This window comes from Schistocerca piceifrons, chromosome X (genome assembly GCF_021461385.2).
Source record: "Schistocerca piceifrons isolate TAMUIC-IGC-003096 chromosome X, iqSchPice1.1, whole genome shotgun sequence".
In the NCBI taxonomy this organism is placed as follows: Eukaryota; Metazoa; Arthropoda; class Insecta; order Orthoptera; family Acrididae; genus Schistocerca; species Schistocerca piceifrons.
This window is the reverse complement of record NC_060149.1, coordinates 284,544-428,722: the sequence shown is the minus strand read 5'-3', so window position 1 is coordinate 428,722 and position 144,179 is coordinate 284,544. Positions and strand designations below refer to the sequence as shown.

The window sequence follows — 144,179 nt, the reverse complement described above, 5'->3', positions numbered from 1 at the left end:
GGCATCATTTCACTGAGGAAGAGAGCCCCGAAGTTTCTTTAGCTATGTCATATCCATCTTATTGCTGAATTTCATCCACTGTTCCAAATATGCCCAGATATTTGTAGGGGATTAAGATTGGGTGATTACATGAGTGAATTGAGGTGTGATTGAATGCCTGAATGACAATGGGAGCATATGCAAGCATGTCTGTGAACACGAATTTTCTCATCTTGGAAAAGAGGGTAGTATCTTCAGCATACTCATCATGAAGGTGTAGACGAAAGAGCAACAAATGGTCAGTGACTATGTTGAAATACATTTTGTAGTTCATGCTCATGGTAACATGCATAAGTGAACCCAAGTCATGATATAAAAACACCATCAAAACATTGCAAACCAAGCTTCACAGACTGTAGGTTAAATGACTCATTGGACCATCAGTACACTCGATGCCTCGCATCATTTGAAAAAAGGTAGAAATGTGATTAAGTGATCTGCAATGCATCCTGCCAGTCAACTACTATCCAAAGAAACTTTCTGGCAGATTAAAACTGTGTGCCCGACCGAGACTCGAACTCGGGACCTTTGCCTTTCGCGGGCAAGTGCTCTACCACTGAGCTACTGAAGCACAACTCACGCCCGGTACTCACAGCTTTACTTCTGCCAGTATCTTGTCTCCTACCTTCCAAACTTTACAGAAGCTCTTCTGCGTTGGTAGAGCACTTGCCTGCGAAAGGCAAAGGTCCCGAGTTCGAGTCTCGGTCAGGCACACAGTTTTAATCTGCCAGGAAGTTTCACATCAGCGCACACTCCGCTGCAGAGTGAAAATCTCATTCTGGAAACTACTATCCAGTTTCTGTGATGCTTGACCTACTGAAGATATGCAGCTTTGTGTGGCACTGTGAGCAATGATGTTTTGTAAGGTACCCAACTCCAAATGTCCATTGCATGCAGTTACCTTTATAATATCCACTTGGATTCTGATTGAGATGGACCTGCATTCATTGGCAGCAGCAGTTCCTGTCAGTTAGTGAAAGTGGCTGTCATTGGAAGAGTGTGACATTCATCTCTGGTCCCTTCCACTTAGGATCATTTTATAACCACTGTTCTTATGCCATATATGTGAGTGTATACTATCTTACAGACATGTTGGACAGTTTGTGTCAATACACCAAGAAATGGAGCACATTCATTCATGTTGTAGTCAAGGATACCTCAAAACAAACATGATAGCTCCTTTCTTCCACTCTATATGTCACCATGTTGATCCATCTTTACTGATTCCATACAACCAACTTACATGTACATATAACTTGACTGCCATCACTTACGTTGGTGGTAGAGGGCCATGTGACTGCCTGGTACCAGTTCTGCAGCATATACATCACCCCAAAGTGACAAGTGTGCTCTTTTAAAGGGATCTCTAATATTTTTTCCAGTGAGCTCATATTAATTAATTAATGCCCATTTTGAATGCCCATTGTTGTTTCTGTAAAAGGAAGCAAAGTACAAATTTAATGCCACTACCTATAAAGACTTCAATACATTAACATTAATACATAAAAGAGTCATACATACATGTGTATAACAATCAACTAGACTGTATTTGATATCGTGTAGGTATGTTGGCAAAGATTAAGTGTGAATTAAGGAAGTACCTTTTGATCAACATTTTCTGTGCCACTGAAGAGTATCTGAGCAGAAACTCTTAAAATTACTGTTTCAGTTCAGTTTTAATTAAAGTTAGCACTTTAATGCAATATGTCAAGTCATTTCATTATATTGTTGTCATCCTACAGGGTGTATCAAAAAGAATCATCCAATTTATCATAACTATTACATTATTTGAGATATGTGTGTGAACAACATACTGTTGGAACGAGAAAACTCTGGAGTTTTGCATGATTCCCGCTAGGTAGCAGCAGTGTGTGCCCACTTCAGTTCTAGTAGAAGTGATGTTGGGACAACAGAAAGCATTTTGTGTTCTCTGTTTTGCGCAGTGCGGGTCGGTAACAACTGTTCGACGTGACTTTCGTACTAGGTATGGTGTTGATCCTTGTATGGCGCAGAGCATTAGATGATGGCAAGGATAATTCTGAGAGATGTGTTGTTTGTGTAAAGACAAATCGTCAGGTCATCCCCAAGTGTCTGACACAGATGTCAAACGCATCTGCCATAGTTTCACAAGACGTCCACAGAAATCCATGCAGCTCGACAACTCAACATGCCCCTGATGTCCATCTGGCATGTGTTGCTTCAACTTTAACACATGAAATCATACAAAATTCAGCTACTACAGGGTCTTGGTGAAGGTGACAAACAACAACTTGTGGAGTTCTATAATTTCATTCTTGGAAAGATGGGGGATGACAGCTTTCTTCCAGCCTTTGTGTTTAGTAATGAGGTAAAGTTCCCTTTAAATGAAAAGGTGAACCATCATAATGTGAGAATATGGGGTACAGAACAACCACATGAAGTTCTACAACATGAGAGGGACACTCAAAAATTTAATGTGTTTTGTGCAATTTCATGGGAAAAGCTCTATGGTCCACTTTTCTTTGTCGAGAACACTGTTACCGGAAGCATGTATCGCTTGAGAACTTTCTTTTCCCACAGTTGGATACTGATTTCAATGACTTCATTTACCAACAGGATAGTGCACCACCACACTGGCATATGGAAGTGTGGGAATTTCTAAATCAAAGGATTACTGATTAATGGATTGGTTGCATTGGACCAAATGATTCAGCATTACATTACTGGCCTCCATGGTCACCAGACCTGACTGTATGTGGTTATGTCTTGTGGAGGTTTATAAAAGACTCTGTTTATGTGCCTCCATTACCAACAATAATGAATGAATTGAGACATCACATAACAGCACCTGTGGAAGCTGTAACTCAAGACATGCTTGCTGTAGTGTGGGAACAAATTGAATGCTGCATTGACATATGCCGTACATCTCAAGGGGGCATATTGAACACCTATAAAAAGTTATGAAAAAAATACTTTTTGAGTTTCCTGTACATCAAAAAAGAAAATTCATTGTATATGTTTATTAGTTTCAGAAATATAGATATGCCAAATCAGATGATTCTTTTGATATACCCTGTATTACTTTCCACAACCCAGAGCCACCTCTCTGCAGGATATGATTAATATAACGTGTTACAGTGTTTGGATGTGCTATTTCACACAGTTGCAGGGAGATGCTTAACAGGATTGAGATTTTATTAATTTGGTGACTACTCAAAGTGATGAAATTCTGTACTGTGTCATTCCAACAATTCTAATATGAAATAGATGTGTCTGTTGGCTCATAGCTACCTTAGCAAAGATCCAGTTCTTCATGCAGTCTTATGAGTTGATACCATATGTGCACATGCACATTCTACCCACAGAGCAGGATTAAACTCAGTACTCACCACATCACTAGACCTTTTTTCAAGAGACAATTATCTGTCATAGTCTGTTGCACCAGATTAGCTGTATTTTCTAATGAACTTGCATTAGCTTGTGTTTCACAGATTACATCTACTATAATAGATCTTATACACAAGTCTGCAGTATATGGTTATCAGAAACTTGTTGGTGGTTTCACCACTGTTTTGTAGGAAGGTCAGCTGCTCCTTGGTGCTGCAACCATAGGCATGTAAAGTTACTAGATCTGTCATTTATATGGTCCTTGTCCTTCATAGCTGAGCCAGTTTACATTCTTTTTGTTCCACAGACCCAAAGTGAGGGAATCCTCAAGGCTGTAGAAGATTCCATGAAAACAAATATACATAATATGCATTTAAAAATAGAGAGTAATGCCAATGTTGCTTCCACAGAGTGTAAGTGAACTAGTCCTCTAGGATAATTGGCCATTTCCTTGTACTGACTCTAATATCAACAAATTTCTAACAGTGAATATTGTCCATGTATTTATGATCTATCATTTATGAAACAACAGTAAATATTTTCCCAATACAATTGAATTTTACACAGTCTTCACTAGCCCTATCAGTATGTGCTATAATGGAACTCAGATACCTACATTTTTGAAGTTAATGAGAGAGCCATACTTTAGTGATCACTGGGTATTTGTCTTTGGATGATAAGAATACATAATGTCCTCTCACATGAAAGTACACAATGTGATCAAAAGTATCCGGACACCTGGCTGAAAATGACTTACATGTTCATGGTGCACTGCACCAGTAATGCTCGAATTCAATATGGTGTTGGCCCACCCTTAGCCTCAATGACAGCTTCCACTCACGCAGGCATATGTTCAATCAGGTGCTAGAAAGTTTCTTAGAGAATGGCAGCCCATTCTTCGCAAAGTGCTGCACTGAGGAGGGGTATCTGTGGTGTGCCTGTTGATGCAGTTAGGAGGTGGGTTTAAACTAGTCATGGCCTGCACCTGAATAGGAGGGGGAAGGATAGATCAGTTGATATTCTTGCAGAAAATGTAAGGGGGGCCACGTGCACACAAGACAAAATACCTGTGATTACTGGTTTCAGAGGGACACTTTATTTAGGTTAGAGTCGGGTTATAGACAGAGAGTACTGGTATTGAAAGAGATTAAAACAGAACAGTGCCATAATGTCTGTAGCAGTATCCAAAGAAATAAAATTTGTGTGTTTCAGCAGAACATTAGAGGAATGAAAAATAAGATAGATGAGCTTCTTGTATGCCTAGAAAATGGGGTAAATTCTGAAGGTATAGATGTTTTGTGTCTCTCTGAACACCATGTAACCGCAGGGATGGAGAAGTTAAATTTAAGGGATTACAGATTAGCATCTTATTCATGTAGAGTCAGCATGGAAAAAGGAGGATTTGCTACTTATATAAAAACTGGACACAAAGTCAAAAATATTGAAACGTATAGTTATTGTGTAGATCACCTCCTTGAAGTATGTGCTTCTGATTTGCTACTGCAATATGCTCCTATTCTAGTCTGTACAAAACCAGTAAATCAGAACTGTATAAATAATTGTATGTTAAAGGCAAATACAAGTATAGGAAGGCAATAAATGAAGCAAAGAAACTGCATAACATAGTAAACATTGAAAAACCTAACAATAAATGCAAAAAGGCGTGGAGTGTAATAAACTCCATTGCTCACACTAAACACAAAGAGGAAATCACCATTACCCCAGAAGAATTTAATAAATATTGCATTCACTCCATTGAAGAAATCAGTAGCTCAATAAACAAACCCCCTAAAAATGCACTTAGTATTATGGACAGCTGCTTAGAAAAGTTTCCCCCAAGCACCTTCACTTTCACAGAAGTGAGCACAAATAATATCCTAAAAACATTGAAAAATTTCAAACCTTCACTTAGTGTTGATTATTATGATATGTCATATAATTTCTTGAAAAATGTTATTGATTGGGTGATTTATTCCTTAACTTTTTGTATTAACAAATGCCTAGTTGAAAGTAAGTTCCCCCACATACTAAAAATTTCTAGAGTTGTGCTCATATATAAAAAAGGGGAAAAGAACTGTCCCGCTAGTTACAGACCTATATCCATAACCCCAGTTAGATACAATTATGTGTGAGCAAGTTAGTGTCTACTTGGGTAAACTAAATATAAGTAGTGATAAACAGTTTGGATTTAGGAAATTTAAAGCCACAATGGATGCAGTGGACACCCTTGTAAAATTAGTACTAGATGTGTTCAAGGCTAGGGACTACGCCTAGGCTACATTTTGTGACCTGAGCAGAGCCTTTGACTGTGTAGAACATGACACTGTGCTGAATAAGCTAGTTTACTATGGTTCTGATGACAACAGTATAAATATGTTCAGGTATTTTCTACAGAACCGTCAACAAGTTGTGTGCATTGGTAGGGAGAAATCAAATTTGGTTGATGTTAGGTACGGACTGCCTCAAGGGTCGGTGCTTGGACCTTTACTGTTTATACTAATGATTAATGACCTGCCCTTGTTCATAAATTCTCACACAATATTGTATGCTGATGACAAAACTTTTATACATAAAAGCTCTGATCTAGGTTCACTGAAAACACTGACCAAAAATACCCTTGCTGAGTCCTCATTATGGTTTCAAGCTAATGGCTTCTCACTAAATGAAAACAAATCCCAGGCACTTTGCTTTAGCCTCAAAGAGATTCCTAATGACCAAGAACTAGAAACTGTCAAATTTTTAGGTGTTACTATTGACAATAAATTGACATGGGAACCACACATTAAAAATATATTGGCTACGCTTTCAAGAGTTATTTATCTAATTAGAAATTTAAAAAGACATGTGAGATCAGCGTATTTTGCCTTCCTCATTTGTTATGGAATCTTACTGTAGGGTAGTAGCTGTCATGTAAATGACATTTTACTTTTACAGAAGAAACTAATAAGAATAATAACAGATTCTGATAAAACAGTACATTGTAAACCTCTGTTTATTAAATTGCAGTGTCTTACAGTAGTAAACTTATTCATCTACAATGTTTTATTGTACATTAGAAACAATGTCTCTAATTTTGTGTTGAGAAGTGATATTCATAGCCACAATACTAGAAACAGAACATCTATAGACATGCCATATCATAGATTATCAAAATCTCAGAACTCCTACCTAGTTCTTGGACTATGGATGTTTAATAGACTAAGCGCTGACTTTAAAGAACTGCCTATAAATATTTTTAAAGCTAAATTATACAAGCTACTAGTGAACAATCCATCTTACACCACTGATGAATTTTTTGAAGATGATAATACCGCATTCTAATGTGTACCTATTTTATGTAAACCAATTTACTTCAATATTGTAGTTTATGTACAAATACATGCTCTTGACTTTGTCTATTGCTCTAATCAGCTGAATGATAATAAAATTTTATTATTATTATTATTATTATAGTAATTGTAACAATCTACAGATCCCCTCAAGGTAACTTTCAGCTATTCACAAAAAATCTTGAGGCATTATTGAGCTACCTATCAGACAAAAAGAAGCAGTTAGTGGTTTGTGGTGATTTTAATGTAGATTTCTTAAAAGATACAGATAGGAGAAAGGAGCTAGAATCTTTGTTTGGTTGTTTCAGTCTACTATCTGTTGTAAATTTTCCAACTCATGTGTAGTAGGATAGTAGGTCACTTATTGATAATATTTCCATACACAGTGCTCAGACAGAAACAATTAATGTGTATCCAGTTGTTAATGGGCTATCTGATCATGATGCACAGTTAATGGAAATAACACGTATAGCACCTTAAAGGATTCAGGCAGGTTCATACAAGGCTGGGAGGCTTATTAATGCGAACAGGATACAGATCTTTAAGTGCAGCCTACAAGAGATAGAATGGGACGAAGTATACATAGAAAATGATGCTGATGCCAAATTCAGTTTATTCCACCACAAATTTGTCTCAATAGTTGAGAGTTGTTTTCCTGAAATGTTGTCCGAAAAAGCCAGTACAAAGTCAAGTAATCCATAGATTACTAAGGGAATTAAGATATCATGTGAGAGGAAGAGGGAAATACATGGACAGGCCAGAATAAGTCAGGATCTGACGTTACTTGCATACTACAAAAGATACTGTAATATTTTAAAGAAAGTCATTAAGAAGTCGAGAAGCTTATGTGTCCTGACAAAAATGAATAATGCGGAAAATATGATTAAAATTATATGGAATATTGTCAAACAGGAGACGAGGCAGCCTGACAATGCACAGCATACCATAGCAATAAAGGTAAATGATGATCTTGTGGATGATAATTCAAAAGTTGCAAGTATTTTTAACAATCACTTTCTGAATGTAGCAGCAAAAATAGGGTTAAAGAGTTCAGTTGAAGAAGCAAAAAAATATGTTAAAAACGTCATTCCCCAGGACTTTAGGCCTTTAGAAATAGCACCAACATACCCCATTGAAATTAAGGGAATTATAAATATACTGAAAAACAAGAGCTCATGTGTGTTGATGGAGTCTCTAACATAATTTTGAAGTGTTGTTCTAATTTAATAAGTGGGGTCCTTGGTGATATATGTAATGCTTCACTGGCACAGGGAATTTTTCCAGACAGATTGAAATACGCAATTGTCAAACCTATTCATAAGAAAGGGGACAAGAGCGACTTAAATAATTATAGACCAATCTCATTGTTATGTATTCAAGAAGTTATGTATTCAAGAGTAGTCTCACACTTAAGTAAAAATAATTTACTCAGCATGTCACAGTTCGGATTCCTGGAGGGTTACTCGACTGTGAATGCTATCTCCACATTTACCCATCAAATAGTACAAGCCCTAAATAACAAATTATCGCCAGCTGGTATTTATTGTGATCTCTCCAAGGTATTTCACTGTGTGGATCATCTCACACTCTTAGAAAAACTCAGGTTTTATGGAATTGAAGACTATACACACAGCTGGTTTGAATCATACTTAATGAACAGAAAGCAAAAAGTTGTGCTGAATAGCACAAATAATGTTGGGAGGGAGGTAAATTCTAGTGAATGTGGAGTCATCACAAAGGGCGTCCCACAGGGTTCAATTTTAGGTCCTCTGCTGTTCCTTATTCATGTGAATGACCTCCCACTTAACGTTCAGAAAACTGAACTAGTACTTTTTGCAGATGATGTGAGTGTTATAATAAATCCCATAACAGAAAAAGCAGCTGAAGATATTGTTAAGGATGTTTTTCAAAGAATTATTAAGTGGTTCTCAGAAAATGGACTCTCCCTTTATTTTGAAAAACTCACTATATCCAGTTCTAGACACCGAATAGAGTCATACCAACAATTGATGTAGCATATGAACAGGGCTCAGTTAACAGAGTAGATTTCTCCAAATTTTTGGGTCTTCACATTGATGACAACTTGAACTGGAAGAAGCATATTACTGAGCTTCTAAAACAACCAAGTTCAGCTTCTTTTGCTCTCCATATAATCGCTAGTTTTGGTAATAAACAGATCAGCCTCCTAACATACTTTGCATATTTCCACTCAATAATGTCTTATGGAATAGTTTTCTGGGGTAACTCACCACTTAGACATGATGTATTGATTGCACAAAAGAGAGCAGTGAGAATACTTAGTGGTCTTCACCCAAGGACGTCACGTGGGCACCTTTTCAAGGAGTTAGGCATTTCAACTGCACCATCTGAGTACATACATTCACTAATGAAATTCGTTACAAATAATCCATCTCAATTTGCGAAGAACAGTGATGTTCATACGTACAACACTAGAGGGAAAATGACCTTTCCTATCTGTTATTGAACCTGTCAGTTGCTCAAAAAGGAGTACATTATTCAGCGCAAAAATCTTTGATCATTTGCCCAACAACATAAAGTGTCTGGCAGGTAGCAGGTAGCACGTAGCAGATCATATCTTTTCCACAACTCCTACTCCATGGATGAGTTTCTGTTTCAGAAATGGTAAACAAAAAAAAATTCTTCTAAATGTAGAACTAAAAATTTCAGTAATATTAATATTAGCACTTGTAATCTGACTTGTTCCACATTATATCAGGAAAATGATCTACGGAACCGGTCGGTGAGGCCTAGCACAAAGTCGGCATTCCAAAACATCCCAAAGGTGTTCTGTAGGTTTCAGGTGAGGACTCTGAGCAGGCCAGTCCATTACAGGCATGTTATTGTTGTGTAATCGTTCCACCACAGGCTGTGCATTATGAACAGGTGCTCGATCGTGTTGGAAGATGCAATCGCCATCCCTGAATTGCTCTTCAACAGTGGGAAGCAAGAAGGTGCTTAAAACATCTACGTAGGCCTGTGCTGTAATAGTACCATGCAAAATAACAAGGGGTGCAAGCCCCCTCCATAAAAAACACAACCACACCATAGCACCACCGTCTCTGAATTTTATTGTCGACACTACTCACGCTGGCAGATGACGTTCACTGGTCATTCACCATTCCCACACCCTGCCATCAGATCACCACATTCGTCAGTCCACACAAAATTTTTCCACTGTTCAATCATCCAATGCTTATGATGCTTACACCAAGCAAGGCGTTGTTTGGCATTTACCAGTATGATGTTTGACTTATGAACAGCCACTCGACCATGAAATCCAAGTTTTCTCACCTCCCGCCTGTCATAGTACTTGCAGCGGATCCTGATGCAGTTTGGAATTCCTGTGTGATGGTCTGGATAGATGTCTGCCTATTACACATTATGAGCCTCTTCAACTGTCGGCAGTCTCTGTCAGTCAACATATGATGTTGGCCTGAATGCTTTTGTGCTGTACATGTCCCTCCACATTTCCACTTCACTATCACATCGGAAACAGTGGACCTATGGATGTTTAGGAGTGTGGAAATCTTGAGTACAGATGTATGACACAAGTGACACCCAATCACCTAACAACATTTGAAGTCCATGAGCTCCGCAGAGCATCCCATTCTCCTCTCTCACGACGTCTAATGACTGCTGAGGTTGCTGATATGGAGTACCTGGCAGCAGGTGGTAGCACAATGCACCTAATATGATAAACCTATGTTTTTGGTGGTGTCTGGATACTTGTGATCACATAGTGTAACATAAATATGGCAGACAAGTTATTGTTATATGTATTTCTTATCATACCTAATAAGATAAGAACAGGAAGGAAACTGTTGTTTATGGTATAAAATTAGTTACTTTGGTGTACGTGACGTCTGTCTTGAAAATCTATATTGTTGAGAGTGTAGAACAAATTGAAAAAAAAAAAAAAAAAAAAAAAAGCTTTTGCTTCAGAAACTGCCCTTTTAAATGATAATGGCTGCCCTTCTTTTGTTAACTGATAATATCTTGTTGTTCTTATTTTTCAGTGTTCTTGCAGCCTGCAACAATATGATGCGAATTTTTCCATACAATTTGTTTCCATTAGATGAATTTGCTTTGGACTTGGCAAATAATCCGTTCACTTCACACTATTTTGTGATACCAAATAGATCTCAGAAATATAAAGTACCATCTCTCAAGGAACTTGCTGCCCGAACTGTGGTTGACTACAGGTAATTATTGCATATTCCTTGTAGAGCTACAATATACTTACAATACTTGTGATGCATAAGTCTATCAAACTTTCTTCCATGATCTCTTATTTTCCTTCTGAAGTACAACCCTTTATACATTTGCTTACTTGCTTGCATTGTTTCTTGCAGTAATATCTTTGTAGATTGACTGAACAGAAAACTGTGTTCCTATGACAAAATTTGTAATTCACTTGGTATATATATGCTTCCATCTATGAGGTAGGTAACCATTCAGAATTGGCACTTAATTGACTGTGGGAAGTGATGGTTACAATTTATTTGTTGATACATTTCAGTACACCATCATTGGGACATAGCTAAGTTAGAAGGTATTATGACATGAAATGCCACAGAGCAATTATACACTTACGTGACAAAATTCTTGAAATACCTCCAAATACTTTGTAGGGCCTCCTTTTGCCCAGAATAATGCAGCAACTACATGTGGCATGGACTCAAGAAGTAGTTGGAAGTTCCCTGCAGAAATACTGAAGCATGTTGCCTCTATAGCTGTCCATAATTGTGAAAGTGTTGCTGGTGGAGGATTTTGTTGCCAAACTGACCTCTCGATTATGTCCCATAAATGTTTGATAGGACTCACGTCCGGTGGTCTGGGGGGCCAAATCATTCACTCAAATTGTCCAGAATGTTCTTCAAACTAATCACAAACAACTGTGGCTCCGTGACATGGTGCATTGTTTTCCATAAAAAATCCATCATTGTTTGGGAATATGAAGTCTGTGAGTGGCTGCAAATTGTCTGCAAGTAGCCAAACAGAACCATTTCCAGCCAATGATTGGTTCAGTTGGACCAGAGGGCCCAATCCATTCCATTAAACACAGCCCACATCATTATGGAGACACAACCAGCTTTTACAGTGCCCTGTTGACAACTTGGGTCTATGGCTTCTTTGATTCTGTGCTACACTTGAACACTACCATCACCTCTTACCAACTGGAATCAGGACTTATCTGACCAGGCCACAGTTTCCCACTCATCTATGGTCCGAGCAATATAGACCAGGAGAGAAGCTTCAGGCGATGTGTAATGGATGATTAGATTAGTTTTTTGTTCCATAGATCCATGCTGAGGAGATCCTCGTGGATGTGGAACATGTCAATTTTTAAAAAAAAAAAAACAAAAAAAAAAACAAAAAAAGCTGAAATAACAATATTAATAGTATGAATATATACAATACATCATTTGTTTCTACTAAAAAATTTGTCATTGGAGTAGAAGGAGTTGGCCACTAGTAAGTCTTTCAGGCTCCTTTTAAACTGATCTTTATTTGTAACTAAATTTTTTATGTTTGCTGGCAAATTATTGAAGATGAGTGTTCCTGAGTAGTGGACCCCTTTTTAAACTAAAGTAAGTGCTTTTAAGTCCTTGTGCAGATCATTTTTGTTCCTGGTATTGTATGTATGAACTGAGCTGTTTGTTGGAAAAAGATATATATTATTTAGGACAAATTTCATTAAGGAGTAAATATACTGAGAGGCAGTAGTTAGTATACCAAGTTCTTTGAAGAGGTTTCTACAAGACATCCGTGAGTTTACTCCACAAATAATACGTATTACACGCTTTTGGACTCTGAGAACTTTTGTTTGACTTGAAGAGTTACCCCAAAAATATTATACCATATGACATTATGGAATGAAAGTAGGCAAAGTATGCAAGCTTTTTCACTTTTATGTCGCCTATGTCTGCTAACACTCGAATTGCAAATACAGATTTGTTAAGGCGTTTCTGCAGTTCTGTGGTGTGCTCCTCCCAACTGAATTTATTATCAAGTTGTAATCCCAGGGATTTAAGACTGTCAACCTCATCTGTCTGCTCTTCTTCGTACTTTATGCATATGCTGGGTGGAAACCTCTTACAGGTTCTGAATTGCATATAGTGAGTCTTTTCGAAGTTTAATGTCAGTGAGTTAGCTTTAAACCATTTATTAATATCCATGAAAATATCATTAGCAGATCTTTCTAGAACTACACTCGACATACTATTTATTGCAATACTTGTGTCATCTTCAAGCAAAACGAACTCCGCTTCTGGCATTGTAGCTGATGAGAGATCGTTAATGTACACAAGAAAAAGCAATGTCCCTAAGATGAATTCTTGTGGGACACCACATGTAATTTCTTCCCATTCTGACGATGAGTGATGACTTAATTCACTAGTCCCTTGCACTGACACCCTTTGTTTCGAGTTAGCGAGATATGACTTGAACCATTTTGCAGCACTGCCCGTGACACCATACAATTCAAATGTATTTAAAAGGAGGTTGTGGTTCACACAGTCAAATGCCTTTGACAAATCACAGAAAATACCTGCTGCTTGTAACTTGTTATTTAATGAACTAAGTACATTTTCACTGTAGGTGTAAATAGCCTTCTCGATATCAGAACCCTTCAGAAATCCAAGCTGTGTTCTTGATAATATGTTATTTGTGGTTAGATGGTTGAGAAGCTGCCTGTACATTACTTTTTCTAAAATTTTTGAGAATGCTGGCAAAAGTGAAATCGGTCTGTAGTTTGATGGTATCTCTTTATCCCCTTTCTTGAATAGAGGCTTAACATCTGCATATTTTAGTCAGTCAGGAAATGTCCCAGTTATAATTGACTGGTTACACAAGTAACTTAGAATTGTACTAAACTCACAAGAACATGCCTTAATTAACTTTGTTGATATTTCATCGTTACCACTAGAATGCTCTGTTTTTAAAGATTTTATTATGAAAGTTATTTCTTTTGGTGAAGTGAGTAACATATTCATGTACCTGAAGCTATTTGTACAGGCTAGTTCCAGATATTCAAGGGCATTATTTACTGATCCTGACAATCCCATTCTATCAGTAACGGATATAAAGTACTTGTTAAATAGATTTGCCACATTATGCCCATCGGTTACTAATGTGTCATCTACCCTTAGTGCTATTTGCTTCTGTTCCTTTCTGGTTCTACCAGTCTCCTCTTTGACTATATGCCATATTGTTTTTATTTTGTTCCCTGACATTGCTATCTTCTTCTCGTAGTGCATTTGTTTAGATGTTGACTTACTTTTTTTAGTATTTTACAGTATTCCTTGTACTTAGCTAAATCATCAGCATTGGAGCTATTCTTGGTCGACAGATACATTTTCCTTTTGTCTTACAGGAAATCTTTATTCCTTGTGTAATCCATGGTTTTATTATAGACTTCTGTTTCATTTGAGTAACTTTTAGAGGAAAACAGTTTTCAAACATGGTACTGACATTTTTCATGAAAATGTTATATTTTTCATTCACGTCATGAACACTATAAACATCTTTCCAGTTCATATCTTTGAGCAGTTTTCTAAAACACTCAATTTTTGGTTGACTGACTACTCTCCTGTACTCAGATATAGCAGTCTTGATAATCTGCTTAGAATTTACATCTAAAACAAGGAGCTGCATGTCATGATCTGATAGTCCATTTATAACAGGTTTTATGATATGATTTTGTTCCTTTGGTTTGTCTATAAAAATGTTATCAATGGCTGTCCTTGAGGATTTAGTGATCCTAGGCTCACATTGATTTCTGTGGTTATTTAACATAGTGTTGCTTGTCTGTTAGCACTAACAACTATACATAAATACCACTGCTCTTGTTCATGAAGTGAAGGCCATGGTGAGAAGTAATGCTTGAAATTTGGTATTCTAATGATTTCCAAAATGGAATGTCCCATGCATCTACCCCAACTACCATTCGATCTTCAAAGTCCATTAATTCTTGTCATGTGACCATAATCATGTGAGAAACCTTTTCACAGGAATCATCTGAGTATACATGAGAGCTCTGCCAATGCACTGCCCTTTTATACCTTGTGTATGCGATACTAATGCCATCTATGTATGTGCATAACTCTACCGCATAACTTTTGTCACCACAGTGTACACAAAATGGTCAACTGTTAAATCAATATTTACAAATAAATGCAAGAATGAGCCACACAGCAGTGGGGAAATAAGGTATCAAAAACAGGTCATACATATGTGAAACCTAGTGCCAAACTGAACATACATGGATACTAGTAGTGGTGAGAAAAACGACTGCCATTACCAGATGGCATTGGCAACTAATACAGTGCATAAATGAGTATCAAAAAATGTAACAAACAGGAGGTCACACACTAAATATTGATCATGTACTACATAATTTGAAAACCACGAAGGAAGCATGCAGCCATAGTATTCAAAAATTTATGTAATGCACAGAATAAAAATCAATAATAAAACAAAATATACAGATTTCATGTAGAATGTTAACTGGTACAATTACTAAACATTGAGCACGTATGAATTTTAAAAATCTTGAATACCTGGTGCCCAACAGCTTTCAGATATTTATTAAAAGTTGCCTTCATACATCATGAGCTGCACTAGAAATGTTTTATTTGCCAAAACTGTTTTTTGAATTTATAACCCATCATCAGCGGCATCTGATACATAGGAATGAACAACTCTATGTGCATCGACTTCTACAAAAAGGTAATTGTACATATTTAGCAGTAATATAAGTCTGCTCAAATTCTGAACTTCTGTGGACTGACATGTTTGTCAGTTAATATGACAGGATCTGAAATATGTCCTATAACAGAGTACACAGTTTGTCATGTATGTTACTGATGTCAAATTTTAGGCAATGACAATTCCTGATGATGTTTGACATAACTACTCCACAGTGCAATGTTCAATAATGGAGAGATTCCTGAGCTAAAGGAAGCCTTCAAAATTTATCAAGCACACTATAAGGACTTACTTACTCACACAGACCAGGAGCAACTATGTTGCAAATAAGCTTCAAAACTCACACAACATAACTGCTGGCATCTTGGCAGTCATAAATAGTTTTAGAACCTGCAATGACAAATCCTGTATGGACTTTATTATTAACCACAATGGCGTGCTCATAAAAGACCAACTGGAAATTGTAAATATTTTTAATGAATATTTTTCTTCTGTAGGGGAAGCCATAAATGACAAACATAAAAACATGCACTACAGTTTTAAAGGTAATACATGTGACCAAAGTATATATCTAGCCCCCACAAACTGTGCGGAAATAATGGGCTTCATTAGCTCTCTAAAACCTTCTAATTCAGCTGGGCGTGATGGCCTAAATATTAATGTTTTAAAAGCATGTAGCCAAAATGTCTCTGTACCTCTGTCTGTAGCAGTCAACAATATAACAGAATCAGGAACCTTTCCAGACAGACTAAAAATAGCACAGGTAACACCCATTTTTAAGAAAGGTGACAACAACAAAATAGAAAACTACAGACCAGTCTCAATCCTTCCTGTCTTTTCCAAAATAGTTGAGAAAGTTATATACAACAGGATTATAAACTTTCTTAACAAACACAATCTGATGTTTGAATATCAAAATGGATTCCTAAAAGGTAAATCAACTAGCACTGCAGCTGCTCAAATAATTGAAGAGGTGTTAGGGGGTATCGAAAGCAACGAGGATGTGGCAGGTGTATACGTAGACCTGGAAAAAGCCTTTGATTTTGTGAATGTTGACATCCTATTAGACAAACTATGGAACATGGACATTAGAGGCGCTGCTTATGACCTAATAAAGTGTTATATGTGCAATAGAAAACAGTTTGTTCTACTTAAAATGGAAAGTGGTGTCTACAAATCAGAGATCACTTGCATAAAATATGGCGTGCCCCAGGGCTCGATGTTGGGCCGCCCTTCTGTTCTTGATCTATGTAAATGATATTAAATATTGTACTATAAATTCCAAAATTGTTCTGTATGCCAATGACACGTCCATTGTGTGTAAAAAGGAATCATGTAATGAACTAGAGGCCCAGTATAATAATGTGACAAAAGAAATTGTTCAGTTTTTTTTAATGAAAGCCACTTAAATGTAAGCACCAGTAACACATGTTTGATGGAGTTTAACAAAAGTAGTTTGAATAATGAAATTAAATTATACATTGTCAACGAATTGGTAAAGAAAGAGTCTAGTGTAAAATTCCTTGGCGTAACAATCCAAAGCAACCTGAAATGGGACACACATATTGACTCACTAGCAACTAAGTTGTCAAAAAATATATTTGCAATCAGTACTATTAGCAAGTTCTGTAGAGACACTAGTCCTAAAGACTGCATACCATTCTCTTTTCTCCTCTCACTTTAACTACAATATTGAAATTTGGGGGGCAACAACCAAAGCTAATCTAGATAAGCTTCTCATTCTTCAAAACAGAGGTGTGAGAATAATCTGAGGAGCAAAATATAGGGAAACTTGTCGCAACTTGTTTCCAAAAACAGAGGTGTTAACTGTTATAAACACATACATTCTAAAAGCCATATTGCTTGTGATAAGACCGCACCCAAACACTTATTCAGATTTCCACCAGTACAATACTAGAAATAAAGAAAGATTTTACATTGGCAGCCACACAACAGCACTTTACGAAAAGGGGCCTCAGTATGCAGGTATAAAATTAGCTAATGCACTGCCTAGTGCAGTCATGACTCTTCCTACAATTAAACTAAAACATCAGCTTAAGAAATTTTTAGTAAAACACCCTTTCTACACATTAGAAGAGTACCATACTTATATGAAGAACAACAAATGCTTTGTGAAAGTATGTGAATAGAAATCAGTAAACATCTTATTGTAATTTTGTTGTAAATTAATGACGTATTCAGAAGAATGTGTCTTGTGTATTGTACAAATAACTTTAATCATTACTGTTTCTTTGTACATGTGCAGTGTACCATTCAATGTTGAATAAAGCTGTTATTATTATTAACTGCCATATAGAGGAAACATAGAACTTACAGGTCAAGCAGTCTGCATAACCGGTCTTTTGTTATTTCTAAGAAAATATCTATAAATATCTTGTGACTTGCATTCATATAATTATGTAAACTACAATTTTTGACGATTAGCATGTGAAGGTTCAATATACAAAAGTATAAGATTGCAAATTAATCCAACATATCGGTTCAAATTAGACAATTTTTATGTGCAGGACATTAAGTAGAAAAAGTCAGATTATTAAATATTCTAGAAGAAATTGAAGAACACACACATATGACAAAACAGCTAGACAACCTACTTAATGAAAAACTGGAGTTATGGAATAAGATGTATGTACAAAATTTCAACAGTGTTTTGACCAAATAATTTTGGTTTGGAGTATATGTCCTGCATATAAAAATTGTCTAATTTGATGTGACGTGTTGAATTATTTTTTAATTGTATACTTTTGTATATTCTACCTTCACATGCCAGTTGTCAAAATTGGTAATTTATGTAATTATATGAATGCACATGCGTCATTTATGTCAAACATTATCAGTAATTGTCACTACCTGAAATTTGACAGAAGTAACATACATGACAAATTGTATACTATGTTATAGGACATATTTCAGATTCTGTTGTATAGAATGACAAGTGTGTCATTGCTATAGAAGTTTCTAGATATGTTCAGTTATCATTTTGTAGAAATCGATGCACACACAGTTGTTTGTTCCTCTGTCCAGATGTCACTGATGATGGGTTATGAACCCAAAACTGGCTTTGGCAAATAAAGCATTTCTAGTGAAGCTCATGGTTTTCAGAGGATGTCTATTAATAAACATATATGTATCAATCAAAATGTAAATTATAACACCATGCAAGATATAAAGGTAAAATTCCTATGGTACTATGGTTTTTACTTTTAGTTTTTACTTTGATGCAATATTATGACTACTCAGTCATCACTGCTGGTGTCAGGTTTATTTTATTTACTGATTTTTATGGATGACACAACTTGTGTGTCATTTCATGGCACAAGACTTTACACATTATACTTGGCTGTGATAAACAACATTTCATGCTGCAATGTTGGGTACATCATAGCATCATGTTAACTATTTTATTGGAGTGTGGCTGGCAGTTTTCCCAAGTTGAATTAGCTCTCTGCCATTTGATGTTACGTGTATTTGCAAAGGAATAAAAAAAATTAGCTGCTAATGGTCATTGATCTATATCAATGGTTAAAGTTGAAAATTTATGACAGACCAGGATTAGAACCTGGATCTCCTGCCTAATAGGCAGATGTACTGGTCACTATGCGATCCAGACACACTGGTCATTGCAACTGCATGAACTACCCTAGCATGCCTCCTGTCAGACCCAACAAGATTGGTGAGCATCTGCACTATATTTTTAAAAACAAAGATGATGTGACTTACCATACGAAAGCGCTGGCAGGTCAATAGAAACACAAACAAACACATACATACATACAAAATTCTAGCTTTTGCAACCAATGGTTGCTTCGTCAGGAAAGAGGGAAGGAGAGGAAAAGACGAAAGGATGTGGGTTTTTAGGGAGAGGGTAAGGAGTCATTCCAATCCCGGTAGCGGAAAGACTTACCTTAGGGGGAAAAAAGGACAGGTATACACTCGCACACACACACATATCCATCCGCACATACTCAGACACAAGCAGACATTTGTAAAGGCAAAGAGTTTGGGCAGAGATGTCAGTCGAGGCGGAAGTACAGAGGCAAAGATGTTGTTGAAAGACAGGTGAGGTATGAGCGGCGGCAACTTGAAATTAGCGGAGGTTGAGGCCTGGCGGATAACAAGAAGAGAGGATATACTGAAGGACAAGTTCCCATCTCCGGAGTTCTGACAGGTTGGTGTTAGTGGGAAGTATCCAGATAACCCGGACGGTGTAACACTGTGCCAAGATGTGCTGGCCGTGCACCAAGGCATGTTTAGCCACAGGGTGATCCTCATTACCAACAAACACTGTCTGCCTGTGTCCATTCATGTCAATGGACAGTTTGTTGCTGGTTATTCCCACATAGAAAGCTTCACAGTGTAGGCAGGTCAGTTGGTAAATCACGTGGGTGCTTTCACACGTGGCTCTGCCTTTGATCGTGTACACCTTCCGGGTTACAGGACTGGAGTAGGTGGTGGTGGGAGGGTGCATTGGACAGGTTTTACACTGGGGGCGGTTACAAGGGTAGGAGCCAGAGGGTAAGGAAGGTGGTTTGGGGATTTCATAGGGATGAACTAAGAGGTTACGAAGGTTAGGTGGACGGCGGAAAGACACTCTTGGTGGAGTGGGGAGGATTTCATGAAGGATGGGTCTCATTTCAGGGCAGGATTTGAGGAAGTCGTATCCCTGCTGGAGAGCCACATTCAGAGTCTGATCTAGTCCCGGAAAGTATCCTGTCACAAGTGGGGCACTTTTGTGGTTCTTCTGTGGGAGGTTCTGGGTTTGAGGGGACGAGGAAGTGGCTCTGGTTATTTGCTTCTGTACCAGGTCTGGAGGGTAGTTGCAGGATGTGAAAGCTGTTTTCAGGTTGTTGGTGTAATGGTTCAGGGATTCCGGACTGGAGCAGATTCGTTTGCCACGAAGACCTAGGCTGTAGGGAAGGGATCGTTTGATGTGGAATGGGTGGCAGCTGTCATAATGGAGGTACTGTTGCTTGTTGGTGGGTTTGATGTGGATGGACGTGTGAAGCTGGCCATTGGACAGATGGAGGTCAACATCAAGGAAAGTGGCATGGGATTTGGAGTAGGACCAGGTGAATCTGATGGAACCAAAGGAGTTGAGGTTGGAGAGGAAATTCTGGAGTTCTTCTTCACTGTGAGTCCAGATCATGAAAATGTCATCAATAAATCTGTGCCAAACTTTGGGTTGGCAGGCCTGGGTAACCAAGAAGGCTTCCTCTAAGCGACCCATGAATAGGTTGGCGTACGAGGGGGCCATCCTGGCACCCATGGCTGTTCCCTTTAATTGTTGGTATGTCTGGCCTTCAAAAGTGAAGAAGTTGTGGGTCAGGATGAAGCTGGCTAAGGTAATGAGGAAAGAGGTTTTAGGTAGGGTGGCAGGTGATCGGCGTGAAAGGAAGTGCTCCATCGCAGCGAGGCCCTGGACGTGCGGAATATTTGTGTATAAGGAAGTGGCATCAATGGTTACAAGGATGGTTTCCGGGGGTAATAGATTGGGTAAGGATTCCAGGCGTTCGACAAAGTGGTTGGTGTCTTTGATGAAGGATGGGAGACTGCATGTAATGGGTTGAAGGTGTTGATCTACGTAGGCAGAGAGACATTCTGTGGAGGCTTGGTAACCAGCTACAATGGGGCGGCCGGGATGATTGGGTTTGTGAATTTTAGGAAGAAGGTAGGGGTGCGGGGTGTCGGTGGGGTCAGGAGGTTGATGGAGTCAGGTGAAAGGTTAGGTGAAAGGTTTTGTAGGGGGCCTAAGGTTCTGAGGATTCCTTGAAGCTCCGCCTGGACCTCAGGAATGGGATTACCTTGGCAAACTTTGTATGTAGTGTTGTCTGAAAGCTGACGCAGTCCCTCAGCCACATACTCCCGACGATCAAGTACCACGGTCGTGGAACCCTTGTCCGCCGGAAGAATGACGATGTATCGGTCAGCCTTCACATCACGGATACCTTGGGCTTCAGCAGTGGTGATGTTGGGAGTAGGATTAAGGTTTTTTAAGAAGGATTGAGAAGCAAGGCTGGAAGTCAGAAATTCCTGGAAGGTTTGGAGAGGGTGATTTTGAGGAAGAGGAGGTGGGTCCCGCTGTGACGGAGGATGGAACTGTTCCAGGCAGGGTTCAATTTGGATAGTGTCTTGGGGAGTTGGATCCTTAGGAGTAGGATTAGGATCATTTTCCTTCGTGGCAAAGTGATATTTCCAGCAGAGAGTACGAGTGTAGGACAGTAAATCTTTGACGAGGGCTGTTTGGTTGAATCTGGGAGTGGGGCTGAAGGTGAGGCCTTTGGATAGGACAGAGGTTTCGGATTGGGAGAGAGGTTTGGAGGAAAGGTTAACTACTGAATTGGGGTGTTGTGGTTCCAGATTGCGTTGATTGGAATTTTGAGGTTTTGGAGGGAGTGGAGCTGGAAGTGGGAGATTGAGTAGATGGGAGAGACTGGGTTTGCGTGCAATGAGAGGAGGTTGAGGTTTGCTGGAAAGGTTGTGAAGGGTGAGTGAGTTGCCTTTCCAGAGGTGGGAAACCAGGAGATTGGATAATTTTTTGAGGTGGAGGGTGGCATGCTGTTCTAATTTGCGGTTGGCCTGTAGGAGGATGCTTTGAACAGCCGGTGTGGATGCGGGAGAGGAAAGATTGAGGACTTTTATTAAGGATAGGAGTTGACGGGTGTGTTCATTGGCTGAGTTGATGTGTAGGTGAAGGATTAGGTGGGTGAGGGCAATGGATTGTTCAGTTTGGAACTGGTATAGGGACTGATGGAAGGAAGGGTTGCAGCCAGAGATGGGAACTTTTAAGTGTGAGGCCTTTGGGGTTAATGCCAAATGTCAGGCACGCCTGAGAAAATAAAATATGGGAGCGTAATCTGGCTAGGGCGAGGCATGTTTGCGGAGGGAATGTAAATAAAACTTAATGGGGTCGTTGTGGGGGTGTTGTGAGGGTGACATGGTATTAGAAGGTGGAAAGTGTAACATGAGGCTGAAATGAAAAATATATATATATGGGGAGAGATAAAGGTGAACTGGAAAGCAACTGGAGATCTGGTGTGAAAAAAGGCGAAAAAGTGTTGGTTAAAACTGGGCTGTGTTGATCCTGTGGTGAACTTGGGTTGGTAGACAACGATGTGCATAAAGGTTAGGTGGTTGTGTTGCCGCCAAAACACGTTAAAAGGTGGAGAAATTCGGGAAAATTTCGAAAAAATTACGTGTAAATGTAATAAAAGGAGTGGTTTTGTGGTGGAAGATTATGAGAATGAGGCTATCAATTGTATGACGAAGAAATAATGACGTTAAAAACTGTGGGAAGCGGCTAAAATTGATCAATGATGTGTAAAAAAACGGAAATGGAAATAAAGCGAAAGTTATTAGAACTAGCCGAAATGGTTGTTTAATAGGTGAAAGGAACTGTTTGTGAACTACAAACGGTGGATTTTATAGCGGCGGTAGTGTTGAAAGCAGAAAAAAAAATTTTTTTTTTGTTATGGTTTGGAAGTGGGTTACGTATTATTGAATATATATAGGCGGGATAAAATTGTATAGTAGATTACGGTAAAAAGGAGAAAGTGAATACAAAGTGAACCTACTGGCAAAAACAGAAAGAGAAAATAAGACGACAGAAAAGATTTCGAAATGCAACAGTGACAATAACAAACGTGAGTGATGGGTTCAAATTAATGATATGAATATAATAGAGGGAAACATTCCATGCGGGAAAAATATATTTAAAAACAAAGATGATGTGACTTATCATACGAAAGTGCTGGCAGGTCAATAGAAACACAAACACACACATACATACACACAAAATTCTAGCTTTCGCAACCGATGGTTGCTTCGTCAGGAAAGAGGGAAGGAGAGGGAAAGACGAAAGGATGTATCCAGCAGGGATATGACTTCCTCAAATCCTGCCCTGAAATGAGATCCATCTTTCATGAAATCCTCCCCACTCCACCAAGAGTGTCTTTCCACCGTCCACCTAACCTTCGTAACCTCTTAGTTCATCCCTATGAAATCCCCAAACCACCTTCCTTACCCTCTGGCTCCTACCCTTGTAACCGCCCCCAGTGTAAAACCTGTCCAATGCACCCTCCCACCACCACCTACTCCAGTCCTGTAACCCGGAAGGTGTACACGATCAAAGGCAGAGCCACATGTGAAAGCACCCACATGATTTACCAACTGACCTGCCTACACTGTGAAGCTTTCTATGTGGGAATGACCAGCAACAAACTGTCCATTCACATGAATGGACACAGGCAGACAGTGTTTGTTGGTAATGAGGATCACCCTGTGGCTAAACATGCCTCGGTGCACGGCCAGCACATCTTGGCACAGTGTAACACCGTCCGGGTTATCTGGATACTTCCCACTAACACCAACCTGTCAGAACTCTGGAGATGGGAACTTGCCCTTCAGTATATCCTCTCTTCTCGTTATCCGCCAGGCCTCAACTTCCGCTAATTTCAAGTTGCCGCCACTCATACCTCACCTGTCTTTCAACAACATCTTTGCCTCTGTACTTCCGCCTCGACTGACATCTCTGTCCAAACTCTTTGCCTTTACAAATGTCTGCTTGTGTCTGTGTATGTGCGGATGGATATGTGTGTGTGTGTGCGAGTGTATACCTGTCCTTTTTTCCTCCTAAGGGAAGTCTTTCCGCTCCCGGGATTGGAATGACTCCTTACCCTCTCCCTAAAAACCCACATCCTTTCGTCTTCCCCTCTCCTTCCCTCTTTCCTGACAAAGCAACCATTGGTTGCGAAAGCTAGAATTTTGTGTGTATGTATGTGTTTGTTTGTGTTTCTATCGACCTGCCAGCGCTTTCGTATGGTAAGTCACATCATCTTTGTTTTTAAATATATTTTTCCCGCATGGAATGTTTCTCTCTATTTTTATATATATATATATATATATATATATATATATATATATATATATATATATATATATATATATATATATATCTTACTTCTGCCAACATTGTAATTGATTTTGAAACTACTTTATTTGTATGCCTACATTGTAATTAGTATGAAGCTATGTCTCATTCTACACTCACACTGTAATCATTTATGAACATGACTCATATTACTTCTGTATTTTATATCTTATCTCAGAACTGAAGAGCAATTGTTAAGCAATGAAGACAGGAGCTACTATTGTTTTTACATATATGAGACATGTTTTTATTGTTTCATACTTCTGACGTCACTGAATATAGCTCAATTTCTTTGTGTTAACAAGTGTTTCTTGTTGTATAAATGAGAAAACCAGAGTACATCATAGATACACTGTGAGATAATTTACTATTTTCTTATGACTGACCTTTTGCCATTCACAAGTGGTAGTTGCAAAATTGGCATATTACACTGAATAGCCAAAGTAACTGGTACACCTGCCAAATATTGTGTAGGGCTCCCAAGAGCATGCAGAAGTGCCACAACACAACATGGCATGGACTTGACTAATGTCTGAAGTAGTGCTGGAGGGAACTGATACCATGAATCCTGCAGGGCTATCCATAAATCTGTAAGAGTACGAGAGGGTAGAGATCTCTTCTGGACAGCATGATGGAAGGCATTCCAGATATGCTCAATAATGTTCATGTCTGGGGAATTTGGTGGCCAGCAGAAGCATTTAAACTCAGAAGAGTGTTCCTGGAGCCACTCTGTAGCAATTCTGGATGAGTGGGGCATCGGATTGCCTTGCTGGGATTGCTCAAGTCTGTCAGAATGCACTATGGACGTGAATGGATGATGTGATCAAACACAATGCTTATGTACATGCAACCTGTCAGAGTTGTATCTAGACATATCAGGGGTCCGATATCACTCCAATGCCCTACACCATTACAGAGTCTCCACCAGCTTGAAAAGTCACCTGCGGACATGCAGGGTCCATCAATTCACGAGGTTATTTCCATGCCCATACACAACCATCTGCTCAATACAATTTGAAACAAGACTTGTCCGGCCAGCCAACATGTTTCCAACCATCAACAGTCCAATGTTGGTGTTGACAGGCCCACGTGAGGCATAAAGCTTTATGTCATGCAATCATAAAGGGTACATCTGTGGGCCTTCGGCTCTGAAAGCCCATATCAATGATGTTGCGTTCAATGGTTCACACGTTGACACTTGATGATGGCTAAGCATTGAAATCTGCACCAGTCTGTGGAAAAGTTGCACTTCTGTCGTACTGAACGATTCTCTGCAGTCATCATTGGTCTTGTTCTTGCAGGATCTTTGTCTGGCTGCAGTGATTTTGGTGTTTTGATGTTTTACCATATTTTTGATATTAATGGTACAGTCGTAAAATGGTCGTACTGGAAAATCTCCACTTCATCACTATGTCAGAGATCCTGGGTCCCATCATTCATGCACTGGCTATAGCACAGTGTTCAAACTCACTTAAATCTTGATAACCTGCCATTGTAGCAGCAGTATCCAATCTAATAGCTGCGCCATACACATGTTGTTTTATATAGGCATTGCCAACCCCAACACAGTATTCTTCATGATTACATATCCCTGTATTTGAATACACGTACCTATGCCACTTTGTTTGGCACTTCATTGTATGTCACATGCATATTACTGTGTTATTTTCCCATTCTGGATTAACTGTGGAAGGGATAAATGAAAGGAATAAAAATTGAAGAAAAATAGTGATGTTTCTAGATAACTGTAATGTGAAAGGCAAATGTGAAATAAAATGTCACTGTGATAAAAGAAGGTTGGTTGGCTGATTTGGGGGAGGGGACCAAACAGTGAGGTCATCGGTTCCATAGGATTATGAATGGATGGGGAAGGAAATCACCCTTGCCCTGTCAGAGGAACCATCCTGGCATTTGCCTGAAGCAATTAGGAAAATCACAGAAAATCTAAATCAGGATGATGGGATGCAGGTTCTCTCCTCTCAAATGTGGGTCCAGTATGCTAACTACTGCACCACCTTGCTCTGTGGTAAAAGAAGGATTGTTCATTAATGCACTGCAAATTGTTGTGAGAGACAGTAGACCTAAAAAACGAACACATATCTTGTTTTGAAGCAAATTATAAAGTTACTGCCCTGTTACTGTGCATACTGAGTCTTGCTGATGCTCACCTTCAAAAACATTCTTCAGCTAATTAATAGGTTCATTCACAGTAAATATCGAATTAATTTCACAATACTTTAAGTTCATTTGTTTCATTCATTGTATTTCTTTCTTTCAACCTGTGATATTCAGCTTGTATTTAATAATTTTAGCAGTTGATATATCATAGGTCAGCACTTCACATAATATAAGAGTGGTTTAACAGACTTTCTCAAGTGGCTATACAGACAACTGACTTAGTAATTTTACATTATAATGGCGAAATACATAGCAATTTTACATTTTAACTGCTTGACAGTGACTGACTAAGGGTTTGTGCACTGTGCCAATTTATAGACATGTGTATTACAGTAAATTACAATCTAGTAAACTATTCCATTCTAGATGTTAACATAAAAAATAGCACAATTAAGAGAGACAAAGATACAATAGGTATCAAACTACTAGTTGTATAATTAGCAAATGGCAAAATTATCACTACTACTTTATGGGAGACCAGTTTAATATGCACAGGGTTTATCAAAGTTCACCAAGAAGTTTGAAAAATGTGAAATCTTCTAATTTGAATAATTAACAAACTAATAAGTTTTTCTGTGAAAGTATACATTTTTTGAAACCAAAAAATGAACGCTACTTAACTATGGCACTAGGTTTTGGAAAGAATTAAATTTTAAGGTTTTAGTGGTCTTGAACACGAAATTTTTGGATGCAAATAACTTTAAGAATACCACATTTTTAGAAAAACATGCTTTTAAATGAGTTATCTTAAACTTGAAAGAAACAATTTTGTGTAGTATGGACTTTTCAAATGCACATACTTACAGATATTGTATATTATGAATATTTCTTTAAATGAAATATTTTCATAAGAATTAAATATATAATGTTACTTCAAAATTAACTCAGTGACTGTGAATTACTTGACATCACATGTATCTACTACCCAACAGTGACATATGAAAATTTGCCCTGGACCAGGGCTCGAATCTGGATTTCCCGCTTATCATGAGTGGTCACCGTAACCACTTTAGTTATCCATGCACACTCCCCAGACCAACCCATGTCATGTTGTCTCTAACTTTATTCATAGTCCTTTAAATTGATCACCTAATGCTTGCAACATTATGTGGATTCCCTTTTGTGGGAATATGTCACTATTGGTTAGTAGATCTCTACTTAATACAGCTGTCAAGGAGTTCACAGTCAGAAAATTAATTTCAAAGTATATTGTACAGCTTTGGATCATCAACAGCATCTGTTCTTTCATGCATGTAAATACACCATTATCACCAGTAGTCTGAAAACTATCCCATGAATATTAAAGTTTTGTGAAATACTGCACAAATAAGAAATTAGTTATTTCACGTAACCATCGCATAAGCACTATGAATGAAAACAAAAGTAGTAGAAAACAAAAGTAGTAGTATTAGTGTCAGGAGTGGTATAAGACAAGTAGGATGGTACCACACTACTCTCATTCGATTATGCAGGTAGATATTGAAAAAGTTAACTGGATAATCCAGGGGAAAAAATGCTCAGAAAAAATACAGAGTACACTCAGAACACAATAAATCACAAGTTATCATTAATACTACTGTTTTTAAAATTTGTGATATAAATGCATTATTCACATTAGGCATAAGATATTAAATACAATGAAATTTTGAAAACAGTATCCAATAGCAATTATATACCGTACATCATATGAGGTCTGTTCACAAAATTCCAGAACTTTGTCCACAAAATTTTCCCATGCATACCTTTTACTTACTGTGCATGGTCTCCTTCAAAATACTCTCCTCCACAATTGATATGCTGCTCCCAAAGCCATTTCCACTTCTAGAAGCAGTCTTGGTACACATCTTGCTGGATTGTAGAAAGCACCCTTTATGAATTTTCTTTCATGTTGTCTATCATTGCTAATATTCATCCTTTCAATGGAATTTTCTACTTTGGAATGAAAAAACGTCCACAGGAGCCTGGTCTGTAGAGCACAGAGGATGAGGCACCACAGTGATTTCATTTTTGTGCAATAGTCCTGCACCAACAGAGATTAATGTGCAGGTGTGTTATAGTGTGCAAGAGCCACATTTCAGGCTGTTTCCTTCTTGCATATTCTCGCAGGCATTGCAACACATCCTAATAGTGCCACTGATTGGCAGTTTGTTTCTTGTGGCATGAATTCATGGTGAACTAATTCTTCGAACTATCAGCATCGCTTTGACATCTGACCTGACCAGATGAGGTGTTTTTTGGTCTTGGAGAACCTTTCCCAACCCATTGTGGAGTTTGAACTTTGGTCCAACATCATAACTGTAGACCCACATCACATCACCAGTTATGATTTTCTTCAGAAACATCTCATTCTCGTATGTGCAATCCAAAAGCTCTTTACAGATTTCGAGGTGAAGGTTTTTCTGTTCTTGACTCGTGAGCCATGGGACGAACTTAGCAGCAACATGATGCATTCCAAGATGCTCTGTCAGGGTTTCATGAAATGACCCAAATGAAATGTTACATTCTTCTGCAATTTCTTGGACAGTCAGTCTTCGATTGGCATGCACAACTTCATTGATGTTCCTGACATGAGCGGCATTGGTAGACGTCAAATGGTCTCCTGAACGAAGGTCATTTTTAACTTCCGACTGGCCATTTTCAAACTGGGTTAACCACGTGTAACACTGAGTATGGCCTTAGCACTCATCACCGTAGGCTTCCTGCATCATTTGGTGTCTATGTCAAGGTTTTCTTGAGTTTCATGCAAAATTTAATGAAGACACATTGCTCCTCTAACTCTGTCATCTCGAAATTTGCAAACTGTCCGACATAAACTTTGTACTCACTACACCACTGAACAATAAGTAACAGACATACAACAATGAAACATCTGAAAGTTGCACATTAAGCACAGGCATGTGCAGTGATGCCAACTGCATTTTGCTGCAACACACCATTGGTACAAAATTACGAACGTTCTGAAAGTTTTTTAACAGACTCTTACATTTTTACAAAAAAAAAAATAGGGTTAGCTGACCATCTTCATACAAGATAAACGTGCAAACTTTGAAAACATCAGTTACAATTTAATATACCAAACATATACACACAATTTACATTGAAAAATTTAAGAGTTTGTGGAAATTTTGGTATAATCAGTTAATTTTATCACAAAAACTTTTAAGAAAATTTTTTCACTGATCTTTAGAGTTCAGTGGTGATTCAGTTCCTTCATTTTTCTTACACTGGCTTTTTACATTTTTACAGTTCTTTAATTCGCTCTTTTACACTACATATGTTTTAGTTTCTCATATCATTTAGTGCGGTTCCTTTTCCCGAGTCCATTTCTTAGGTTGACCTGCAACATTGAGAAGTCCTTAGTTTGAGTCCTTTTCACCACTGCTGTCACAATTGTGTGTCCATTCACTCAATGACATAAAAATAAAGAAAAAGGGCTTATATTAGTAATCAGTACTACAAATTTACAAAATACCTGTAAAATTAGAAATCATTACAAGAAACTCTAGTTTAAAGGTGTTTATCTTTACCAAAGCTGGAGCTGTGTCAGCTGAAATACTGAAGATGACGTAATCCTCAGATGCATGCAGTTTGAATTCGAAAGATTTTATTGTTTTAATACTGGGTCAAAATGACATATACAAAAATGAAGTACATACAGCTGTTACAGTTATAAGAGACTGTAGAAAATCTATCATACATGAATGGAAAAATGATAGACAACCGGCATTGTCTGGACTTACTATCATGGTTATGTAATAATGCAAATCTACAGTGCCAATCTGAAAATAAATAATGGACGGCAGGAATTTCAAGAATGTAGAAATTGTAGACATGAGCCATTTGGGATGAAGATATCATACCAGGTACAGACTGCACCTTAACTATTAATGAAAACAGTTACTGGAAATGAAAATAATCTCTACTTTAGAACAAGTGAAAACTACAGGTACTTGGAAATCAGCATGTAAGCAGTTGCCGTTTACAAACTTGCTTACAAGGAAACCATGAAGTGAGATGAAAACATTGATGAAATTCATTGTGTACTGAACCAATAACAAACAGCAACAGGCTTTTAATGTCACCACCATCAAAGTGATACTTTCTGACTGAGAGCCAAGAAACAAGGAAGGTCAGTGTGCAAGATCCACCAACCAATGTACTAGTGATTCCTCCAAAATCATCATTACCAATAGGAGAAATAAGCAACTGAGAATGAAAAAGCTGTTCAGAAAAATCAGCAGCAACTGCACCAAATTATACCCAGTTAATGAATCTGACAGACAGAAGCTGCACAGCAAAGTCACTGTGTGATACAGAAGCTGCACAGCAAAGTCACTGTGTGATACAGCAGCAGCAGGCAACCAGAGGAGATGACAGAGACCAAGACGAGTCACAATACAGGATCTCAGTAATAATCAGCATCATTATCTTCACAAGAAGTTTTCCTTCTCCATAAAGAATACGTCCTTTAGTCTGGTGAAAGAAATAACAACATCCAGATCAGTGGAACCAAGGGCTGAGAAGGACAACTTTAACATGAATGAAATTTGGATGCAGTTTGAATGTTGTACTGAGTAGGTTGTCATGTATTGAGATAACAGAAATTTTATGCAGCATTCCTCCATATGGAGCAAATGTTGTGAACAAGAACTAAAATAAAATTTTGGTGCAGAGATCATCACACAAAAAGACTTGATAAGAGAGTTGAGAAGATCGTACTGTTAATAACATCTACATCTACATCTACATCCACACTCCGCAAGCCACCTGACGGTGTGTTATCTTTGACAGAATTAACCTTTCATTGTGCATTAGAGTGTGCAGTGTTATGTAACTTTCTGACAAGTGAGTGAAAGGTAGTTGAGTAATTGGCACTAGAAGAGCTTTGCTATTGAAGATTAACTGCAGTTTGAATGTGCTTCTGGCCACTATCATTAATAATCTTTCAAATTGATTGCAATGGAATGAAAACAATACTGTGGAACATAAAAATTGTTCTCTCCTTTTAGTTCTATTGAGAACACATTGGACTGTTGATTGGTAACTTCAGTATGGTGAATCTGAATTCAGCCTCTTCCTCTTTGTGCCTCTACATTTTGCTGGCACTGTATAATGAATTATATAATGTTATTGGGAGAATATCTTTATATCTATATTACTGACTGATGAATATATGTGAATACAGCTTGCCGCTAACTTGGTGTAATGTTTTGTCTGTACAGAGGTGTATCTGTCGCCTTTATTACCCCTTCCCCCTCACACATAAATCGGTACAATAAAGGTAGGGCCTCCTGTTTTATCTTTAGGCTGATCTGTGATAAGACAGGCAAACAATTATACTAATGGAGGATTCTGAGTATTTTCTCAAATTTCATTCGCTCTCTCTCTCTCTCTCTCTCTCTCTCTCTCTCTCTCTCTCTCTCTCTCTCTGTCCTTTATCTATGAACAGTTTTAAATATAATATTTCATGTACGTGAAATCAGCCCAATAGAATCTCTGGTGGAGCCCTTCGTCTTAATATTCAGCGGCTGGCTTGCTGGAAAAGATCGTTACATTTGTTATTATTGTTAAGCGCTGCATTCAGTTGGGAAAATCGATCGTTTGAACAATTCGTTCATTTTACGACAGATTTAGAATTTCAGATGTGGATGAAGCCTTTTTGGACGATTTTATAAAAAACTCGGTGACTGCAGGCTCTCTTCGTCACAGCTGAAACTTCCCCACTAATTACAGGGCCAAGGCGATCGTCAATGATTCAGACAAAGAACTCATTCGTCATTCACTCTAGAATAAAAGGGTCACAAACCTTATTTCTGAGGAAAATTGTATATTCAATCCATCTCCATTACATGTTCCGTTTTCTGTTGATTCCAAGTCTTACTTAATTTGCGTTTACAGTCTTTCTCTCTCTTCAAATAACCCACTAGTGGCACAAACGTTAATAGCTCGCTTTAGCGAGAAGAAAAGTAAATATGTCTCTTTTAGAAGCCCGTCAATCTTCCAACAGATATTTCCGAAGCTGTCCTTACCCGTCTATAATAACCATGGAGAATACATATATGTATCTCTGTTATTCCAAAGAATAAACGTACTAGAAAAATACCTTGGCGCCGACGAGCTGTCGGCGCATATATTACTAGAAAATCCGGTCAGATACTTTTCAAAAGTGAATAAATGTGGATGATTTGATTGACCATTATTAATTATTGTGTGGTAGAGGGTAATTTTCCGTGGGGAGATTACAATGCCCCTCGCAGCGAGCGAAGTTTGTGAGCTCAATTTTGATTTACCGAACACACTTCGCGAGCTATCTATTAGTGTGGATAACCCGGAAGTGATGATTGTCAGTCCTCCGACTGAAAAAGAATATTATGTTTAAGACAGACGAAGAAAAGAAATGTTGAAAACAGAAGAAATGAAGAGACAGGTACCGCGGCTGTATTGCTTTTACATGCATCTAGGTGTTATGTTTGCCGTGCACAACCAAGGAAGATGATCTTTCATGAAACTGTTATCAGGGTCTACCCATTCGGGAACTTTCTTAAGCAGGGAAACCTTGGAAAACTCTTAAGCCTAGACCCCCAGCCTACGGTACATAGAAGATAGGAAAGCCTATAGAAGAAAAAAAAATAATTTTGAAATAGATCTCTAAAGGAAAGACAGGGATCAATTTATATCACGATTTGGAGAAGAGTGATTTGTGCCTCTAGCAAAAAAAAACATTTTACAATAAATAACGTGAATTTTCGTTTTACAATCTTGTTCCTAGGACAATATCTTGCGGTGCTAAAACTCCCCCGGGTCTTGCATGTCCCCGACGTCCACATTTGTAGTCGGTCTTCTACGCGGCCCACTTTGTAGTCGGTCTTCTATGCGGCCTACAATGGGAAGAGTAGAAGGGACAGGGATACTCGAATTCACATGCAACATTCATTCCAAAAGAATTAGCAATGACCAAAAGGGAAACTCTTCCTGTAAGAGAACTGGTTAGGTTGCACCGTCCAAGATTCTCCTTTTTGAAAGCAAAATCCTTATGGCTTCATGCATCCTTTTTGTTACGACGTACTTCAAGGAATTTAGCCATTAACTAATGATGTTGCCAAAAGCATCATCATATTTACTCTCGTTTGAATACTCTTTTTGACTTTGCATCCCCACTTGTGCTTATAAGTCCAAAAGTTCTTCATAATTTAATGGATTCATGCAACTTACAATAGATTTTGGATTCAAGTCATCGAATAATGGAAAGTGTAGTTCATTTTATACAAAGACATAATCCATCATTTCCTTGAAAAGTCATATAATTTATCTATACTCAAAAACTTTTTATTCTAAATACATATATTTCTCCGCTTGATTGCTGTAATGTAAAAGTTATTAGCATTGAGGAATGCGGATTCACTTCTTTCATTTATTCTCTGATTCATACGGCGGTCATACATGCACATATATGGAAATGGATTTTTCAAACAAAATTCCCAAACAAACACGAACCATTAAATAACTACTAATTCTATGAATATTACTTTCTTTAATCATTCATTAATAAATTAAAAACTCTTAACTTCTAATTATAACACCTTTTCTTTTTAAAGCTCAACATGAATCAGTTTACCCTCGCGTTTTATGCGAGTCTCTTACAAAGCATATCTGTGTCGTCTATATCGATTTTAACTCTCGCGCCGACGTCAACTGTTTTGCGTGGGAAATTATCTTTGCGGCGTTAACCGTCACTCACGATTCACTGCCTCAACACATCCCTTCACATGTTTACACATCTAAGCGTGCACTTGAGATTATATATGAACATTCACTCGGAACCTCTTTTGATTATTCAGCGTCATTTGCGGGAAACATTTCATTCTTCTTGAAGGTCAGTTAGATCCTTTATCAATCTTGATGACATTAGCAATGCTAAAGTTCCATGTTCACCCAAACCACAGGTGAAGCCTATCTCCACTATCTTCTTTACAACACTCGATAGTAATAGTTAGTCACTATTTCTATAATCTATGTCACTGATTAACTATTTCAATTTAAAGTTTTCTAACACTACACACACAGTTTATTGTTATGTTTTTTTTTTTTTTACGAGCGTTCATCTCTGTCACTCGCAACACCATTCCTCCCTATCTTCTAATCTTCATTAAATTTTTTCAAGTCGTTATGGGAAAATAACCCTTTTATTTTGTTCGATCCCGGGTATGCTAACAGATAAGCCCCAGGATTCGGAATTTGTTGTATAATGTATGGGCCAGTATATAGTAACTCCCATTTCTTTATACTTTCCTTTATTAAGGATGATTTGGTATGTCTTTTGACTAGTACCTTCTCTCCGACATGGTATGTCTGTACCCTCTTGATTAATTTGTCATATTGTTGTTTTCTCTGATCAGCCTTTTTCGTCATATTTATGATGGCTTGTCTTATTTTTTCTTCCCAAGGCATCTCAGTTTCTTGAGTTTTGGGCATATGGTCAGTCCAGAAGTTTTCCTCTTTTGCTTCGAACATCAATTCACGAGGTGTATATACAGTTGAGGAGTGGGGCATGTTATTGTATATCTGCTCAAACTCTTCCACATAATTTGCCCACGCAGTCTGCTTATTATGGCAATACGTCCTCATAAATCGATTGAATTCTCTAAAAATTCTCTCAACCAAATTGCCTTGTGGGTGGTAAAATGATGTTAGTATGTGTTTCACACCGACTTGAGACAAAGTCTGTTTCCATCGGAGTCCCGTGAATATTTTAGCATTGTCTGTTATGATCGCCTTAGGTGTACCAACATGTGGAAGATAATCCCTTATCAATCTTAATACAATTACTTTGGCTGTAGCCGCCTTTATCGGGTATAGCTTTACGTATTTCATACACACATTGAGAAATGCCAACACGTATTTAACACCACCTCTTGAAGTAGGTAATGGTCCACACAGATCGTACGAAATTAATTCTTTTGGTTCTTGGACTAATATAGAGCATAATGGGTGCTTAGTCCCTTTTGAATCCGGCTTTGTTTTTTTTGACAGATTATGCATCTCTTTAAGACCTCATGCACTCTGCGCTTTATGTTGGGAAAATAACGGTACCCACTTATCTTGTCTGCACATTTTGTCGCACCGAAATGTCCCCAGGTTAAATGAGTGAACCATACAAGTTTCTCTATTTGCGCTTCAGGTATACAAACACACCAACGGACTTTGTTTGGCCTTCCACAGCGGAAAAATAATACGCCCTTTACCAGCTTGTAATAATTTGCCATCTGATCCGAAGGTTGCTGTTGTAACCTTTGAATGACACTTCCCCATTGAGCATCTCTTTTCTGTAACTGGGCCATATGCGCACACAAATTGACGTAGTACGTCTTAAATGGATTTTCCTGCAGCAGCAATACAGGGAATTCTGAGTTATTATTTACTTCAATCTCTTTGGTTAAACCCTGCAGTGACCTTGATAGAGCGTCAGCAATAATGTTTTGCTGCCCTGAGACATGTACGATCTTAAATTGGTATTGTTGCAGAGTGAGAGTCCATCTAGCCAGTCTGGGGTGTAACAGTTTACACATTTGTAAAAACGTTAATGATTGATGATCGCAATATACGATAGTCTTTGACCCATATAGATAATAATGAAATTTTTTAAATCCCCAGACGACCGCAAGAGCCTCTAATTCTGTCGTCGTGTAAGTTCGTTCACAGTTGGACAAAACACGACTAGCAAACGCAATAGGACAGAAGGTAAGTTGTCCATTTATCTTGCGTACTTGGAAAAGGCACGCTCCAAGACCCACATTCGACGAATCTGTTGACAAGTAAAATTCTTCTTGCATGTCCGGATGGTACAAAAGCGGTGCATTTACTAATTGCTTCTTTATCTCTTCAAATGCTTCTTGACACTCCAATGTCCAGAGCCAGGGCACATCCTTCTTCAGCAAACTATTTAGAGCTGCTGCGTTCATGGCCTGATTTGTTATAAATCTTCTAAAAAATGAGGCAAGACCCATAAACCCTTTTAATTGCCTCCTATTTCTGGGTGTTCGAAACTTACTAATCGCAATTAGCTTCTCCTTGGTTGGTAAAATTCCCTTTGCGTCAATTATATGCCCCAGGAACTTGATTCTGTATAGTGCAAAATGGGATTTCTGTAGCTTAGCAGTTATTCCCATGGTTTTGAACACGTCCAACACCCGACTCAGTAAGGTAATATGCTCCTCCCAAGTCTTCGATGCTATAAGCAAATCATCAACAAACACTGTTATCCTGCTTCTTAGTTCTGGGCCTAGTGCATAATCTAGAGCTACTATAAAGATTCCAGCACTAATGTTGAGTCCGAAAGGAACTACAGTAAATTGGTAACTTCTTCCGGAATAAATGAAAGCCGTATATTTCCTTGATAACTCATCCAGTTTGACTTGCCAATAAGAACTCCGCAAATCAATGCTCGTCAAATATTGGACATCCTGGAACCGTTGTATGAGTTCGTCTATGTTTTCCGGATGTGTTCTCACTGGAATTATGATTTTATTTATTTCTCTGGTGTCGAGTACCAGTCTCACAGTCCCATTTGCTTTTGGCACGACCAACAATGGGGAGCAGTATGGGCTTGTAGAGGGTTCGATCAAACCCCATTTCAACATGCGATGTAGTTCTTTTTGAACTTGAGCCTTTAACCTCCAGGGAACAGGATAGAAAGTTCTACAATACGTTTCATGCGGCTTAACGTAGAGATGGCATATGTATCCCTTAATAACTCCTGGCCTTTCATCAAACACGTTTTCATACGCTAATAATAATTCTTTGAGCTGCTTCTTCTGATCTTCAATAATGCAGTCGGATTCATTTAACTTCTCATACACTAATTGACCGAAATCTCCTTTGACTTGGAACTCATTAATTACGTGCTGTTTAGAATTTTGTGCCGTCCTGATTACTTGCACACTGATCCCACTATTATATTTTCTGGTAAGGCTTTCTTTTTTCAACAAGTCCAACTCAATTTCTTGTTTATTTACATTTAACCAAATTTTTCCTGTTTTAAAATCTATTCTGCATCCGTATTGACGTAGGCTGTCGACTCCGATAATGCAATCTACCACCAAATTTTTCACAACAAGGAATGTGCTTAATATTGCTACATTTCCGACTTCTACACTAAGTAGTGACTGCACTTTTACATTAGCCGATCTAGCCCCAACGGCGCCTATTATTCTGCAATTTTGAACTGGAAAAATTGGTACTCGTCTTATATTTCTGATCTTGTTGAATAGAGCCTCCGAAATAACATTTGTGGTTGCAGCTGTGTCTAAAACCGCCACTATAGGTACAGTCTCCAAAATGACTTGCACTTCGGCTACTGCCACCTGTTCCTTATCCTCATCTTGGGGTTCTAAGTCCTTGGTCAATTCATCTGCCAGTAATCGTCCATCATTATACGTTAGCATGGGTACACATATCCTGTTGCCCCTCAACCAATTGTTGACCGCTCCTCCGGGGCACGAGTGGGTCCTTACAAGTTTGTTGGATTTTGATTCGCCTGGTGGTTGACATCGTCCGTCACTTCGGTAATTACCGGTTGATTTGCAGATGTCCGTCCCCACTGATGTTGGTTATTTGAGTTCATTCCCCCCGGTTGATTCCACTTTCTATTACTGTTATTGTTCCAGGCTTGAGGTCTGAAATTCCTTTCGTTCCCCCACACGGGATTGTATCTTTTCCCATTCCTGTTGTTCCTTGGATAGCCCCTCGCAAGACTAATGCCGGTATTACTATTGAGATTTTGAGGGGTTTCCCCACTATTTAACGATCTCTGTGCATTCCCTTGCCTACCATTTGGCGGAGGTTCTATCTCCCTATATTGGAATCTGTTATTACGGGCTTTCTGGTTGTTCTCTTCGATAATATCTATATGGTCTAATGTCGTGAGGAACGACTCCAAGTCTTTATCGTTGCCGTAAATTAATTGATTCCGGATGCTAGTTGGTAGTCTTGCCTTAAGTATGTTTATTATGTCTGGCAAGGGCATAGGTCTGTCCCAGTATCTAGTTTTATTTATATATTTTTCAAAATACTTCCTAAGGCTTCCTTTTGAAAAGGAGACAGGCTCTGGGTAGAGCACCTCCTGCCTTAGGCGTTCCTGTACCCCTTCTGACCAGAACTTTGCTAAAAACGCCTTCTCAAAATCGTCATATGTCGAGCAAACAGAAGTCATGTCCGAGGCCCAGATCGCCCCCGAACCTTATATATATCCTGTAACGAAACTGATCTTCTGCCACTCCGACCAATTTCTGGATAGCACTCCTCTGAAACTTCGAATAAAAACAATTGGATGGACCCCCCTTTTGTCAGTGTTAAAAATCTGGAATTGCCGATGCTTTATCATTTTTTCTTCAGCACGGTAAAGGCTTTCATAATCTCCGTTAGATAAGACTTCACGCGAACAACTAGCTCGTGGTAATTTAATGTTTGAGTTACTTACACGAGTCGGTATCGTATGCGAATGTGCAGTAACTGGCTCTATAGTCGCTGCCAACTTCTGCTGCTGGCCTGTATTCATTTGTTCTGAGCCTTGTTGTGAAACGCGCATCGACTCTTCTATCGTTTGTTTCCAATGCTCTAAATCAGCACCTAACTGCTGTCGCACTTCCTCAAGTCCTTTCGCAAACAAACTCTCTTCCTGTTTGCCAGATAAACTCTGGAATGCTGCTTTAACATTTTGCTCAACGTTTTCACACATTAGCCTTTTGTTTTCTAATGTGATTTCGGATAATTTACCCGTTAATACATTAATTTGGTGGTCTATAACGTCTTGACATTCTGTCAGATGTTCAACACTTTCCTTTAGGTTGGTCATCGTACGTGCCAATTCAGGAAGTTGCGCACTTGCACATGACATGGCATCTTGCTTTTGTACTAATTGCGGAACCATTTCCACCTGTTCCCGTATGGTATCCATCTTAATAGCCACATACTCCTTCATTTCTACACGTACGCGGTGAGCAGATTCCTCACATTGAGCTTTCACCAATTCTATTTGTGCAGTTAATTTTCGTTCCGTCTCTTCGGCCTGATCTTTGAGTTCCTTGGTCTTCGTCTCTATCCGCTGCTCTAATTTGGAAAAACTGTCTTGTAACTGCTGCTTAATCTCAGCTTTCAGATTTTCCTGCCCTTCCGTAACTGAGGCTAACTTCGCGTTAATGTCGATTTTCAAATTTTCCTGCCCTTCAGTAACTGAGGCTAATTTTGTATTCAAATCATTTTGCCCTTCAGTAACTGAGGCGAATTTCGCATTAATGTCAGTTTTCAGATTTTCCTGCCCTTCAGTAACTGAGGCTAATTTCGTGTTAATGTCGGTTTTCATATTATTCATGCTCTCGGTTATCATCTGCATCTGTCTCATGATAATTAACAATGGATCTAATCCATGTTGCGTACTTGCTGTTACATCTCCAGCCATGTCTACCGGGCGTTCTATTGCGCTATCTGTAGCGATCGGTTCTACAACACTTCTTACTACATCATTATTATCAGTGCTAACAGCTGAAGGCTGTTGCGTGCTGCTCTGCTCTGCTTGACTCATCTTAAAACATTGCCCTAGTTAAAACCATATAAATGTTCTACTGTCACTATATATATATATATATATATATATATATATATATATCCCTTCACACAAGAGTACTTCTGTGGCTACTTTCTTACTGTACTTATACAGATAAATGCAACTGGGGCAGGTCAATCAAACTACATCTAGCTTGAACACAATTAATCAGTGTTCAAATATCCAATAATACTAAACAGAAAAGAGTATACTTCATCTATACTAGCAAGCTTTAATAATAAAATTATAGCTCTGGCCTTCTCTCTGCGCCCAGTGTGTTGTCTTATGTTCTTATTTGTAGATCCACTTAATTTGACTGCGAGTATTTCCTCTCTTTTCCAAGCGTCAGTTAAGTTGGCTCATCGTAGTTCACATGAAACAGAGAACAAAATTATTTTAACAACGTCCAAAAACGTGTCCTGTCACGGATTGGCCATTATAATGAATTATATAATGTTATTGGGAGAATATCTTTATATCTATATTACTGACTGATGAATATATGTGAATGCAGCTTGCCGCTAACTTGGTGTAATGTTTTGTCTGTACAGAGGTGTATCTGTCGCCTTTATTACCCCTTCACTCTCACACATAAATCGGTACAATAAAGTTAAGGCCTCCTGTTTTATCTTTAGGCTGATCTGTGATAAGACAGGCAAACAATTATACTAATGGAGGATTCTGAGTATTTTCTCAAATTTCATTCGCTCTCTCTCTCTCTCTCTCTCTCTCTCTCTCTCTCTCTCTCTGTCCTTTATCTATGTACAGTTTTAAATATAATATTTCATTTACGTGAAATCAGCCCAATAGAATCTCTGGTGGAGCCCTTCGTCTTAATATTCAGCGGCTGGCTTGCTGGAAAAGATCGTTACATTTGTTATTATTGTTAAGCGCTGCATTCAGTTGGGAAAATCGATCGTTTGAACAATTCGTTCATTTTACGACAGATTTAGAATTTCAGATGTGGACGAAGCCTTTTTGGACGATTTTATAAAAAACTCGGTGACTGCAGGCTCTCTTCGTCACAGCTGAAACTTCCCCACTAATTACAGGGCCAAGGCGATCGTCAATGATTCAGACAAAGAACTCATTCGTCATTCACTCTAGAATAAAAGGGTCACAAACCTTATTTCTGAGGAAAATTGTATATTCAATCCATCTCCATTACATGTTCCGTTTTCTGTTGATTCCAAGTCTTACTTAATTTGCGTTTACAGTCTTTCTCTCTCTTCAAATAACCCGCTAGTGGCACAAACGTTAATAGCTCGCTTTAGCGAGAAGAAAAGTAAATATGTCTCTTTTAGAAGCCCGTCAATCTTCCAACAGATATTTCCGAAGCTGTCCTTACCCGTCTATAATAACCATGGAGAATACATATATGTATCTCTGTTATTCCAAAGAATAAACGTACTAGAAAAATACCTTGGTGCCGACGAGCTGTCGGCGCATATATTACTAGAAAATCCGATCAGATACTTTTCAAAAGTGAATAAATGTGGATGATTTGATTGACCATTATTAATTATTGTGTGGTAGAGGGTAATTTTCCGTGGGGAGATTACAACTGCTTCATATTCTCATATGTTTCCTTTTGTTGTTGTTCTGTATTATCAGATTTAGGAAGTATTGTTACTGTGACTTTGACATTTTTGACGTTGAAATGCAGCAAAGGTAGGATAACTTCACTTGCCATAAAACACTTACAACATAAATATTATTTTTTTTTTCGTTTGTGCTATCTATTACATGTGTAATATGTGTATACAGTGGAACCCCTGTTTTATGTTTTTGTGTGGTCCAGAGTTAAGAAACGCAAAACTGAAGAAAATGCAGAACCAAGGGAAACGTTAAAATGGTCGAAATATGAGCAAAAATATATGTAATGGGCTTATACACACATCAAGAAAAGCTTTGCATAACCCCAGTTCCCAAAACTCCTGAAGATAGATGCTGACTGCAGATATTGTAACACAGACACAGCCCCTCTGACTGTTCAGAGATTTCACTAACACCACCAAAAGATGTAAACAACAATACATGAGCAGGGAGGGTGTCCGACAGCCAATCAATTCCACTCATTCTACCAGAAAGGTAGTACATGGTTCATGTTGTCTGTAAGTCAACCATGCCTAGACAGTCAATACTGCGGTTCAATCACATCCGCATTGTTACTTTGTGCCAGGAAGGGCTCTCAAGAAATGAAGTGTCCAGGTGTCTGAGACTGAACCAAAGCGATGTTGTTCAGACATGGAGGAGATACAGAGAGACAAGAACTGTCAATGACATGCCTCACTCAGACCACCCAAGGGCTACTACTGCAGTGGATGACCACTACCTATGGATTATGGCTTGGAGGAACCCTGACAGCAACACTTCCATTTGAATAATGCTTTTCGTGCAGCCACAGGACGTCGTATTATGACTCAAACTGTGTGATGTGCAACTTCACTCCCAAAGCCCATGGTGAGGTCCATCTTTCCAACCACAACACCATGCAGTGCGCTACAGTTGGGCCCAACAACATGCCGAATGGCACCGATGAGTGTCATATATGCCTTCAATCAGACAATTGTTGGAGACATGTTTGGAGGCAACCAGGTCAAGCTGAATGCCTTAGACACACTGTCCAGTAATTGCAGCAAGGTGGAGGTTCCCTGCTGTTTTGGAATGGCATTATGTGGGACAGGTGTACACCGCTGGTGGTCATGGAAGGCACCGTAACAGCTGTACGATACATGAATGCCATCCTCCAACCGATAGTGCAACCACTTCAGCAGCATATTGGCAAGGCATTCGTCTTCATGGATGACAATTCGCACCCCCATCATGCACATGTTGTGAATGACTTCCTTCAGGATAACGACATTGCTTGACTAGAGTGGCCAGCATGTTCTCCAGACATGAACCCAATCGAACATGCCTGGGATAGATTGGAAAGGGCTGTTTATGGATGACATGACCCACCAACCACTCTGAGGGATCTACACCAAATTGCCATTGAGGAGTGGGACAATCTGGACCAACAGTGCTTTGATGAACATGTGGATAGTGTGCCATGATGAATACAGGCATACATCAATGCAAGAGGATGTGCTACTGGGTATTAGAGGTACCAGTGTGTATAGCAATCTGGACCACCACCTCTGAAGGTCTCACAGTATGGTGGTACAACATGCAATGTGTGGTTTTCATGAGCAATAAAAAGGGCAGCATTAATGTTTATGTTGATCTCTATTCCAGTTTTCTGTACGGGTTCCGGAACTGTTGGGACCGAGGTGATGCAATTTTTTTTAATGTATGTATGATTAAACATCATGAACCTCCAATACATTGTATTAAGTCTGCATAAGTGAAGGAAATTATATGTAAAATGCTTGTGACTTGTGGTAAGGAATTTCTTTAGTTCATAAAAAAAAATCACAGATGTGTAACAGCAAGTAAAAATTGGTCAAAAAATTGAAGTCATTATCTGGGTACAAGGTAATTGAGCTATTTTCTTACATGCTGTGACCACAAATTTCACGTCAAAACATGCATTTTTGAGAAATCTTTCCTTCGTGCTCGCCCAGAAGAAAAACAAAAATGGATGAACTTGGTGAATTAAACCAAAAACTATGAAGTACAGTGAAAGGCATTGGAATGTAACATGTCCGGTGTGTGTTTTCCTTTCCTTGATAGGAGAAACAGAGGTATGAGAAAATTAGTTTACTGATGTTACAAGCATATTAGAAGTTGGCGCAGTGAATTTCTGTACACTGTGTAAAATGTAAATTTAAAAGAAAGCTCAGGCTCTACAGTTTCGCTTCATGCCTTCTATTACTGGTGCCAATTTTTTACAATCCACAATGTATGTAGTTTTTGCAACTGTATCATGCCATATTTGAGCATGAAAGCCATTAAAGTGTGTTATCACAAAACCCTTGTTCTGTTTCTGTATGACGTCTCTGCCATAATACATGATCTGCACGAAAAGTATATTTTCAGCACTTCACAGAAAACTTTCTGCCCTACCTGCACTCCCGTTGTTGAAGGGCCACTCCCCCTCCTCACACTTCCAGCAGGGAGCTCATTTTATGTGTGTTAGTGTGGTGTGGTAATTGCACTGGATGTTGTGTGATGTTACAAGTCACCAACCAATAACAGCTCACTAGCTGTAAATGGTCAACATTTCGTTGATTCTGACCAAGCACATTCTTTGAGATGCAGTGATTGAATTTAAAAGGTTCACAATCAATATTATTGCCGAATACATTACATCAGAAATACATGTAAAAAGATGAGACTGAGTTGTAAGTGGCACAAGAAAAGGTGGCAGCTGGGCTTATTTGTCACGTATTGGCTCAGTCTGGAACAATTCAAGTTGACTGTCCTGCTTTTCCATTGTTGCTGCAACCTAGAAGTAGTTGTATCATAATTGCATGGTGAAGCTAAAAATTGCAGGTTGTGTTGGCAACACTGACAGTGGATTACATAAGCATTTCCTTTTCATGTCTCCCCTCTCTGCAATGATCTAAAATATTCCCTTAACTGTGTCACCACCCACAGTGCAAACTGTCTTATGTGCCACTTGTAACTTGTTCAGTCAGATTAAAAGTCAGTATGAAGAAAACGGGATGAACTCAAGTGATACATCAAGTAAGAATGTAGAATTGAGGTGACCCTTACTGGGAAGAATATAAAATCATGGAGTTTTTAGCATAAAATAGAACATAAAATAGAAGCTCCATTATGGTACTGTGAATGTATGTACTCTCCGAATTCTTACCCAAGGTGTAATTTTCAAAATATCATTATTCAGAAAATAATTTCTAAAGAACATGTTATCTTATCTGGAAACATGTAATTGCTTGTACCAATTTAAAGACATTCAGCTAATTGTTAACCAAAATAATGGTTTTACCTAATGTGAATATATATTGTATGCTCTTTCTGTCTTCCATATTAATATCTAAAATGTAATAGCTTTATATTTTAACATTTTGTAGTATCTGTCCTACAGATATTTTTTAATAGTCATCACACAAAATGGCAGTGAGCCACAGCAAGCATTCAAAGATAGTAGGTACTGCAGTTACATGTCCAGTCTGCACAATATAAGTGCATAGATATATGTAGCAGTGCATGTAAGCAAGCCAGGGCTCGTCATCAACTGCGTAGTGCCGAACATTAGCCAGAGCAAGAGGGGTAGCCCCAGGGCATGATCCAGGCCGACCACATATCTGGGAATTCCATGTTGACATTGTGTTGAGGACTGTGATTTGTGTCGATGAAGGAGATTTGTATGCCAGGAGTGCCAAAAATTGTGGACTTTGTGAAACCATAATGGTAGACATTTCACAGTTCATGTAGAAATTAATAATAGTGAGAGGAATCATGACACCTGAAAAAGAAACATGTAAATTACCATTATTTGCACAACAATTCGGATGGTGTAATCAGATTTTCAATATCTTTACTAATTTAAAATTTAGTATCTGACTCTAAATTATACAAGTAACACCCAGAAATGAATTTCCAAATCCAAACAGTTCATCCAGTTTTGTTGATCAACATATATTTAGAAAGATACTAGTGTAAACCTAAATTGGTATGAATTACAGGCATGTAATTTGAATAGTACCTGAGTTATTGGAGGTGAAGTTGAACCCATCAGGCCATAAGTACTCCACAGTTGCATGAAAAAATGGTAGCAGCGTGCTTGTAAATATATATATTCATCTATGTCTTTGTTTAAATCTGATATATACTATTCATGTAGAAATTGGTCATATATTTACTGTGTTTTAGAAAGCACAGACACATTAGGCTACTGGCTTACTTTTGTTTCTGTTCCTTTGATATATGTTTATTTGTTTTGTTTATGTATTTAATAATGTGCGTTAGAGCGTGTTTATGATCCAGCCATAGGAATATTTACTTAATTTCAAGTTATTTAAATGTAAATCCAGTATTTTGTATGTGTTTCAATATGTTAGTGAGTGTGCGTTGGCTTGGAGACATGGGGGGAGTGCTCTAGCCATTCACAGCACTTGTTACTATGGTAGATGACTACCACAGTGAATGGAGATACTATATGGAAGTGAGGGAGTGCTGGACGGGAAGGCACAATGGATGGTCACAGGAAATATTTGGAGAGTGTTGAGCAGTTTGCACATGGTCGCGGGAGATAGAAATAGTTCGTAGTGCTGACTGATGCACTTGTGAGATTACCGTGGCTTCTGCAGTGAAGATGTAGTAGGCACTTAGAAGTGAATATCTCACGAGCTATGTTATTGCTCATAACCAATTATGTGAAGTAGGAATCTATTGTTTCCCTGTTATTCAACATATATTTCATTTAATTGGTGGACCATCAACACCTATAAGTGTTTTGCAGTAATAAATGGCATTCTTAAAGGTACTTCTGCTATCGTACTCATCATTTACAGCCATTAAAATAGTACCTGCAGATTTTATTTAATTGCAATCTTTAATTTATAAATTTCTATGTTACATTAAAAAATTCACAATTGCCGAGTGATAGGAACCTTCGACCATTCGATTCATGTGTATATTCATATTGTATACTGTAGACTCAGCAGTATTTGGCTTGTAATGCGGCAGCTTTGTATCCCAGCCTATAGTCAATGAAACCAGCCAAAACTTTTAATATTTCAACTCTGAGTGTGAGGATAAGTAGTTGAGGGCCACCACATTTGTATTTTTTTTTAAAGCCCACAACCCCTCACATTCAGATGTGGTACTTATTTGTACTAATGACTATGAAGTTAATTTAAACCTGTAGAACACTTCAAATAGACAAACACTTGCAGTGTGGCAAGGGTCACTAAGTCCTGTTGAGCCCATATGCATGAGTTCACCTTTGGGAGGTTTGTGGGAAGAGGAGAAAGACAACATTCATTTCTCGGTGGGAATGGTGGTGCAGGGGCAGCATCTTGTGCAGCACTGACAACTTAGTTTTTGTGCTGATCATCTGCTCTGGTAAAAATATCACACAGGACTAAAACAATTCATGAAAGTGCATTTAAAAGATGCTCATGTTGAAATGTAATACAAAATGGCTGCAACAACACACACACAGTTCAGGTGCAGGACTTTGCACCACGGGTTACTAGAATAAATTTCAGTGACCATGCTTCGAATGAAACAATAGATCACGAGGATTAGCACCAGTTAAATAAGGCATGAAGTGCAGCAGTTTCTACCAAGTCGACCTAGGACACTTGAGCTCACCTCACATTGCAGTTGACGCACTGTGTCTGTTTTTCATAACTCTGTGGGTTGATTGGGATTCCAACAAAACCATCATTACTTGTTGTCTGGTTCATTTCTCATTTCTTTTATGTTGTTAAATGTGACTGCTGTGAAGTGAATCATTGTTATTCTGGTAGTATTTTATAAAATAGCTGAAAAAGTCTTCTAAAATTAGTACAATAATTTGCAATAAGATAGTAAAAATATTTCAAAATTGATTAATTAATTAAAAAGAAACATTATCTTCCTTTAAAACTGAATGGAAGTTTGTGAAATGAGCATCCCAGTTCATGTCTGAATACTTGGTGCTCTGTAATACAAAAACATAGGCCCAAGAAAAGTAAAATTTATTTTTTATTAAAATCACATAATTCCTTGTTTCACATTAATTCTGAATTGAATAGATTGTAGATTGCACAAGATGTTGTACTTAGAACATCCACAACTGAGAGACATGATAATTAATTTAGAGAGATTTACACCAGTTGTACTAAATTATTTATTCAAACCATGACCAGTTTCAGGGTTTTAAAATTCCATCTTCATGTGTATGACATTAATATACAAAGGAGGGGAGGGAAGAAATATAATACAATGTATCTATAAAAACCAGAAGAGTAGCCTACCAAAAGAAGGTGACTCCCTTACTGTATTTGGTAAGGTATAATAAGTGGTTGGGTCAGTCAGTGCAAGAGCTCCAAATCACTGCACCTTGGCAGAACTAAAAAAAAAGGAGAGGGCCTAATAATTAAACTGACCTAAAAATGTAATGTCTGGGTTGGTGGGATGAAGGAAACAGAAACTGAGAACAAACACTGCACTCATGCTATCCGCTGTCAGGCAGCCACACAGTATGAATACCAAACACGACAAAGGGGAGGGCCATGCTGGAGATCAGGAGGCATGGTGCGGTGCAGGCACCAATGGTCTACAAGCAAATAAAGTAACATTATTAGCAAAAATATAGAAAAACTGGACAGACTGGCCCCAGCACTTACAATATTTCATTTAAAATCGTAATAGAATATGAATGAACTGTAATACACCATTAGGCTACCGAACTTTCAAATATTAACATCCTGTGACATTTTTAGCCAATAGGACAATGGTACATAGGCAAAATAAATGAACAAAAGATAAAAACAGAACAACTATGATGAAAATTAATTATTAACACATACCATGCTAAGTAAATGATCACATATATGATAAATTATGGGCTTGTCTAACAAGGGGTGCTCAGCCTGACCATGTTAATTTGTCATTTCACTCTTAGCAGTGCTATACCTACATTTTAGATTTGTATGATGGTTTTTGTATTTATATATTTTGATGTATTTAATTTTACATCACTTGAGCCCATAATGTATCCTACATGTCAGGTGACTCAGTTGGTATAGTTATCTTACCATTAGTTTTTATCACCAATTGTAGTGTCTAATCCCCTATTCACTCATTTGGCCTAGGTGTCATTGCCTTGTTGCCTGTTACAGCACATATTTTTACAAATTTGTGGGGTTCAAGCTTATTTTTCTCCCAGTGGTTAGTTGTTTCACCTCCTAGCCATAATTCCATATTGTTATTGCTTTGTACAGTAGGGCACTCAGCCTGATCACTTTCATTTGTTATTACACTGCTTACATTAATACACTCACATTTTAGACTTGTGATGGTTTTTATGTTTTTTAATTTATTTTTTTATGTCACTTGAGCCCATGATTTACTGAGCATGGTGTATGTTACCATTAATTTTTATAATTTTTGTTCTACTTTTTATCCTTTGTTCATTCATTTTTCCTATGTACCACTGTTTTTTGCCTAAAAACATCACATGGTGTTACATACTTAAGAGTTAATTAACCTAATGGCATACCACAGCTCATTCATATTCTATTATGTTTTTAAATGGAGTATTGTAACTTCTCGGACCAGCCAGTCCATATTTTTTATATCTTTGATAATAATGTCAGTCCAACTGTTCATACATCATTGGTGCCTCCACTGCACCATGTTGCCAGACCTCTGGCATGGCGATCCAATCACTTGTTGTTGGAATACATAGTGTGCAGCTGCCTCACAGTGCACAGTGTGAGTGCAGTGTTTGTTCTTGGTTTCTGTTTCCTTCATCCCAACTGCCTGGATGTTACATTTTTAGGTCAGTTTGATTATTATACCCTCTCCTTTTTTCTAGTTCCATCAAGAACTCCTGCACTTACTGGACTAGTCGCATGTTATACGTTACCAAATACATTAACTGAGTCACCTTATTTCCGTAGTCTGATCTTCTGGTTTTTACAAATATGTCATATTATATTTCTTCCCTCGTCTCCTTTGTATGGTACAGTTTCTTACACCTGAAGGTGAGATTTTAAAACCCTGAAACTGGCCACAGTTTGAATAAGTAATTAGTGGAACTGAAACGGATCTCTCTAAATTAATAGAATGTAGATTTTTTATGATAAACGTACCATGTTAAGAATAAGTAAATACAACACCTGAGAATAGTTTTCAGGAACTGATCAATAACTAAATGAACAAGATACAGTAAGTAACTTTGAGAAATTAGAAAAAAGATCTACTTCTTTAATAATTGACTCTACAGTGGGTTCTCACTTAATGAGAGTAGTTAACTTCTGAACATTACCTGTAATATGAAACACTCATTATGTGATACATATTTTTCTGTAGGAATTCACTTAAAAATAGGATAATTTGTTCCAGTACGAAAAAATACTAAAACAATTTATAAAATAGTAATGTAATGTATAATACTGTATATCTGTTTGTACAAGACTGTCATCTAAAGACGTTTTTGCCTTCTCTTCTAAATGAGTGCTAAACACAGTAAACAGCTAGTGAAATGAAACATCTCTCTATGTATTGTTTAATGGGCAGCTATATTGAATTCTTGTTGGTTAACAATGAGAAATCTAAAATGGAGTTCATGAATAGGTATTCCAAGGCCATGAATTAACATGAGTTGGAGAACTTGTAACATCATCACAGAGAATTTGCAGCATTGTCGGAAACGCCAGAGCAGAAGTACTGCAGACAATAATCACAATGCAAGAAGTCTTGCTAACAATAATAGCTAGGAAGTGGTGAATGGCATTAATAATTTCGAAGCTTCCCTTTTTTGATTGTGGATATTCATCTTCTCTCTTTATTCAGAAGATGTCAAAACACTTGCATATTAAATTCCATTTTAAACATGCCATCAGCAGTAAAATCTATGAGTGTTTCATATTTGTGCTCAGATCAGCCAGTTGTAGTGACATATCCCAAAAAGTATTTAGTATCTGTCTGTATCCAGTTTCACCTTCGGGGTCCAACTCTGGATGGTAACTTAAAGCTTCTCTTCCAAATTATGCAAGCATTGTATCATGCAAGGAATGTGAGAACTTACTGGCTACAACCAACCGATCCATAGCAATTTCTTTAACAATCTTCTGAAGGCAAGGGAATGACTCAAACATCATGTTTTGTAAGGACGTGACCACAAACAAAATTTATCTATTTATTTATTTACTTTTATTTTTTTTATTTATTGTAATTTTTTTTTTTTTTTTGCATGGAGACACCAACTGGTGTCTTTTGCAAACGTCATAGCCCCCCCCCCCCCCCCCCCCCCCACACACACACACACACACACACAGTCAATCAAGAAATATTTCAGTTTCACTTTGAATAAGTTCCCTTTGTGGCACCTTATAGAGCTCGGTAATCTGTTGTGCCATATTTGACCACTAATGCATGGACTATGGTCTGTTGTTTTTAATTTTGTTCTTTGGCTGTAGTAGCAGTCTTTATTTCTTGTATTATAGGCATGCATATCAGAGCACTTTGTTTCTTTTCTTTGTTTTGATGTGTCACAAAAAATATAATTAATTTGTAAAGATACAGTGAGTAGACTGTGAGGTATTTATGATGAACAAAGATTTCCGTGCATGAATCTCTATACCCTAATCCATGGATAATTCTGATTGCTCTTTTCTGTAGGGTTAATATTCTGTTCATATGTATGTCAGCAGCACAACCCCATATCTCTATCCTGTAATTAATCTGTGCAAAAATGGTTGGAAGGTCTTTGGTGTGACGTCATAAGCACGTGACTGCGTGTGAGATCGCTCTCTAAGTTTTCATCTATTTTTAGGTTTCAGATATATATTTTAACTGTTTTTGTGATAATATTTACTATATAAGTGACTTATTAGTGGTTTCTTCATTCACCTCTGCATTTCTTGTGTTGTGGCCTGATATTTGTGAGTGTTTCGTATCGAGCAACTTAACCTCTTACCCGTGTTTACATTCCGCGCTGACCAGTTGCAGCTGTAGCGGCGCATCGAAAGCTAAGTACTAATTAATTGTTTGTGTATAGTAGTTTATTTAGGAACTTTAGTAGTCTTCAACCGGTGTTCTTGGTGTTTTCCGGTGAAATAACTTCAGAAGAAATTTTTGCGAACTGCTTTCAGTTTCGTTACTGTCATTAGACGTTTGATTTTCTTTCTATGTTAGTATTTTGTTATATTCCCATTTGTTGTTGATTAATACTGTCAATAATAGTAGTTACTTCCCTTGTAGAGCAAGTTTGTGATAATTGTAGTCAGTTTTTAACATCTTCTTATTGTAGTAGCGGAACTTAGATAAAGTTGTTTTCTTGTTTCAATAATTGTAAAATTTTACCATGAGTGAGAAGTGTGGGCTTTGCCGTAGGTTCGTGAGTAGTGGATTGCGGTGTGAGACTTGTTCGAAGTATTTTCACTGGTGGGAATGCAGTGGGGAAGCCAGTGGGCATTCTGGTGAGATCCTCTCCTGGAACTGCAGGTTATGTAGCAAGAGTAAGTTGATAGAGGAGCAGGAGCGTAAGATATGTGCCCTTCAGGTGCAGTTGAAAAACACACAGGAGGAGCTAGATAGGATGAGGAGGGAGAAGGGGGTTGGGGAAAGGGAGCTGGCTGTTGGCAAGAGATCTGCTAGGAGAAGGAGATTTTCAGATAGTTTTACTATTGGTGTTTGTAATAGATATGACCAACTGTCAGAGTCTAGTGGAGAGGAATCTCTAGTAGCTGTAGATGTAGGAAGTATGCAGCAGACCTCAGCAGTTACGGTGGCTAGGACAGTTGCAAAGTCTAAGAGAAAGAAGAAGGTTCTGCTGTTAGGTAGTTCTCATGGTAGAGGTGTAGGCCAGCAGTTGCAGGAAGTTTTGGGGAGTGAGTACCAGGTCACCAGCATTGTGAAGCCTAATGCAGGATTGGCTCAGGTGACTTTTAACATAGGGGGGTTATGTAGGGATTTTACTAAAGAAGATCAGGTAGTGATTGTGGGTGGGGCTGGTAATAGTATTGATAGGGATGGGGAGTATGACATAGATGGTGACCTGGAAAAGATAGCCACTCAGACTGGCAACACGAATGTGCATTTCGTGGAACTGTTTCAGCGTCACGATCGGCCTCATCTTAATACAGCCGTCAGGCGTAATAACATGAGACTTGGGGGTGCACTGATGACAGAAGGCATGAGTCACATTTCAGTGGTGTCGGTGGAGTCTATCAGTGGGACGAGTTTCACTAGACATGGCCTGCACCTCAACAGGTATGGGAAGGGGAGGTTGGCAAAACTTATAGGTGACAGCATAGGTGGGGGTGGTGGGATCACTCATGGGAAAATTCCGGTAGTTGTGGGTGTTAGAGCTGTACCTTTTTTAGATTGAAGTCAGCTGATAGGTATTCCTGCTTAAGGGAAGTCTCTCTAACAAAGAAACCACTTTCTACAAAGCTTGGGTATCCGATTAATGAGGGAATTAGTATATTTCATCAAAATATACAAGGTATTAGAGATAAAGTTAGTGAACTGCTTATAGATGTTGACTCTGAAATTATTGGTATATCTGAACACTTCTTAAATAAGGAGATAATTCAGAGGCTTCCTTTACCAGGATACAGGTTGGCTGGCAGCTTTTCTAGGAGCTCTTTGTGGTGCGGGGGAGTAGCCATGTATGTGAAAAACGGTATCCCATTTGAGTCAATTGATTTTTCAAAGTACTGCACTGAAAAGGTGTTTGAATGTTGTGCAGGTGTGGTTAAATTTAGTGGAGCTAAACTTCTTACTGTTGTTATTTATAGATCCCCAGACTCCGATTTCACAACATTTTTGCTAAAGCTAGAGGAGGTTCTTGGTTCACTTTATAGGAAATACAAAAAGTTAGTTATATGTGGTGACTTCAATATTAATTGTATAAGTGATTGTGCAAGGAAAAGGATGCTGGTAGACCTCCTTAATTCATATAATCTTATGCAAACCATATTCTTTCCAACGAGAGTGCAAGGGAACAGTAGAACAACCATAGACAATATTTTTGTTCATTCGTCATTATTAGAAGGGCATTCTGTTAGCAAAAAGGTGAATGGCCTTTTAGATCATGATGCACAAATTTTAAGTCTAAAAGATTTTTGTGCTGCAACACATGTTAAATATAGTTACCAACTTTTTAGGAAAGCTGATCCAGTTGCTGTACAGACTTTTGTAAACCTTATCAAGGAACAAGAGTGGCAAGATGTTTATAGTGCTGATACAGTAGACGATAAATATAACGCTTTCCTCAAGACTTTTCTCGTGCTCTTTGAAAGTTGCTTTCCGTTAGAACGTTCAAAACAGGGTACTAGCACAAACAGGCAGCCTGGGTGGCTGACTAAAGGGATAAGAATATCTTGTAGAACAAAGTGGCAATTATATCAAAACGTTAGAAACAGTCAAAATCTAAATGCAGCAGCCCATTACAAACAGTATTGTAAGGTGCTTAAAAAAGTTATTAGGAAGGCAAAAAGTATGTGGTATGCAGATAGAATAGCTAAGTCTCAGGATAAAATTAAAACCATATGGTCAGTCGTAAAGGAAGTGGCTGGTCTGCAGAGACAGGTCGAGAATATAGAATCAGTGCGTAGTGGGGATGTCCGTGTTACTGATAAGTCGCAAATATGTACAGTACTTAATAATCACTTTCTGAATATAGCAGGTGAACTAAATAGAAACCTAGTCCCAACAGGGAATCATATAGCGCTCTTAGAAAAAAGTGTTCCGAGACTGTTACCTGAAATGCTCCTCCATGATACTGACAAGAGGGAGACTGAGTTAATGATTAAATCACTAAAGACCAAGAACTCTCATGGATATGACGGGGTATCTAGCAGAATACTGAAGTATTGTTCCACGTATGTTAGCTCAGTACTTAGCCATATCTGTAACTTTTCCTTTAGGAGTGGTCGGTTTCCTGACCGATTAAAGTACTCGGTAGTGAAGCCACTTTATAAAAAGGGAGACAGGGATAATGTTGACAATTATAGACCTATTTCTATGCCATCGGTGTTTGCTAAAGTTATCGACAGGGTTGTATATACAAGGTTACTGCAGCATTTAAATTCACATAATTTGCTGTCAAATGTACAGTTTGGTTTTAGAAATGGCTTAACAACTGAAAATGCTATAGTCTCTTTTCTCTGTGAGGTTTTGGATGGATTAAATAAAAGGTTGCGAACGTTAGGTGTTTTCTTTGATTTAACGAAGGCTTTTGACTGTGTTGACCACAAAACATTACTGCAGAAGTTGGAACATTATGGAGTAAGGGGAGTAGCTTACAATTGGTTTGCCTCCTACTTTAAGAACAGAAAGCAGAAGGTAATCCTCCGCAATATTGAGAGTGGTAATGATGTTCAGTCCCAATGGGGCACTGTTAAATGGGGCGTTCTCCAAGGGTCGGTGCTGGGGCCACTGCTGTTTCTTATTTATGTAAATGATATGCCTTCTAGTATTACAGGTGATTCAAAAATATTTCTGTTTGCTGATGACACCACCTTGGTAGTGAAGGATCTTGTGTGTAATATTGAAACATTATCAAATAATGTAGTTCATGATATAAGTTCGTGGCTTGTGGAAAATAATTTGATGCTAAATCACAGTAAGACTCAATTTTTACAGTTTCTAACCCACAATTCAACAAGAACTGACATTTTAATCAGACAGAATGGGCATGTTATAAGCGAGACGGAACAGTTCAAGTTCCTAGGTGTACAGATAGATAGTAAGCTGTTGTGGAAAGCCCATGTTCAGGATCTTGTTCAGAAACTAAATGCCGCTTTATTTACCATTAGAACAGTATCTGAAATAAGTGACATTTCAACACGAAAAGTAGTATACTTCGCATATTTTCATACGCTTATGTCATATGGTATTATTTTTTGGGGTAATTCTTCTGATTCAAAAAGGGTATTTTTGGCTCAAAAACGGGCTGTTCGAGCTATGTATGGTGTAAGTTGGAAAACCTCTTGTCGACCCCTATTCAATAGTCTGGGAATTTTGACATTGCCCTCACAGTATGTATTTTCTTTAATGTCGTTTGTTGTTAGCAATGTTAGCTTATTCCCAAGAGTTAGCAGCTTTCACTCAGTTAATACTAGGCAGAAATCAAATCTGCATGTGGAATGCACTTCCTTGACTCTTGTGCAGAAAGGAGTGCAGTATTTTGCTGCATCCATTTTCAATAAGCTACCACAAGAACTCAAAAATCTTAGCAGTAAACCAAACTCTTAAGTCTAAACTGAAGAGTTTCCTCATGGCTCACTCCTTCTATTCTGTCGAGGAGCTCCTGGAATAGCTAAAAAATTAAGCAAATTCCAGTGTTACATTCTTGATTTTCTTTATTTAAACTAACGACTTGTCGCCTGAATATGTTTCTTATATTTCATTTTATCTGTTTCTACAATCGTGTTATAATTTCATATATTGACTCGTTCCATGACCATGGAGACTTCTCCTAAATGTGGTCCCACGGAACAATAAATAAATAAAAAAAAATAATAATAAATTGTTTTTAATGTCTGATGTGGGACTACTTTTGATAACTGGCTTATTAGATGTAATGAACTGCTGATTTTATTGCATAAAAATTTGATATGGTTTACCCATCTTAGATTTTCATCTAGGTGAATACCTAGAAATCTGCAGCCTTCTGTGTCCACTACTTCAATTCCACCTATGTTACTGATAGAGGTTTGGTGTGAGTTTGTAAGTTTAAATTGCAATAACTGAGATTTACTGATATTAACTTTCAAACCTTGATCTTGGAAATAAGTAGTTATTTGACGTAGGCCCTCAGTTGCTATCAACGTTAACTCATCATTTTGTTTAACAAGAAATAACAGTGAGGTATCGTCTGCATAGGTTACCAATTGGGAGTTGAAAGGTTGTTCTATATCATTTATGTACACTAGGAAAAGGAAAGGGCCCAAAATTGAGCCCTGGGGTACACCTTGTGTGACTGTCTCATATTTGGACTGGAAATTAATGATCTGATTATTGATTTTGTAAGTCAGCTTTGTACACTGCTTGCGGTTAAATAAATATGTAGCCAGCAATTGCATGGATGCAGCATTTACTTTGTATGACTCAAGTTTACTTAAGAGTAACTCATGGTTTACCGAGTCAAAGGCTTTAGTGAGGTCTAGAAATATGCCAGCTGTTTGCATTCCTTGATCAAGGGCACCATACGTTTTGTGAAGAAATTCCATAATTGCTGTGATAGTACTATGATCCTTTCGGAATCCATGTTGTGTGTCTGTTAGGAACTTATTTTTCAAGAAATAGTCACTAAGTTGTGTCAGCAGCACAACTTCAAATACTTTGCTGAAGACAGGTATCAATGATATGGGCCTGAAATTTGAAACCTCTTCCTTGGATCCTTTTTTATGCACTGATTTAACTGTGCTCCATTTCAATACATTTGAAATGTATGTTCTCTGATACTGCAGTTTACCAGGTGGGTGATTATTTTAACTAATTCCTTTTTTTTTAATCATGATACTACTCAAACCATCCCATCCAGATGAGAACTTATTCTTTAGGTTATTTATTATCCTGCCTATTTCTTTTTCACTTACTTGTTTGAATTCAAAAGGTGGCTCTTCAAAGGGGCAGAGCTTTACCTCACTACTCACAATTGTGTTATTAACTGGACTAACAGCTGCAGATATAAAGTATTTATTGAAAACATTGCAGACTTCATTAGGATCTTTAATTGTGTTTCCTTCATGTCTTATATTCACAATTTCAGTTTCTGGCTTCGGTGTGGCTTTGCGAAATTGATTTACAATTCTCCATGAGGTCTTGGCTATATTGTCTGACTGAGCTATTTCACTGCTGTATATCTGTTTTCTTAGATTTGAAAGCTCTTTCTTAAAGATTTTCTTGGCTTCATTGTGCTTGAACTTAAAAACCTGCAGGTTTGTTGACTTGTGTAACACATCCAGGTCCTGGATGTTTTGCCTGAGTTTTATCATATTTGCTGGAAGTATCAGTCTGTTGGTTTTTGCACTTTGGTTATGGGTGAACACTGTATTTTTTTAACAGGGCAGCATCTGTCAAAGTGTCTTAGCATAGTATCATAGAATTTGGCCCATTTGTTTTCAGATCCTTCAGTCTGGTAAACCAGATCCCAGCCCTCTATAGCTAATTTATTTCTTAGGGCAAGGATGTTACCCTCTTTTAGGACTCTTTTATTTGCGGTAACTTTTGTCATTTTTGGGATGCTTGTGTTTACATACTCTACAAGCTGGCATTTGTGGTCAGAGTAGTGAAAATCCATATTCCAGCACCTAACACTGTCTTTAATATGTTTACATAGTATAACGTAATCAATTCTGATAGATGTGGACTTTGTTACCCAGGTATCACTATTTACTACATTTACGAGATTATATGAGTTAAGAGTATCTATTAACCTCATATTACACAAACTGGAAGATTTTTGCCTCAATATTCAGATCACCAAGTATAGTTAGGTCACTGGGACCACAACGTCCCACTACTCTACTAAATATGTCTATGAAGCTAACTACATCAGCCTTTGGTGGATGATAAATTTTGAAATGAATCCTTTGATTATATCCTTGGAGACTCTTGTTTAAAATATTTAGGTGGTTTAAAAGATCAGTGAGAAATGCTAATTTTAACAGCCAAACAGGGTTGCAACCATAATTCACATATCCTGATTTAAAATCTTGTAAGAAAATTAACAGTTCAGCTTTTAGTTCCAGAACTTGTGTCATCACCTCTCAATCTAGCTTATATTTCCAGAACGTATGTCAATACATCTCCTTTGGAAAGCCACCTGACATCTGTGTGATAAAGGAGATTTTGATGGAGTGAACCCATGTCTTCACAAATAATTCCAAATAGTTGAGTTTACAACACTTTATCTTTAATCAATATCACAACTTTGATCACCTCTTTAAGCACATCATTTAAATCAGAAAGTAAAACCCTTGCTGCCAGAGCTTGTCAGGAAAGTAGTGTGTCTATAGGACATTTGGCATTATTGATTTTAATTTCACAATGAATCCACTTTTATTGCCAGTCATAGTTTAGCACCATCACTACAAATGGTGATACATTTTGTCCAATCAGTCTCCTAGTTATGAATGCTTTCTAAAAACAAGTCATACAAACATTGGCCAGTAGCACTTGTAGGAAGTGCTTTGCAAAATAAAATGTCCTCCATGATTCTTTCATGTGATTTCAAGTGCACAAATACCATAAATCATGTGCAGCATGCAACACCAGTAGATCCATCAAACTGCAGAACAAAATGTGGGCTCATCATTAAGTTTTTGATTAATTGTTCTTGAATGCCACAGGCCATATTGTTTATTCTGCATTCAATGGTACTGTCAGAAAGTGGTATGCTTTCTAACTTGTTTGCTTGCTGCTTACGTAACATAATTTCAACCTTATCCCAGGCTGTTAGCAAAATCAGATTCTTGGAATCTGTATGCAGCGTCCTTGCTTTAGCGACTTGGTAGCTAGCTAATAACTCTTTCTCGTTGATATATTGGGTACCTAAAATAAAATAAAAGTATTGTTAAATCATAAAACCAAGTAAATAACAAATAACACAACACTATTTTTGATCAACAAATAACAATGCTATTTTATTACATGAGTCATAGTAGTTCACTGCTGATTAACTGTTTGCAGTTTCTTTTGAAGAAAACTGCCAGTTTATCAGCTTCCTTGGTGTGTTTAGTTGAGAGGGGACACGTAAGCTTTCTGATTTCATACTATTATATGACAGTACTTCATTACAAATACACATTCATGATAATAAAATCACACTTCAAATAATTGTCATCATAGAGTATTTTTTTAATTCATTTCTGCCATTGCCACTACTACCAGACATGGAGAGCTGTTCAGATCTTTTGAGAAATACCTCCATTTTATGCTCACGTGGAGTGAAGCACAAAGACACAGTAATCACATCCATACTCACAGGTGCACTCGGCAACCAACTGAAGCAAGTGCAACCCCTGATCCCTTCTCTCCCCTACATCCCCACTGTGGCAAAGAACATATCACTGCCCGCAGAGTGCTTCAACTACCTTGCACAGTGCACTTGATTTCTTGGTCAATATAGTATCAATAGAAAGAAAATTAAATATGTTGTCATTGAAATAATTAACATAATTTTATTATGGTTCTGGGGCTCACCAGAATTTTTTTTTTTTTTTTACTTAGAAAATGTTCACATATTCAAACAGGTTGAAAAACACTGGTCTAGCTCATCAGATGATTTCTTCCAACAGATACCAAAGTTTACAGTCTCTTTTCTATGTGCCTGTCAACAACTCAACACTTCTGCTATTTGGTGAGTGGTCACTCTTACTCGCAAATTGTTTACTTGTTAGCCAATTGGTTCATTAAGTCAGTCCATATCTAGGTATCAATGAATGCCCCCACTATGTATTGTTCCATGTCCATAGTGATAAACTGGGCTATGTAAATACAGCACCTTGTATGGAACAGTCATCATGTGATGAATGGAGTGCTATTGGCACTTCCATGTAAGCTTATTGACCTGTTAAATGAAGTGTTTAAACACTAATCTACAACTGATCATCATTGTGAATGATAACACAAATAAAAATATATAAATGTGAATATCTAATCCATTGATATTGTGTGAAATTCATAAAGAAACAGTATCAATTAATTTTCAAGGTAAAGATAAACGTTGATCCAAAGAAGGCTAATGACAGGTATAAAATCAAGCCTTTAGGGTTTCAAGTTGTCATGTAATTTGTATATTTCTGTATGTCTATCCCATTTTCTGATGCCTGTTATTATGTGATATTTACAGCGGTGGATGACATCGTAAGGCACGTGAAAAAATTATGTTATAGATTAGATTAGATATACTTTTCATTCCAATTGATCAATAGAGAGTAAATCCTCCAGGATGTAGAACATGTCAGAAAAACAAAAATACACAATAAATATTTACAATGAATAACGAATATGCTAATGTACCTTCCACAGATACCAAGTGAAATGATTGTCATGGATGTAGAATGAGTCAAAAATATTTGAACATATTTTCATTTAACAAATATTAAACACTAAATTGAAAAATAATTAAAAACATTTGCTTACATTGATTGCATTACTGCACTGAATTTGTACTGAAGTCAGACTGTGCTAATACACAAAATTATTTGATATTATTAGTAACACACAAACATTGGTTCCACTAAGAAATTCATCAGTGGAGTAGAAGTAGTTGGCCACCAATCAATCCTTTATGTTCATCTTAAATTGAATGTTACTTGTACTTAAACGTTTTGTGGCTGCTGGAAAGCTATTGAAAATGAGTGTGCCTGAAGCTTGGGTTTCCAAGATGGCAGCGAGTGTAAAAGTAATCCCCGCGAAAAAAAGTAAATTTCGGTAGTAAAAATAATGCGTGTGTAAATTGTAAGGGCGAGATCTCGAAGCTAAACGAACGAATATCCAGTTTACAAATGATAATCGGTTCTTTAAAGCTGGACATACAGAAACTTCATGCAGAAAAACGTGAGTCGCTGAAGAAGCAAGAAGACTCGACCTCTGCACACAAGTGGCAAACAATGACGGGAAAAAACTGCACTCGGAAAGTACAATCCCAAAATAGCAGTGAAACTTCAGTATGTACAAACAGTGAAACTTTAATGCATAAAAACTGCACTCAGAAAATACAACCTCAAAGCACCAGTGAAACTTCAATGTGTATAAACAGAAAACTGCACTCAGAAAGTACAATCTCGAAGCAGTAGTGAAACTTCAATGTGTATAAACAGTGAAACTTTAATGCATAAAAACTGTCAAACTAAAACGTATAACGACCTTGTGGGAGTATTCACTACTGAAGATTCAATGAACACGCCAGCCGAAGTCGAAAAGTTTCGAAATGAACCACAAAAAGTAAACAAACCGTTGCACGGTGAACTTCCCACTGCTAACATTGTAAAATACGGAAAAATATACGTGCTAGGCGATAGCCACGGCCGTGGAATTGCCGCATTGCTAACGGAAAAATACAATTACAGGGCAAACGGTTTCGTGAAGCCTGGGGCTCCATTAAGTGAACTGAAAAACCTTACAAAATTACGTGAAGTAACTAGTTTGTGTTAGGATGACTTTGTTGTATTGCTGGGACGATCAAATGACGTATATAGAAATGAGTCGTTCAAGGCTAGAACAGAATTGAGAAAACGCCTCAATACTTTATCTCACACGAATGTACTCGTTGTAAATATCCCGCATCGTCACGATTTACCGAGGTGGTCGTGTGTAAACAGTGAAATTCATGCCGCAAACAAGAGTTTCAGTGAAATATGTTCTCACTTTGTAAATACAGACGTTATTGACATAAACAGTTTGGAGCGAAGGCTCCAGTTCACGGTCTTCATTTGAATGCATTAGGAAAGGAGGTACTTACGGAAAAAATTTTTACTCGTATTTCGCGGTGCAATGAAGTACCCAGGACAAGTGGAAATCAATCGCAAGTAACAAAGCGTTCTTTTCATGCAGCGAACAATATAGCCATCAATCAGTGTCAAATCACGAAATGGTTTAAAACCAATAGGCCAGAAAGTAACATTCAAGCTGGGAAACAAACTCAAATTACGAAATGGTTCAAGCCAAAAAGAAATGAAGCACAAATTTTGCAAGCTCCAAAAATACTTGAAGACAAACAAGCTGCTGTACGTGTGTCTTTCAGAACAAGGAAAGCTCCAGAGCACCACCATCCAGATCCAGTGCCATCAAGAATCTAACTATGGATGTAAGTACACAACATCAAAGTGACAAAGAAATATACAAGCCAAGTGAGCAAGGTGATGGGATGCTACAGAAGAATCCAGACCTACCCTTTTGTGAGGATGGCTCATTATTAAATAATAGGTCTTTAAAAAATAAAATTGATGATCTTAGTAGTAACTACCAGAATGAGATTTTCACTCTGCAGCAGAGTGTGCACTGATATGAAACTTCCTGGTAGATTAAAACTGTGTGCCCGACCAAGACTCGAACTCGGGACCTTTGTGTTTCGCGGGGAAGTGCTCTACCAACTGAGCTACCAAAGCACGACTCACGCCCGGTACTCACAGCTTTACTTCTGCCAGTACCTCGTCTCCTACCTTACAAACTTTACAGAAGCTCTCCTGCGAATGCAGATGATAAACGGGTATTCATTGGACAAATATATAATACTAGAACTGAGATGTGATTACATTTTCACGCAATTTGGGTGCATCGATCCTGAGAAATCAGTACCCAGAACAACCACATCTGGCAGTAATAATGGCCTTGATAGACCTGAGCATTGAGTCAAACAGAGCTTGGATGATGTGTACAGGTACAGCTGCCCATGCAGCTTTAACACGATAGCACAGTTCATCAAGAGTAGTGACTGGCATATTGTGACAAGCCAGTTGCTCGGCCACCATTGACCAGACGTTTTCAGTTGGTGAGAGATCTGGAGAATGTGCTAGCCAGGGCAGTAGTCGAACATTTTCTGTGTCCAGAAAGGCCTGTACAGGACCTGCAACATGCGGTCGTGCATTAACCTGCTGAAATGTAGGGTTTCGCAGGGATTGAATGAAGGGTAGAGCCACGGTTTGTAACACATCTGAAATGTAACATCCACTGTTCAAAGTGCCATCAATGCGAACAAGAGGTGACCGAGATGTGTAACCAATGGCACCCCATAGCATCACGCCAGGTGATACGCCAGTATGGCGATGACGAATACACGCTTCCAATGTGCATTCACTGCGATGTCGCCAAACATGGATGCGACCATCATAATGCTGTAAACAGAACCTGGATTCATCCAAAAAAATGTCGTTTTGCCATTCATGCACCCAGGTTCGAGGGTAACCGCAGCCATGGTCTCCGAGCTGATAGTCCATACTGCTACAAATGTCGAAATGTTTGTGCAGATGGTTGTCGTCTTTCAAACGTCCCCATTTGTTGACTCAGGGATCAAGATGTGGCTGCATGATCTGTTACAGCCATGCGGTTGAGATGTCTGTCATCTCGACTGCTAGTGATACGAGGTCATTAGGATCCCGGACAGCGATCCATATTACCCTTATGAACCCACCGATTCCATATTCTGCTAACAGTCATTGGATCTCGACCAACGCGAGCAGCAATGTCGTGATACGATAAACCGCAATCCCAATAGGCTACAATCCGACCTTTATCAAAGTCGGAAACATGATGGTACGTATTTCTCCTCCTTACACGAGGCATCACAACAATGTTTCACCAGGCAATGCCGGTCAACTGCTGTTTGTGTATGAGAAATTAGTTGCAAACCATCCTCATGTCAGCATGTTGTAGGTATCACCACTGGTGCCAACCCTGTGTGAATACTCTGAAAAGCTAATCATTTGCATATCACAGCATCTTCTTCCTGTCGGTTAAATTTTGCATCTGTAGCACGTCATCTTCATGGTGTAGCAATTTCAATGGCCATTAGTGTAAATTCTGGTACTTCTATAAAGTTCATTAAGAAACCTCTATAGCTTGAGCAGAAATGCTCTGAAATCAGAGTTAGGAGACCTATAAACAACAACAATTAAAAGTTTAGTTTCACTAAATTCAACTGCCCCTGCACAACATTCAAATTAGTAAAGCTGACAAACTGGTAGGATGGATTCCTGACTGGAAGGAAAAGGTCCTATGAATATGTGTCCAGAAATGCATTGTTGCCATGGAAGATGGTGCTGATGAATGAAAGTTCCTCTAACCATATATTGTGTGTTCCTTTGTGTTGAAGGCAGTGTGACTGATGCAGTGTATTGTAAGCAGGAGAATGGTCCAATATTGATATTGGGAAGAAGCCGAGATGGTGTCAGTGTAAAGGCTAGCAGATGGAAAAGGTTGAGAGGCAGCACAGCTGTAACAAAGAAAGTTCCCTCGCAAACACCAAACACATAGTACAACATTTCAAGCACTTTTTGGGCATTTGTGTGATCATGAGTCCATTCAGACAGACGAACATGCAGGGAGGTGGTGGACTATATGTACATCAGATCTGAAGGACTGGGTTCTACAGGATATTGAGCCAAAACCTAGTAGAAGCTACAGGCAAGTGGCCTGCCAATATGGTGTAAACCAAAGAACAATTATTTGTAAAGGGGCTTGAAATATTGTGTGATGTGGTTGGTGTCTGTGAGAGACATGTTTTGGTATAGCCTTTCTGCCTCTTGACCATTTCCGTCTATTTGGCCAAACACAAACACCATCTCGACTTGTTCCCAACGTGAATATCAAACCATTCTGCTGGTTGCAGTATGTTGCTTCATTCACACAGCCTGCAACACACAAGGAACACATGGCGTGTAGTCAGAGGAACTTTCAGTCATCAGCACCATCTACCTTGGCAATGAATCATTTTGGACACATGTTCATAGGACCTTTTTTCCTCCATTTCCAGTCAGGAATCCATCCCTGCACTGTGAATACTGAGTGGAAACCATCCTAGTGAACACATATGTTTCACTGGGTGATTGTTATTTAACGAGATCCAAAATACCTAAGTTGGCCACTATTTTTCGTACTTCATATTAATTATTTAAGATGAACTTAGTGTTTTTGCATGATGACATTTGCTGCATCAGTGATCAAGTGATATTAACTTTTGTGTGGGTCAGTTATTCAGTATAATTTAATGGGTTGACTGTTTGTGGAGGCATGTTATGCAATCATTGTTAACATACACAATTACTTTTCTCTTATCATAAATACTCGTTAAACTGGTTGAATTTGGAGCCTTTAATATGTTCCGTTACAAGCTACAGGACCCATTGCTGGGCTTCCTTATCTGGGATGGAGCAGATGATAATATTGTGAACCATGACATCTGCGTATGACTCTTTGGACTTATTTGTGACAAAGTAGCACTTGTGGCTAAGGCCATGGAGGGTCATGACTCAGGCACAATAAGACTGATTGGACTGCTTCCTGCACTGGTAAATTTCAACCCTAGTAGGCATGACATCTGTGCATCAGCAATAATAGAAAGACAACAACAAACATAAGGTGTCAAACAACAATGAGGAAGGTTCCTACAATAGGCCCAACAGCTGCAATCCCTGCACAAGGTAGGGGTAAATCCAGGTCAAAAATTGTCCATGACAAACTTCTGCATCTGTAATGTGAACAGCATGAAAATTCTGCCATGGATGGTCTTTGTACACCTCCCAATCTTCTGCTGCCCCATTGAACAGCATGAACGGAGGAGGAAATGGAATCTGGCGATGAATTTTTGGAGAGCAATGTTGGCAAAGCCTGTTGCATGGCCATTACGAGGTCCTTTTGTTGCTGCTCCAAAGTTTGAATCAGAGAATCCATGCTACAACAAAATGCAAAAAGCAACTGTACAATGAAAAGCACATGAACATATGACCCTACCCATTGCCAATGTGTCCTAATCCCATAAGAGAACACCACACACTGAATGACACAACAAACTTTATTAAGTCTAGAGAACAACTTATTATAAGGAGTGGCTCACAATAACAGTCTGATGTCACATATGCAAGGTAAACATGTAACTGAGTTAGAGCTGGCTGAGTCCATCTCTAAAAGCTGTTATCCAGATGGTTAGAGTGTGCGTACAGAAGGCTGCATGTGCGTCCATGAGTGGCAACCTCTGATGGTTGTCAAACTTCTAGCTGCATCTGCTGATTTCTGTGGCACAGCTTATAACTGCGTGCCAGGATCTCAGGCATGGATCTATCTGGTTCACTACAAGGTCTCCCTTAAGGAGAAAAAACATATAGGTTGAGGGAGATAGAAAGAAGGAACAGGTCACTTGGACTCCAGACTGAAAGGGGTCCATTTCTTTATGTCCATGCAACATGTGAATCCCTCTTATCCTGGATGCTGAGTGAACTGTTCCTCCTTTCTAGCCCTCACCAACCTTTTGTCAGTGAGGGAGGAACTAACATTTCTAAAAACTAGGCATAATTGTACCCCCCCCCCCCCCCCCCCCACACACACCCTTTTAAATGTGTCTATTAACTTTACTTGAAACTTTATCTCCTGGAGATAAGATTTTTTTTTTTTAAGATGCAGCTTGTATATTAAGTGGTAAAATTATAATGTGCCTTGATATGCATCTTTAAATGTGCTTTTTTCTTTCAGATTACCTGTGGCAACAAGAATTTTACCACGGTGTGTCATGGAGTATCTCCAAAGTGTGCAGTTTTGTGCAATATGCTCTGGTGGATATTTTGATAGTTTTGTTGCATGCCGCTATGTACCCAGATTCAGAGTCTACATCGAGGTTTTGCCAGGAGATGGATACTTACATGATCCAGGTTTCATTCTAAACTTGTGTTCCAGAAGATGTATGCAGCCAGAGTTAAAGTTTTGTGAGCTTCTCAATCATTTAACCCCTGAACAATATGATGATTGGATTAAAGATATATTTTGAGCTGTGTGAGAGTTAATGTTTCGTGAGGTGGTCAATAATTTTACATGTGAACTGAATGATAATTTTATTAAAAATACATGTTGAGCTGTGTCTACTCTCTTTTTAGAATATCACAGATATACGCAGGTCTATGCACTATTATAAGCACCTGCCATATTTTATTTTTGTAGTTTCAGAGATAGTCTTCTGACGATTTATTGTCAGAATTTGACACTTTGAAATGTTTACAACCCAAAGTTTTGTGTACTTCGTTACACATACTAAAATCCTGTTGTTGTATAGCTATAGTGAATCTGTATTTGCAGCCAGTTGTTTAGTAAACAATGAAGGTGTAAAGTTTCAAATCTTGGACCAATATTGTTGTGGAACATTGTGATATTTGATATCTCAGTATTATATTATGGAGGCAGTGGAGGTGATTTTTCCAATATGAATATGATCTGTTTCCAGTGATTGCCTTATGTACATCATATATTACAAGTTCAGTTTATAATTTTGCATTTTCAGTGCCTACTTCAACAATATTTGATGTCATTTTAGTAGTTAAGGACTTCATGTTTGATAATAATATGTATAACTTATTCTAGACCTAATTATCTTCTAGTCAGAGCATTAATTACATTGTATGAAAGTGATATTCAAATGCAGCTGTTTACACTTAGTTCTCATTTTGGACAGCATGTTTTCATGGCACAGTCACTGTAATGGTGCAAATTTAAAATAAAAGTACAGGGTTAGGAAGGTTATGTCTCTGTTGGAAGTATTAACTTGCATAAAACTTGCAAAACATAATTGGCAATTTTATTCTCATATTTTGGTATTTGTAGTCTATTGAGAGGAAGTGATTTACAGAATCATTAATCCATTTCGTGGGTCTTTTTTATATGGCTTTTTCAGTTTAAGGTTTCATCACCACACACACCTAAGAACTTAGAAGTTTCTAGCATGTTTATTACTTCTTGTTGATATGGTATGTTAATAGGAGATGCAAAATTTTTTATAGTAGAAAACTGGATGAGTTACTTTTTTTCACACTTTAAAGCTAGCCCTTTTATGCAAAATCGGTTAACAACTTTCTCTCTCTCTCTCTCTCTCTCTCTCTCTCTCTCTCTCTTTCTCTCTTTCTCTTTCTCTTTCTCTTTCTCTCTCTCTTTCTCTCTCTCTCTCTGTCGGAGGTGTAGTCAGGATTGGAAAGTGGTGTAGGCTTTTAATTAATATATGGTACTGAGGTTTGCCCCAAAGCCATCTTGCAGAAGAATTAAAAATAAAAAGGTGAAGGAAATAAGCCATTTAGCGTCTGCTGCAGGTGGCAGAACAGAAGAGAGAGATGTTTTTCAGTCACAGCTCCAAGAGCCCTCAGTCTCACAAGTCTGGGGAGCCTACAACATGATTGGCAAGGTGGCTTTACTGAAGATGATTCAGCCTATTCTGGCATGAAGCAGTCAGTTATAATTTGAACAGCTGAAGGGTGATGAACGAAAAAGGCAGCCTCTCTGTAAAATTTAAATAATGAAAGTTACTTACGGTCTGGGGACACCTTGAACATCTCCACTCCTCTCCCGGAAAGAGTTCACCATTGGTCAATTTCACAGCCTCTATGGGGCCATAATTCTAGGCAATAATAATATTTGATTTTCATTAACAGCACAATATTTTAATTGCACTTAAAAATTACAATTTTGAAATGTGAGTATAATTGTTATGACAATGTGCAGTGGCTACAGTTGTTGACACAGTACTGTGGCAGTGGTGGCAGTACGAAAGTAGTTAAAGTTGGTTTCAAAGAGAGCTTTCAGGAATACAAGCAACTGAAACACTCAAACGACAAGGATTGGGATATAACACATAAATAATCAACACATGTTTACAGGTCAGTTTTTCTTTTAATACTTTCTGATAATAATGGAAGTGAATGATTGATTTCTACCATTATTAGAGGAGGTAACAAACCCAGTGTAATTTGTAATAGAACAAGGGCCACATGACATTGAAAGGCCTCCTTGTCAGACTGCATTCAATTTCCTTTTTCTAAAGAAAGAATGATGACATGGGCACACAGTGTGCAACATGCTTACATGGTGCCTGGGTGACCATCAGAGTGGTACCAATTGGTTGGTGACCTGATGACAGGACAGGACCATGTTACAGAACAGAATTCTGAAATACAACAGTTTGCTTTAACTTAATCAGGGAGGATGCAAGCATTGCAAGTAAAATTTATTTTGAATTTGTTAGTGCCACAAGTTACATCATCTGAGTAACATTATAACTGCTAAATTGACCAAAGAAAATTTGCACAACTGAAAATATATTAATGTGCGGAAGGTACCATGTCAGCTGCCTGATTAAATATTTCTGAGCATCAACCAGAATGATGTATGAAATTAAATAGATTTGACTATCAGAAGTACACATTAACAAATATAAAACATGATACTTGTCACTGCATTGATGCTTCTTATTAACAAATAATAAATAAATTACAACAAATACCAAAAGAGTTATTCCTTCAACCCAATTTTACATGATCACAAAAATAAGGTAATTAAGTTCAGTTAAACTGAACGGAAATATTATAAAAATAACCAGCAACAATAAATTAATATCAAATGAGCAAATAACCACATAATAAAGGACTATTGTTTGAATTCACAAAACTAAGTAGTTTGTAAGACAAGTACAAAGTTGCAGTTCTAATTTGGGAAACAATTCTAAATGAGATTATAAAATTACACTTCATGACATTAGAAAAAGAAAAGTCAAAAATAACTTTTGCAATGGAACTTGGCCTAGGGATGTGGTGAGATGGGGTGGGTGTATATGTTCTACTACATAAATTGCACGTGAAACATCAGTATATAATCCCACTCAGTATCAGAATAGAAAGCAGGGTTAGAATCACTGGGGGAACAGTTATTTATTGTAAAATATTGTAGAATGCCATAATACAGCCAGCAGCTCAATCTAGTGAAATTTGTTGGTGCTACCGTGCCATCACCTAATCCAAGGACTTGAACAATTCAGTGTATTTGTTATCTGAGAGAGCTGATAAGACAGGATGTGTCCTGAGAGAGAAGTTAAATTCTGGAATGAATAGCAGGAATGATTTGATAAGGCATTCAAAGTTTCTTTCAACTGAGTGGACAACTAGAATTCAACTTGCACAATGTAGCAATGATTGTTTTGAATAAAAGTCCATTACTCAGAATGTATGTGGAGAGAAATTCTCATGGGAACATACAGGTGAAACCAGAAAGTGGTATGGGATGGTGTATAACTATTTGATTCTAATGCCATGGAACAAAGGTTCTATTAATTCAACTATCAGTCGGGGACCACATTAATTCGCCATGTATGAGACAAACTGTATTCAGTATATTCTAAGAAGAAACAGAGTCCACGGAAGACTGAACTGCACCAGCAGAGTCTACGCAGATGCCGGGCATGTGAAGCTGGGCTGAGTTGCACTTATTCAGCGGCAGTTGAACAGTAAGTGGTTCGGTACAGCTGGGAGTGATATCTTATTTCTGCAGATTCCTTAAAAACAATGTGGCAGCCTTCTCCATGATGATGGCTTCTTAGCTGCACTTTTGTAACATAAGTTTCCATATTCTGTTAACTTTGAACATAACTTCATTATACCAGGCAACAGCAAAAACTATGTAGCAACAATGTCTCAACATTGCAAAATAGCGTAAACTATATGACAAAACCATTCAGTAGTAGAGGCATATAATGAAATATAGAGGAATAAGTAAGGGACTGAAATCAGGCTGAATAGGGCATACTGGGTAACCGAGAGAATGTAGCATACAAAAGGAAAAGTAGTGATGCATTAGTAGCACATGTGCCTGCTAGTCATGTGGAACTGAAGTGCAACCACATTAGAAACTGAGAGTGGCACACAGTGGACAAAAAGTGCCAGCTTTGTGGCTGGCATTTATTTACAAAAAGAAGTGACAAAATTAGTTTATCTGCCCAGGAATTTAATGACTCTCTTATTAAATCAGTTGAGGAAGTAGGAAGTGCTATAATTAAACCTGAAATCACCTCATCACAGTTACTGTCAAAAAATATTACTAGGTCATCAACAAACACAAGTACCTTCAATTTTTCTGAGGTCTCACCTGGTTTTGTTTTAAGAATAGTGAAGCAGTTAAAATCATCAGACAGTGTAGACATATATGACCTGTCTTGAAACATGCTGAAGAAAGTAATAGACTGTATAGTGTACCCCCTAATATATTGTATAAACAAGTGTATACTGGAGGGTTTTTTCCCTGATGAGCTTAAACTGTCTAGGGTAGTTCCAGTACATAAAAAAGGAGATGAAAATTCTGTCTCAAGTTACAGGCCAATATCCATAGTCCCAGTTTTTTCAAAAGTTCTAGAATGCATAATTTACCAACAATTATCTGTTTACTTTGATAACATAGGATTAATAAGTGGATCACAGTATGGCTTTAGGAAAAACCTGTCAACCATTGATGCATAGACAATGTTGTTCCTTTGACTGTGTAGAGCATACACTACTACTCGAAAAAATGGACTTTTATGGTGTTAAAGGTAACAGCCTTAAGCTATTAAGATCATATTTACAAAACTGTAAGCAAGCCGTCTGTGTTGGGATAGTAATGTCCAGTATAGAACAAGTTAAGGTAGGTGTTCTGCAGGGATCCGTGCTGGGCCCTTTCCTTTTCCTAATAATGATAAATGACCTGCCATCATTTATTAAATCCAGAACAGTACTCTATGCTGATGATACAATGTTTCTGAACAACAGTAATGATCTTAATAGCCTTAAAACATGTGTTACAGAGACAATTGAGCAAGCTTCACTCTGGTTTAAAGCAAATGGGTTCTTGCTTAATGAAAGCAAATCCCAGCCGATGGTATTTAGTTTAAAAGACAAGTTTCCATCAGATGATCCTTGTTGTGTTAAATTTTTGGGTGTATATTTGGATGATAAACTTTCTTGGAATCCACATATTAAGTATATTAGTGGTAAATTGTCTAGGGTAATATATTTGTTAAGGCGATTAATGCACTGTGTACCTAAAAATTATGTTAGAGTATCTTACTACTCATTTTTCCAAAGCATCATATCCTATGGCATTATTTTATGGGGAAACTCCACTTGTGTGCATGATAAACTGTTGCTACAAAAGAAAGCTATTAGGATAACTAAAGGCTCACCATACAAGGCTCATTGTAAACCTTTGTTTACTCAACAAAAAATCATGACAGTAATTAACCTATATATTTATTATGTTTTAATCTACACAAAAAAGAACTTACCTAAAGTAAAACGCAGGGCAAATATGCATTGTAACAACACTAGGACAAACAGCTGTATCTATACGCCCTACGACAGACTGTCAAAATCAGTTAACAGTTATGAACTTATGGGCCACAAATTATTTAACAAACTTCCACAAGCTATACAAAATTTACCAGAGCAACAATACAAACAAACACTTTATGACTGGTTAGTCGTAAACCCATTCTACAATATAAAGGATTTCATGACCTGTGATATTAAACTGTAATGTTATTAACAATTCTGTTCTTTTATAGCATGTACTGTTTTGTATTATGTGTATGACTTTGTCTATTGCTGTAATGGCTTAAATACAATAAAATTATTATTATTATTATTATTATTATTATTATTAGTGGACAAAAGGTGCCAACTTTGTCGCTGGCATTTATTTACAAGGTCCAGATGTTCTTAACAGACTGGTTATTGTCCATAGCAACAATCCAATGGAGAAGAAGTTCTGTAGAGGCAGAAGTGCTGTCAAGCTAACATGTTTTAAAAAACCTATAAGGCATAGAGGCAACATTGCAAGAATGGCACAAATGAAACAATTAAAAAAAATATTCTACTTATCAGGGCCTGAGTGAGGCAAAAACATAACAGAATCATAAAAATGGCAAATCAATAGATTGGCATAGAAAATAATAACTCTACCTCCCATCTATGACTTACAATAAAATTTTTTTGTCAATCCCTAGACCAGGGGTTAACAAACTTTTCCTTTGATGCAATAATTGAAGAGTCCTGGTACTTGGACAGTACACGTCATTTATGTTTAAGGTTAACAAAAATTTTGAACAATGGGAAAGATTCATTTTATTCAGTCGTTAGTTCAATTCTAAATCACAACTAATAACACAAAAATTAGAAAAAACATTTAAAAAAATGTTGAAAAATATTATTAATTTTTCATGGAGCACCTATTCATTTCTTGTGGAATACCAGTGCTTCATGGAACACAGTTTGGGAAATTCTGCCCCAGACAGTAAATTGAAGAGAGGGGTGGAATGTAAATTATAGCACTGAGAACTCATCGGCTGCTGTGTAATAGTTTTAGTGCACACTGCTTTTGCACCAAATGATTCTTCCTGAGTTTTGATGTATCTGCTATAGGAGATTGTATATCTCTATCTTTACATTTTGTTAAATAATCAAAATGGTCTACAGTCTTCCAATCTGGGGGCTGAAATTTGTCATTGGCAGGTGATATGAAACACAACATCTGAAACGATCCATCCCAGGGTCACATAAATTTCTTAGTTCTGCCTGGTATCATGGTGGCTTTTCGTAACATTATATAATCTCCTACCTGGTATAGTGGCACCCTAGCATTCTTTTGACTATGGAGCTGTTGCCACCATGTCACAGCTGCATCATTTTGCTGAACTCTCTTCCAAATAAACTTTAATCATTTAGTCAGAAGCTTCACTTCACTAGAATTTATAACAGATGGCAACTTCTCTATCTCAAATTGCAAACTGTGGGAGGGGGACACATTTTGTGACTGTAAACAACCTCGAAGGGACTCAATCCTGGTGCTTCATGTATCCTGACATTGTATAATGTAATCACAAATGGGAATAGTCTGTCCCAGTGTGAGTGTGAGCTATTCACTTAATAAGACAACATTTCAACAACTGTTTTCTGAATGCATTCAACCCTGCCATTACTCTTAGGGAGAAATAGTATTGTTCTCCCTTTCTTTATTTTATGTAGTTGACATACCTTTACCATAAGACTGGACATGAAATTTGCCCCTTGGTCTGTTTTTAATAGCCTCTGGCTTTCTGAATGGTTGTCTCAGCAGTCATGTCTTTAACAGCCATCATAATACTGAAAAAAATAAATACATGTGATAAAAATGGTATTTCACATAGCAATAAGCATAGAAAGTTTCAAAAAAAAAGTGATAGGGCGGACTGATGTGTACACAGTGAAACTTCTGGCTGCATATTTATTTATTTATTTATTTATTTCTTACTCCATCGATCCAACTGTGATAAACTCACAAGGGTATAGTGTGTGTCAGTAAACAATCAATACAAAGGTAGTAGTAAAGCAGTCAGTTAGACAAAAGTAATACTACATGTTTGCTACACACATATTATTTATTTATTTATCTCTTGTTCCGGTGATCCATGTTGTGACAGTATCACAGGATATGGAACATGTCAATTTTACAAGCTTTTGGCCAGAATTTATGGTAATACATAAAACAAAACAAAAACACTAAACAGTAACTTAGGTCCCACTACAAAAAGAATACATTTTAGAAATAGATAGAGATTACAAAACAAAAAACAGTAAACAGTAACTTAGGTCCCACTACAAAAATACATTTTAGAGAGAGATAAAGATTACAAAATAATAAGTGTTACAGAGAAATAAATATTGCAAAATATATGTTTACAATAAAAATATTCAGTATTACAAATACAAATTTGGACATACATTTGCAATTTACAATACAAGACATGTTAAACACTGTAGTTCAGGAACTCTTCTAATGTATAAAATGATCCTTGCAATAGGAACTGCCTTAAGGTTTTTTTTAAACAGGAGATCATCATCTACCAAACACTTAATTCTTGAAGGGAGGGCATTAAAAATCTTACAGCCACTGAAATGGACTCCTTTCTGCACCATACTTAGATTTGGCTGTTCATAGTGGATATCATGTTTCCTTCTAGTATTGTGACTGTGGTATGCACTATTCAGCTTAAAGATGGATTTTTCTTTCCTTATGAAGCACATCAACGAGAATATATATTGCGCAGTGGATGTAAGTATTTCAAGCTTCTTAAAAAGATTCCTGCATGTGGCTCTAGGATGGACTCCACACATAATCCTTATGGCTCTTTTTTGTACACACAGTACTTTTTCAGCCAGTGGCTGATTTCCCCAAAATATAATTCCAAATGCCATAACTGCATGAAAGTAACCATAATACGCTGACTTCATGGTTTCCATATTTCTATAAGAAGAAACAATGCGCAATGCATATGTTGCTGAACTTAGTCTTTTGCACAGATCCACGATGTGGTTGGACCAATTCAGTTTGCTATCAATATGCAAGCCTAGGTATTTTGAGGAATCTACCCTGGTTATTGTCTGCTCACCTACCTTTGCAAATATTTCCTCATCTTTGGATGTTTTGTGGAACTGAATGTAGTTTGTTTTACAGTAATTTAAAATAAGACCATTAATGTTGAACCAGTTCACCGTTTCATTTAAAACCTTATTTGCCGATACCTCAAGCTTCTCTTCCGAATGATCAATAAGTAATGTAGTGTCATCCGTGAAAATGGTGAATCTACAATATTCCGTAGAGAGAAGAAGATCATTTATAAATATAATAAAAAGTAGGGGGCCCAGAACTGAGCCCTGCGGCACTCCACATGTAATGGTACCCCATTCTGAAGATATTGGGACACCATCTTGACTATCTACTACAACTTTTTGTTTTCTGTTTGACAGATATGTGGTAAGAGTGACAGATTACACCAAACATTACACATAGAAATGAAAACAAATCAAAAACCAGTGAAAATGACTATGAATGTTACATGAGTATGGTACCTACATCATTGCTCAAACTTAAACTATGCTATATCACACTCAAAATATCTGGTCCACAGACCTAGGTGGTTTTTTCATTGTGGCTAAAATACTCTTCTAAACTGTAAAATGACCTTTCCAGCAGAAATTGCTTCACACGCTCCCTAAAAGTGGAATGGTTATCAAATTTGTTTTTAGTATCTGGAGGGAGAGCATTAAAAACTTTTGCACCTGAGAACTGCACACCTTCTTAATGAACAGCTCAGAGTAAATGGAATACACAAAAGAAATAATCACTAAATTGGAAGAGGGAAAAAGTGTAGCTGGGATACACCTAAATTTGTCAAAAGCCTTTGACACTGTTCACCACAGCATACTTTTGTAAAAGCTTGACGCTATAGGTATCAAATGACCAGTAAAAAAGTGGTTTGAGTCTTATCTGGAAAAGAGGATGCAGGTGGTTGAAATTACAGCACCAAATATTAACCAAATAATTAAACTAAGATCAGATCCAAGGGAGGTCACAGTAGGAGTACCCCAAGGAAGTGTATTAGGCTCCTTGCTGTTCCTCATTTACATTAATGATATTCAGGTGTCAGAGAGAAAAGTTAGAATCATGTTATTTGCTGTTGATACTAGTTTAATAGTTAGTGATATGAAGCAGTCATTGCACAGTACTGTGGACCATGTCCTACAAGATATACAAAAATGGTTTAGTGCTAACAAGCTAACACTGAATGAAAAAAAAAAACTAATTATGTGCAATATGGAAAAATAAGTGAACATGACAACCTAAATCCCACCATGGAAGGCAAACAACTTAATAGAGTACAGTGTGCAAAATTCCTGGGTATGCACATTGGTGATAAGATTAGCTGGAAGAACCATGTGGTGAGCTTAGCACTAAAACTAAATTCAGCATGTTTTGTGCTTAGAATAATTTCAAGAGTTTCTGGTAATGACTGTACCAGATTAGTATATTTTGGCTATTTTCAGTCCATTGCATCCTATGGGATAGTATTCTGGGGAAAAACAAATTGTCATCTACATGAGATTTTCAAATTACAAAAACGCGCTATTCAGATAATGACCCAGAGCCCACCTCAAACACATTGTAAGCCCCTTTTTAAAGCATTGAAAATTTTAACAATTCCATCATTATACATTCTGAAATGTCTGTTGGTGATTAAAACAAATCAGGACAAAATGAAAACCAATACAGACTACCATAATTACGATACATGCCAATGTAAAGATCTCCACATACAAGCTGTAACAAGGACCCGAAGTCAGAAACATGTATGTAATCAAGGCATCAAGCTTTTTAATGCACTACCAAAACATATCAAAGAGCTGGAAAGTGAAGATACATTTAAAACTGTTATAAAGAACCACATGCGTGACAAATGTTATTACAGCATAAGTGAATATCTCTGTGCAACTGTATAAGAATATATGTTTAAGTTAACGTGACAAATGAAATTACATCAGTGAATATGTCTGTCAAGCACATAAGAAATTATGTTATAAAAACACTTATTAGTTGTATATTGTATTAAACATAAGATAGATTCATATGAATTCAGCACAGATAAAAATTTTGTAAAGATATTATATAGTTGTTAAAATGTACCCTGACAAACCTATATCACAAATGTGATCATTGGGATGATAATAAATAAATAAATAAATAAATAAATAAAAATGCCTTCATGAAGCCTGCTCCACCTATGCCCAAAATATGTGAACACACGAGGACCACAGACACAATAAGTTGTCCTCAAAGATAATTTTGTGCTTTGTGGCAGGACAAATGATATAAACAAAAAGAAACTTACAAAGCAAAACAGGAATTATAAAAGTGTTTAGGACAGATGATTAACACAATTGTTTTCGTGCTGAATATTCCTGCCCTCCATGAACCATGGATCTTGCCGTTGGTGGGGAGGCTTGTGTGCCTCAGCGATACAGAAAGCCGTACCCTAGGTGCAACCACAACGGAGGGGTATCTGTTGAGAGGCCATGCAGCTTTACTGTATGGTTAAATGATGATGGCGTCCTCTTGGGTAAAACATTCCGGAGGTAAAATAGTCCCCCATTCGGATCTCCAGGAGGGGACTACTCAAGAGGACATTGTTATCAGGAGAAAGGAAACTGGCATTCTATGGATCGGAGTGTGGAACGTCAGATTCGTTAATTGGGCAGGTAGGTTAGAAAATTTAAAAAGGAAAAGGGATAGGTTAAGGTTAGCTATAGTGGGAATTAGTGAAGTTCAGTGGCAGGAGGAACAAGACTTTTGGTCAGGTGAATACAGAGTTATAAAAACAAAATCAAATTGGGGTAATGCAGGAGTAGCTTTAATAATGAATAAAAAAATAGAAGTGCGGGTAAGCTACTACAAACAGCATAGTGAACACATTATTGTGGCCAAGATAGACACAAATCCCATGCCTACTACAGTAGTACAAGTTTATATGCCAACTAGCTCTGCAGATGATGAAGAAATTGATGAAATGTATGATGAGATAAAAGAAATTATTCAGATAGTTAAGGGTGACGAATATTTAATAGTCATGGGTGACTGGAACTCGATAGTAGGAAAAGGAAACGTAGTAAGTGAATATGGACTGGAGGTAAGAAATGAAAGAGGAAGCCTCCTGGTAGAATTTTACACAGGGCATAACTTAATCATACCTAACACTTAGTTCAAGAATCATGAAAGAAAGTTGTATACATGGAAGAAGCCTAGAGATACTAGAAGGTATCAGATAGATTATATAATGGTAAGACAGTGATCTAGGAACCAGGTTTTAAATAGCAAGAAATTTCTAGGGGCAGATGTGGACTCTGACCACAATCTATTGGTTATGAACTGTAGATTAAAACTGAAGAAACTGCAAAAATGTGGGAATTTAAGGAGATGGGACCTGGATAAACTGAAACAACCAGAGGTTGTACAGAGTTTCAGGGAGAGCATACGGGAACAATTGACAGGAATGGGGGAAAGAAATACAGTAGAAGAAGAATGGGTAGCTTTGAGGGATGAAGTAGTGAAGGCAGCAGAGGATCAAGTAGGTAAAAACACGAGGGCTAGAAGAAATCCTTGGGTAACAGAAGAAATATTGAATTTAACTGATGAAAGGAGAAAACATAAAAATGCAGTAAATGAAGCAGGCAAAAAGGAAAACAAACGTCTCAAAAATGAGATCAACAGGAAGTGCAAAATGGCTAAACAGGGACGGCCAGAGGACAAATGTAAGGATGTAGGGGCTTATCTCACTTGGGGTAAGATAGATACTGCCTATAGGAAAATTAAAGAGACCTTTGGAGAAAAGAGAACCACTTGTATGAATATCCAGAGCTCAAATGGAAACCCAGTTCTAAGCAAAGAAGGGAAAGCACAAAGGTAGAAGGAGTATATAAAGGGTCTATACAAGGGCAATGTAATTGAGGACAATATTATGGAAATGGAAGAGGACGTAGATGAAGATGAAATGGGAGATATGCTACTGCAAGAAGAGTTTGACAAAGGACTGAAAGACCTGAGTCGAAACAAGGCCCTGGGAGTAGACAACATTCCATTAGAACTACTGACAGCCTTGGGAGAGCCAGTCCTGACAAAACCCTACCATCTGGTGAGCAAGATGTATGAGACAGGCGGAATACCCTCACGCTTCAAGAAGAATATAATAATTCCAATCCCAAAGAAAGCAGGTGTTGACAGATGTGAAAATTACCGAACTATCAGTTTAACAAGTCATGACTGCAAAATGCTAACACGAATTCTTTACAGACGAATGGAAAAACTGGTAGAAGCTGACCTCGGGGAAGATCAGTTTGGATTCTGTAGAAATATTGGAACACGTGAGGCAATACTGGCCCTAGGACTTAACTTAGAAGATAGATTAATGAAAGGCAAACCTATGTTTCTAGCATTTGTAGACTTAGAGAAAGCTTTTAACAATGTTGACTGGAATACTCTCTTTCAAATTCTGAAGGTGGCAGGGGTAAAATACATGGAGCAAAAGGCTATTTACAATCTGTACAGAAACCAGATGGCAGTTATAAGAGTCGAGGGACATGAAAGGGAAGCTGATTTTATTCAATCTATATATTCAGCTAGCAGTAAAGGAAACAAAAGAAAAATTTGGAGTAGGTATTAAAATCCATGGAGAAGAAATAAAAATTTGAGGTTCACCGATGACATTGTAATTCTGTCAGAGACAGCAAAGGACTTGGAAGAGCAGTTGAACGGAATGGACAGTGTCATGAAAGGAGGATATAAGATGAACATCAACAAGAGCAAAACGAGGATAGTGCAATTTAGTCAAATTAACTTGGGTGATGCTGAGGGAATTAGATTAGGAAATGAGACACTTAAAGTAGTAAAAGAGTTTTGCTATTTGGGGAGAAAAGTAACTGATGATGGTTGAAGCAGAGTGGATATAAAATGTAAACTGGAAAGGGCAAGGAAAGTGTTTCTGAAGAGGAGAAATTTGTTAACATCGAGTATAGATTTAAGTGTCAGGAAGTCGTTTCTGAAAGTATTTGTATGGAGTGTAGGCATGTATGGAAGTGAAACATGGATGATAAATAGTTTGCACAAGAAGAGAATAGAAGCTTTTGAAATGTAGTGCTACAGAAGATTGCTGAAGATTAGATGGGTAGATCACATAACTAATGAGGGGGTATTGAATAGGATTGGGGAGAAGAGGAGTCTGTGGCACAACTTGAAAAAGGGATCGGTTGGTAGGGCATGTTCTGAGGCATCAAGGGATCACCAATTTAGTATTGAAGGGTAGCGTGGAGGGTAAAAATTGTAGAGGGAGACCAAGAGATGAATATTCTAAGCAGATTCAGAAGGATGGAGGTTGTGGTAGGTACTGTGAGATGAAGAAGCTTGCACTGGATAGAGTAGCATGGAGAGCTGCATCAAACCAGTCTCAGGACTGAAGACCACAACAACAACACTGACTATTCCAGGCTGATACAGCATACCATCATGCTTATGGGTTAACGAGAAAATTACTGCCACCAACTAACAAATATCAGTGTTATGTAAACATTTCAAAAATGGGAAACCCTTAGATGTTAGCAACAATGGATGCAGATTCCACACTTCACATGGATTGCATCATAATAGCCTAGGAAAAAACTGCTCCTTACAACTATAAATGATAATGTCAAGAACAGGAATCAAATACCCAAAATCAAAATTGTTTTAAATTGGTACTTCAACAGTACAGTAAAAACAACACCAACATTTCCATCATCAACAATGCGGAGTCACCCAAGGAAGGTGCAAGGCTACATGTTAGTGTGGAACAAATCTCAAGCATGGTGGTGTTTCAGTCTTTATCAAAGAAACAAATAATTTCAAAAATGAAGTGATAGATGTAATTTCTTTATACATGGCATCAGTTTTTGAAGTTTCAGCTGTATTGATATGAAGTCAGGAACTAATAGCTGTAGCAGTATATCATTCCCCTATTGATAACAAAGAATTACTAATAGAAAATGTTAAAAAATTGATGATAATAATAATGCTCTTAATATACAAAAATTGCAGAGTTCTGATAGTTGGTGATATTAACATAGATATAAAGTGTAAGACAAAAATGTTAATCAGCTATTTATTTACAAGGTCCAGATCTGAGAATCTCTACACTTTGACTGTCAAAGTGAAAAACCCACCATCCACAGTGCATGCTCAGATAATATAATCTGCAACTTTCAGCCAAATAAAACTTAATTTGGTACTATAAATCTCAGGATTTAAGATCATGCAGGGTTGTGGCTTAGGCAATCTCTCAACAACAAAACAGGCAATTCTTCAACTGAACTGGGAAGGGTAAGCATACCAATCAATGAATATAAATTTAATTAATGAAAAACAAATCTTAACTGCATAAACTGGGATACAATACTCACTAATGATATGTCTGCCACTGAATCAACACATAAATGTTTTAGAATTATTAGTACAAAACCTTGACTCATGTTGTCCAAAATTCACAAAAAAAAACACAAATCAGAACTGGTGTAAGAAACTTCAGGAACTGGTACACGTCACACTTGAGCAAACTTAGGGAGGAAATGATGCAGCATTACGACATATTGCAACAGAGTCAATCTGAGAAGGAGATTTACACATCAGAAATTAGAGCAGCCAAGAGGAAAGCCAATGACAACTATATACTCAATTTGACAAATAAGTGTAAAGTAACATGGAAAGCTATTAAAAATAGATAAGCTCTGAAAATAAGCACAACAACATTACAGTTCAACCAAACATTATAAACGCATATTTTACCTGTACTGGCTCAAAGGAAATTCTAATTGAAGATGCAAATAAAGCTGAAGACATGTTCCCAGCTGAATATAGTAAGCTATATGACAACTTTTGCTATTCCCTGGTATCCTACATACCAGTTAGTGAAGCAGTTGCTAAACAGAGCAACATAAAAGCAAAAAATTTCCAATGACTTTTAGTTTGTGCAATAAAAAATCTAATGAAAGAAATTTTACTGCCACTAATCAAAATCATCAACCAAATACTAAATGAAGAAATCTTTTCAGATTGACTACAAATTTCCATTGTAAAACCTATAAAAGATGTTAAAACATCCCCTGGTAACTGTTGTCCCACCTCATACATATCAATCACATCAAACATTACAGATTGTTGTACACACAAACAGATTAAGCAGCACCCCAAGCGAAATAATCTACATAGCTCCTCACGATATCTTTTCAGATATCACCTTTCCGGTGTCAAACTAGCTGAGACCATCATCATTAAAATTTATGACTAGCTTGAGAGTAAGAAAACAACCTGTGCAATTCTTCTGGATATGAAAAAAGCTATTGACATTATCTCCCATATTGTAGTTATCAAAAAGCTCCAGTACTATGGAGTTGGGGAGAATGGTCTTATCCCTTATTGACTCATACCTAAGAAACAGAGAGCAGATTGTAACAATAAACAGCCAAAGATCAGACTCTTTACCAGTTATGTTATGTTATGTTATGTTATGTGGTTTATTCATCTCATTACATACAATTTTCAAATCATTTGATTTGATGTACAGGAGACATGTCAAGGTTTACAAAAGAAACTTTTTTTCACTTTTTTAAGAGAATTACAAAAGTTTACATTATATTTTACATTTCTAAGTTACAGCTACACATGTACATAAAATAATAAATGTATTACAATCCCTGTGTTCAGATTGTGAAGCTGTCCTCAATGAATTCATCGACAGAATAATAACACTTCTCCACCAGGAGAGTAAAGAGCAATCTTTTCAGTGAACCAATCTCCATTTTAAATATATTACTGCCTTTTATTTTATTGAAAATTTTTAACCCCATATACTCTGGCGTTTGGGCATAAAGTTTTAAACGATGTGTTGGAAGTTTGAAGTTATCTCTGTGGCGAGTGCTGTAGTTGTGGTCAAAACGGAAATTGTCTAGTGTATGTTGATTTCTATATAGGAACACCACCATCTCATATATGTAAAGTGAGGGGATAGATAGTACTTTTAAATTTTTTAACAGTGGTCGACAGGATTCCCGTTTTTTTGCAACACACATGTTTCTAATTACTTTCTTTTGTAATACTAGGAGCCTAGTGACATTTGCTGAATTTCCCCAGAAGATTATGCCATAACGAATAACTGACTCAAAGTAGCAGTGATAAACTATCTTTCTGGTATCTATGTTTGTGGCACCTGACAAAATACACATTGCAAATGCTAAGTTGTTCAGTTGATTTGCTAAGTAATCTATGTGTACCTTCCAATTTAAATTTTTGTCAAGATTTAGGCCTAAGAACTTCACGTGGTTTGCTTCTGTGATATCCTGATCATTGCAAGTTATCTTTATTTCACTCCTTTCTACTGATTTAGCTTCAAATTGCATCATTTTGGTTTTAGTTACATTTAGTTTTAGTCCATTTTGATAGAACCAAGATTCAAGTTTTTCTAAAGTGTTTTTGGCTTTTTCTGGAATATTTTCAGATACCTCACTTTCAATTAGAACTGATGTATCATCAGCAAATAAGACTGAATGAACATCAATAGCAAGTGGTAGGTCATTTACGTAAAAAAGAAACAGATAGGGACCCAATATCGAACCTTGTGGGACTCCTTGGGGAACTGTTTTCCAGTCTGATGAATAATTGGTTCCATTTGAAGTTAAAATTACTCTTTGTTTCCTACCTGACAGGTAAGAGCTAAACCATTTTAAAGCAGTGTCTCTGATTCCATACATCTGTAATTTGTGGAGGAGTAATGCATGGTTCACTGAATCAAAAGCTTTAGTCAGATCACAGAATATACTTGTGACCTTTCTACCTTTATCTAACGTGGAGCATATTTTTTGGATAAACTCATTTATAGCGTTCGCAGTGCTTTTACCCTGTTGGAATCCGAACTGGTTTTTAAAAATTATATCATTTACAGTAAGAAAGTTATTAATTTGTTTTGCTGCAATCTTTTCAAACACTTTAGAGAAGACCGGCAAGAGAGAGATAGGGCGGTAATTCCCCATATCTTCTGTCGATCCTTTCTTGAATAGAGGTTTGATCTCACCATATTTCAATACCTCTGGAAAGCATCCCTGTTCATAAGATTGATTTATAATAGTTGACAGTGGTTGGGAAATAATATCATACACATACTTGATTACAGATGTTGTTATTTCATCCCACCCATGTGAGGTTTTGTTTTTTAGAGACAATATTTCCTTTTCCACATCCCTTTGGGTTATTTTTTCAAATTGTTTAAAAGATGTGTTCTGGCTGTTTTCCAAATTTGTGATGCCCTGATAGAATGTCATATCCACATCCGATCTTACTACGTTTAGGAAGAATTCATTGAAACAACTTGACATCTGAACAGGGTTTACTATAATTTCATTTTCATGTCTAATTTTCAAAATCTCATGAATTTTTACTTTGGCTCCTAGTTCAGACTGAACAACTGACCACACTGCTTTTGTCTTATTTCTGTGTTCTCGTATGAATTTATTATTTGCCATTTTTTTAGCTGCCGCTACAACTTTCCTAAATACAGCTTTATACTGTTTGACATAAATGACAAAATCTGGATTTCTGTTTGATTTTAACTCATTGTGGAGCTCTCTCTTTCTGGCACTAGAGATCTTTATTCCTGTTGTAATCCATTTGAGTTTACCATTAACCTTCTTTTGCTTATATCTACGAGGAAATGATTCATTAAATACCTCTAAGAAACAATTTAAGAATTTGCCATAGTTAACCGAGCTTGAACTATTGTAGTCTACAGGCCAGCTTATTATACTTAATTTACTGCGGAATAAATCCATTTTACTTTTACTGAGATCCCTTTTTATACACACTTCTGGAGACTTTAGGTTATTTGCTTTTGGGAGCTCAATAAACAGAGCTGAGTGATCTGAAATACCCAAGTCTAAGCAGTATTTGTGCTTATTTCCACTGTCAAATATGTAGTTAGTAATAATATTATCAATGCAGGTCACTGATCTGCTGTTTTCCCTAGTGCCTTCAGAAAAATTTAGCTTGAAACCAGATTTCTGTATTAAGTCACGAAATTTTGTGGAATCATTGCTTTCAACTAAGACATTTAAGTTGAAGTCTGCTGCTATAACAACATTTTTCTTACTTTCTTTCTGGAGTTTTTCCAGGAGGCATTCGAATTTGGTTAAAAACACTTTTGTTACCGCACATCCAGGAATTCTGTAGATTGCTATAACCAATGTATTCAGATCACTCAGCTCTACAGAGCAACTTTCAAACACGCTCTCTTCATTTAAATAATTAAAACTATCTCTTACTGTATAACTTATGGAAGAATTGACAAGAATGCAGGAGCCTCCACGAGATTTGCTTATTCTACAAAAGCTAGCAGCTACCTTAAAATTATTAATACTATTTAGTACTTTTATACTATCTTCTGTTAACCAGTGCTCATTTAGGCAGATTATTTTAATATTTACGGATTCTGAAAGCAGAATTTTTAGTTCGTCGATTTTTGAGAATTTACGATTTGGTAGTTCTGCCCCTAAGCCATTTATATTCAAGTGCATCAATAGATCATTTTTTCTTTTAGTTATTTCGCGTGCATCCTTTGTTTGGTACCTAAACTTTTTATTTTCAGTTTGAATTTTTTCTTTGTCACCCCTATCACAATGAATTAGTTTCCCTTGCTCCTTAGGACTTTACACACGTCTATGAACATTTTACTAAGGTTCACAGAGCCTAATCTATTCAAGTGCAGGCCGTCTTTTCCCAGACACTTGCAGTTTAAGAATTTGTTTGGGTCAATGAATACTGCACCGAGTCTGTTGCACTGTTCCCTAATGCCGGTATTTATTCCGTTGATGTAAGTATCACTTACCGATCTTCGATGAATGATTCCACTAATTACCAGCCTGGCTGTTGGGTATACAGTTTTCGCCGATCTAATCAGATTCCGCGTTTCATTCACGATTTCTTCCTCACTGTTACTGCGGATGGAGTTTGTGCCCACGTGGATTAAGACACCTCTGTAATCGTCGGTACTTAAAGTTTTGTTACCAATTTCGCCCGTGTTTCTTTTCGTGGACAATACATTCTTAAAGTGTTTGTTGAGCTGATGCGATCGGATTCCAGGTCGAACATCGACCTTGCAGTCCGGCACAATAACATTTTTTAATATAGAATCACCTATTAACAGAAAATCGTTTTTGTCATCTTCTTTGTTCGTTGCACTTTTACGTTTGCCCTTCTTATTATAGGAAACTGTTTTCCATTTATACTTATCACTTGTTTCACTGACAGAGTTCTCTGTTGTATTATTTGCCGTATTACACAAATGCGGATGTTTGCCACTTTGTTCAGTAATGGGTTGATTTCTACACACGCAGGATTTTCTTTCAATAACCAGTTCAGAATTTTCTTGTTTCAATGCTAAAATTTCCGCCTTCAGCGCTTCAATGTCACTTTGAAGCAATTTAATAATTTCTTCTTTTGAGTTCACGGTACTTACGAGTTCGGCCGTCTCCATACGCAAACAATGTGGACACGACCATGGAAACTCGTCTTTTATGAGTTTTAAATTCACTTTCGCGCATTTTTCATGAAACCAGTAGTTACACTTCACACAAAAGATGCCTTTCATGACGCGTTTCGAACATTCCCTACACGATGAACTATTTAATTTAACCTTTTTTGAGGACTGAGATGTGTCACAACACTCTTCTATCGGCGCCATCTTACAGTTTCAAAAGACATTCCACAGAGCTTGGTAATGACCATTCCTGTTCATAGTGAGTGAGTGTGTGTGTGTGTGTGTGTGTGTGTGTGTGTGTGTGTCCTCATTCTTGGCATGTGAAACAGTATTGTGTGTTGATGAAATGACTCTAATCACACAAGTCAGTGATCTAGACGAGCTGCAACACATAGTAAATATAGCACAGAACCAATGCATTAATTGGTTCCAGGCAAATTATTTACAAATTAATAGTAAAAGAACTGAAGACATTGCTTTCAGTTTAAGTGTCTCCAATGAATATCGCAAAATAATTAAACTGTTTTGTTTCCACATAGGTCAAAAACTGATCTGGGTGTGTCACACAGAAAAACTGTGCACCATACTATCTTGAGTGATTTATCTGTTGTGCAAACTGAGCAATAATGTAAGCAAACTCAAGTAGTGTATGCATATTTTGCATTTTTGCACTCCCACTTTATGTACAAGTCAAGTGGCCCATTCATTGCAGGTGACCTCTGGTGGCTGTCCCACACAATTGCCATTGGCAGAATATTCAAATTCAGCACATCGGCAGAAAGGTACCATGTTGCGTATCCAAGTATTACATACAGAATTATAGCACCACTGCCCCGTAGGGGAAAGGGTGCTCCACTGGTTTGGGCATCAGGGTGACTGTTGAAACATCCTTGGACACTGTAGGTAATGACTGTGGCAGCAGAAGGAGATTCCAGGCTGGAACCAGTGAGTAGGGGAGGTGGTGCAGCTGTGGACACACATCGGAAGTTCACTGAGGCTTTTTGCGGATGATGCTGTGGTATATAGAGAGGTTGTAACAATGGAAGATTGTACTGAAATGCAGGAGGATCTGGAGCAAATTGACGCATGGTGCAGGGAATGGCAATTGAATCTCAATGTAGACAAGTGTAATATGCTGCGAATACATAGAAAGAAAGATCCCTTATCATTTAGCTACAATATAGCAGGTCAGCAAATGGAAGCAGTTAATTCCATAAATTATCTGGGAGTACGCATTAGGAGTGATTTAAAATGGAATGATCATACGAAGTTGATCAGTGGTAAAGCAGATGCCAGACAGATTCATTGGAAGAATCGTATGGAAATGCAATCCGAAAACAAAGGAAGTAGGTTACAGTACACTTGTTCACCCACTGCTTGAATACTGCTCATCAGCGTGGGATCCATACCAGATAGGGTTGATAAAAGAGATAAGGAAGATCCAACGGAGAGCAGCGCGCTTTGTTACAGGATCATTTAGTAATCTCAAAAGCATTATGGAGATGATAGATAAACTCCAGTGAAAGACTCTGTAGGAGAGATGCTCAGCAGCTCAGTACGGGCTTTTGTTGAAGTTTCGAGCACATACCTTCACCGAGGAGTCAAGCAGTATATTGCTCCCTCCTACGTATATCTCGCAAAGATTTCATGAGGATAAAATCAGAGAGATTAGAGCCCACACAGAAGCATACCGACAATCCTCCTTTCCACGAACAATACGAGACTGGAATAGAAGGGAGAACCGATAGGGGTACTCAAGGTACCCTCTGCCACACACCGTCAGGTGGCTTGTGGAGTATGGATGTAGATGTAGATGGCAGCTGAGACTCTGCAAAGTACTATAAGAGAGGACTAGTGACAAGGGCACTGGTACCATCTCGATATGGTGGAACCGTGGTGACAATGAAGTCACTGGACAGTTATTTGGGGACACCAGTGTTGAAGGGCACAGACGTGCTGTATTAAAAAACAACTAGAAACCCGCCTCGATTGCAAAAATAAGCACCTAGGTGTTTTTTTAATATATTAACCAACGATTTCTGACATGCTGCGATGTTGAAGGTTCTACAGACGTGCTGGCCCAGCTGGTGGCAAAATCACTGGTGGCAGCAAAGCACCGTGAGAAAACCCAGCAGCAGGCATCAGAGGGCTGTACCCTGGAGGAGAGACAAGAGGCAGCAACATCCACACAGAAAGTGGATTCATCTCCACAGCAAGGATGCCCCACAGGGCCGGAACAGGTGCTGATGGAGGAGATGGTGGACCTACAGCCCTCACTGTGGTGCGAGGACACAGCTGTTCATATTGGTGTATTCCCAGTAATTAAATACCAGAAGGTAGTGACAGTGGGAGAAATTATTACACAGATGATCAGAAGCCTGTCCGACTGACCATACTGAGTGAGGTGAACAACTTGATGGAAAACTGGATCAACAGTAATGGCAGCTGTGATATGGGAGCTTGTAATAGGAAAACCTTCTATTTTATGTTGCACCTCAACACCTAAGTGAAAACAAGGTAGTGCATCCTGATCAAAAGTGAAATCTGGTCCCATCAGAGGCCAGGGGACAGTGCAACAGTATTAAGATGTTGTGCAATAGACAGGAAATGTATTTCTTATTTGTAGTGAGACAGAAACAAGGCCCAACTCTGGAGGTGATGTGCTGCTTTGTCAAGCAATGAAGAAGAGGTATTAAACAATGAAACCAGGGGTTGTGGTCAGTAATGAAGTAAGACTTAGATGCATACAACAGAACATAAATCTTCTTGAGGGTAGAGGCAGAGAAAATGCTTCCTTTTCAACTCTGGAACAGTGCTGCTGAGCAGATATGAGCATTTTTGATCTATAAGCTATCTGAGGTTCACAACCATTTTCATATGGATGTGGGAGAACTGTACTGAGTCCATAATGAGAGGTATCCGTAGCCAAATCTAGGTGATGGCCAGGACGGAAAATAGCCAAACGAGGAGCAGATTGTAATTTAGATTTCAAAAGTACGAACACACACTCACAGGCTGGCATTCACTGAAAAGAAGCATTTCTGGGGGGCAACTTGTCGAGTGGATGGCTCAGCATGGCTGCACCTGGAACAGATTTGTGACAGGAAGCAATTTTACCTAAAATGCTTGGAGTTCTTTGACGTTTGTAGGGTGAGGCTGAGATGAGGCTGTGGCCACAAGTTTACGTAAAGGCTTAACACCATCCCAAGAAACATCAAATCCCAAATACACAATGGATGGGTGAAAAAAGTGACTTGCCCAGGTTGTATTTCAACTCTGCAGTATGTAAGACTGACAACAAGGTGCACAAGTTATGTATATGCTTTTCCGTTGATGCACCAATCGTGACAATGTCATTGAGATAGTTGATGCATTTTGTAATGGACATCATCAGTTGTTCCAAAAAATGTTGAAAAATTGTGGAGGCACTAGCCACATACAAGAAGCCATTTAGATTCCTCATGCAGTGGAACCTGTAAATAGGCTTAAGATAAAACAGTTTTGGAGAAAAACTGGCCTCTGGCAAGTTTATCCAATATTCAGTCCGACAGGGGAAGGGTAGGTGTCAATGGCAGATTGAGTGTTAACTGAAACTTTAAAGTTGCTGCAGAGGCAAAGCTGATCAATCAGTTTTTTTAACAGTCATGTGGTTGGTAGACCACTCACTTAATGTAACTGGCTGTATGACACCACTGACGTCAATCTCTCCATTTCTGATTTTACTTGATCACGCAAAGCCACTGGAATAGGACACACATGCAAAAAGAGCTTCCATGCTGTATGTTTCAGGATAATGTGTATTGCAAAATTAATGGCACTACCTGATCCATCTGAGAAGAGAGATGAAACTGAGAAAAGAGATGAAACTGAGAAAAGAGATGAAACTGAGAAAAGAGATGAAACTGAGAAAAGAGATGAAACTGAGAAAAGAGATGAAACTGAGAAAAGAGATGAAACTGAGAAAAGAGATCTGGCTGGAAATGAGGTGCAGCTTATCTGATGAGGAAAAACAAAAAGTATTGAAAGCATCCCGACTGAAGAAATTTGCAATACCAGCTTCTTCCACTGCCAAAAAAGTTAAGGAATGAACCACATATTTATATATAATGGGACCCATAGAGTGCCCAAAAATTGCAATACATTGCTTGTAACCTACCAAACATCGAGTACCTAGAGACATCAACAGAGATCCCAAATCCAGATAAGTTTCTGAGTTCAGTAAAGTTTTAGCTGCACCAATGTCCACTTGTAGCATGGGCAATTTGTCCATCATTCACACTTTGATAAAGAGCTTGTCATGATTTGTAAACACCGGAGACACACAATTAACATCCATGCCTATGCCCACAGGAGGGGGCTCTGAATGATACTCAAACACTATGTGCCATTTTTTCCTACAGCTGTTGCAAGTTGCCCAGTGCTTAGAGCTCAATGCCTTCTCATGTTGCACAAAGGAGTATGGGCAAGATGTGAATGCAGAGTGCTGCTGTTGTCTGGCACATCACTGTCCAATGCAGTGTGTAGGCCATACCTGTACAGCTAGCGCATCGTCCTCCCCCTGAGAACTGACTGCCAACCAAGAATAGGAGCCACCCTGGTGATGTCACAACAAGCCTCAATCTGATCACAAGCAGCACCAGATTGATCAATATTTAACATTTCAGCCAAAGGTGGAGTCTCGCCCTGTAGTGCATATTGACAAACCCCCTTGTCAAACCCGTTGCACATCACCTACCACCGCGGCAACCACAAATGCTCTAGCTCGCATTTTCTCTTTGAAAGGCATTCCCTCTACTCTTGTTACTGATAATTGTCCGCAATTTGCCTCTTCTGAATTTGCTCATTTTGTGCCCATCACGGCGTCATGCATGTTGCGGCCCCTCCATCCACAGTCAAACAATGAGGCTGAATGACTGGCCAATTGTGACAACAACCGATACAGTTACGGTGAAATCCATGAAAGGAACAGAGACAGACATGTTTGTTCATCCGTGACATGAAACGCCAAGAAGTGCTGTCGAAGACGTTTTTCGTAATCAGACCAGTTTTCCACCGTCTCGTCGTAAGGAGGAAAAAGAAGTATAGACAACGACGAGAAACATCCCCGCATTTGATGCCGCGACGAAATCGCGAATGAGCCGACGTGAGAAGCATTTGCTGTTCAATGAGACCTTGCAACAGTTGCTCTAAAGTAGCCATGGAAACCTGTGGGTCAACGATGAAAAGGAAAAATCCACTACCTCGTCGCCAATTGTTATAATGTCAAGTTGAACACACATATTTCAAAAACGACACAACACATGTAAGTCACAGAGCAAGTAGACAAAGTAAGATGTGTACACGGTAACATTCAAATCAGCACTGAGTCCAAGTCTAGCAGCGGTTGGCTGGCTGGCCGCTTAGGTGGCGCGGCTGCTGCATCGCTGGCAGACAGCGCCGCATGTAGAGGACGTGCGTAACTGCACGGCGGCACTTTGAAAGATCAGCGAGGCACAACAGTTTATGAAGGACAAAGTTCATCTACCTTCAATGCCGACAAAACTGCAAGAACTGCAGGTACACATCACTCTTGTTGTGATGGACACTGACAGAAACAAGCTAGTGAACATATCTAAAGAACTGGATTACCATTTGGAGGTGTGCTGGGTGACCAAGGTCACATACATTGAAGATTTGTAGAATGTACCAAAAACTTGGTAGATGTATCTATATTTTAATATATCAGCAATTTTTGTATGTCATATACTTATAAATATGCAGTGCTTTTAAACCCAGTGAATGAAAGATTAGTGTGCATATCTACAACAACATTGAATAAACATTGGTACTTCCATACTCTCCTGCAGTGTTTTATATGTGTGATGAAGTAAACATTATACCAACTAGTTGGATCATTATCTGTAGCTTTGCAACCATACAAGTGATTTGAAAGTTTCACTTGCAGCCACATATTTTGTCTCCATTTCCACATAATTGGCCATCAATGAAATTTGAGTAGAATGTCCGTTTTTGGTCATCTTGTACATATGCCTCCATCATGATCAACAGCACTATAGCTTCAGTATTAAAGTCTTCACTCTTTTTAAACCTAATGCCATCAGTAATTACTGATTTAAGCCCCTTGTGTATTAATTTGACATATGAAAAATGTATCTCTATTGGTGAGTTTTGAACCATTAATGTAACATTAACAGCATATGAAAAATCAGTTCTTGTAACTCATATTAAATACACCAAATGTCCAACTATTTCTCAACAGAATTCAGAATTATTATTATGATATTGATCCTGGTTCAATGGATAAAAGTAATAGTTTTTCATTCCTCACACCATGTTTCTCTAAAGTTCTATTCATGTATGCAGACTGATTTACTTCAATACATTTGTGAAATTTCTTGTTTTATAATCCATGGAAGGAACCAACATTTTCTGTAGTGACCTGAAAACATTTGGCAATTTTTCAATAAATGTATCATCAACCTGAAACAGGAGGACCAGATTCACACCATAGAATGTACCTGGATCTGAATAGCTCTCCTTTAAATTACATTCAGTAAATTAAATTCTGAGGATTGCTTTAAACTGTACAGGCTCTTCTGCAATTTACGTACGCATCCTGTGCCATCATCAAATCCCTCTGGTTCATACATATCTATTTACTCCCTCAGAATACCAATTACAAGTGCTGTCCTTACATCAAATTACCTTATACACTGATTACATGGAATTGCAACACTAAACAAGGCTCTCATCAAATCAGATCTTGCTAAGGGCTAAAAATGTCAACATAATCTGTTCCAAAATGCTGAGTATATCCTTTTGCCACCAGCAGAGCCAGATGAAGATGGAGTTATAATGTGTGTTAAAAATAATATAATGTACAAGTCTATAAATGTAAGAAATGATTGTGCTGATCAACATTTTGAGCCTTGTTGCATTGGACTCCACGTTAATACTCTGTCTGTTTGTGTAATTACTGTTCACAGAGCTCCCTCAGGAAAACTGAATATCTTTCTCAAGCACGTAGAATCACTTTTAACTCATCTGTTGTCAAAAACCAATGAAATAATCAAGCTTTGTGACCTTGAAGGAGATATCAAGGTGGTGAGGTAATGACCACGGCTCTCTCTTCTAATCATCAATACTTTTATTACACGACAAACGTACAGGTCGAAGAGTAGGCGGGAACTGGGGTCCCGGAAGTATACAAAAACAAAGATCAACTTGAAGACATAATACACATATGATGTTTTGACCCATCTATCCGGGGATCGGATCAACGCCACATAGCCGCCCCCCCCCCCCCCCCCCCGCAGTATGGAGTACGTACCCGAAGATGGGGAGGTGGGGGGGGGTTGGCGAGAGTTTAAGTGGGTTACAGTGAGTGACTTCACATCCAACGGCACGGGCCATGTGGGAGGAGAGCGTGGAGCAAATCCTGGAATGCTGTTGCTGAAGTCTTGAAGCGACGTCGACGTCGGCGGTCATAGTCTTCGGCCGGTGCGGGAGCGCTGGTGTGGAAGGGTGTCGTCGGCAGGGAACCTAATGATCACCTTTCCACTTGGCCTAACGTAAGCACATAGGTTGCCACACGTAGCACTTCGAGAGATTTTGCTTCACTACACGTTGTGACACACCACCTAATGAGTCACACAAATCGTCACACGCAAGCAGCACTAATGTGGTATCACAACTAACGACGACAGATAAACCACAAATGTCATTAGGATGAACGTGGGTAGAGAGCTGGTAAGTGGTGCCTGCTAATGGAGAGGTATGCTGAGTCGGTGGGGTGGGGAAACCGTAGCACGATGAGGGCGGTGTGCTGCGAGTAGAGGGGTGAGTGTCAGATGGTGAGGTCTGAGTGGGCGTGGCAGGAACCTGTGGGCTGCACTGGTTAGAAGAGCGGCGCGGTGTGCTGTCGCACAGAGCACGAAAATCGACACTGCTACCATTTGGGTACAGTGCCCTGCTGTGCGTGTAGGAAGTGAGAGACACCTGTTTGCTTATTCAAACAAACACACCCATGATGTTCCAAGATGGAAGCTCCTGCTGAAATAAGCATTTGTTTGTGGATGATTAGCTCCATGACGTGACATCATTGCCCAAGCGTGGTAGTGCGCTACCTTGTTGAAGATTGTACTACTACACTATAGTAGTTTATTATACTTTATTGCAGTAGTTCACGCCTCTATTTTTCATAGTTCACCCTATTACTTCCGGGATTTTAGGAATTTTTCAGTAATTCACCCCCAACATGTATTCGCCCTATGTCTTACTTGCCCATGTTTTCCACCAGGTTGCTTTGAGTTGCTCGTTCCCACCTCAACAATTACTCTATACCTCCCACCTCCAGGGCCGTGTGCCTTACACATTGCTGTTGGTGCCTGCAGAGTGCCCAGATGATCAGTTAATTCTTTCAATTTTCGGCTTTATAAACCGATCGCCTACCTATCTCTTTCATCTGTGCGTCATTGCCGACCATTTATTCTTTTTCTGTCGATGCCTTCTGTTTTTCATAAGTGGTAGTTCTTTGATTGGTTAACTCAATGCATGATGCTACGAGATGACTTCGGCTGTTAACCCCCAGAGGGCAACGAAGTTTTGTTGACGATGAAAGAGAATTGATCTGTTTTACCCCTGTAAGTTGATTTTCATGCAGGCAAGAATTCCTGTGTGTGTTGTTGTAGGTGATGCTAAGTGGTTTGTTTTATGCTGTTACCCCGACGTCAGAGCAAAACCGTTAGATGTAAGCAACAAAATATGCGTGTGAAGTGCTCCACAAGTGTTAACCCCTTTCCCCATCCCCTTGTGATTTTTGCATCGCCCCTTCTGTAACCTCCGCTTATAGGCTCCGGCGGAAGTTACAGTGCAACACAGTGCGCTGCTGCCTGCCGCGGTCAGCGACCTCTGCCGCTGCCACCGCCAACAGCTGATCACCGCAACCCACGCTGCTACCCGCAGCGTCCCACACCACCGCCGCACCATCCGCCGTCGTCCAAATTTTGTCAAGCAAGCATTCATCACCTAATTATTGTCATTTTTAATACAGATCTAACACGAAAACACAAATAATCAAGACATATTGTTAAAATTATGAACGGCCATCCTTCGCAGGAGCCCCCTTAGTAACTGTTAATTTACCATGCCCCCATGCTCCACTCCTGCGGATGTGAGAAGGGTTACATTGGGGGCCGATACTGAATCGATTTATTAGTATAAAGTTTGATTTTTATTTTTTCACTTGATGTTCATCAGTGCCTTCTGCCTGGCGGTAAGTTACAGCGTCTTAGTCACAGGTAAAGTGTTGAATAATTTTATGCCTGTGTATTCATAGGCAGATTGGATTTTCTAAAGCCTGGTTGTGGCAATATCAATCATATTTGTTTGTCGAGTATTGTGCTGATGAACAGATTTCCTTATAGTGTAGTGGTTTAAGTTTTCTTTTATGTTTAATAGGCAAGAATATATGTAAAGAGATGGGACTGTGAGAATTTTTAAGTCTTTAAATTAAGGTCAACATGAGGTCTTGTTGTTAGTGATTCCATAAAGACGTCTAATTGCTTTTTTCTGCCAAGTGAAAATTTTATTGGCCCCTGGGAAGTTACCCCATAAAAGAATGCCATATTGTAGATGGCAGTGAAAGAAGGCGTAGTATGAATGAAGTAATAAATCTTGCGTAACACGTGTGTAGTTTGACTAGTAGGTAGATAACTCATGATAACTTTCGACATACATAATCTGTATGTGTGTCCCACGTTAATTTCGAGTCAACGTGTATTCCTAGTAGTTCAACAGATGATAACTCAGTGTTACTGTTTGATAGACTGAAGATTATCTTGACAGTCTTTTCATGGTTCATAGTTAACTCATTAGCTTTAAACCAGATATTAGATATTTTGAGACATTCTTCATTTTCATCCTTCAATTTGTTTATATCCTTTCCCGAATTAGCTAATGTTGTGTCATCAGCATAGAGGATAGATTTACAGGGTAAGTTACTTGGAAAGTCTTTCACAAATAATATAAATAGTAAAGGACCAAGCACTGAGCCCTGAGGAGCACCTCGTTTTATACTTAGAGTCTGTGAGTTTTCACCATTATGCTTTACAATTCCCTGTCGTACCCCAATTGGTACAGCATCAGATCTGCAAGCAGTGCTTTTGTTTTTAATGTTGGCTGAGGTAATTTCTAATACCTGACTTCAATTATGGAGATATGACCAAAATCATTTTTCTTTTTTTTTTGCAACTCCTCATGTACCAAAATCTTCTAATTTGTCTAGCAAGATATCACGTTGGACATATGGGCAATCGTTATGGTAAATTGCACACTATGATCGAAGAGCTAGAAATATGTAGATAACCTAACTGCACCAGTATAGGACGCTGTCTGGTATACTTTGGTGTATATGTTTCTGAATTAACTATGAATGAACATACTGCACAGTCATCTATCTACATTCGCAGTCTAGTATAATGTATACGCAAAATAGTGGAAGGGTGAATGAGTAATGATAGACAAATTTGGAAGCATACTGCTATGTCATTGATTGGTTTTGAAATGCCTGTAGAACCAAGACTGCTTTTTATGTATGGCAATAACATGGTCGTTGCCATCGTGTTTTTGACATCTGGTCACTTATAAGACGATTATGACTCTTTTCCTAAGACACACTGGTACCACTCGCAAGAAAAATAAATGAGGCATGTCTATCAATCGCAGATTTCCTCTCAGTATTGTTTCGTGGCATCAGCATTCAGTCATTGGCGAAGTATTATACTTAGAAGTGGATGTGTGATAGATTCGCTGTGATCAGCAGGCTTATGAATTACGTGTTGGGGTGTAAAATTACTGTGGTCAGTGTTCTGACATGTGCAAAGAAAATGACTTTGGTCCGGTCGTCAGGGAGATATGGATTTGACATGGGAAACTGGGATTTCTACACACCAATAGTTGTAACAGAATGAAGGATTTACGTGGAATATTACGTCCAGTCATCAGAAGGATACAGATATTGATGTTTCCAGAGCCATAGCCATCAGGAGTAGGTATTTCCAATACTTTGCTCACTGTTGTATGTCATCAGATTGCAGCTACAATAACAATATTTCATTGTAATGGTGATAAATATGTGGCTGGTTTCCTAAGACAACATCGTTTGGCATGTGGGGCATGTGGTGGAGGTAGCCAGTCGCCAGAACAAATTGACATTTCTGGCTTAAGGTTGTCATGAGCAGCGGATACAAAGAAAAGTTCTGGTCATTCATGCCTGCGGCTGCAGTGCGTTGCGCGACATCTGATCTGAGGACATCAGAACACGAGCACGTGGGATGTGTCAGTGTTTCAGTGATCTCTGACATCGAGCCATGGCAGCTACTACTACGGATTGGAGCGTGGTTTAAGTGTGTCATGTTTAGTGCTTCTCAATACACTGCAGGGACTCAGACTTCCAGTGGTATTTGTTGTTGTTGTTGTCTCTATCCCATCATGCAGTAAGTCCTTCCTCCTTCTTCTTAATGTAGTGAAGAGAACAAATTTAGGAATTCTGTATTTTTAAAAACCCAGTAGCAACATTAAATTCCTGATTGATCAATTTATTGTTTCTGATAGTGGTAATGATAGCAAATTGTTTAAGGACATAACATGCAACTTAGCTGAAATCTGAAAATTTAAGCTATCTCCAATGTAATTCACATCCTAACAAATGACCGAACTGTGTCAGTATCCACCACTGTGCACTCTTCGAATCAGTACTAAGCTTTGCGGCCAGTACATGAGCGCACAGGCTCAACCTTGGGATAGGGTGAGAGGAGGCGAGGCGAGGCGAGGCGAGGCTTGGATGGGTGAGGAAGAGGCCAGGAATAGGACAAGAAGAAGCGAGACAAGGCGAGGAAGAGGTGGAGTGAGTTGAGGAAGAAGCATGGCAGGGTCGTGCACGACAGGACAAAGCAGGGCAGGACTCGCATAGTGGGGAGAGTGGGGCCAGATAAGGTAAGGAAGAGGCCAGAAAGAAGTGAGGAAGAGGCAAGGCTAGGTCGGGTTAGGTTGGGTTAGGTTAGGTTAAATTGGAACCCACGTACGGAAACGTATACTTTCCTTGCTACAGCCGTTTGAATACATGCTTGCTAGGTGGGCATGCAACAGGGTATCATCGTGGGAGGTGGAGGGGGTGGAGGGAGGTGCTTACGTCGGATGTCATTTACCGTCTGTCCCACCACTCTGAAATGGCTCGTGCGTCACTCACGTGTCTGTCAGCATTAGAGCAACATTGCGGAGTGCACTTTTGCCGAATACACCGACATGATCCTTCTGTATGGCGAAGCTCGTCGCCTTTATCAAGCTCGTTCTCCGCAGCGTCCGACTTCATGGCACACAATTGCGCAACGACTTTGAGAAAATGGTGCGTTCAATGTCAGCAGGGGTGACTGTAATGCTTCAAAGAGACGCAGCGCACCCGATTTGGAAAAGGCCGTATTGTAAAGAACAGTGTTTCTGAAAACTTATTAAGTTTCCTTTTAATGAGTGGAATTGTGGAACTATTGATGTACTTGTTCACACCTAATAACTTACTTGTACAAGTGGTCGCGTTACCAACATGTTTTCAAATGGCTGTGGCGCGGAAACGGTGCGTTACAGGAGATGGGTTCCAATTCAGAATACGAGTATTGTGTACTCAGTCCCCCTCTACACTAGAAGTCTGTAACGGGGATTTCGGAACATCCTGCATGTTTACGGTACATTGTACAGTTGTTGCCCCAACATAATTGAAATCTGCGAAAACATTTCATAATTTATGAGAGCTCATCAGGCGCGACTACGGTGTCCGCAGTATAAAACCCAGGGGGCGTCTTGGCCACGGCGGCTCTGACGCCCACGAGAACAACTGTAGGTAGAGAGCGCAACACAGCTACTTTGATGGACATTTTCCTCTAATGCTGGCAGATGTCTCTACTTTTAGAGGTATCTTGACCCGCCCCGCACCAGCCTTAAGCGGAAAGCCAAATACCCCAACTTCTGGCCACTGCTAACATTCTTAAATACACTATCCGATCAAAAGTATCCAGACACCTAGTAGTGGACTTCAATATGCGGTATGACCACCTTTTGTCTTTACGAGGGGTTAAACTCTGCTGGGAACGCTTTCAGTGTCGACGATATTTTACGCACCACACATGGTGAGAGTTTCATTTGTGTGTACCTACCAGACAATACACTGGCCAGCAAGATCGCCGCCTCTCTCCCCAATTTTGGAACAATATGGGCAGCTCCTTGCAACCAGGTCGGGATTTTGACGATTTAACGAAACAACTGAACTGAATATGGTACGACATCCGTCAGGAGGACATCCACCAACTTTATCAATCAAAATCAAGCCGAATAGCTGCTTGCTTAAGGGCCAGAGGTGGAAGGTGGACCAACGCGTTATGACTTTCTCCTGAATGAATCACCCAATTACCATGTAATTGTTATCATTTGTTTGCCTCTACACGTACATCACATCTACCGATTTTCTTCACACTGGGGTAATTTCTTGGTGGTACGGTTTAGAGTGTAAATATACAGGGTGTATCAAAAAGAATCAACCGATTTAAAAAAAGTAACTATTATTTCGACATATGTGCGTGAATAGCGTACTGCTGGAAAGAGCAAACCCTGGGGCTTTACATGGTTACCGCTTGGCTGCAACACTGTCCGTCCATTTCAGTCCTAGTAAAAATGGTGTCGCGACAACAGAAAGCGTTTTGTGTTCTGCATTTTGCGCAGTGTGGGCAGTAATAAATGTTCGGCGTGACTTTCGTACAAGGTACGGTGCGGATCCTCCTACAGCACAGAGCATTAGACGATGGCATAAACGATTAAGAGAAACAGAATGTTTGCGGAAAGGCGAATCGCCGGGCCGTCCCCGAGTGCCTGACACAGGCGTCGAACGCAACCACCACAGTTTCACAAGGGGTCCGCAGAAATCCGTTCGCCGTGCAGCTCGACAGCTCAGCACGCCCCCGATGTCAGTCTGGCGTCTCTGCGTCGACGTTTATGCATCAAATAATATTAAATTCAGCTACTGCGAGTTTTTCGTGAGGGCGATAACATCGTGTGAAGTTCCATAATTTCACTCTCGGCAGGGTGGAGGATGGCTGTTTTCTCCCACAGTTAGTGTTTAGTGACGAGGCCACAGTCCATTTATACGGAAAGGTGAACTGTCATAATGTGACAATATAAGGTACGGGACAACCACATCAAGTTTTACAACATAAAACAGACTCTCCTAAATGTAATGTGTTTTGCGCAGTTTAACGGGAAAAGGTGTATGATTCATTTTTCTTTGCCGGAAACACTGTTATAGGAAGCATATATCTCGATATGCTTGAAAACTTTCTTTTCCCACAGTTTGATTCGATCGACTTCATTTACCAATGGGATGGGGCACCGCGACAGTGGCATCTGGAAGTGCGGGAATTTCTAAATCAAACGATTACTGAACGATGGATCGGTCACACTGGACTAAATGACTCAGCCTTAGATTACTGGCCTCCAAGGTCACCGTACCCGACTATATGTGATTATTTATGTATGGTTTTGTAACAGACTTTATGTACCTACGTTACCAACAGCAATAAATGAACTGAGACATCGGATAACAGCACCTGTGGAAACTGTCACTCAAGACATGCTTGCTGCAGTGTTGGTACAATCTGAACACCGCATTGACACATTCTGTGCATCTCAAGGATGCATATTGAACACCAATGAAAAGAATTAAAAACTTTTTCAGTTTCCGTTCATCAAAAAACTAAATTCATTGTATATGTTTCTTAGTTCCAGAAATATAGACGGCCCAGATCGGATGATTGTTTTTGATACACCGATATAGATAACGCACTTCAAAACCTCCCAATTATTAGCCACTACCAAGATGGGAGATTACAAGTACTCACACATGCGTCTTTGCATGTGTTGGATAAAAAGTAGTAGCACAATGCCGTAACATGAAGGATGTGAGTCATTTGGTACTCACGCATTCTGTTGCTGATAGATGGTGGGCTGAAGTAGTAAAGTCAGCGGCATAGGTCGTGTTTGAGTCAGTTGCGTTGTGTACTATCTCAAAGTTGGAGAGGCTAGCTCAAGTGCCTTAATAGTATGTTTGGGAAACACGAAAAACGTGCTTGGGTCAAGACTGAAAGGGCAGGCACGTGGTCGGAGCGCGCAACAATCTTTCCTTCCGCGCTGCATTCCACCAACTTTCACGACAATGCACGACGCCAAACGACGAGCCATGTGCAGGAGCTCCGCGTATGTGGCAGCGGGACATACTGGAACATCCACCGTATTCATCCGGTAGAGTCCCCCCAATTATGACCTGATCGCCCAAATGAACCACGTACGCGTTACAGCAAATGATAAGACACCATATGGCGGTCCTAGCGAGACATCATCACAGATGGATGCACTGACAGTGTATGACATCTTTCATGTGGGTGTGGAAAGTGATCGAGACGCGAGACGGAAATGTAATAAAGTGAATTTTAGTCAATGAAGTCTGGCATGAATTATAACCCAACTGACACTACTTTTCATCCACCCCATGCATATTACCATACCCGGTTATTTTTACTCATAAAAATTTGTCAGTAGGCTTGTATGAAATGTTTTTACAATTTTGGTTTGTTTTCTAGATGTATAGCAATTCGTTACGAAAGATGGAAGAGTTTGAGTTTTACTTAGAGCATTAATGTCCGATTTCCACTTACAGTACTGCCCTGGCTGCACATTTTCTGGATTAGAAATTGATGCCCTTAGCATAAATTTACTTTGGCTTGCACCACAGCACATTTACTTGACGTAAAATACGACGAAATACTCCGCAAATACAGTTCGATTACCATATCGTAACTGTTGGAGCTGGTGGTCTACCGGCATAGCGCGTGCCTGCAAATCGAGAATCGCGGGATCGAATCCCAGTTGAAGCAATAAATTTTTCTGTCTGCGTTTAATCCAGCCTTCACCTCTCAATGATATGAGGAATCGGTAGAAACAACACGTGGTGCTGATTCCACGTTAAACTGCCGATTCCTTTTCCCCGGTTGGACAACTGGTGTACGTTAATGATAAGCAAGTCGCCAAAGTGCCGTCCAATTGAAAGACAAGGGGGGGCACTGAAATACGCGAAATTTGTTAGTATCATTACACTGTCGAAACGCAGTAATGTGCCACGTGTTAAAATCCCGAATAAACGCCTTTTGCAGCATGAGACGTACAGGAATAGTGTTGATGAGGTAATAACAGTGATAAGAAGCTATTCCGACTGCAGTACTTGTCCAGCTGCGATACAATTTTATTGATTGAGGATCCGTGGCACAAACTACTTGATCGAGGTGGCCCCTCAGATTCTCGATTGGGTTTAAAGCCGGGAAATTTGGCGGTCGGGGCAGTACGGTACATTCATCCTGGAGCTTTCAGAACCACGCACATACACTGCGAGCTATGTTACACGTGCATCTAAGGGTGGATATGGTCTCCAAGGATAGGTACGTACTAGGGTTGATCCATTGTGCCTTTAAGAATAACGAGATCACCCAGGGAGTGCCGCGAAAACATTGCCCACACCATAACGCTCCCTCAGGGTTGCAGGGCGTTTGCTTTCAGACGTTACACGCCAATGAAAATCTGTCCGATGGGGCATAAAATGTGATTAATATGGAGAGGCCACCTGTAGCACTCAGTGGACTTTCAGTTGTGGTACCAGCGTGCAAATGCAAGCTTTCAACGCCAATGAACAGCAGTCAGCATGGGTGCAGGGACCAGGTGCCTACTGCAGAAGCCCATACGTTGTTGAGGAAACGTTGGTGGCAGCCCTAGGTTCGTCTGGGCGGTCAGCTGCACAGAAGATGCACGTATATTCGCCAGCACACACATCTGCAGCTATCGCTCACCTGTGCCGCCTACTGCCCGTAGTGCAACACTGTTACCTTGGAGCCGGATTAGAATACCGAAATTTTGCCACGCACGGTTTACTTTACATACAGTGGCATGTGAAAAGATTACAGATTCTGCCGTTTCGGAAATGCTTCCACCCTTGGGAAGAAAGCCAACGATTATGTCCCGTTGGACGTCACATAAATCGCCCCCCCCCCCCCCCCAATTCATCACGTACTAATGCTATCACCTGGCGTCTGTGAGTTATTACACGTTGATCTCGAAAATAGGAGTTGGTCACATTAATATGACTGGACCTATTATTATTATTTCTTTCTTTTCTCAGACGTTATGTCTGGTCAAAAATGGAAAGTGACGCGGACCTTGATCAAGCGTGACTTTCATTTAACTGTACGGTATATGTTATATTGCATTTAGGAACTTTCGGGTAATTGAACATGTATCAATAATTACGGATTTCTGTAGTTGTATATATAAGTTTGGATGTAGCTGTATTGCATTGATGTACTGGTGGATATTGTGTGGTATGACTCCTGTAGTTGATAGTATAAATGGTATAATGTCAACTTTATCCTGATGCCACATGTCCTTGACTTCCTCAGCCAGTTGGATGTATTTTTCAATTTTTTCTCCTGTTTTCTTTTGTATATTTGTTGTATTGGGTATGGATATTTCGATTAGTTGTGTTAATTTCTTCTTTTTTTTGGTGAGTATGATGTCAGGTTTGATATGTGGTGGTGTTTTATCTGTTATAATGGTTCTGTTCCAATATAATTTGTATTCATCATTCTCCAGTACATTTTGTGGTGCATACTTGTATGTGGGAACGTGTTGTTTTATAAGTCTACGTTGTAAGACAAGCTGTTGATGTATTATTTTTGCTACATTGTCATGTTTTCTGGGGTATTCTGTATTTGCTACTATTATACACCCGCTTGTGATGTGATCTGTGATCTACTGTTTCTATTTGTTGTTTGCAAAGTCTGCATTTATCTGTTGTGGTATTGGGATCTTTAATAATATGCTTGCTGTAATATCTGGTGTTTATTGTTTGATCCTGTATTGCAATCATGAATCCTTCCGTCTCACTGTATATATTGCCTTTTCTTAGCCATGTGTTGGATGCGTCTTGATCGATGTGTGGCTGTGTTAGATGATACGGGTGCTTGCCATGTCGTGTTTTCTTTTTCCAATTTACTTTCTTCGTATATGTTGATGTTATGTGATCTATAGGGTTGTAGAAGTGGTTATGAAATTGCAGTGGTGTAGCCGATGTATTTATATGAGTGATTGCTTTGTGTATTTTGCTAGTTTCTGCTCGTTCTAGAAAGAATTTTCTTAAATTGTCTACCTGTCCATAATGTAGGTTTTTTATGTCGATAAATCCCCTTCCTCCTCCTTTTCTGCTTAATGTGTTATTATTATTATTGAAACTTCCTGGCAGATTAAAACTGGGTGCCGTACCGAGACTCGAACTCGGGACCTACCATCTGAGCTAACCAAGCACGAATCACGCCCCGTCCTCACAGCTTTGCCAGTACCTCGTCTCCTACCTTCCAAACTTTACAGAAGCTCTCCTGCGAACTTATTATTATTATTATTATTATTATTATTATTTCGTTGTTGTTCAGTTGTCTAAACGTGTGTGTAGCGTTGCCAGGTTACTTGCTACAGTAAAATTTTCTTTGCCTTTGCTAGAGCCGTCTTTCAAGTTTGCAGGGGCCACCGCTAGTTGGCGCTATTGGACTGCGACATTACTGCTCTTTCAAAATGTGCCGTTTGTTACTCTTAAAACTAACAAGGAGAGCTCCCCAGCGGTGGGATCGACTTTTTGAAACCAAATAAGCGGTAGTGTAACTTAAGATCCCCCGTATCAGACCCTGCATCCAGGTGGGCCTCCGTTTGCAAGTAACTGACGGAAAAGATTTCGGAATTTGGCGTGATGCTACATAGCGTTAAGGAAGTCGTATTCCATAGTCTGGTTACGTGTCATAATGGTTAGAATAGAAGCTTAACCATGCCTCGTCAGGTGCAGTAATTTCTTTTATTGTTAAATCTTTATCGAAATGACTTCGATAACTATTTTTACTCAATTTATTGGTTTACATGAAACTTCTTTCGTTCTATTCCTTTGTCACATCGTTTTAAGCACCGTATGAACTTTTCCATTTGTTCAATTTTTCTTTGTATCATTCTTCTTCCAATCGGAATTTTTGTGAATGTGTATTTTATTATACCTATCTGTTTGACTATTCAATTATTTCAAAACTCCGATATATTAACTAGAAAACAAAAGACGAAATAATCTATTTATATTGACTGTGCATTAGTGTGTTAAAAATGTATTTTTCGTTACATGACGTGCCTTTTTTGCATTGTAATCGACATACAAATATTTAAAACAGAACCTAAATTCTTTGTGCACTATAGAAATAATAGTGTAGATGAAGATTTAAATGAGAGAAGGTTTTATAAGTAAAATAAAATTCAAGCAAAGTGAGAAATCGATATAATGAACACAATAACGTAGACGAAAATACAGGCTCATAAAAACAGGAGAAATTAAATCGGAATTGATACATGAAGATAAGTAAAAGTTCACGAACAAATATTTCCAGTGGAGAAGGGATGATAGGAAGAAAAAATAGACCAAATGAAGTTCTTATCACTATTGAATCACGTGACCGAGGAGTGGGAATAAAAAAAAATTATATTTACATCAATAATCAAATGATTATCAATGTCACTTCGGTATAGACCTAAAATAAATTTATTTCTCTGATGAGATTCGAACCCACAACCTCATGCATGTGAAGCTAGTATCCTTTCCACTACCCTCACAACCAACTTAGGTCATTCGGCTTTCTTCATGCTATAGAGTCTCACACAAAATTCCGAATTTCTTTTCTCGTCAGTTCCTCGCAAACGTCGACTCACCTGGATGAATGGCTGCAGTGTGTGATACTTGGGTGCTTAACCTACATAACCGTATAGATTGTTTCAAAAAGTCGATCCTATCGCTGGAGAAATCTCCTTGTAAGACATAACAAAAGAGGGCTGCCGTTTCATTATATCTACTGATATGGTGGTGGACACATATTTAGTAGTGTAGCCATAGTAACACAAACGGACAGAAACCTGCACGATCTAAGCAACGAGGAACGACCTCGTACTTAGTCCAAAGGAAAATCTCCAGAATTACTAGAAAACTTGTAGCCAATGCACCAAATCCCCGGCAGTCATTTAGTCCGCGGCGACTGCTGAGAACCTTCAGACCAGTCATTAGGATTCGCACTCGACTACTTCGATGTTACACGTTCGGTGTCCTACTCTATGGAGCTGAGTCATGGACTGTATTAGGCATTTGAAATGCGATCGTATCGAAAAATGTTATGGATACCACCGACAGATATAGTCAAAAATATGGCGGTACAAAGACGCATAAATTCTCAACAGCATCCAGAGAGCAAAACTCGATTGTTTTGGTAGCGCAATTCCGCAACAATAAATAAACCTGTTGAAATGAATAATTCAAGGAAACATTAATGGCCGGCCCGTGTGGACGAGCGGTTCTAGGCGCTTCAGTCTGGAACCGTGCGACCGCTACGGTCGCAGGTTGGAATCCTGCCTCGGGCATGGATGTGTGTGATGTCCTTAGGTTAGTTAGGTTTAAGTAGTTCTAAGTTGTAGGGGACTGATGACCTCAGATTTTAAGTCCCATTGTGCTCAGAGCCATTTGAAAGATTATTGGCATACGTGATCCACGACGCGCAGGATTATCCTGGCTAAATAACTCAAGCCAGCAGTTTCGGTTCAGCACTGAATCGATGTTCTGAAAAACCATGGACGGACAACAGATCACGCTACCGACCGGCAGTGTTATTGGAGGACGAGGCTCTTAAAGAGGAAGAATGACAATACAGACAATGCTTAAAACTTACGTAAATGCTCACCATTAAATCTAATACTCCACTCATATAATCGCGCTGGCTGCAAATAAAATTAATCTGCAATTGCCATACAGTTAAAATTTTTTGAACCTAGTGCTGTTAACAGCATTCATGTTGACACTTATTTTGATCAATGTACGTATTTTTTTGAGACATCCATTGTACAGAAAAGTAATGTTGACATGTTTTATGTGAAAACTCACAACGCTTTTTAAATAAAACGAACTTCATTAACATTCTACATTGTATTCTTCACGTCTATAAATTTATTTCTCAACACACTCACCCTGGGAACCAGCACAATTTCCCCAACTAGATACTATTTTGTTGATACCGTCACAGTATATTGTTTGACTATGTTAACAGAGCCACAACCTTACCTCTGCTTGCACCGCTTGAAACAATTGAAGTGCTCGAAGGTTTTCTTAGTTTTGCACAAAGACGAAAATCGAGACTGTGTGTAGGATGAGCCAGTACCCAGATTCACTCTAAAGAAATAAAGACGCGAATTCTGTGCGCCACATTTGAAGATGATCCTGAAACGGCTCCAAAACTAGTTAACTCGAATTTAAAAAATTCAAAAAGTGAGTTGTTGCAGTTTTCCACATTTATGTTCAGTACACATTCACAGGCACTTTAACAGTGGTTCCCAGCCTTTCTTAGACCATTGCTCCCGAGTGCAATCAAACATTTGCCAGTACCCCCCTGCCCTACCCCCTCACCCTGCCGTCTGTGGCCTTCCCTCCCCCTCCCGCCCCTCCCCACCCCCCACATTATCACTGACTTTGGCACATAAATAAACTGTAGAGTGAACAACTTTTCTAGGAACACTTTTATTTTTAAAATCATGAGAGGTGGAGGGTATTTAGTTAGTTTGTGTGTGTGTGTGTGTGTGTGTGTGTGTGTGTGTGTGTGTGTGTGTGTGTGTGTGTGTGTGTGTGTATGTGTGTGTGGAGGGGGTGGGGGGCGATATTAGACTGAATGACGAAGGAATTCGTGATGCATTTCAAGTGCTACTCACAACTACTTCTAAGATAAGAAAGCACACTATCCAAAATAAGGATAAACACTTGTTACAAAATCGCTCCTCTTGCTCAAACACTCTACAGTACGGCACTTGCTTGACCAGCACATTGCAACCTCAATTAAAATCAACCAAGCAAAAATGTGTACACTTACTGGTTATGAATCACTTGATTGTTGCGCTCCTTACTTCTGAAATAGGAGACTTCAGGCTTTTAAATCTCGGTATCCGTACACAACATGTGAAGCTATTATCCTTTCCATTACACCTCACAACCAACTAATGCCATTCAGCTTTCTTAATGCTACCGAGTGTCACACAAAATTCAGAATTTCTTCTGTCGTCAGTTGCTCGCAAACGTGGACCCACCATTATGAGTGGCTGCAGTGTCTTAACCTACATAACCGTACAGATGGTTTCAAACGAAGTGTTACTTGCAGAGGAGTAGGATAACGAGCTATCGGCTTGGCAATTGAGTTGGAGTTTGGCCGAAGCAACTCTAGGCACGAAGGAGATAATGATGTGTCCCTCCGAGAATAAATTTGCCTGGGCTGTAAGCGGCGCACAGCTCAGCGTTTACAGAGTTGCCAATTACATCTCACACCGGGAATATTATTATTAATCCCAGTTTCCACAGCAGCGAATGGAAGTGAACGCAACCGTACGAACATTTGCAGACCACTTGCCAGTATTCACTACCTTTCGTCTAAGAGGTCTGTTCAAAAAATTCCAGAACTTTGTCCACAAAATTTTTCTACGCTTACCTTCACTTATTTGCATATGATCTCCCCCACGACTGATGCACCGCTCCCAACGCCGTTTCCACTTCCGGGAGCAGACTTGGTTCGCCTTTCGCTGGACCGCGCGTCTATCGTCACAAATCTTCGTCCTCTCAACTTGGTTTTCAACTTTGGAAATAAAAAAATGTCTGCAAGGGCCAAGCTGACCTGACAAGCTATTTTATTTTTTGATCGTTGAGAACATTTCCCTACCCATTGTGAAGACTGAACCTTGTTCTCAACGTCATAACTGCAGACCCACGTCTCGTCACCAGTTGTAATTTTCTGAAGGAACATCTCGTTCTCATTTGGGTGATCCTAAAGCTCTTCTCAGATTGCGAGGCGGAGGTCTTTCTGCTCTTGACTCATGAGCCGTGGCACGAACTTGGCGGCAACACGATACATTCCAAGATGCTGTATTAGGATTTCACGGTCCAACTGCAATGTTACATTCTTCTGCAATCTCTCGGACAGTCAGTCTTCGTTCAGCACGCACAGTTTCGTTGACGTTCCTGACATAAGCGTTGTTGGCAGAAGTCGAAGGACGTCCTGAACACAGGTCGTATATAACTTCTGTCCGGCCGTTTTTCAACCGTGTGAACCATGCGTAACACCGAGTACGGCTTAAGCACTCATCACCATAGGCTTCCTGCATCATTTGGTGTGTGTCTGTAAAGGTGTTCTTGAGTTTAGCTTTGAAGTTCCTATGCGACCAAACTGCTGAGGTCATCTGTCGCTAGGCTTGCACCACTTACACACACCTATGGCCGAGGGAGGACTCTAACCTCGGACGGGGGCAGCCGCACGAACCGTGGCAAGGCACCTCAGACTGTGCGGCTACCACGAGCGGCGGTTTTCTTGAGTTTCGCGCAAAATTTATTGCAGGCGCATTGCTCCTCTAACTATTCCCTCTCGAAGTTAGCCAACTGCGCGACGCAACGTTCTACTCAATACAGCGCTGTACAATAAGCTAACAGACATACAACAATGAAACTTCCCGCAGTTACACGTTAAGAACACTCGTGTGCAGGGATGTCAACTGCATTTCGCCCCAACACGCCATTGGCGCATAATTACGAGTGTTCCGAAATTTTTTTGAACACACATCGCATATTCAGAATTTAGGGTATGTTCTAGAAATTTTGCAAGTAGGCTTTCTCGGGATAGCTTACGTGTATCTTCAGGCATCTTCCAATTTCTTCAGCATCTCTGTTACATTTTCCTGTGGGCCAAACAAACCTGTAACCATTCGTGCTGACTTTCTTATGAACAGTTCAGTATCCCCTGCTAGTCGTATATGGGTCAGGTCCCAAACACTGGAGCAATATTAGAGTATGGGTCACACCAATAGTTCGAAAAAGATCATCTTTGTGCACTGACTATATTTCTCTTTAATTCTAACTGTGAATTACAGTCGGCCACCATCTTTACCTTTGACTGAGACAATGTGATGGTTGCATTTCTTACTTGTTTTTGAGTCATCAGTCTTCAGACTGGTCTGATACCACCCACCATGAAGGACGTAGATGCCAAGTGCTACTCTGATGAAGTTGGCGCAGGTGAGGTTCTGCGCCAACCTCTTCATCTCCGAGTTCCATTTGGCACCTACGTCGTAAATTGTTTTCTGTGTGTATTCCAATGTCCGTCTTCCTTTACAGTTTTTGCCATCTACAGATCCCTCTACCACCGTGGGAGTTACTCAGTGATGTTCTATCATCCTGCCCCTTCTCCTTGTCAGTGTTTTCCAAATATTCCTTTCCTCCCCGATTGTAAGGAGAGCCTGTTCATTCTTCACCCCATTAGTCCACGTAACTTTCAACATTCATCCCTATCGCAGCATTACAAATGCTTAGATTCTCTTTTGATCTGGTTTTCCTGCAATCCATGTTTCACTACTATACGATGCCGTGCTCCCAACGTATATTCTCAGAAATTTCTTCTTCAAATCAAGGCCTATGTTTGATGCTTGCAGATTACTCTAGGTCAAGAATGCCATTGCTGGCCTGCTTTTTACGTCCTCCTTTCTCTGTCCGTCATGGTTTATTTAACTATCTCGGTAGAAAAATTTCTTAACTTCATCTACTTCGCCGGCCATGGTCGGCGAGCGGTTCTAGGCGCATCAGTCCGGAACCGCGCAACTGCTACGGTCGCAGGTACGAATCCTGCCTCGGGCATGGGTGTGTGTGATGTCCTTAGATTAGTTAGATTTAAGTAGTTTTAACTTCTAGGGGACTGATGACCACAGATGTTAAGTCTCATAGTGCTCAGAGCCCTTTTTGACTGTTGCAGGGTGCTCACTTCCAGATGAATCACGCCCTACACGCCAACGTCTGTCACTTGAAAAGACCGCTCGTCACCGTGCAGTGGACGCCAAGTCGCAGAACTGGCGTGGAAATTCCAGCCTTCGTCGCCGGTGAACAGCAGTCAGCATAGGTGTATGGACCAGGCGTCTGCTGCGGAGACCCACACGCAGCATTTTTCGACGAGTGGTCTTTGAGGAGACACTGTCGGTAGCCCCTTGGTTCACGTGCGTGGTCAGTTGCTCAACAGTTGCACGTTATTTACCTGCAGCCTTCTTTTACTCCTGTCATATGTGGCCCGTGGGGCACCACAACGGCCTCAACGTCGGTTCTGGACAGCGCCACGCACGGAGTGCTTTAAATATGGCAACACGCCAACATTTTACGAACTTTTCCGTTTCGAAAATGCATCCACCGGTGGCCCGAAAGGCAATGATCACGTCCTTTTGGATGTCACATAAATCGTTGAGTTTCCGCATTACGCATACCCTACACTGCTTGTGCTGCCACCTGCTGTCTGTGAGTGGTTACTGCACATTGGCGTCGGACACAGGCGGTGATGATGATAATGTCACTGGACTGTGTAGTTGGAAAAAGGAAAGGAAAAGGAAACAGAAAGGGGAAAGGATCCTAATCGGTACCAGGAGCACCGATAATGTAAGTATACGAATTGCCTGTGCATGAACTCCGAACGAAATAGGAGCAGCGGCAGTTTAAAAATTGTAAATGGTAGAATCACTGCTGGACAGTAAGTTTCTCGCCCAACCTGACAAAACAGATGTGGAGATTGAGAAACGAATGCATAACTGCTGGAAACGTGTCTGCGGAGAGGAGACAGTGCCTGTTTTCCGAAGGTTTAAAGAGCAATTTCAAGATTTGCGAGATAAAGGTTTAGATTACGTCGCAAGTATGATGAATTATGAGAATGACTGCACTGTGTAAGGGAAGCTACTGGGATGTCCCATAACCATGGCACAAGTTCAGGGATTCAGCTGCGCGAAGAGATTTCGAAAGTGACTGAAGTTTTTTAGAAAATTTATTATCAATCTGTTCCCGACAAATGAATCCGGGTGATGAGTTACGAAGAAGGGGAGAAAATGTGTGAAAATAAATCTCTTCTTATGGAGGGACATTTCAGAGTCGTTCGAAACAACTGAAGCAACTGTACACCATTGCATATTGATATCTGAAGCACGGAAGACTAGCTTTTTTACCAGAGGAAAGCCAAAATAATTGTGAAATATTTTTTTCTGGACCGAGAAATGTCATAACTGGGTTGTCATTTAAAACTGCAGTGCTAGACTTCGAAATGGCTGCAAATTAAGCTATGAAAACAGTGTTCTCCGAGACATCTATTTCCAGTTGTAATTTTCATTTCAAGCAATGCCTCTGGAAGAAATACAAGAACTGGAATTAGTGGAGAAATACAGGGATGAAGAAGTAGTTAGATTGTCTTGCCGCATGTATGCTGCAGAGCACATCTTCCACCGGACTTCCTTCTTGAATCATGGATGGTAATAGCGTAGGAAATACCCAGTGGAGGAAAGATCATGAAATTCGTAGACTATATGGTCAGTCAATAGATGGAAAATCCTAGTGCACCAACTGAAATTAGCCGACAATTAGGTCCAATCCAACAGATTCATGTGTAGTATGTTGCAAATAAATCATTTTAAAGAACAATTTAACACCCTAGTACTGGGTGATTATAATTAAAATGCAGCTGCTCACAGAGGACCAGTGTGTGCTGTACTTATCATGTGGCAGCAAAACTTGGTAGATATTATAATGCGTAAATACAGAAGTGATTTACTCTGGAAAAAAAAAAGGTTCCAATTTTGGCCGCTGAGTGCAAATCTGGCACTGTGAATGCAAGAAAGATGCATAGACATGTTTGCACATGAAGTAGATGAGGAACAGGACACGAGTAGAAAAGTTCGAACAAGACAGAAGGGAATAATTATCAGTTTATTACTAAGCACTTCTTACACAATTTGTTCAATATGAGCTCCGGAGATGTCTACAAAATGCTTATGGCATTAGATTTGCACCTGGTGGCAAAAATTGAAATTAATTTTTTTCCCAATGTAAATTGGTTCTGCATTATCCCATTAGTGTAGCTACCAAGTTTCACCACCATATGGTAATTACAGCCCACACTGGATCTCCCTGAGCAGCCACACTTCAGTTGTAACCACTCAGCATTTTACTCGAGTTCAGAATCAGACATCCCCAACTACAATAATAAATAAGTCATAATGCATAGTAAAGAATAATAATACAGTACTTAACTACAGTATTTTAATTATGTGATGATTTGTAACTAATTCTTTAAAAATCATGATAAAACACAGTTTTATGTTTGTATTCTTTATTGAAACCACACAATTTCAATTTTACAACAGACTGTTTGCAGGTTTCTACTGACAAAGTTAACAGAAACACTATAAATAAGGGAAATGGCCTTGTCATTGGATGTGACCGGAGTGTCACATTATAAATGTGGAATGTGTTGTAGAAGGGCACAAACTGAGTCATTTAGCAAACAGAATATAAGTATTAGATGATAATATTTTTCATTTATACTTTATTGGAGGGTTTTGTAGTTTAATGATTAAGTGCATGCACAGAAATCTTTTTGTGACTATACAAGGTAATATATTCATGAAATCTCAATCAAAAAAACAAAGATTAATTTCTCGTAGTTGAGATCTACAGTTATAAGAGAGTTTGTAAATGACAATATGTTCACTTTTTGACTGTAAAACTGTTGATTTGTAAATCCAAATATTGCAATTTTGATCATGTGGCCATTATCATGTGGGAATAACTGCACGTTAGCACATGTCAAAATCCAACAAGCATCTGACATGACAAAGAGAGCTGGTTTCATCACATTGAGTTCCTGATTACAACTTTTTGTATGTACTGCACTGTTCCATAACATTTTGTGTGGTAAATGATTCTCTATTTCTTTTTGTTTCATATAAAATAGAAGCTGGTTTCACCGTATGCTTTTCTGTCGGCTCACATATATTTGTTTCTGCGTACAAATCTACATGTGAACTACCTGATTTAAATTAGTTTTAATATGTTGTGCATTTTCTACTTTATGTTCACACCGCTCTTCTGGACTTTCTCACATTTAATGGAGAACTTCATGCTAGCAAGCTTTTGACAAAATTGGTATTTAACTTTTTTACATCTTGTCATTGAATGACTATGCAATTCTGCTTTGAATACTATTGCTTTTTGCCACAGACTATGTTTTGTAGTCTCATTGACTAGAGAATTCTTCCTCACAAATACTAAAAAATTCAACAGCAGCTACAAATATTTTTTCACACATTATTGACAAGTACTAAAAACAATACATTTTAGCAAAAATTGATTCACTAGAATCATCCTCCCACTCCAATGAGTTCTCCATTAAATGCAAGAAAGTATGAAAATGAACACAAACAAAAATAAGGTAGAATATGAGCAATATACTTACAATTTAGCAGTTCATACATGGATTTGTAAGCAGAAACAAATATATATGAGCCTGCAGAAAATCATGTGATTGAAGTAGCTTCTATTTTATATGAAACAAAAACGCAATATGAACAATATTATGAAAAAGATGGACAGCTATTTACCACATGGAGCAATCAGTGAGCTGCAGACAGGTATAATGAAAACAGTACTAAACATTTAAGCTTTTGGCTGAAAGACCATGTTCAGAGGTAGAAAGCACTTATATATTCACACACTCATGGCCACTGCCACCTAATGTGGAATCATTTATCCCCTGCAATATTACTGGTATTAGCAAAAATTAGAGTAGGAGTAACGTATTTACAATACGATTTATGGGAACAGGATACGAGTAGCGATGTATAGAATAATCTGTCGCCAGTAATATTTGCACATACATATATGTCGACAATTATAATACACACGCACACAGTACAAGGTCTAAGAATGGACTGAATTAAAATGGCAGCTCGGATGAGCGACCTGAGTCCCAAAGATTAATGTTGTCTATCGTCAATATGACCTATCAATGCCACACAGCCCCCTCCCCCCCCCCCCCCCCACCCACTCCCTCCCTGGCAGTAAGGAGTGCTGCATATGATTCCTGAGGGAAGACCATGTGGGCATCGATGTTGCTGGTAGCCGCACAAGCAGGTCCTCCACCCCTACCGGGGCGCAATTCGGAGGCAAAGCAACGGGAGCTGTTGAGCCAGCGAGGTTGGATGATACAGCGGCCAGCCTGAGAGCAGGTGGGTTGAACAGTGGATGGTGAGGTGTGGATGTGTGTGTGTGTGTGTGTGTGTGTGTGTGTGTGTGTGTGTGTGTGTGTGTGTGTGTGTGTGTGTGTGGCAAGCCCAGATGCTGATCGCGCTGTCCGGTGAGATGAAGGCATGAATTGTCATCAGATCACACTCACAAGGGAGGGTGAGGCTATGCACAACACTGATGTTTAACTGGTCATTGGGTGGCGGGGCTGTGGTGTCTGTGAGTAGAATGAGAACTCAAACATTGAGAGTGATGACTGAAATGTCGTCCACGCGGTGTGGGGGTACATTGCAGAGCAGGGTGACTATGGGAGAGGGTGTCTCCACAGGAGATACATTGTCAGACTCCACAGCAGGAGGGAGACTGGCTGGAGAGTCATTAGGAGGATCAGACTGAGCCAGCAGAGGGACATTGTGGTCCACGAATGCTGGTTTGAGTTGGTGTAACAAAACAGTTTGAGGACTGTCTTTGACGTTGATGTCGAAAGTTGTATCGCCCTGCTGGAGGACTTTAAAGGGGTCGAGATAAGGTGGTTGCAGAGGTTGTCAGACCGAATTGTCTCTCAGCATTACATGGGAGCAAGTGTTGAGAGTGGTTGGCAAGTAAGCGTCTGGCGGGAGTGGCTGATGGGTGGGTGCAGACGTGCATGTTTGAGGTGGGTGTGCACGCAACTTATGACATCGTTAGAGGGGGGTGGGGGGAGTCTTCAGCTACTTGAGGGTGATGGATTCCCCTGGTAGGACGGGGTTCTCCACAAAAACGAATTCTGAGATAGTTCCCTATTAGTCGGGCTTGAAAGCTGAACAGAGTACTCATGGAAGTGCTTCAGACCAGAGGCAGTTCTGCCACCTGAACGCTGTTTTTAGAGTGTGGTGCCACCATTCCACTAGCCCGTTGCTTTGTGGGTGGTAGGCTGTGGTGTGAATTTTCTTTATGGCGCAGATGTTACATAAAATGGTAAACATGTAAGATTCAAACTGCTGACCTCAGTCAGTGGTGATGGTGGTTGGACGACCGAACCTAGCAATCCGTGAGGAGATAAAATCCTCGGCCACAGTCTCGGCAGTGATGTTAGGTAAGGGGACTGCCTCTACTCAGCGGGATGTGTGGTCAATTGTGGATAGAATGTATATGTGCGGATGGATATGTGTGTGTGTGCGCGAGTGTATACCTGTCCTATTTTGCCCCTAAGGTAAGTCTTTATGCTCCTGGGACTGGAATCATTCCTTACCCTCTCCCTTAAAACCCACATCCTTTCATCTTTCCCTCTCCTTCCCTCTTTCCTGATGAAGCAACCGTGGGTTGCGAAAGCTTGAATTGTGTGTGTGTGTGTGTGTTTGTTTTTATTTGTGTGTCTATCAACATACCAACGCTTTCGTTTGGTAAGTCACATCAACCTTGTTTTTAGATATATTATCTTGTATTCTCCTAAAGTCACTCAATGATGACACCTTCCTGTGCATGACAGCGTCATCGACAAACGGCTGTAGATTGCTGCTCACCCTCACTGCCACATCATTTTAGCATACAGAAAAAAAAAATAGCAGTCCTTTCACGTCTCCCTGGGGCCCTCCTTACAATATCCTTGTCACTGACTGACACCAGCCCTCAAGGACAGCACACAGGGTCCTGCTACTTGAGAAGTCTTTGAGCAACTTTCATATCTGGAGACCTATCCTTTATGCTCATGCCTTCAGTAACAGTCTGCAGTGGGGCACCATATCCAATGCTTTTTGGAAATCTGAGAATATGAAGTCTCCCTGTTGCCCTTTTTCCATAGTTTGCAGTATATCATCTGAGAGAAAGGCAAGCTGACCTTCACATGAGTAATACTTGCTAAAACCATGCTGATTTGTGGACATAAGTTTCACAGTATCTAGGATATTTATTGCATTTGAATTCAGAATGTGTTCTACAATTTAGCAGGGAACCCAATATTAATGAAACTGGTCAGTAATTTTTTGGGTCTTCCTTTTGGTCTGAAGAAATGTTTTCATGAGTCCTTTTCCCACAATGGTACTTACTTTTCTGGCATGCCTTGTATATTTTAATGTCTTTTGGCATACCAGTGTGGGTATAAAAGTTGACAGAGAACATCCCACATCCTCTTCTTTACTGCAGTCACATAATGGGGATACACAAAGCCAATATGAATCACCTGTTTTCTATCAGCAGCCGTGTTTGACCATGAGGTGTGTTAAGAATGTTGTTGAATCTTCTGGATCATACACAGGGTTATTCAGCTGCCCGTGCCATAAAATTTTATGGAACCTGCAACATCTTCAAGAACCACACCCATGATTTTAATCTTCTCTCCTCATTACATGCACACTGTTAGGCCTACAAAAACAATGAACAGGACCTTTTTGTATGAAAATTAACTACATTAAATTTTGTACTGGAGTAAGTTTTTGTTGGAGACTACAGTTTTTGTGTTATTCAAGAAAAATGCGTTTGGGCCTCTAGCAAAAATGTATCCCCCCCCCCCCCCCCCCGTTATAACCAGGAATAACACAATAACATCTTCAGTCTGGTTTATTGAATCACAAATCACTTTGTAACAATTATGTTAGTCAAGCATCTATCCAGGCTCACACTCAGAAGTAATGCAAAATTAAAGTTGGGTTATGCCAATGTCCGAATGTTCATGGTGGGGTGCATGTCCCGTAATTATTCCCAAGTCCAGTGAAGTTCAGTCTCTCCGAGTGAAGTCACAAGATTTTCCGCTGAGCAGCCAGGTAACCTTGAGTGGTGCGGCGAGTCATCCACAAGCAGCTGGAACACGGCGTACTGCACTTCCCGATGAGAACTGTCATTTGCGGCGGCAGCCGGGTTTATATTAGGATTGCTAGTTAATGGAACTGTTGGCTGGGGTCGCTGTTTTCCAGGGAAAACCAATCACAATGTTTCCTGGCATAGCCAATTGCTGTGTACTGACATACGCGCGCGAAGGCGGCCAGCGATGATAGCCGCGAGCCGCCCAGAGAAGTGCGGCCAGCGATGTATTTGGTGGCCGTGTACTGGAGCGCGTTGTTTGGTGTTTGTTAGAAGTGGTGTATACCACCCCCCCAAAAATGGCTACATTAAATTTCCCACAAAAAACGTACTGTTCATTTTTTATGTAGGACTAGTAATTTGCATGTAGTGGGTGAGAGAAATGAAAATCTTGCCCATGACATTTGTAGGCATTGCAAGTTGCATAAAACCCATGGGTAGGTGTGGTTTAATCATTCTGTACAGGTTTTTCATGCCAAAAGAACTAATATATGATTTCTCTGACTTCATAAACAGCTCAACAAACATTTTACGCCACATTTATGTATAGTGTTTACAGTTTTCTTTATCAGAAAATCCTCTCTCATTGCTTTCCTGACCTCAGAAAATTCCTACATGCAGCCAACTGTTTTTATTGTTGTGGTCTTCAGTCCAAAGACTGGTTCGATGCAGCTCTCTATGCTAGTCTATCATATGCAAGCCTACATCCATTTGAACCTGCTTACTGTATTTCCCGCTCAACAGTTTTTCCTCCCCTCACTCAAATCCCACCAATACCAAATTGATGATTCCTTGATGCATCAGGGTATGTCTTATCAACCAGTTCCTTCTTTTAGTCAAGTTGTGCTGAAAATTTCATTTCTCCTCAATTTCATTCAGTACCATCTCCTTAGTAATTTGATCTGCAACTGCATAATTATTCCATAAGCCAACTCTAGGTGCATTGCAGAGGGTATCTAGTACCAGTCCTAGTCATCTATCCACCTCTGTAACTTAGTGTTCACTGCTGCGGCCTATCACGGGGAGGACGCAGGTTTAGATTCCCGGTACTGCCAGGGATTTTTCCTGGGTGAGAGGATTGGAACGGTGTACATTCACCCTTGTGATGCCAACTGAGGAGCTACTCAAGCAAGCAGGGCTCGAAGTCAAGAAAACTGACACAGGCAGGATAGTGGTGTGCTGGATGTCATTGGCAGATGATAACACGGTGGTCGGCCAGTACCGATGGACAGAGTTTACCTTTATGTTTCATCCATGTAATCATCAAAATTTCTTTCTAGAAACACATTTCAAAAGATACTATCATTTTCTAGCTTGAACTGCTTGTTGTTCACATCTAGTTTCGGAGCAAGGCTACGCTTCAGGCAGATACCTCCAGAAAAGACTCCTTAACACTTAAATTTATATCCACTCTTAACATATTCCTCTTTCTCGGATATTCTGTCCATCAGACAGGCCAGCCTGCATTTTATATCCTCTCTGTGTCAGCCATCATCAATAATTTTGTTACCAAAATAACAAAACACTTCTATTATCTTCAGTGTCTCATTTTCTAATCTATAATGGACAGTAAAAAGTTCCCAATCAAGGGTGTTGCCAGAGATTAAAAGCAACGTAGCATGACTCCAGTGTAGTTACAGAAGCAATGTGTGCCATTTGTGCCTTTCTGAAGTGCATGTAGTAAATGTAGAAATCGGAACTACGGCAGTGTTATTACCAAATATGTCCAAACAGGATCACATACTGTTGTTCTTTTCTCAGCTGCTGGAGGACATCCATCATACATTGAAGAATGTGTATGAAGCAGCACTTCTGTTGGAAACCACCACTGTGCAATGGTGCATCAAGTTGGATAATACACATCCCCATAATGCAGACACCAGCTAAAGTGGGAGACACTAGAGTAGCCACCCTACAGTCCTGATCTCTACCTGTGTGGTTATCATGCCTTTGGTCCCTTAGAAAGGTCTTGAAGGATCAATGACTCCTGTTGCAAGAGGGTGTGCAGCAAGCAGTGATGGACTTCTTGACAAAGCAGGACACAGTGTCCTACCAAATGGGCATCTTCAACCTGGTGCACTGGTAGGATGATTGCCTCAGTTCTCATCATAATTTTGCCCGATTGTCATATGAGGGGTGGCTGAAAGTTTCTAGCCCCAGATAGTTACTGTAATGTCTCACACAAACACCACCACCTACTTTTATGGTGACCCTTTATGGGTACGCAAGTCAAATGTCGCAGCTCCACCTTCATTAGTGTAGCCACTAAGATGCATTCTATACTGTAGTGTAAGCAAAGTGGTGAATATTGGGAGAATCAAGAACTGTGCAGTGGTTGAATACCTTCATTTGAAGGGAATGATGTCCAAGGAAATTGTGGAGGACACGCGGAATACACTTACGGACAGTGTTCCGTCTTGTGCAACAGTGAAAAACTGGGCGTCTGACTTCAAACACAGAAGAATGAGTGCGAGAGAAGCACCAAGGAATGGAAAGCCTGCCACTGATGAAACAGTAACTACAATTCACGATAAAGTTTTGCAGGGTCACTGCAGCACATTGAAATCACATTTGGAATCTCCCACGGGTGTGCTCATGACACTGTTGTGGATATTTTGGGAATGCTGAAAGTTTCATCTCGGTGGGTCCACAAAGACTCAAGTGCAGATGAGATACAGGAACACGTGCAGTGTTGTGAAGAAATCATCTGCCAATTTGAAGTGAATGAAGATGGCTTTCTTGCAAGGTATGTCACAATAGACAAAATATGGGTTCACCTCTTTGATCCTGAGACAGAACAAGACTCACAGCAATGAAAACATCCTTCACCCTAATGGTTGCAACTGTCAGTGCTTTATACTGTTGCATCCTCCTGTGCCATTTGAGAGAAGAGGTAAGGAAAATGTGGTGTGGAAAAGTGGCTCACTGAACTCTTTAGCATCAGGACAATGCACCGGTGCACAAAGACCTCGCAACATTGGAAACTCTGCATGACTGCGGGTTCGAATTCTCCAGATATGACTGTGTCAGACTTTTTTCTTTTCCCAAACGCAAAAAAATATCTCAAAGGATGATGATGCAGTGACTGACGCTTTGTTGGACTTGAAATCAAAGACCTTTTATTTGAATGGTTTGCAGAAGTTATCTGAGCATGCCTTCAAGTGTATTAGTGTACACAGGTATTATATAGACAAATGAATTGATATTATGAAATTTCTGTCATTCTTTATTTGTTAGGGCAGAAGCTTTCCGACCCCTCCTCACACAGCTTTCAAATGGAAACTTTTTGATCATCCCTCGTAATTCCCTCCGCATCTCCTGATTCAACTTGACTACATTCCATTATCCTTGTCTTATGTTCATCTTAGAACTGCTCTTTAACACACTATCTATTCCATTGTCTGCCTCCTTAGCTGTACCATTCAACTAACTGCCATTTGGTGGACCTGGGTTCGATTGCTGGTACTGCCAGCGATTTGTCCTCGGTGAGGGGAGACTGGTACAGAATGCACTCAGTCTTTTGAGGCTAGCTGAGGAGCTGCTTGACCGATTAGTAGTGGTTCCTCAGTCAAAAAATCCCAGGAGAGAGGTGTGCTGACCAGCTGCCCCTCCATGCTGCATCACATTACACCACTGGCAGGGGGCAACATGTTGGTTGGTGGAATTTTTAAAACAACCAACGGAAATTTCAGGTAGGAATGTCAACAATGTATGATTTTTATCCCTTCCATTCCATTCAACTTATCTTCCAAGTCCTTTCCTGCCTCTGATATCAAGAGCTTTATTTCTTCTCTCTGAACATTGATTCCTGTGTCTTCTAAGAGTCCTGTTCCTCATTCTGAACAACAAGAAATTATTGAAATGATGTAATTAAAGCTGTAACATTCTTTGTCAGAACTGTCTGAAGTGTAACGTTGGGATATGACACTGTAGGAAAGAGTTCCAATGACACTTGTTGCATAACCTAGAAAACAGTATCGACATGGTTTGAAGTATTTTGTGGCTCAGCTCACCATCCAAATATATTTAGCAGTACAATTCATTGTGGGATCTAGGTCGTATAGTTTCAGTTAATATCTTGACTGGCAGATGAAAGAACATTGTACTTTTTGCTAAGCCCTTTAGATTAGATTAGTTTTCGTTCCATAGATCTGGGCTGAGGAGATCCTCGTGGATGAGGAACATGACAATTTTTTTTATTTGTTATTATTATTTTTTTTAAAGCTGAAATAACATACTAATAGTATGAATATATACAATACATCATTTGTTTCTATTAAAAAATTCGTCAATGGAGTAGGAGGAGTTGGCCACTAGTAAGTCTTTCAGGCTCCTTTTAAACCGATCTTTATTTGTAACTAAATTTTTTATGTTTACTGGCAAATTATTGAAGATGAGTGTTCCTGAGTAGTGGACCCCTTTTTGAACTAAAGTAAGTGCTTTTAAGTCCTTGTGCAGATCACTTTTGTTCCTGGTATTGTATGTATGAACTGAGCAGTTTGTCGGAAAAAGAGATATATTATTTAGAACAAATTTCATTAATGAGTAAATATACTGAGAGGCAGTAGTTAGTATACCCAGTTCTTTGAACATGTTTCTACAGGACGTCTGTGAATTTACTCCACAAATAATACGTATTACACACTTTTGGACTCTGAAAACTTTTGTTTGACTTGAAGAGTTACCCCAAAATATTATACCATATGACATTATGGAATGAAAGTAGGCAAAGTATGCAAGCTTTTTCATTTTTATGTCGCCTATGTCTGCTAACACTCGAATTGCAAATACAGATTTGTTAAGGCGTTTCTGCAGTTCTGTGGTGTGCTCTTCCCAACTGAATTTATTATCAAGTTGTAATCCCAGGAATTTAAGACTGTCAACCTCTTCTATCTGTTCTTCTTTGTATTTTATGCATATGCTGGGTAGAAACCTCTTACAGGTTCTGAATTGCATATAGTGAGTCTTTTTGAAGTTTAATGTCAGTGAGTTGGCTTTAAACCATTTATTAATATCCATTAAAATATCATTAGCAGATCTTTCTAGAACTACACATGACATACTATTTATTGCAATACTTGTGTCATCTCCAAACAAAACGAACTCTGCTTCTGGCAGTGTAACTGATGAGAGATCATTAATGTACACAAGAAAAAGCAATGGCCCTAAGATGGATCCCTGTGGGACACGACATGTAATTTCTTCCCATTCTGATGATGACTGATGACTTAATTCACTAGTCCCTTGCACTGACACCCTTTGTTTCCTGTTAGTGAGGTATGACAATTCTCTGAATGTAATCAACAATTAACACCACATTTTTAAAGCTTTGGCAACTGGCTAAAAAGAATCCCTTTTAAATGGACACTGATTTCAGAGTTGCACAATTATAAAAACAAATTACAGTTCATGATCTACACTGAGTTCACATTACTCAGTCCAACAGATAAAACTGCACTTAGTTCCATGTGACATCAAGTCGAAGACTTGGTCCAACACAACAACTCTCATTCAGTAACCTCACTAAAACTATTGAGAAAGTTAACAAAGGTAGCACAACTCAACACACTGGTGCAAAGCATCAAAGGAACATATTTACAATATTAACTTCAGGAACCATTCTGGTGTTTATGAAAAATTATAACAGTTTTTATTTGATAGAGAAGTGCTATGAGGTATTTTCATAACCAAATAATTTCAAAATGTGAAACACATGCCATTTTACAGTTGAAAAAATGAAATTTATAATATAATTAATATTCTCAAACATCAAAGAAAAATAAAGAAATTTCAAACAAATTATCAATCCAAAAGGCTTCCATTTTTGGACAGCAGATTTGCAATTATTGAAAAAACATAGCTGAAAAATGAATGGAATCGGATACTTTGTTAACCAGAATATTTGTCATAATCTACTATTGAACAGAAGTCTCTGTGAGACAGGTTCATTAAAATCTTCAGCTGTGTGCACTGCGTTGCCTGTAAACACGCTCTGAACGATCATTTCAGGCTTATTCACATTGTCAGTCTATGGCAAGAAGGTTGGTAGCATGGTAAGTTGCCTGTCAATTTGTCATACACCACAGTGACATCATTCAAACAGAGAACCACTACTGTGAGACAAGCCATCTTCCAGTGGTAGCCTGGAATCAACAACCTGATTACAGCATAAGTGTTTTGGCTCATAGGCACCCACAAGAAAATGCAAAAGAGCTGTGCACTGCCCATTTAGAAGGCAGCTGTATTAGTACAGACCAGTTGCCAAGTTTTTTCTGAACTAAATCGGGATATTTTTAAAAAACCAAGACTAAACACACACAGGCTACAATTCAAAATTCAATATAACAAATCACTGTTTTTTACCTTATTGAGATTTTTGCTCACTTTTCAATCTCCTTCATAGAATCTTCTCATCTTCCTCGTCAAGAAAGCAACAAAACTGGAGACATTTAAATCACTAAACCATCTTCATTATTATTTCAGCCTCTAATGTTGCTGCTGGGAAAAGGTTCCTCTCAGCTCACCAAGTGTTCATCATCAGGCTGAAAACTCATCTGAAGCAAAATGGAAAAGTTTGAAGAAGTTGACAGTTTTCATAACAATGAAAAAAATTCCTTCCAATAATCACATTTCAGCTTAAAAAGTTCTCTTCTTCCTTGAGAAAGTTCTTTAACTGCACACATTCTTCAAACATCAAATCCCCATCTACAAGAAATTCATATCAAGAAATCACTTCTACAAATTCTGAAAATGAGCTCTGTTTCACTGTCAGGGAAAATGGTTTGAAAGTCCTGTAGACACATTCTCCAAAGTCAATTCATTTTTCAACATAGTTTATACTGTGCTGCAAGTAAACTGCCATTTTGTTGTGGTTTGCCTACTTTGTTGTCCTCAGTGTCGACATAAGTCCTGAAAACATAGGGGGTGGACGTGCAGTACTGTCTACTGTAAATGATGTAGCCGACAGATGCACAGTTGCATTTCACAGTCTTTTACTTTCGCTTTTCACAGCCTCCCAATAATACACGGTTATATATGGGCAGGGCACAACTTCCCATAAGCCTCATTACTGGTTTCCAGGCAAACATTCACATAATGCTTACTGTTGAACATCTACAAGCAATAAAAACATAACCAAATAATTGACAGTTCTTTCGGAATAATCAGGTATGTATGGAACAGACACTGTCATTGTTTGAACACATGGCCGATTCCTGTACCACTTACATCATGGTTAAGGTGATGCATCGTGGTTGTTCTAACCAACACAACTTCATCGTCTGAAACTTGGCCATGTACTGGCTGTCTCATGACCCTTATATATCACCACAATAATAGGTACCAAAACAACACATTGTTCAAAGTTAAATTTACAGAAATTGCAATTAAAATTTAATTTAATCAGTTAACTGAATACATCTAAAAATTCCGTCTTTTTAACAGTTTCTTCTACTACAAGAGTTAGGCTGAATTATTTCTTTTAATCATGAAATTCACATATATAGTTATGCAAGCAATACTTTTGTCAAATCTGTTAATTACCTTAGAATTAATTAAGGGCTGGCTTTGCTAACATGTTTCCAACTAGAGCCAAATAGTTACTTTACGAATACTAGAATTTCATATTCCAAATGTTTGCAATTATTACAAGATTTATATTTGTTTATAAGTCAACAATAGAATCCAAGTTACATAAAAATGACTGATTTTGCACTATACTAAAAGATACTAACTAGGTATACTCAATATAAATTAGAAAATCAATTACACACACAAAATTAGACCTGGTGTTAAATTCTTTAAAACTGAGGGCCAACCTTTCTCTTTTATGAAAATGCAGATTATATTCACATATGTTAATAGTAATTAGTTGAAAGTGAAAAAACGAATTTTAAGGAGGCATATGGCAAAACAAGGGGAAGTAAAAATTATCCCAGCTTCCTTCGTCACAACTTCTCTTTTGAATGCTTTGATAAGATCATCATTTATTGGCATCAAGACAACTAAGGCTGCCACAGGAAAAGGAAACTGCACAACCCTATTCAATTTTTCCACCAGAGAATTACAAAGCACTGTCACGATTGACCTCTGATGCACTACTCGAAAACAATGGCTACTCAGTCAAGTATGGCAACTTAGCGCTCTTAATAAAAGCAGAAGTTTAAAGTCAGTAACTCTTACAAGACTGACTCTCAATTGAAATCGGTAATGAACAATTTGAAGTGAAGACCACAACATTATATAAAATGTTGTCCATTTTTATGTAACCAGGATTTTTATCTATCCCAACAAAGTACAGTTGAGAGTTGGGTTTCCAACCAGATATTTGGGATGATCCCACCTATACTGGGATATCAGGTAACTATGGTCAAGACAGAATCCAAGTCTCCACATTATCAATGTGGGCACCATTACAGTTGACGCTAACATCCCTCCCACAAAGCACTGGTCTGTGGAGATGGGTGCTCAATCAGTGGAGTAGGATTCCATTCACCGATGCATCCAGGAGTGGCCTGACATCTGATGATTGTCAAAGAAAGGTGTGGAAGCACCAAGAAACTATGAGACTTCAAAAAGAAAGTTACACGTTACTATGACAGACTGAATAACTTTTACTATATGCTCAATACAATTCAAAGTGATGTAGATACTACTTCTCACTACAGTCACCAAGATCTGTAAACAACAATTGCAACATCCCACCAACTGTTCAGTTTCTTGACAATATAAATCTGCCACTCAGTCATGGAACAATTTGAGGACTGCTGTGTGAATTTCCTCTTTGATAGAAAATCTCTTTCCTGCCAGATATCCAACCAGCTTGCTGTAAAGACTGAATGGTCTTCATCAAATTGTTGGCACTGTTTCACTACAACTGGATGCTACAGTGCATTGCACCTCATTTGGGCCATACACTGCCAGAATTTCATGGCGAATGTGTGTGCAATTTAGATGTTTTTCCAACAAGAGCCGTACTGTTCCTTGTACTTCAACTTTGGAGTGCCATTTCACTCCCACAATGTGATGAACCTGTTGTCCACACTGCAGCAGAATTGTCTCTGGAGGAAATCGGGAACATGCACACACTTCCAACAGTGTGCTGTGCCTGTTGCGTAATGGTCTTAGCATGAGATGATGTGTAACTTAATTTCAGAAGTCCTTATACCTCAAGTATGTCTCTTGAATGAATCAATAACCATCCAGGACCATGTCTTCAGCAATTCTTTTGGATTAGTGCTCATTGTGTAGAAGCAGAAAAAGATACACACATGAATGCGAGTCAGGAGGCAACGGTTCAAATCTGTGTCCAACCTTTGCTCAAGTTAAAGAAATTATGCCTTCCCTCTGCAACAGAAAATTCTCTGGAATTAAGCAATGCTAACCTGCATTTTGTTCTGTAAGTAGTGCAACATTCTTTAATAATTATCCTGATACTGTGTTACTATCACATTTTTACTGTTAAATGATGTTTGCTGATCTCACTTGATGATGGAGTGGTAGGGTCAACTAATATCCCTCTGGAAATTTATACAGTGAGATAATCACAAGCCCATTTGGTCCCAGGTAGGGAGATTGGGGCCCACCCAAACAGAACCCTGCTTGCCTCAGTACAGCATATTCCATAGCAGTTACTCAGTAATGATTGTTTCACTTGAATAGCCAATCCCCTCAACCCTTATTGACAAGTGGTGCATCTTCAAAATTATTTTTCTCCCACAATTTTCACAGTTCAGCCAATAAATTCAAAATCCCATCCACTATGACGTATAATGTTCCATTACTGTGTCATTGTATGGTAGGCAAAAGCACGTCCAGAGCTTTGAGTAGCAATGGACTGTTCCCCAGCTCATGAAATCCATGTTTGACAAATGTGCACCCAGTCAATGAGACTGATCTCATCAAGATGTTCAGAATTTGTCATGAGCCAAAAATCAAAAGTGGCATAAAGAATAATGAGGGTGTAGCAAGCATTTAACATGCACCCTGCCCCCCACCAAGTGTTTTCTGGAAGTTGAGGAAGACAATTGTAACCTGAGAGCTATTATCATCTGTTTTTCTAGGGTTCTCATTGCACAACATTAGTTCATGCTGACTATTTACTGAACTTTGTTGCTTTTTGTTTCAGTCTCAATCTTCAACAAAATTTTATATGTGTGACCCAGCCACATATGAGGAGCTTATATGCAAAGGCTAACATGTCTGGAATTTAAAATAAATGAGACACAGGATAAGCAGAACCTAAATAATCATACAATTTAAGTGAAATCGAACATTTGCCAAGATACAAGCCTATGAAAATACATGTGTGTCCACATACACATTTTGTGTGAAGGATAACTAATCCATTAGATCCAGTCGAGTGATTTCCATTCCAGTGTACACTGTTGTTCTCATGCAGAGCAACAGTTTGTGCCTCTGTGCTCCCTCATAATATGTTGCATAGTACTAATAATTATTATTACAAGGACACAGTTACTTATCCACTGACTGCATTTTTGATAGAATAAGAAAACTACTCAGAAAAAAGCCAACAGTTGTAACAAAAGAGGAATTCAATGAGATCTACAGTCAGTGACTGAGCTAAGAAACCTTGCTGACTGATATGAAATCCCTATCTAAGGGCCTTCAAGATCTACATTACATATGTGAAATAAAATGTATTTCCATACACAAGTACAAAGCTATGGGAAACACTCATACTGATGTTAAGGCAACTGCATTCTAGAAGTCCCAGCTAGATGTAAAAGAGCAGATGAACCATTACAAAACCCTTTCCTTGGACAAACGCCAAAGTACGTTTCAGCCATCCAGTTTAAGATAACAGGAAAAAAGATGTTGATGGTTTTCAGTAAACTATTTTTTAAGAAGAGTGGAGAAATCATTAGGAGTTAAGTTGGAACACAACCATCACTGATGATATTTCCATGTTGCTTGTGATTGTTAAGAAAATTATTCTGGTTTCCATCTTTAAATGTAACACTTATGTCAAAGAATATTTCTAAAGATAGTTAACTCCACAGTTACATCATTTTATTCTGGTAGGGTGATCTGAAACATTTAAAATTATTGTGAAGTAACAATAAAACCTGAAATTTGAATAAAAGAGTGAAAACTAATATTAGTGCTACAGTGGCCAATTTACAATTTTGTTCTATATCACATACTACACTATAAAAATATGTGAAATGATATGGTATAACAAGCATTATCCAGTAAGAGGTAAGTTATTTTGAAAGAAAACAGAAGATTTTTGCTTTTGAAAATCACTCATGGTTCATGTAATGAGAACATGTCCATATTTAAATGTGCTTTTTAAAGGAATATTTTTATTGTAGATTTGATTTACAGATATGAACTGCCTTTTGGCCTAAAAGTAAAAGGCATTCACACTGCAATATGCTATTTTCATTCTTATGTATGCCCAAAATAAGTTTCATGTTGACTGTGAAAAATGGCATTTAGTAGATATGTTCATTTTTGGATGTCGCCTTCTCATTATTTGCTTGGGCCTTTGTTCCACTTCCACATGGGGTCGACCTTGATACTATGGAGCTGGCAATGTTGGTGTCAGAGGGTTGCCAGATGCCCTTCCTGTCGCCATCACGTACCCCCCAGGACAGAAGTAATGTACCCTAGCTGTCTGCGTCTAGTGTAAGCCATGAACTAGTGCAAATGTTTTTCAAATGTCTGCAAGTTGTGTAACTGAGGTGGTACATGGGGACCAGCCCAGTATTTACCTTGTGGGATGTGCAAAATTGCCTAAAAACCACATCCAGACTTGCCGGCAAACCGACCCTCTTTGTTAACCTGCTGGGCTGATTCAGGCTGGGGCCAGCACACCTACACAAGTCCAGGAAGCAGCGCATCAGTGCTCGTGGCTAACCTGTTGGTTCGTTCTCAGAAATTCATGTATGGAATAGCACTTGTCAACTTTTATTATCAGCCAGCACCTTGTTAATTAAAGGGAGGTGGTCAAATATTTTTATGGCTGCATGCTATGCTTCTTACTGTGCTACAACAAGATTAAGTCCCACTGTTTTTCTTCCTAGTATTGTATTTACGAATGCTAGTATTATTTTCAAATTGTGCTGATCCTCTACAACAAACTTCGTAAGAGTGTATGTGTTGTGAGGCTACCTAATTTCTTTATCTATGTGAAGTTTGAGGATAGGCACATTGCCACTTATGGCAATCACATTTAGAGCAAATATTACTGCACTCAGTTGTTTGACAAGTTCCCTAATATGTGATTTATAATTCAGGTTCTCATCACTATGCACCTCCAGGTATTTTTAACAATCAGTTTTCACATATGTCTTTTCCGTCATGTTTCATTATTAGTGATGATTTGTCTTTCCCTGTACAAAACCGAATAAGATGCCTTTTCTTTGTAAATGAAGTGCTAGACCGTTTATTGAGAACCAATGAATGACACTTTCGAGTATTTCATTTATTGCTCCATCCTTTATCAGCAAAGATTCAGACAATTACCCTTCATCAAATTCTTGTTGAGACCTAGAGAGGACAATTCTGGTCTACAAAGAGTGTCACAATTCACAAGTGTTAACTGTGTTCTTTAATGCTTCAACAGATTGTTATCCATAATATAGGCCTGCAATTATGTGCATCTGCCTTGCAACCATTCCAGAAAATGGGAATGGTGTGTCCTTTGCAGTCACATGGAATGACTTGTTGCTCCAATAAACTGCCCCAAGAGGAGGGGTCAGTTCTCACATAAAATCTACACAGAATTGATATCTCATGTTAGTTTCAGTTACCTTATATCTGACGAGTATTATAGTTGATATTTCCATTTGATGTATATGAAGTGACAAAAGAAAATTGGTAGCAGGGCTGGGATTCAAACCTGAGTCTCCTCTCAGTATTCCCTCGAAACTCTAACAGCACTGCAGGGCCTCTCAGATTAGATTAATTGTTTATTCCATAGACCCACAAAAGAGGGGATCCTCCTGGGTGTGGAACATGTCCAACATTATTGGAATAGTACCTCAGAATCAAATGAAACAGGAGATCCTACCTGAATCCCAGGTATAGCTGCTTTAATTAAATGAAACTATATGGTTCCACCTCCCCCCCATGAACCATGGACCTTGCCGTTAGTGGGGAGGCTTGCATGCCTCAGCGATACAGACGGCCGTACAGTAGGTGCAACCACAACGGAGGTGTATCTGTTGAGAGGCCAGACAAATGTGTGGTTCCTGAAGAGGGGTAGTTGCCTTTTCAGTAGTTGCAGGGGCAACAGCCCGTATGATTGACTGATCTGGCCTTGTAACACTAACCAAAACGGCCCTGCTGTGCTGGTACTGCAAATGGCTGAAAGCGAGGGGAAACTACAGCTGTCATTTTTCCCGAGGGCATGCAGCTTTACTGTATGGTTAAATGATGATGGCGTCCTCTAGGTGAAAATATTCCTGGTGGTAAAATAGTCCCACATGCGGATCTCCGGACGGGGACTACTCAAGAGGACGTCGTTATCAGGAGAAAGAAAACTGGCATTCTACAGATCGGAGTGTGGAATGTCAGATCCCTTAATCGGGCAGGTACGTTAGAAAATTTAAAAAGAGAAATGGATAGGTTAAAGTTAGATATAGTGGGAATTAGTGAAGTTCGGTGGCAGGAGGAACAAGACTTTTGGTCAGGTGAATACAGGGTTATAAATACAAAATCAAATAGGGGTAATGCAGGAGTAGGTTTAATAATGAATAAAAAAATAGGAGTGCGGGTAAGCTACTAAAAACAGCATAGTGAATGCGTTATTGTGGCTAAGATAGACACGAAGCCCACGCCTACTACAGTAGTACAAGTTTATATGCCAACTAGCTCTGCAGATGACGAAGAAATTGAAGAAATGTATGATGAAATAAAAGAAATTATTCAGATAGTGAAGGGAGACGAAAATTTAATAGTCATGGGTGACTGGAATTCGGTAGTAGGAAAAGGGAGAGAAGGAAACGTAGGTGAATATGGTTTGGGGTAAGAAATGAAAGAGGAAGCCGCCTGGTAGAATTTTGCACAGAGCACAACTTAATCATAGCTAACACTTGGTTCAAGAATCATAAAAGAAGGTTGTACACATGGAAGAATCCTGGAAATACTAGAAGGTATCAGATACATTATATAATGGTAACACAGAGATTTAGTAACCAGGTATTAAATTGTAAGACATTTCCAGTGGCAGATGTGGACTCTGACCACAATCTATTGGTTATGAACTGTAGATTAAAACTGAAGAAACTGCAGAAAGGTGGAAATTTAAGGAGATGGGACCTGGACAAACTGATTAAACCAGAGGTTGTACAGAGTTTCAGGGAGAGCATAAGGGAAAAACTGTCACAAATGGGTGAAAGAAATACAGTAGAAGAAGAATGGATAGCTTTGAAGGGATGAAGTAGTGAAGGCAGTAGAGGATCAAGCAGGTAAAAAAATGAGGGCTAGTAGAAATCCTTGGATAACAGGAGAAATATTGAACTTAATTGATGAAAGGAGAAAATATAAAAATGCAGTAAATGAAGCAGGCAAAAAGGAATACAAACGTCTCAAAAATGTGATTGACAGGAAGTGCAAGATGGCTAAGCAGGGATGGCTAGAGGACAAATGTAAGGATATAGAGGCGCATATCACCAAGGATAAGATAGATACTGCCTACAGGAAAATTAAAGAGACCTTTGGAGATAAGAGAACGACTTCTATGAATATCAAGAGCTCAGATGGAAACCCAGTTCTAAGCAAAGAAGGGAAAGCAGAAAGGTGGAAGGAGTATATAGAGGGTCTATACAAGGACGATGTACTTGAGGACAATATTATGGAAATGGAAGAGGATGTAGATGAAGATGAAATGGGAGATATGATACTGCGTGAAGAGTTTTTCAGAGCACTGAAAGACCTGAGTCGAAACAAGGCCCCAGGAGTAGACAACATTCCATTGGAACTACTGACGGCCCTGGGAGAGCCAGTCCTGACAAAACTCCACCATCTGGTGAGCAAGATGTATGAAACAGGTGAAATACCCTCAGACTTGAAGAAGAATATAATAATTCCAATCCCAAAGAAAGCAGGTGTTGACAGATGCGAAAATTACCGAACTATCAGTTTAATAAGTCACTGCAGCAAAATACTAACACGAATTCTTTACAGACGAATGGAAAAACTAGTAGAAGCCAACCTCGGGGAAGATCAGTTGGGATTCCGTAGAAACACTGGAACACGTGAGGCAATACTGACCTTACGACTTATCTTAGAAGAAAGATTAAGGAAAGGCAAACCTACGTTTCTAGCATTTGTAGACTTAGAGAAAGCTTTTTACAATGTTGACCGGAATACTCTCTTTCAAATTCTAAAGGTGGCAGGGGTAAAATACAGGGAGCGAAAGGCTATTTACAATTTGTACAGAAACCAGATGGCAGTTATAAGAGTCGAGGGACATGAAAGGGAAGCAGTGGTTGTGAAGGGAGTAAGACAGGGTTGTAGCCTCTCCCCGATGTTGTTCAATCTGTATACTGAGCAAGCAGTAAAGGAAACAAAAGAAAAATTCGGAGTAGGTATTAAAATCCATGGAGAAGAAATAAAAACTTTGAGGTTCGCCAATGACATTGTAATTCTGTCAGAGACAGCAAAGGACTTGGAAGAGCAGTTGAATGGAATGGACAGTGTCTTGAAAGGAGGATATAAGACGAACATCAACAAAAGCAAAACAAGGATAATGGAATGTAGTCTAATTAAGTCGGGTGATGCTGAGGGAATTAGATTAGGAAATGACACACTTAAAGTAGTAAAGGAGTTTTGCTATTTGGGGAGCAAAATAACTGATGATAGTCGAAGTAGAGAGGATATAAAATGCAGACTGGCAATGGCAAGGAAAGCGTTTCTGAAGAAGAGAAATTTGTTAACATTGAGTATAGATTTAAGTGTCAGGAAGTCATTTCTGAAAGTATTTGTATGGAGTGTAGCCATGTATGGAAGTGAAACATGGACGATAAATAGTTTGGACAGGAAGAGAATAGAATCTTTCGAAATGTGGTGCTACAGAAGAATGCTAAAGATTAGATGGGTAGATCACATAACTAATGAGGAAGTATTGAATAGGATTGGGGAGAAGAGACGTTTGTGGCACAACTTGACCAGAAGAAGGGATCGGTTGGTAGGACATATTCTGAGGCATCAAGGGATCACCAATTTAGTATTGGAGGGCAGCGTGGAGGGTAAAAATCGTAGAGGGAGACCAAGAGATGAATACACTAAGCAGATTCAGAAGGATGTAGGTTGCAGTAGGTACTGGGAGATGAAGAAGCTTGCACAGGATAGAGTAGCATGGAGAGCTGCATCAAACCAGTCTCAGGACTGAAGACCACAACAACAACAACATTAAAAAGTAGTAATAATAATAACAAACCCCGTGGAGGCCCGGGAAAAGAATAGGTCTCCGGTACGTTCTGCCAATCGTAAAAGGTGACAAAAAGAACAAGCCACTCATAGGGCTAACCCCCCTTTTAGTGTGATTACTTGGTTCAGGACAGAACTAAAGAAGCCTTGGACAAGCGCCGTCATGGTCGGGGACGACGCTTGAACCCTACGCCCACCCACAATGGTAACGACACTGCTAGCCAACTGGAAAATGATTTAAATCCAAGTAGAGGTGTTTTGCATGATATGCTTCCTGCAACCACCCTAGAAGGAAAACAAAGACAGAGGGTGAGATGGTCAGATGAAGTTAATAGACGCCTCATGTTCTGTTATTACCAAGCAACAAACCTAGGAACCAACACAACTGGATACAGACCACAAGTATACGCAACATTTATTACCAGATACCCAGAATTAAAATTTTTAACATAACAATGACTAGCTGATCAGATCTGTGTAATAATCAAAAATAACAGGCTGCCCCAGTCAGAATTGGAAAACATCAAACAACAAGTACAACAAATACTGGAACAAAATAATGCTCAATCAGAAGAAGAAGAAAATACTGTAATGGACTCAAACATCCCAGAGCAAACAAACAAAGAACAACACGCATCAATTAAACAATCAGAGGGAAACATAATATTAAGACAGCCACCAGAACAAGCACAAATAGAACACAAAGTAACACAAATGTTAGATATAGAAGAAAAATTTCAGCTGACATATATAGAATGCAAACACACAAATACAGACATTAGACCATTCCTGCATAGACCACCAAATAACCCACAAGTCAAACCAACATTAACAACTATCAACACAATCATACACAACAAAATAGATGAAAATACAACTATGGAAGAGTTACAACTACTGGTTTATGTAGGAGCACTCACTACACTAAATATACACACTAGGCAGACATCACAACCAACCAACACACAGAAGAAACCCACAAAACCAGCATGGCAACACAGGCTACAGATCAGAATAGAAAAACTGAGAAAAGACATCGGACAGCTAACACAATTTATAAGAAATGAAATAACGAAAAAGGTTAGGTAAAATCTCACAAGAAGCGATAGAGCAATTAGATGAAAAGAAGCAGAAATTACAAAAAGAGTGAAAATAGAATGAAACAAAACGAAACATTCAACACAAACCAAAAGAAATTTTACCAGATAATAGAGAACACACAAATTAAAATAGACAATCCACCAAACATAACAGACACGGAACACTTCTGGAGCAAAATATGGTCAAACCCGCTACAACATAGCAGACATGCACGGTGGACACAAGCAGAAACAGACACATACAAGGTGATACCACAAATGCCTGAAGTGATCATGTTACAACATGAAGTCACCAGAGCAATTAATTCTATGCACAACTGGAAAGCCCTTGGAGAAGATAAAATAGCAAATTCCTGGCTGTAGAAGTCCACCTCAACACATTCACATCTAACTAAATTATTTAACAATTACATTGCAGACCCATACACTGTCCCTGATACACTTACACAAGGAATAACTTACCTGAAACCTAAACATCAAGCAAACCCAGCAAATTATTGCCCCATAACATGCCTACCAATATGCAAAATATTAACTTAAGTCATTACACAGAAATTGATCACACTTACAACACAGAACAAAATTATAAATGAAGAACAAAAAGGCTGCTGCAAAGGAGCACGAGGTTGTAAAGAGCAACTGATAATAGATGCAGAGGTGACATATCAAGCTAAAACTAAACAAAGGTCACTACACTATGCGTACATTGATTACCAAAAAGCTTTTGATAGTGTACCTCACTCATGGTTACTACAAGTATTGGAAATATACAAAGTAGATCCCAAATTGATACAGTTCCTAAACATAGTAATGAAAAACTGGAAAACCACACTTAATATCCAAACAAATTCAAATAATATCACATCACAACCAATACAGATTAAGCGTGGAGTATGCCAAGGAGACTCATTAAGCCCTTTCTCGTTCTGCCTTGCTCTGAACCCACTATCCAACATGCTAAATAATACAAATTATGGATATAATATTACTGGAACATACCCACACAAAATAACACATTTGCTATACATGGATGATCTAAAACTACTCGCAGCGGCCGGCCGGTGTGGCCGTGCGGTTCTAAGTGCATCAGTTTGGAACCGCGTGACCGCTATGGTCGCAGGTTCGAATCCTGCCTCGGGCATGGATGTGTGTGATGTCCTTAGGTTGGTTAGGTTTAAGTAGTTCTGAGTTCTAGGGGACTGATGACCTCAGTATTTAAGTCCCATAGTGCTCCGAGCCATTTGAACCATTTTTACTCGCAGCAACAAATGAACAACTCAACCAATCACTAAAGATAACAGAAGTGTTCAGCAATGATATAAATATGGCTTTTGGAACAGACAAATGTAAGAAAAATAGCATAGTCAAGGGAAAACACACACTAAACAAGAAGATTACGTGTTGGATAAAGACAGCGACTGCATAGTAGCGATGGAAAAAACAGATGCCTATAAATATCTAGGATACAGACAAAAAATAGGACTAGATAATACAAATATTAAAGAAGAACTAAAAGAAAAATATAGACAAAGACTAACAAAAATACTGAAAAAAATTTGACAGCAAGAAACAAGACAAAAGCTATAAATACTTACGCTATACCAATATTGACCTACTCATTTGGAGTAGTGAAATGGAGTAACACAGACCTAGAAGCACTCAATACACTTACATGATCACAATGCCACAAATATAGAATATATCACATACATTCAGCAACAGAAAGATTCACATTAAGCAGAAAGGAAGGAAGGAAGGAAGGAAGGAAGGAAGGAAGGAAGGAAGGAAGGAAGGAGGGAAGGAGGAAGGGGATTTATTGACATAAAAAACCTACATTATGGACAGGTAGACAATTTAAGGAAATTCTTTATAGAACAAGCACAAACTAGCAAAATAGACAAAGCAATCACTCATATAAATACATCGGCTACACCATTGCAATTTCATAACCACTTCTACAACCCTTTAGATCACGTAACATCAACAGATACAAGGAAAGTAAATTGGAAAAAGAAACCACGACATGGCAAGCACCCGTATCATCTGACACAGCCACACATCGATCAAGATTCATCCAACACATGGCTAAGAAAATGTCTGCTTGTGTCTGTGTATGTGTGGATGGATGTGTGTGTGTGTGCGCGAGTGTATACCTGTCCTTTTTTCCCCCTAAGGTAAGTCTTTCCGCTCCCGGGATTGGAATGACTCCTTACCCTCTCCCTTAAAACCCATATCCTTTTGTCTTTCCTTCTCCTTCCCTCTTTCCTGACGAGGCAACCATTGGTTGCGAAAGCTAGAATTTTGTGTGTATGTTTGTGTTTGTTTGTGTGTCTATCGACCTGCCAGCGCTTTTGTTTGGTAAGTTTCATCATCTTTCTTTTTAGATATATATATATATATATATATAGTGAGATGGAAGGATTCATAATTTGCAATACAGGATTGAACAATAAACACCAGATATTACAGCAAGCATATTGTTAAAGATCCTAATACCACAACAGATAAATGCAGACTTTGCAAACAACAAATAGAAACAGTCGATCACATCACAAGCGGATGTACAATACTAGCAAATACAGAATACAGCAGAACACTTGACAATGTAGCAAAAATAATACATCAACAACTTGCCATACAACAAACACTAATAAAACAACATGTTCTCACATACAAGTATGCACCACAAAATGTACTGGAGAATGATGAATACAAATTACACTGGAACAGAACCATTATAACAGATAAAACACCACCACGTAACAATCCTGACATCATTCTCACCAATAAAAAGAAGAAATTAACACAACTGAACGAAATATCCATACCCAATACAACAAATACACAGAAGATAACAGGAAAAAAAATTGAAAAATACATCCAACTGGCTGAGGAAATCAAGGACATGTGGCATCAGGATAAAGTTGACATTATACTATCAACTACAGGAGTCATACCACACAATACCCACCAGTACATCAATGCAATACAGCTACATCCAAACGTATATATACAACTACAGAAATCTGTAATTACTGATACATGTTCAATTACCCAAAAGTTCCTAAATGCACTGTAACATATACTGTACAGTTAAAAGGAAGTCACGGTTGATCAATGTCTGTGTCACTTTCCATTTTTAACCAGACATAACGTCTGAGAAAGGAAAAAACTAATAATAAAGTTATAGTAATAAGAACAATAAAATAACAGAGCCATTACGAATGATATTGATTAGTTTGAAGCGTTCCTTGGTTTTAGAAGAAGTGGAAGGAATAATGGAGGAGGAAAGGGTAGAAATTAAAGTGACAATGGCTTGTAGGAAAGAAGGTAATAGCAACAGAGAACTCTGTAAACAAGAGGAGGGAAAAGTAGAGGGGGAGGGTGGGTTGACGACAGTGAGTTGCAAGAAGAGATACTTCACTGTTGTGATAGAAAGTGAGTCATTAGCCCTCTTCTGAAGTTTGAAATGATTTTATTTCTCTAATCTTTTGAGAAAGATTGTTCCAAAGTCAGGTTCCTCATACAGAAAATGATTTAGAGAAAATGGCAGTGCTGTGTTGTGACGCAGAGAGGATTTTACTTTATTGAGAATGAGTATATCTGCTGTGCTATTCAGACAGCAGTGTAAGACTTGAAGATAAATAGGCAGGAGTGCAATGATTGAGAAGATGATGCAGCAAGCCGTGTGGAGTGGCCACACAGTTTGAGGCGCCGTGGCACGGTTTACGCGGCCCCTCCCACTGGAGGTTCGAGTCCTCCCTTGGGCATGGGTGTGTGTATTGTTAGTTTAAGTAGTGTGTAAGTCTAAGGACACGATGACCCCACAGGTTTGGTCCCTTAGGAAGTCCCACACATTTGAACATCTGAATGATGCAGCAAACACTGTGTATGTCTATCAGCACATAGGCATGACAATTGTTCATAGGAGTGATATTGTAGAAATAGTGTAAGTCAAAAATGTATCACAGAAGTATTTTTCATCAATTCCAACTGACATGAGCTCTAACACGAAAACCCTGGGAGAATAGGATCACCATAACCAACGAGGGGAGTATTAGTGATTCTATAAGTTTCTTTTTAAGTTTGAGAGGAAATATCTTTTTATATTTCTGTAGTGAATGAAGTGTTCTGCATCCATTGTGATAAGGCAAGTAGGTCAGCATTTACTTTCTGGATGGCTGGGCTAAGATTTGTTCAGCTTGCACTTACGTATAACTGCAGGTCGGCAGCATATAAATCATATTCACAGTGGGAGACAATACTCGACACATCATTAATATATAATGAGGAAAGTAATGGGCTCAATACAGATCCTTGTGGGTCCCTTGATACTAACCTCTTTCTCTGTGACTTCTCTGCTTCAATCATTACACATTACTGATGGCATGTAAGATATGAGTAGAACCACTGTACAGCATGATGTGTACATTATGAAACCGATTCTAAAAAGTACTGGATGGATCATTTCTAGTCTGCACATGCCTTATATGTGAAACCAGAAGCCTTAGAATTCTCCAGTGAAGAAGAATTTTTAAAATGGAAAGAAGAAATGGAATGTGTAGCACATTCCAAATTCATTAAAAGCTGTGGCACTAAATTTTACAATGATGGCACCAAATGTTGTCATGTTTGCCATCGCTCAGGTCATTATCTCCAAAGGTGATGGGAGCAGACATCTAAAATTGACAGGGAGCAACAAAATCAGTGAAAGGTGCCCTGCAGACATTAAAATCTAATACAAGGAAGGAAAATGCCATGTTACTTTTGTGTCCACTCAAGTTGGTCACGATCTGAACCTAAGTCATCTGAATCTGACAGAAAAAAATGGATGAAGATAGCTGAAGACATTGCTGCATGAGTCTCATTTCCTACTGTCCTCCAAACAACTGAAGAAATAGTGCACAATTCAAATTTGGAGAAAGTGCATCTTACAATGATGCAGCATTTGCATAATTTGCAGCTGCATATAAACTGTCTTCAAAGTCAGACATACAAATGATGTCATCAGCATTGAAGCTTGGGTGCAAGAAGTGCAGCAAAGTGATAATCCATGTGTATTGTTCTATAAGCCTCAGGAAACAATTAATGATCTACACCCTGCACTGAGAAGTGAAGACTTTGTGTTAATTATAATGAACGACATAAAAACAAAATATGGAAGTGATTGTGTTTGTGTTGATGGAACTCATAGCCTAAATGGCTACGATTTTGAAGTTACAACATTACTTGTACTGGGTGATATGAGGCAAGGATTTCTGTGTGCTTTCCTCATATCTAACAGGAATGACTCTGATGTTCTGAGTATATTTTTCAATTGTGTCAAGTTTCAGTTTGAACATATTTCCCCAAAAGTATTCATGACAGTTCTGGCAGAATCGTATAGTATTGCTTGGAACAAATCAATGGGACCTCCTGAAATGAGACTTTTCTGTAACTGGCATGTCGACAGAGCTTGGAGAACCAATATTAAGAGCAAAATTCAAAATTTTGACAAGAGAAATGAGGTGTACAAACTCCTTAAGACGTTAATGCAGGTAAGAGACATTGCCGTGTTTCAGGAATCATTGATAAAAGCACTTCAGGAACTCAACAGCGACTCAGAGACATCACAATATAGTCACTACTTCCAAATGTATTATGAAAAAGATGTGAAGTGTTGGGCATATTGTCATAGGATGCGAACCGGCTCAACACAGGCGTGCACTTGGAGAGTATGCATAAGACACTGAAATACATACATGGTAACGCAAAGCAGGTAAAACATTTGGATAAAGGTATACCTGCATTCATGTTGCTTGTAACAGCAAAGCTGTTTGACAGTCTCTTTTAATTTCTTTCTATTTCTCTCCTTTCCGGTACTTACCCGCAGCCCCCTCTTCACCTTCTCTCCTGTCCTCTGTCTAAACTGCAACACTTCACTGTCCGCCACTCCCACCATAATATCCCTCCCCACCCCAGCCTCCTCCTTACCACCACCCAGTTGCCACTGGTGCTGCTGCTCGCAGTGTGGTTTCAGTTTTCTGAGACTGCAGGCGTGTGTGCAAGTTGCATTTGCATGAGTGTGTGTGCGTGTGTGCGTGTGTATGTGTATCCACTGCTGACAAAGGCCTCATTGGCCGAAAGCTATAATTGTGTGAATCTTTGTTGTGCCTATCACAACTCAGCATATTGAGTGAATGCTTGGAGAATCCGGTGCTTTCTAAGTATTGCAGATTCCAGCAGAACTGATAGAATTACTGGGTGAAAACTCAGTGGCATACATGGCAGTGAGATATGCAATGTTTTCACCTGGTATGTAAATGTAATTCTGTGAAGTGGACCACACTGCATGTAATTTATCTTTTGTTTCACACATACTCAGTGCCATGTTTCTGTTCTATGTATGGAACATGATTTAAAAGCCTATAAGTGTCAGTACATGTATGCAACAATCTTTGAGTCAACCAAGGCAGCAAGATCTCCAACACATCACACCAGGTATGAGATTAAATCTGTCTTATGTACAACACTAAAATGTCTTGAGAGCCATCCCTAAATTCACATATGCTCAAAGTTACTTCTCTGTTCTGATGCAGTATGCCTGCATGCTGTTTTAATCTTTACTTACAGCATCTGTCAGTGAATCTGAAGAAAGAGTTTGTGACTTACCATAGCAGTAGACCAGGTATGAGATTAATTCTGTGTTACACACAATACTGAAATGTCTTGAGAGATCTCTATAAATTGAAATATGCTCAACGTTACTTTTCTGATTGAATGCACAATGCCTGTACTCTGATTTAATGTTTAATTTTTTACTTAAAGGGCCTGTCACTGAGTGTAAGGGGGCAAGCTTTTGGCATACAATGCCAGTAAGAGCATCCACACACCACACCAGGAATGAGATTAATTATGTGATATGCAGAATTGTGTAATACCTTGTGAGACATCTATAAATCCAAATATGCTCATTGTTACTTTTGTTACTTTTGTGTTCATATGGGCAATGGTCACATTCTGATTTAATAAAATTACTTGGTGCCTTCCTAAGAAAGGCTCCCCATTCCTTCCAAGCTAATTATGTAAGGGTAGACCAGATATGGCTCAAATTCAAAGATACAGTATCAACAGCAACAGATAGATTCATACCACATAAGTTAATAAGAGACGGGACTGATCCACTGTGGTAGACAAAACACATCAGAACACTGTTGCAGAAGCAATGAATAAAGCACCCCAAATTCAGAAGAATGCAAAATCCCCAAGACTGGCTAAGTTTCACAGAAGCTCGAATTTTAGTGTGGACGTCATTGTGAGATGCTTTTAATAGTTTCCACGATGAAACATTGTCTCAAAATATGGTAGCAAACCCAAAGAGATTCTGGTCATATGTAAATTACACCAGTGGCAAAAAACAGACAATACCATCACTGCTTGATAGGGATGGAAATGTTACCAATGATG

The 144,179-nt window shown here is 38.9% G+C and overlaps 1 protein-coding gene across 3 annotated transcripts; it reads right to left on the bottom strand.

Moving 5' to 3' along the window:
- Nucleotides 1-29,813: 29,813 nt before the first annotated feature.
- Nucleotides 29,814-87,323, bottom strand: LOC124721873. Of its 3 annotated transcripts, XM_047247011.1 has the most exons (4): nucleotides 86,532-87,323; nucleotides 74,299-74,406; nucleotides 68,778-68,864; nucleotides 58,718-59,326 (listed from the first exon to the last, which is right to left on the bottom strand). In XM_047247011.1, the coding sequence occupies exons 1-2, from the start codon at nucleotides 87,291-87,293 to the stop codon at nucleotides 74,389-74,391; spliced, it is 780 nt and encodes a 259-aa protein (XP_047102967.1). In that variant the 5' UTR covers nucleotides 87,294-87,323; the 3' UTR covers nucleotides 58,718-59,326; nucleotides 68,778-68,864; nucleotides 74,299-74,388. The 3 variants fall into 3 exon arrangements, with proteins under 3 accessions (XP_047102969.1, XP_047102967.1, XP_047102968.1); XM_047247013.1 differs by lacking the exons at nucleotides 58,718-59,326; nucleotides 68,778-68,864 and adding an exon at nucleotides 29,814-29,926; XM_047247012.1 differs by lacking the exon at nucleotides 68,778-68,864.
- Between the last annotated feature and the right edge of the window lie 56,856 nt (nucleotides 87,324-144,179).

What these genes read in the sequence shown, in the direction of transcription:
- LOC124721873 (XM_047247013.1), bottom strand. Translation starts at nt 87,293, where the DNA reads ATGAAAGGCATCTTTTGTGTGAAGTGTAACTACTGGTTTCATGAAAAA.